The sequence below is a fragment of the Xiphophorus couchianus genome, chromosome 12 (genome assembly GCF_001444195.1).
Source record: "Xiphophorus couchianus chromosome 12, X_couchianus-1.0, whole genome shotgun sequence".
Classification (NCBI taxonomy): Eukaryota; Metazoa; Chordata; class Actinopteri; order Cyprinodontiformes; family Poeciliidae; genus Xiphophorus; species Xiphophorus couchianus.
In genome coordinates this window covers 10,313,923-10,455,694 of record NC_040239.1, presented here as the reverse complement: position 1 = coordinate 10,455,694, position 141,772 = coordinate 10,313,923, and the positions used below count along the sequence as shown (strand labels likewise).

Genomic DNA, 141,772 nt, shown 5'->3' with positions numbered 1-141,772 from the left:
TTAGAGCGACCTCCAGATGCGCTGCTTACAGGAGGGTGTCTCAAAGTGTCTCCCCAGAAGAAAGTCTCTGATTTAATGTCTCCTTCTGTCAGAAAATAAAAACACTTCCGACAGCTTAAATAAATTACATGTAAATACTTATAAATCACTGCTGTCTTTACGGCAAGTTTTACAATAAATTCTTTACTGTCTGAAAGTTTATTTCACCAACATATTCAGTAGCAATATTCCATGTTCACACAGAGGACAAATAATGACTCAAATTTAATTCATTTCAAATAAGATAAGAGGTTCTTCGAGGAGTTGATGATGGCTGTGAGGAAGAAAGATCTGATGTGGTCAGTATTGCAGCGGTTCTCAAGAGGCCTCTGACTGAAGACGCTCTGTTGTGTGGGACAGACTGATGAGAAGGAAGCGCAGGGTTGTCCGTAATGCTCTTTGTTTTCTGAAAAATCCCTCTTTGTACAATATTCTCCAGAGGTCCCAGAGTAATCCCCAGAACAGAATCAACCTTCTTTATCGGCCTCTAGTTCTGATGCTGGTACCCCCAAACATATTGGCAAAACAGATTACACTCTCCATGTCTTGGTGTAAAAACTGAAGGATCTTCACTTTCTCAGTAAGTATGCTGCTTTTTCCCATTTTGTAAACAGCCTCACTATTGAGTCTCCAGTCCAGTTTGTTGTCAACTGTAAAAGTTATTTGCCTATTTTCACATCCTGTCAAAGGAGAAAGGGAGTAGATTTTGCTCTATATGTAAATCTATTGTTTTTCTGAACAAAATATATAATAGAGCGAACCAAAACTATTCATGGGGGTTAAAGACCACAGCAACTCATGAATAGCTAAAATATGCAAATACATGAGACCCCATTGAAAACACTTCTCTAACTGCCTGTTTATACCTTAATAAACGCACAGTGAGAACCGTCTTGGCTGTACTGCATAAGCTAACATCTACAGTCTTCCTTACTTAAGTTCTTAAAGGTACAGCCAATCAGTGCCAAGGAAAATGAATGACACTTCAGAATTGGCTGATTTGCAACCCCTAACATTGTGTCAAGTAGCATTGCTCCCAGGAGTTTCAGCTTTCCAGCTGCACTTTTTTGGTGTTGAATAATTTAAATAAGCTCTATTTGAAGTTAAGTTCCATTGTAAAATCCATGAATAGGTGAATTTGGAAATACTGAACAGTAAAAAGGTGCGTATCCATTGTATGTATATTTTTATTTGAATCGTTTGAGTGTTTTAGTGTTTCTGTTTGTAACAGATCTGTTCTGTTACTGTGATTGCTCAGTTTTCTGTACCTTCAGCCATTTTTCTAATTAGATTCTTTCAATTGTCTCAGTCTTCTGGTTTCAACTTAGTTAATTGTCACACATACTTTGTCATATATATAGTCACTCTGGCCTATTCATTCTTTTTTTTTTATCTTGCTCTTGCTTTTATGTTTTGCTGTCTCCAGTTTTTAGTTGTCAGCAATAAATTTTCAATTTTCTTCACATATTTGGGTTTTGTACGCTGGGCTTAGATTTCTTTTTTCCAACACTCTTTCAGCCTTATTTCTCTTTGCTGGTCACTATTTAGACCCTCCAGTCCAGACAACACTGACAGTTTAGTGTTTCTGTTTAATTTATAATTTAAACGTTAACTAAATGTAAAATTGGAACAGCTTTCAAAAAAATGTCCCCCATCTTGACACTTTTGTTGCCCTTTTGGCATAGAAAACAGAAAGCATGCAATAATTCCTTTATTGAATTAAAATTGTGCATTGCTTCTTAAAAATAACAGTCTATACACTGTTCTACTCTCTTATTTATTTATTATTTAGAGAACATCTTGAACTTAATAGCATTTGTAGAGCTGAAATAAACAAGTAGAAACTTTATAACAACAAAAATGTAACACTGCTTGGTATTATTTAGAAGTGGGTTGGGACATTTCACCTGAAACCATCATGGACATTTAGTGCTTAAATCTGCCTCAATTCTCAGTCTCAGTTTTCGTCATCAATACCACCAGTAAAAGTGCGACACATAAACCGATTGCACCCCTTACATTATTTTCACATCATTTCATCATATTCACTTCCTCTTTCTTTACTTTCCAACTCCTCTTCATTTTCCCAGTTTTAGTATCATGATTCAGTTTTTCTCTGAGAAAAATGTTTGAATGGCAAACAATTCATAAATACATCCTGTAAAGTATGCATAACAGCACAAAAAACAATGAAATTATCTTTCACAGAGAAAAAGTCGGCAATAACTCAAACTTCTTGATGTGCAGCGGCTGAATCTTATCTCTCTTCTTTTTGCCACTTTCTTTATAAATAAAACAGTTTTGGTTGTTGATTTTTTCCAACAATTATTTCTGTGTTGCTGTTTTGTTAGATTTCTGCTCCTTGTATTCTTCACATTAAAGCAGATGAGGAGGTTTAGCTCTGGTGAATTTGATCAGGTGCAGCAGGAGAACTTCGGTTTATTCTTGGGAGCATTTAAACTGGTCAGCGACTGATAGTGTTTCTCCTCAAAGGTGGCCTGCTTTATTACCAACCTGCCAGAGGCAAAAAAAATTATAAGTTTCCACGTGTAAAAGAGAATCTAGTGACATTGATCAGTCATTCAATTAACAGCAATCTGTTGCATTCTAAGTTTTAAGCCTTCAAAACAAATATAATGTAGAGAGGACATAAATAATTTAAACTAAACCTGGATAAGAAACTGACAGCGCCTCACCTGGCCAGGTGCAGCACAGCCTCCAGGATGTTGGAGCCGTCTTTGGCACTGGTTTCACAGAACAGAGTGTTGTAGGTCTGGTGGTTGGAGGCAGAAATACAATATTATGATTTATTATGAAGTATTTGTTTCTATTTACTTTCAGTCCGAACAGTAAATAGAAAGAGGATTTGAATATAGATCAAAAAAGATTTTATTAATTAGATAACTCATCACCACCCCATAAAGCATTATTCCTGACATGTTTATCTTTACCTAAGAGAAAAAAACCTAACCGAAAGGTTTCTGCAGCAACTTTCTGCATATTTCCACTGGTATTTTGATGATTTGTCTCAGGTAAAAGGCTCCAAGTGTTTGAGGTTGGAAGACCCCTTTGCCATCACCCCAATCTTTAGCTTCCTCCACAGATTCAGGATTCTGGCTGAACCTTTCCAAAATGTTAAGATTAAATAGTTTTGGGCTTAACTGTAATAAATGCACGTTGTGATAAATACAAATGTATCAACCGCCAAATAAATGAATGGATTCAATGGATTACAAGTTAAGTGTAATAAAATAATTTTGTTTGTCTCTACCATTGCAAGCTTTTGTCCGTAGCTGGTAGGAACAGATTTATCTCCATCTTGCCGAAGATCGCACTTGTTACCCACAAGCATGATGGGAATATCATCATGGGCCATATCCTGGAAAAGAAATAACAAATAGAGCTCTGATGATGTCATGGTGCAGATCATAAAATGTTTTTAGAAAAGGTGTAGGCTTAAGATTTCAACACAGTGCAGCACTGAATGGACATATTTCTATTTTCTTTTCACCGACATCACACCACTATCAAAGACCAGCATGCAAAACTCAAAGTTCACAGGACAGCAAAACACACCAAATACATGCCATCCATCAAAAACTTACATATCGGCTGCAAATAGGAAGAGAGAAACGTGTTTTACATTTAAATGAATTTATTGCACACATTGGTTGAAGGATTAAACAAGTTTTATGAGTTGGCTCAATGTGAAAATGTCTAGAAACAGCAGGGAAGCAAACCAGTGTGTTACCTCAATCATGTCCACCCAATCTCTAACATTCAGGAAGGTTTTCTCACAGTTGACATCGTACAACAGTAACACACCATCTGCACGCCTGAAGTAGGACTTGGCAATACTGCGAAACCTGTGAGGACAACCGAAGAAGAGATGAGGTTCACAAAAACATAAGAAAACAAAACCTTTTCACTAACATTATAACACTTTTATGGAGTAGAACAATTCCTTTTATTGTGCATGTACCCAATATAATTTTTCTTTTTCCTCACTCACCTCTCCTGCCCTGCAGTGTCCCATAATTGTAATAAAACTGGCTCTCCATCCACAATGAGTGTTTTCATCTGAAAGTCCACGCCTGACACCACAGAAAACAAAAACTAACTTAAAATCAGGATGTCCTGGTTCTAATACAATATTTATCAGCAGCTAGAGCAGGTTTTAGTTTCTCCAGCTCACCCAGAGTAGTGCTGGAGTTCAGTTTAAATTCGTTCTTGCAGAGGCGAAGCAGGAAGCTAGATTTTCCCACAGCCACGTCTCCTGCTAAGACGATCCTGTAGGCCTTCTCTGACGTCATGTAGCCGAGGTCAGCGTTTTCTTTGTCGTCATTCTGCAGAGGAGAAAGAGGAGCAGAGTAAACATCAGAGTAACCATTACAGGTTACTCTGGTCATCCATCCAACTACCCACTGTCCTTTACTCCTCTACTGATAGGGAAACATGTGCAGGAGCGAAACCCAGACGTCCGACTCACCAATGACACGTCCCACTTTCTTTTAAGGATTTTCTGGCTCTAGATTTCTTTCTTTGATATTTAGTGGGCAGGAAAGCAGGTGAGATGGGGAAGATGTTTGGCTAAGGTCAACAGGCCAGGACTCGAACTTGTGACAGCCGTGTACATGGGTCGCCGATGCACCTTCCCTGCTCTTTCTGAGGGATTTCAAGGCTTTCCCATGAAAGAAAGGGACGTCAAGAACGACATCCTGTTCAGATGCTCAATGCCTGTGAGATGAGCAGCAGCTCTGAGCCTGACAAAGCTCCCATCTCATCTCTAAGGTCGATTCCAACCACTTTAAATAGAAAGCTTGTTCGACATGCTGGTGTTTGGGATCTCACTCTTTTACCCATAATCCACATCTCATGCCTGGTGAGGGTCAGAAAACAGATGGAAAAGCAAATCTAGAAGTTTGACTCTCCGTTTTCTTCATCACAACAGACCAGAGCAATGCCTGCATTTCTGCAGAAGAGGCCCTGATCCATCTTGCCATTACAAGACGCTGAAACTCTGCCTGGTAAGGTGTGATTGATCCCTGACCTCAAAGCAGCTTTCTACCTTTTAAAAGTTGGCCATCATTTTCTCAGACTGAGAGAAGCTGGCTGAGTGTGTTTATGTATCGTAGATTAATTGGATTATTCTTGCACTCAGTGTCGCTGTTTTGAGTATGTCTTTTTGTTACCATTTTAAAAGACTTTAATAATACAAAAAGAGGGCATTAAATCATATTTTGTTTTCAACAGTGTAAAAAAAGACATGAAATGTTATATGTTTGTTTTTAGAAAATGAAACCCTTTGTCATTCTAATTTGACACAGGATCTAATCTGATGACTTATTTATAAAATGTTAAATATTCTCAATAGTGTTTGTCTTAACATACTTACTGATCAGCAACCATTCAGACTGTATGCAACATGTGGTTTGAGTAACACAAAACTACATAAAAAAGACAATTCAGCCAAGCACCTACCGTATATCCCATATAACGCAATTTGGCAGATAAAAATCATAATTCCAACAATTCAACAATGATCAATAAGCTAGAAAAATGCATCTTTTAGACCCTAAGGGATATTATTTTCTGAATTTTAAGGAACAGTACAACTTTCAATGTTTATATCTGTGGCAAAAACTCTAAAAAACACTTTAATCTGAAACTTACAAATGTTTACAAAATTATAATGCATTGCTACATTTTTCATATGCTCCATGGATAGGTTACTTGAAATAGTAGTTTCTAGCTTTTGTGTCACTCCCTCACCTGAAAGCTGATGGCGCTGATAGTTTTCTTTGTTGTCGGGGCGGGAGGCGTAGTGGAACCAAGCGAGTCAGTGGGCTTCCAATCCAAAACTGAGCTGCAGTCCGACCCGATCGCCGACTCTCCGTCCTGAGTCTCTGCTGGCTGTGACAGAAACACACACCCCGAGCAATTTAACAGCAACATTTAAATCTGGAGACGTTGACGTCTGCCATTTAATTCAGGTTTTTGGAAATATCAAAAAGTAGAGTGTACTTTCTTGAACATATATTCCTGTAGTTCTTGACTTTAATGGTAAGAAGTTTGTACAGAACCATATATAAGCGTTAACCTCTATTATCTGACCTCTGTGTCAGAGTTTTCACCCAGTATGCTGTCCTTCTTCTCTTCCTCTTCACCGTCTTGACCCTGGATCTCTGGCTCCCAGTCGTAGCCGCCATGCGAGCCTCTAAGTGTGGACATGCCGCTGTCCACGTAGATCTCAGGCAGGCTGTCCTCCTCGCACTCGCTGCTGTGTCTGCGCCTCAGCCCAGGGTCACAGATGGCCAGGGCCAGAGTATCGCAGCTGGGCCGACGCGGGTACAGAGGGAAATCATCCAAACGCTGGCCAAGCCTGAGAAAACATTAAGTCAAATGTACTCATTTATTTTGCTGACAGGAGTTTATCAGGCTGGATAAGTTGGGATTACATGTGGAGTTCCTCTAGGGTCCATTCTGGACCCGCTCCTGTTATCAAGTCATGATCTGCTCTGAAGGTCACTTTGTTTTATATTATACTTATTTTATTTTTGCTGCTATAATCACAACATGCATATGTTATAGCAATGACTTGGCTTTGTAAATAAATCTGACTTTTTCTCATCACCATAACTTCCTTCCTAATCTTCATTCATTTGTTTAATAAATATCATTTTACCATCCGTATTAACACCAATGTTTAGCAGCACCATAGCCTACAGGCTACATAACTCATTCTAATGTCTATCTCTGCTTTACAAAAACAAAAAAGCACAATTATTTTACTCAGTGTGATTAGACAGCTGAAGTGGTCAGCCATATTTCCTTCACTCACATTCACAGAACATGCAAATAAATCCTTTAAAAAATGTCTGTTGCCACCTGATGGGATGGAGGAGAAAAACCTTCTTTGAGCTTACATAGTGATTACTGTATGTCATAATGTATCTAAGAGCACACTTTAATTTTCTGACTTTGTGCAGCTGTGCAGCGAATCTAGAGATTATAAATGCAGCATGTAGATCAGTCTGCACATACCTCTGTGTATTTTATTTTACCTGTCTAATAATGCATGTGGCGATGGGTAGCAGATGCTTTTACTCCTGTTTCTGTTCTTGATGTCTCCTGGGGATCCACTGTTACCAGACTGTACCACAAAAACAACATAATTTAGTTGAAGATCTATTTAAAAAGCAAGTTTCCCTTTAAATTTGAAATAAAATGAAATTTAATGGCATATTGTTGCCTACAAATGGTCAGAATCACATCAAGTTCACAGGGGAAATGGGAGGCATTTTCAGCGTCTTTACCCTTGTGATTTTCTCCAGAGTCGACCTCAGACCGTCGTTAGAGTCATGGAGCTTCCTATTGGCTGTCCTGTCCATTCAGAGAAAAATAAAATAAAAATTCAAGGCTGCCCGTTTTATGTTCCTGTCTTTATGTTACTTTTAGTGTCAGACTTACTGCAGAATCTCAATCTGACTCTCCAGGATGTCTCGCTCGTCGGCAAAGTGTTTCATGAGCTCCTCATCTCTGCAGCAAAACACAAGACACAAACAAGGTCTAAAAATCCCTCGGTCTCTACATACCATGTTAAATATAAAACTTTTTTAAAAAAGCATTTGTGCAATATACTGTATATCATAAAGTTTATATGTTCATCCACAGCAGTGAAATCCCCAAGCTGCAATTAAAAGTTTTATATAATTTCTGAGTAACAGCCGTAAGATAAAGAAGCGACTGTGTGAGGATGATGAGCAGATCCTTGAAGGCGAAGTGTTTGTCTGCCAGTGACTTTGTTTCATCTGTTGCCAGGCAACCCTTCTGAAAAAGTTATTGTGTGTGCAGAGTCGCTCCAGGATATCCTGTTTCGGCTCTGACAAAACAAAACCTCCTGAGGCCAAACCAACGTCACTCTGCAGGTCGAGTTGGGCCCTCAGCTCCCAGTCTCTGTGCTTCAGTTCACACGGGGTCGTTTGATTACAGAAACTCCAGGTCATTTATGGGTTTCACAGATCATAAAAGAATCAGGACACCCCGGGAAATAGTTTTTTTCTAAGAAACGTTCACATGTTTATGTCTGAACTCCTTTTTTTTTTTTTACCCCTCCAGTAGGTCTTTTGTGGGCTCTAGTGTCCCTTATGTGATAGCAGGCTGACAGGAATGGGGAAGGAGAGGGGGGAAGACATGCGGCAAATGTCGTCGGGTCCGGGAGTCGAACCTGCGACGGCCGCGTCGAGGACTCAAGGCCTCCAAATATGGGTCGCGCTAACCGCTACGCCACCACGGCACGCCCCGATGTCTGAACTCCTTTTTAATTTCTGAAAGATAGAAAGTAATCTCATAGAACTTAAATGCAGATATTCTTGTTTAGTGCAATAAACAATATGTCAACAAAACATTGCAGTTTGTAGTAAAAACAGGTTAGAATACTCCACACACGTGGATGACTAGTGTTATCCCTTCAAATGAAATATCTGAATTTTAAATTTACATGCTTTATCAGGCTGTATTGGAAGGCCAATTGATGTGATTAAGGCTCCTCCATAAAAATGTTCTCATTTCCCTTCATTTTAAGGACCGGGCTGATCCATCCTTCCCAGTTCACCCTATCTGAACATTTATTGAGGGCTGAATGAGAGATTCTTGAACTTGCAACAGTGGTGCATGAAGCAGAAGAGGAACACAGATTTAAAGATGAGTAGTAAAATCTGATGGTAATAAAGTTAAAAGCTTAAAGCGGCTGTGTTGTTACGCTGTGTGATTGTGAGAGTGAGTGGGAATAAAAATAGCAATAGGTATTTTGTTCCATATAACACAGCAGGAGTGTAACAGGTAAACCTTTTATGGATGCAAACTCGACTAAAAACCCACCTGTTTAGGATTGTATTTGAAACGTAATCAATTACAAATTTATTGCTGGAACCTGACTTAATGTCGTGTTTTGATTGTGTTTCTGTGTTTGATATGATGTAAAGCACTTTGAAATACACCTATACCACATATACCTTGCTGCTGAAATGTGCTATACAAATAAAATTTGATTGATTGATTGATTACGCTTTCATCACTTGAATAGATATTATTGAATTTGAGTGAAGTGAGAGATACTTAGGTACCCCAACCTAAGTGACAGGTTTTATCATGTGATGCAGCCATCCTAATTTATTAGGATGGCATTTATTAGAAACAACTTTTTTTTTTAAAAACATTTTATTTCACGGAAAATTTCCTCATGACTGTTGTTTTGCTTTGGCTACAGAACAAGAAACAGAAAAAAAAAACAAGAAACCCTGCTCTGAGTTTCTATATTTCTATATTTTGATGTAATAACAGCATTGAACTAAAAAAAAACCCAACTAAAATAAACACCACATAGAAGAATAAAAGTATGTCAAATGATGTTTCTTTTACCGTTCTGAGTTCATGCTTTGATCAGTTAACTCTGTCTTTAATCCGTCCATCTCACTCTGCAGACAGGCAACTTTGGTCTGAGACTTCAGAAGCTCTTGTTTTAATTTTTGGTTTTCCTGAAGAAAAAGATTATAATAAATTGGCAGAAGATCAAAAAAAAAAAAAGAAGAGCAAAACAAACGTTGCATCATGAATGAACCAAAGTGTATTTGGTCTCACCAGTGTTAACTCATTGATCTTCTTCTTTAAAGCTGGGCTCTCATCTTTCACTGTGATGTTCTTGTACTTCTGCTCTATCTGTCAAAGGTCAAAGGTGTGGGATTATTTGTCCTTGCAGTTTGTATATTTTACTAAAAGCAACAGTAAGAAACCCGCTTGGTCTTAGTTTGGCTTTTTTCAATGTTGAAAATGAACATGTTTACTCACAAGATTCATTTTCTTGGGAAGGCAGACAGTGTGACTGTGGTGGAACAAATTTTTAAGAGGCAGTTTTTTGGTTTTAATCTTATTTGGTCAAACTTTGCCCCAGTTTCCATATGAAGCATCTCGATGTTCACGCTTTAGGGCAGAACTTTGCTCAAATACACCGATTGAACAGACCTTTAACATTTTGCATCAAGTTTAATTTTTTTTGAGTGAATTTATAATATGAATATTTTGCATAAATCCCCATTAACTTTTAGTGAAAGCCCCTTTTTCACCACTTGCTGCTTTGGTTTAATCCTGGTTAGACGTTTTCACATCCTTCTTTGCAGAATTTGTTGGTTTCCTGACACAGATCTAGTACACGAGTATGGCTCATATATTTCCAAGCAGCCCAAGAACCCCACATCATTGTGCTGTCACCACCATGCTTGACTGATGATTAAGTGTACTTAGATTTTAAAGCCAAATTTTTGAGTTGTCCGATCTTATGAGCTTTTCCGTGAAGGAATTTGGTTCATCCACAAATGTAAATCTTAGATGAGGATTTTGGAACAGGTTCGTCTGTCTTACTCTAGATTTTTTTATTCATGATGGTGGAGTTAAACTGGCCTGACTGTGAAAGTGACACTGGTATTCCAGCATACTTCAGTCTGCTGGCAGCTGCTTACAGGAAAGATCAGAGTCAGAGTCAGGAAACCGCCCAATTTAAATGAATTCATTTAGCAAAGAAGAGCAGTCAAATATTCAGTCGAGATTATGCCACACCAACTTCTTGTTGATTACAACAAAGAGTGGATCAAAACAAGATTGATGATATAAGTGATTTTTTTCAATCTCTAATGTGTTTCAGTGTTTTTTCTGATTGGCGTTGTTGTTTCAGAAACATGCGACTTGCAGTGCTGATGTGTTATGGTAAGACAGAATCAAAAATACCATCTGCATCCTCTGGATTTTACACTGAAGCTCACAAACTTCAGTGTCGTAACTCCTTCGCAACTCACTGAGTGCAGCCTCTGTTCGCTTCTTCTCCTAGAGAAAACACACACACATAAGATCCAAAATTACATTTACCTTCAAAATCTGTTTTCTCTCTTTAAATATGAACCTTAAGCTATCACTGCACCACCGACATAAAGTGACAGGAAGTTCAAAGAGTGCTCAGATGCAGACCGTTTGCACATTTATCACACTGTGGGAGAACACAGGTGAGCGCTCCCTGATTTTATGAGTTATTTTAGGACAAAACAAACAGCAGCTCCTTCGCTAGAGAACACTTACATAACACACCGGAACAGAGATAAGACAGCCACCAACGCTCCCATTAACATCAGGGTCACAAAATTAAATTAGGGTGACTAAATACAGTTTTCTGAGAACTGATTTGTATACTATTTGTACTTGAAACATTAGAGAATTAAACTGTAGTTGTCTGCCGGTGCAGCTTCTCAACCAACATTGATCAACTTTATGTTCAATAAGCGGAATTTTTTAAAGAAAATGCTCTTTCTTTATTTATTGAAAATGGATTCCAGTCAATAAAATCATGTGAAATTTAAAATCAAATGTATATTGTATTTATTAATTGCTCTTGTTGTGGCCTTACATGACTTTCCTCAGATACATAATGCAGAAAACGTTGATGAAACACAGAAGACTAAATTTCTAAAAGCATAGAATTACATTTGTTGTTTAACTGGAAACTTTAAACATAAACTAGCAGGATCAGTTTTAGTATTCTCATTTATTCAATGTATGTTTTAGGAGTTTGTGAGACAGATCAACACAAAGTACTGCACAATTTCTAAAAACAACATTCTGAAAAGTGTGGCATGCATGTGAAATTCCAATCACCTTTCAGTGCAATTACAGCAGAAGGTGTTGAAGTCACAGTAGCTGTGAACATACATTTTTTACATAGCAAAGAAAGAACTTCTTCAAGTGCAGAAAAATTTCAAAGTCAAAGGAAAACATTTGGCCAAACATAAAATGGGACCTAAAAGATGATTCGAAGATACTGTAAAGTGAAATTTAGTCATTTTTTTTTTAAAGTTTTCCTGTTTTCAGACTGTCCTTCCTGTGCTACACTTTTTATTTTAGCTGCATAAAAATTGGATATAATAAGTTGTATGTGATACTGAAATCTCAGACTCACACCTGAAGTTGCATTTCACTCATCCAGATTTGAAGTGCTGGCTGTTATCTGGCACCACATTGATGGTGGCCCGCCGGCAGACGACACACACATTGTCACTTTATCCTCACGCCACAACTCTTATCGCCCCAAATATGTGCAGCCTTATCATTTGATACTGGAGGATAAACCATGCCCCAGCACCTCCATCTGCCTTCCAACTGGTTTTATATCCACAGAGTTGTGAAATCCGTCTGATCAGCAGGCATGTCGGAGTTTGGATCGGTAATCTGATATACAGCTGTGCGTGTTTGTTTGACATGAGGGAAGAGCTGAACAAACTCAGCCTGCTTATCACGCTGCTTACACAAACTCCAGAGAAAGGAGCAGAAACAGCTCGCAGCAACTACCCTGGCATGTCAAAACATGGTAATCTTCTGAATGCATTTGAAAGTTGTAGCTTTTCCATGTGTTAATTCAGACCATGCCCCACCTGCTCATGAGTTTTTCTCTCTGCAGCCTGAATTCGCTGTTCCATCTCCTCCTCCATCTCACCTAGCTGCATTGACGCTTGGTCCTGTGCTCTGGAAAAGAATCGGCTCGCTATAATTCACGACCATCACAGGCGTATTCTGTGCTCCATCACAGGACCATTTAGGTGTGCTTTGTTTTGCTCACCTCTTGATGGCGAGAGCCAGGTTCTCCATGTCTGAGTTCTGCTGCTTGATCTCTTTAGCGAAGTTCAGGATGACTTTCTCAAACTGAGGAATCAGTCTGGGCTCAGTCAGGCTGATGTTCTGGTACAACGTTGCTGCCTGTTCATGCCTGAAAAACAAACAACAAACAAAATCAGGTTACCAATCACTTTTTTTTTTTGGTTGGTTGGCTTTAAGGGGGTGACAGAGACAGATCAAATATGTAGCTAATTTGGAGTAAAACAACGTCAATTTCTTGTGACCAAACATGTCGTCTGTTTAGTAGTTTTTACTCATTTTTACTTTTGTAGTTTTTTTCTGAACTTCGCAGATTGCATAATCATGTTGGGGAAACCTTACTGTGGACAGACTTTGAGTAATTTGGTAGAATAATAAACTCCCCTGCTTTATTTTGAGTAGAAATAACACATGTACACCTTAAATTCTGAATATTGAGTTTAAATTACAGAGTTAACCTCTTTTTACTGTTAAGTCAAGCCTGTTTTAGCAAAATCACGGAACGTTTGCTGTTATTTTATTGAAGCCTTTGCCAAAAACTAACTTTTAATTAAGCTGATTTACCTCTCACTCAAAACATGATGACATTTTTAGTAGAAACCCTACAATAATATGTCAACTTGAACTAAAAATCTACCTTACAGCCACAATGTTGATCAAATGTATGTCGCTATAGAAACATAACAACAAGATAAATGTTCTCTGACTCAGCAGGAAGATAAAAGTAGATCCTGTGAATGCTCAGACTGCTTGTCTAGTGAAGAGGATGAGTGGCTATAATCCTCTGCAAACAGACAACGTTACATAAAGTAATGATAATAGCCCCTCGTGACACACATCTTTCTGCAGCATCACTACAGAGTCAAACAATTACAGAGCACACACAAATAAATGAAAAAAAAACCCCCCACAGGATCAGAAGTGCAAAGGTCAAGTGTATACAGATACAGAGGTGGTTGTCAGGATGTCGCTTATAACATCGAAAGTTGGAGTTCACCTGAAGTCCAGAATGAAAAGTGAAAAAAACCCCACAAGATTAAAATGAAATTGTTTCAACATTTTCACGTTCCCCATTGGAAATAACATCCCAAGGAGCAGAATATAAATTCTCTCAGATTTTTTTGTACTAGAACGCAAGTTGAAGAGTTGTAAAGTGACAAAATGTGACAAAGTTTAATAAATGTCTCTGATGAAACTTAAAGTGGTTTATACATCCCAAACCATTGAGGGCAGACAAGGCATTTTATGTATTTTAATTAAGATAACTTGGGTTTGAGGAACAGCTACCTAATCTCTCCAACTATAAAAAGGATCCCCTAAGATTTTCTGAACAATATTTAAACCTAAACATGTGAATCTTTTTAACCAGGTCTGAGAAGACACCAAAATCTCCTCAAAAGATCTTCTAGTTACCCCAACTTCAACTAAAATAAAATTCCCAGTTGGCAAATAACAGATTTTTTATTTTTTCTAACGTTGATTCTTAGAAACAAAACATTCTATCTTTATTCGAAAAACAGATGTGAGGTATGAGCTCATTTGCAAATTATTGTCTCTCAGCTGACTAATGAACCAGAGATTGAGAACTTGAAGATAAATGAGTCCTTTTAGAAAAGACCACCACTGTGACAATTGATGTCCTGATGCCACAGTGCAGTAGCGCGAGGATCAGTCTCATGCAAGGCATGAGGCCACACACACACACACACACACACACACACACACACACACACACACACACACACACACACACACCCACAAGCCAAAACAAACACACACACGCCCACGCACATTCTCCCAAACGTCGACAAATTCACCCTTTTTTAGTCAACTTTCCTTCTTTAGCTTTAAATATGCTATATTTGGTTTAGATCTTCAATTAGATTCACTGTTTAGTAAAGCCCAAAATGTACATATGGTGTACGGTGAAACCTGGCAAACCTACCGAAACTGTTACTGGGGGTGGCAGCATCATGTTGTGGGGTTGTTTTTCTTGAGGAGGAACCAGTGCACCTTATAAAATATAAAGCAGCATTGATGCAGTAACTCATGTATGATCATCTAAGTTAGGAAAAATAAATTTATATCACTATTGGTATTGCATCTGTGTATTGGGGAATGATCTCCAGTCATTATTAGGTGATAGGTAATGTTGGACAGATCACAGGACAATACAGAGGCTCACAGGACCAACAGCTGTGTGTCGACCAATCAACCTAACATGGATATTTCTGGACTGTGGGAGGAAGCTGGACTGTAAAGAGCAAACACACACACACGCTTTGGGAGAACAAGGAAACTCCACGCAAAAAGGCACCAGCTAGGATTCAAACCCAGGACCTTTTTGCAACATCAGTGAGAATCAGAATCAGCATAAAGGACAAGTTTATTTACACTAGCGAGGGATGCTTTCAACAAAAAGCAAAAGAGGGAAGACCAGACATGTATAAACCTTCAAATGAGCTACACAGATAAAGCTAAAATGTTTAAAATGCATGTTCAGTGATATTGGAACCATGACTTTGTTCTTAGGATAACAGTGAGACCGTAAATGTCCAATTAAAGTAGAATAAAGCAAGCACTGAAAAAAAAATTATTCTGGCAAATGTTTATTATTATTACTATTATTATTATTATTATTATTATTATTATTATTATTATTATTATTATTAATAATAATAATAATAATAATAATAATAATAATAAAATATCATATACTTGCTGTTTAATTTTTACATTTATTTTCGAAGTAAATTGAGTTTATGGTAACACGTTATCAAAAAGTAAATTTTGTCTTGCCTTGAATAATAATGGACAAAAATTGGTACAAAACAAATTTAAACCACAAAATCTAAGAATAAACTGATGAGTAACTATTTACAACGTGTTTGACAAAGTGTAAGAAAATATGTGCAACTCTTCGGTAAAACCACTTAAGAGAGAACAGATAGACTGCTGATGCAGTTCGATCTTGTTGCTCTTGAGCTACACAAATAAACTTGATTGATAGACAATTAACAATTATTAATATTGGTAACACATAACGAAAAGTGAATAAAGAGTTACTGTAAGAGATTGTTCACATACTGATCCAAAATCACTTTTTGGATAAGGCAGCCTACACTTTTTACTCCTTTCCGGTCTTATAAGAAATAACTGATAATTGTTTATCCATGGTTTATTGAGTGCCGCTCAATAATCGGTGCTTTAATTTTGTATTCTTTATTTGGAGGGGGATATTTATGCTTTAAACATATTACAAAGCGCTACTAGAAGTTATATAATTTTGAACGTTTTTAAAAAACAAACAAAAAATCTAAATAGTTGTCTATTTTCACATTGTGGTCCTTCTCAGACATTCTTGTGTTTTAAGAATCGTGTAATAATTTTATTTTTTTTATAAAAACTTCATTATTCTTATTAGTCTTACTGACTCAGTTTTATGTAGATTATATCTCTTACAAACTCACTACTTTCACTGCCCGAGAAAAAAAACAACCCCGCAACCATCCACTTGGGTTTTTTTTAAATTTACAACATATGTACTTAAATTCAGAGCAGTCTTTGGTATTTTTGCTTTGTTTATAATGTTAAATAGTTCGCAGCAACGATTAAACTGTCGGTGCTTCACGCACACTGCGCTCTCTGTTGAACAGCCTCCTATCTTTCTGAACATTTCCATATTTTAACGCATGCAGCCTCCCGGACAGGTGCGCTCTCTGTCTCTCTCTCTCTCTCTCTCACCTCGGGATGAACTTGGCCTGCTCGCCCAGTCTCTTCTCGAAGGTCTCCCAGGCGATGGACACTTGCCCTCCGTCGGACTCCATGTCCTCTCCGTAGCGGTCGTGGAAGCCGTGGATGAACTCCTGCAGGGTGACGGTTCCGTCCTGGTCCACGTCCAGCCGCTGGAAGATCCTGTCCGCCTCCACCGCTGACACCTGCAGCTCGGCGCAGATCGTGAGGAACTCGTTCCTCTCGATGCGCCCGGAGTTGTCGACGTCGTACGCGCGAAAGAGTGCGTGCAGCCTGTCCCTCTCCTCCGCGCTCATACCCTTGACGGAAGACTGTGGCTGGCTGAAGGGGAAGATGAGGATGTTGCGGAAAAATTAGGATGACCACTGAGAAGGAAGGAAGGAAGGCAAGAAATCCAAATGAAGTGGCAAGTGTCTTTTCCTCGGGATGACTGCGAAATAAAAGGTTTAACGTGTAACCCGCAGTTTCGAAACGCTTCTGCCAACTATTTTCACCTCGTTTTGCATCAATCAAATTTTGGGTAAAAGTGAGTAAATTCAGAGTAAAGCGATATAAAGCTGTCTCAAATGAAAACTGCTATCTAGGACTCCGGTAACGCACCTGCCCTCAGTACCTGTGTCACAGTGTTTGCTCACCCCTCCCTCTGATTCTAACGTGAAGGCGCAGGCTTTACGCACAAGGAAAGTAGCTGCAATATCTTGTACTGAATGAACGTAGAGGGCCAGTAAAATTTATGGCAGTCAATTTTGGCCACTGTCATATTATACTTTCTCAAATTTCTAGATAGCCAAGCAGAGTGATGGGATAGAATCTCATATTATCTAATTGGTATGAGAACTAGTTAAACATTTATAATATGCTAAAGGCATAAGTGCTCAAACTAATTATTCAGTGCAAGTAATAGTTTAATTTACAAAGTACATGATTCATTATTATAAGATAAAATCTATTACTTGCTTATCACGTAATTATGAGATACATGTTCTTTTTATAAGCACAATAACACGTACACACAATGAGTATTTTTGTTTGTTTATTTGTTGTTATCTATATCTTTGGAAAGAATAAACATTTTTCACTTTCAACTAAAAGAACTTTACAAAACGGCCAGGCTTTAAAGCGCTCTTGTTCAGTCTCGCGTCCCACTTTGTGTGGCTGCAGCAAGATGAAATGCAGCATGTAACCACAATATGTACTGATAACCTTATGCTGCTGTGCAAGATACAGGCTTAAAATGAGGTCAAAGCTTCAAACTCTCTTTCAGCATTTCTACTGGAAAAGGACACAAAAGAACATAATGCTACAAGTAGCATGGTAGCAGCCTGAGATTATTTCAGCTTCAAAACCATGTTTATACACAAAAACATTATTTAATATTTTATATGTTTAGCTAATCTGAACCTTTTTTTAAAATACATATATCATTCCAGTGTTGCAATACTAAGTACGTAATAAGTATTGTGATCTGAAATTTGTTTTTCCTTCCATCATTCAGAGTAACTTCATGTGAAAACCTGGAACAACTGTTTACTTGTTTCTAACTACATTTCACTGTAAATATAAACACCTTTATACAAACAAATCTGACAGCTCACCTGATCATGACCTGCTCTTTATTGATTGAAAATTCTTCCACAGGTAAGTTCATGTCTTCTTCTTCTTTTTCTTCTTCTTTTTCTATTTGTTCCTTCTCATGTTGGTCTGTGAATCCACTGAGGAACTCCTCTAAGGTAACCGTGCCATCACCGTCAGCGTCCAGGCGGCTGAATATGCTCTCTGCTTCGTCAGTAGGAACCTGGAGCTCTTGGCAGATGGCGGAAAATTCATCTTTTTCTATCCGTCCTGAGTTGTCCACGTCGTAGGTGTGGAAAAGTGATCTCAGGCGGCCCTGTTCCTCCTCGGCTGCTTTGTTTGTGGATGCCATAGTGGTGAAGCTTGAAGTTTAACAGAGATTCAGGAGCCCAGAATTGATGATAAAAACAATCAGAGGCTGCTGGAGCTTTACTCTCCTGCAGAGTTCAACTTGCATTTCATGTTTGAAGACACTCACAGATTATGGGGAGAAGAACAGCCCCATTAATAAAAGGCAGCAGCTTCACAGATAACGCTCTGTCATTCTGTTACCTCACTTTTATATCACCCCTCCTCCTTCATATCCCTTTCTTTTTATTTTTTTCATCTGTCATGATAAATGTCCTGATAAACCAATGACAGGATCCTTGGAGATGGTGTTGCAAATGCTGTTAAAATGCTGCCACGGCTGATATTAAAGAAGAATAAATGCCAGGAAGAGAAAATGAACCAGGAGTTTCATCCAACTGAGGTGCCTTTTTGATCAGGTTTCCTAGTAGATTTTAGACTCGGGTTTTCAAGTTTGTCTGTAGTCACATCTGTCTTGAAATTGTCATCTTACAATGCAGTAAAAGTATATTTTCAATCTTTTTGTTTTGTTATGTTGAGCAAATTAAAGGTTTGTCGTCAAAGATCTAGTTAGAGAGAAGCCAGTAAAGCTGTGTCAAGGTGTGATGTGGTAATCCATCCATCCATCCATCCATCCAGCCATCCATCCATCCATCCAGCCATCCAGCCATCCATCCATCCATCCATCCATCCATCCAGCCATCCAGCCATCCAGCCATTCAAGTCACGTTGTAACACTGTGGGAGGAAGCTGGAGTAACTGGAGAGAACGGACCAATGCACAGGGAAAACATGCAAACACTAAGCAGAGAAACCTCCGGGTGGGATGTGAATCCCAGGAACTTCTAGCTACAAGGCAACAGAGACACCAGCTGCTCCGTCATGCTGCCCTGATGTCATAATACCTCCTGAAACAAGGCCGCAAAAAATCACAAAAGAATCAATCACATACAGATGACGACATTTCACATAATAACTTTAGATTAAAGCCCCCCTCTTTTTAATTTCTATGGTTTTGTGGGCTTTTTTCTTCCTAAAAGGCATTTATTGGAGAGTCCATCCATTGTCTTAACAGCTTCAAACCCCTGCAACTCTTAACACAGTGAATCTGATATTTAAATTAATGAATGCATGTGTACAGGTTTCTCAGTAAGTGTTGTAAGCAAAGTTAATAAGATCAAAACTTTTGACCTAAAAAAAGAGAAACTCACTGTTTTGTGTGTTTATGTGGCACAACAGCAACATTTTAACACTGTTGGGTAAGTAGTGTTGCTCTAATTTGTAACATTTGCTCTGAATAACTGGAAATACCCTTATCTCTGTATTCTAGCTTATTTTTTCCATTAAATCACACCAGTAGCAGCTGATCTTTCCTCTTTCTTCATAAAGGTCTCTGCATACAGTTGATCCTTGTTTTGATCGTGGATTTGTGGATACGCTCTTTACATGGTTTTGTATAAATTTCTCTGTCTCCTGATCATTAGTAAGTTTTATAGCAATAATATTCTTGAAAACCTTTCTTCTTTGTTTCTCAGAATGACTTTCTTTGATGTTTCAGTTTTAAAAGTTGCACATTTTTCAGCTCTGGAATTTTTAATTTTTAATTTTTCCATGAAAGCAACAATTTTGTTTGCAAATTATTCACAAAGCCTCAGTTGGGGAGTGCTGTTGTCTTGCAGAGAGAATGGGCTCAAGTCCCAGCCTGGAGTCTTCTGCTTGGGGTTTGAATGTGTGGGTTCTCCAACTTCCTCAAAAGTCCAAAACCATCACTGAAGAAGCCTGGTATAAGTGGGAGCATGCACTGACCCTGTGTCACATGTCACAGTTTACAGATTTTATTCCAGAATCTGTTGCTTCACACCAACACACCAACCGATCACATGACCAGCAGTCTGTCTAATCAGGAACAGCACTCTGTCACCATGAGGACAGATGTAACTTGTCACTTGGAGTTCCTGTAATTAACAAATAACTGTTTGAGAAAAATGTTACAGTTTGTATTTTTGTTTGTGTTGTATTCTTTAAAATGTTTTCCTTAATTGTTCACATAGTTGTTTATTGTTACTGTTCATTCCTTTTCTGGGAAGCATAGGTTCTGCAGGCTGTGTGCAGGTAGGATTGCATGTGAAAACGCAGTTCTAGGATATCTTTTGTTTGTCCAGGGAGTGGTGCAGTTCGCTGATGCATTGGAAATACTCACATCATGAGAACACGCCATGTGCTGCTCGGAAAAGCTCGGGACATTCCACTTACCGACTGTATATGAAATAATATTCTCTGTGTCTGGAAGTTCATCAGGCTTATTAATAGCGTGTGTGATCTGCAACCAGCAGGCCAGTCGGTGCCAAACCTACAATACTGGATTACATAATCCTATGGATACGTTCCTGGACATAATGTTGTGTCAGAGCAGATGTGTGTGGTTGGTGACTGACTGAGAAGTGTGAAGACAACAAACTCAGACAACATGACGCAACAAGATGTTCTTTTGTTGGTTTACTTTCTAATTGGGATTTAGATGAATGAAGTTTTCCCACAAAATCTGGACAATGTTTCAGCTTTAGTTATTAATTACATTTAGTCTGTTGTTTTAGCCATGTATGCAAGTTATAAACATTTCTAAACATGTTTTTACAATTTAGGAGTCGTTTACTGCAGCACACAATGACTGTAGATGCAAACAAAAAGTTGGAATGTGTGACTGTGAAGGTAAAGGATTTTAAGGAAACTTTTGGAAAAGTTGCTGAAAAAAATATTTAGAAGAACTAACTGAAGAAAGACTTTTGTCATATAAGGAATATATAGGGTGTCTGTGAAATAATGTTTACAGCTGCAGTGGTGTACAGCAGATTAACAGAATGATTATATGAAAATAAGTGAGACTTTCTCAGCTGCTTCCATTCATGCTACTGTGCTTTACATAACCAAACAAATATTGTTATTAAATAGAAACTGAGTCCTGGTGGATGTTCATGCACATCAGAGTAGCAATGCTGATCAGAACTGTAACAAATATTGCTCCATCTACCTAAATGCTGCTATAATTCTTTCCTTTTGAATAATTATTTGTCATAATTATCGGCCATTCACTGCTGTGGTGAACTACAGGCAGACTGGATTCATAATATTTCCCTTTGAAATCCCTGATGAAGTCTTCAGTCTTTTAGATCTCTAAACTTCTCCTCTAAAGCTTAGAGATCCTCCAGTCTGATCTTCTTATAAATCTTCCCAACATACGCTAATGTTCAAAAGGTGATCACTGTCAGAAAACTTTCATCCCTGTTATTTTTGACTTTAGACGAGGAGATGGCTCTGCCAAACACAATTGTAGAAGAAAAGTTTGAAAAATTAGGTTATATTTTGGCTCCTCTATTATTTATGAATGCGAGCGTTTCCTGAATTGGACCTGCTCTGCAGGTGAGCTGAACAGCCTCATCAGATTCCTTATAAAATCACTGCATTTGTTGCCATAAAGTTTCATGAGCACAAGCTGACAGGAGTTTTCTTTCATCACAAATATCTGCTTTGAGCGCTGATGGCTGCAGGTGTGTCTTTCACAGTCAAATAGTCACAATACTTGGTTTCTTTATGTTGACAAAATGTGGCTAATTTTAAAAACCTTTTCAGGGATTTGTGGCATGTTTTAATGCTGAATTTAATTTTTTGTCTTTGTGGTGTCTGTTTCATACAGAACAAGTATTCGTAATCTTTTAAAAATTACTTGCAGTTGATTTTTTTGCTTTGTCATCTCCTGCTTCTCTATTTTTTCCAACAGTGAAATCCTTGACTGAGCTGCTTATAAAGCAAGACTTTCATATTCTAGTTCTATTTTATTTCATTTTTCTCGCTGCAGGCAACCCCATGCCTCTATGTAAGAAACATTTCCCCCTGATGACATAGACTCCTCAACCCAGTTTGTCACACCATCTGATGTAAGAACTTGATTTTTCCTGCTGTGTGTTTGTGAAGGTGCCTTTGACTAAACATGTAGAGACTGTTCTACACTGGAGTTTGTTGGTACCTTGCAACATGTTTTCAGCTCATTTGAAATTATTTTTATTGCAAATATTTTAAATATCACACAATGAGGGAGATTTGTAATCATGCTAGGTGATCAAAATGGCCCTTAAAATGCCATCGTTGTCATTTGGTGTTCGTTATCTGTTACTTCTTAGTAACAGATAACACATAAAGGAAACCTAATTAAATTTTTAAAGAGAGTGTCAGTTAATACGCAGACTAGTTTTAGATAGTAAAAATATAATAGTAGTTAAAATAACCATCCATTTTTAACAAGGTATACAGAATACCATCTCTGAAGATACAAACACCAAAACATGAAGAAGATGGGCGACGAAAGTAGAAGACAATAAGTGAAACTAAAAATAAGCAACCAAGTCTACATTTTAGTAGACTCTGTTGCAACAGGCAACAGATTTAAAATATGTTGCCTGGTTTCAGATGCAACCATCAGTTTTTGGTGCAAACTATACAAATAGCAAGGATCTGGCTTGAATCAAGAGGTCAGACTGTTGGTGATTTAACGGTGTGAGCTTTTTTATTTTCTTGATTCAAGCTGATTTCAGTTGAGCCTTGTTTGTTTGCCAGAGTCAAACTGAGCATCAATGTAGCCATGTCCATCTCTTTACCACAGTGTAATCATCTTGTGAAGGCTACTTCCTGTAGGAAAAACATGTTCACAAAGCTCCAAAAGCCATCAAGTTCAATCCAACAGAGCCCCTTTGACATGTGGTGGAACCAAAAATATCTGGAAAAACGCCTCCAACTATTACAGAAAATGTAATTATGAAGGCAACCGGATTTTCCAACCTGGTTCCAGCAAGGTCCGCCTGATACAGAAGACAGTGAGTGACAATAAGATGAGCTGACAAGAGTCAAGTCTTATCAGCTAAAGTGATTGTGTTTGTTTATTTTTAGTTATTTTATCATAGTTGCATTGTTCTGGTTTTTTCTACACAGAAGGAGGATCTTGAGCGTTTCTGATCAAGCTCCACCATACGGTTCCTGTTTCTCAAAAAGGTTTATGAAGAACTAATGAAACTGGTTCTGATAGTGAAAACTGGAAATATCGCTGTATTCCCCTAATCTACAGCAATGTCGGTGCCATATATGTTATTATACAGTATGAGAACAGACAATGTAGTTGTTAAAATGTACCACAAGAGGGAGACAAGGATGTCATAAAATACATTAAATAATGCTGCTGTCCTGCATTGCCTGTGATCTTTTCTGATTATTTTGGTACAACAGATTATCGCTAAAAGAATAAACAAGACCATATTAACCATATTCTTTAGGGATCTTTATTGTGGCAGTATTAACATAGAAAACAATCCATGTTTATTTTTTAGAACATACAAACATTCAAAGTTTTACTCCACAAAATTCATAAGGCTTGGTTGTCTCTGGTTTTCTTTATTCTTTCTTTTTTTTCAGATTGTTTTTAAAAAGAAAAATCTCCCAGAGTGGCTTAGTCAAAGAGACTGAAAAGAAAAAAACAATCCAAAACAAACAACAAAAAGAACTGTCTAAAAATAAAAAAGTAAACTTAAACAGCAAAAGCTACAACCCCAGTCCATAGTTTACAAACAGCCATCATATTTTGGGTTCTTTGTAATGCATTGAAATTTTACTTTTTCCAGGTTGGATGGATACTACAATAAACAACATAAAAAATTTTGGAAGATAGGAACTGAGTGCACAGATTTACTGTGGATTTTGTTTATTTCATAAATAATTAATCATGAAATGTATAGCCAGACATTTCCACTGGCTGATATATCACTTAAGATTCTTTGGCTACTGTCTTTGAGGAAACCTACTAACTTTCAGAATAATTTTGACTTGTCCACACTCAAAACATAAACGTTCAAGAAAAATCCTCAAATCAATATTACATCCATGTCACTTGATGGCTGTATGTAAACTTCTGACAGGAACTGTAACCAAAACAATCAGTTTGGTTGACAATTGAAAAAAAAACACCAGAGGAACCGAGCAAGATAATCTGCTACTGTACATGCACATAAAACATTGAATTAACACACTTCCCGCACCCTTTTACTTATTATCCAGCATTTTTTGCATATATAAGACCTGAGTTTTATAATCTTAAATACATTTGCTAAAAACAGTTGATAATTTTATACAATTTAAATTTCAGGTATTATTTTCTTTGTCAAATTTGATTTGGATGACAGAAAATTCAGTTTTGAATTTGAAATTATGATTAAAGGACCATATCATTAACAACTCAAGTGACATCAGCTGGTGCATCATGTCGTGATTTATCGTGATTCAAATCACAACCACTGTCAGCTGCAGGCCTACTCTCCATCAAAACTACTGGGTTATCAAACACGGGAGGCTAATTAGCTCAAAACAGGAGCTACAAACTCAAATCAAATGCCATCAAAGAATGCTAACAGAACTGATAAATAAGCTACAGTGGCGTGCTACATGTCATATCAGGCTATGGCAGTGCTTCTCAATTCCGGTCCTCAGGCCCCCCTGCCCTACATGTTTTAGGTGTTTCCCTGCTGCCACACACCTGGATTGAATCTATGAGTGATTAATAGGCTTCTGCAGTACTTGATGGCTGTAGAACAGGTAATGCAATCATTTCAGCTGTTCTGAAATAGGGGTACAGCTAAAACATGCAGAGCAGGGGGCCCTGAGGACTGGAATTGAGAAGCACTGGGCTATGGTGAGTTTTCAGAACCAAAAGGTTTTTTTTTCATTGTTTGCAGAGGTTAAGGGTTTTTACATTTGCTTTCACAAACTGAACATATACAGTATGTTGACAATGACTGGAGTCCTGTTAAATGTATGTTTCTCTCAACTAAAATCACATGAATCCAGCTTTTTGGCAGCTAACATGCAAGCATGCTGTTAGCAATGAGATTAGCTTAGCTTTAATGGCTTACAATGACATAGCTTAGCATGATGAAGCCAACTCTTCAAGTATTTTACAGCTTCTTTTTGAGGGCCAGAAGAAATATACATTTCCAAAACTTCTTGAATTATTTGAGAACATTTTTATGCTTTATCTGAAAGGAACTTCTTACAGAGTTGGTACAGAAAACCACGTGTAACCAATATCAAGTAGATAAATAAAATGAAAGCCTAATTATGAATGAGAACAAAAACTTTCAAGAATGTGTGGGATGAATGTTCCTCTCTCAGTTGATAGAAACACAGATAACAAGCATTATTTTAAAATGGATGAGACAGCCAAGCCTCTTTACACAAAGACATACATAGGGAAGAAAGGAGAAAATCTTTACCTGCAGTGGGCCTGTTCTTGTTTTTTTTCATATTTAAACCACAACTATAAACACAATATTTACAGATGAGGACATGCAGTTTGCACTGAGAGCTAATGGAGCCAGTGAACTAATATAAAAGTTGCAGCACAGCAATCAAAGACTAAAACCAGTGACAAACTATGTCTTTATAAATGTACATGTGTAAATGATGTGTTTACATAGTCTTTTTTTGTTTGTTCTGCAAAGTATCCCAAGTCTTTTTGATGTCATTACATTTAGGAAAAAAAGACATATTCGTCTGTCATTGGATGGGAATTATTTTACAGTGTCAGTGCATATGGGTCAGGTTCATCCTCCACAGTGAAGCAAAACTGAACTCAGATCTGTGACATTTAAAGTAAACGCCATCATAGCGTTTTGGCCTTTGCTTGGTTTCACCTATGAAATTCAGTGCATGTGCTGTCGTAGGAAAATAAATGCTCTGTCTTAAAGTACATGTTTCTGTTGTTACTGCATATTTCCTATGCATAAAACTTGCAAATGCATAAAGTGTATAAAGTCACATAGCAATACAGCTGATCATAAGACATCAGATAGAAGAGAATTTGATGTTAGACTGTGTGCTGCAGTCTCACAGACTGTATGAAAAGTGACATCTGTATGTAAGGTAAATGTTACTTTAGTCAGTCAAAGTGCATTGAAGGAGACACTTTATGTTCCAGTTCCTATTAGAATGACATGATGCATACACAGCTGATTAAATTAGGCAGACGATCTGCAGCCGTAATAATATCTTGTTCCACATAAACTGCTTTGGTGTCCAGAAAAGCACAATGTGTGACTGTAATGTGTGTTAATGTATCCGTTGTGTTACATCTGTTTTCATGTTAACATAAACAGTTGAGCTTTCCTGAGAGTAAGCTACATATTATAGTTTCTTTTAGTCTAAGACCCATGCTCACCATTGTTTGCCTTCCGTAGCCTTTACATATTAATAATTTACTGATAGTTGTATATTTTTCAGTCTCGGATGATTTCATCCCAGATTTTCTTCTCTTGTATTACGTTAATGATTCACAAAACAAAGAACTGAATGACAGTAAGATACTCCAATGCAGCAAGTTCCTCAACTACTTTTCCAAGCAATTATCTCTTTAAATACTTTTGTAACTTTATCTAGAACTACAGCAAAGGTGGAGTGAGTAGGCATTTCTACGGATTATCCTAAAAATGAATACAAATTAGTTCAAATTTGTGTTTGTGAAGGGTAAATATGTTTGGTATTTCTTTTACACCAGTGAACTGTTTGCATGATTGGACTAGGCCTGTGGTTCTCACATTGTGGTACAAGTACCACTGCTAGTTTTAATATTATGCAGTGTTTGATTTATCAAGGAAATCGGGTCTGAAAATGAATTGGAAATCAGTGTTATTTACTAAATTTAGGGTGTTTACAAAAAGTAACAGCCAATTTTTTAGGAAAAACAAACAGCGAGTGTAACACATGCAGAAATGTTGGAGAAAGAAATGATTAAAACAGCTCTTAAAGTAAAATGGGACTGTTTTTCAGATGGGATTTCAAATTTAGTCAATGACATGACGCATGCAACAGAAACCAAATAGCAAAACTATTAGAAATGGGCACCAAATTAAAAACCTACTGATTGTCTTAAGTAAGACTGCAGCAACTAATAATTCAACATGTATCCAACCTCCCTAAACAATAAAACTAACAGTTACTGAATAGATTTTTACAAGGCCAATGTTTTCAAGCAGCTTAATCTCACAAAGCCATGGCAGCATTTCTCAAATCTTAGTGCCTCTGAATTTATAGTACTGAGCTATAATTGACAGTAATTTGTTCTCATTACTCTGACATTCAGCAAATAAAAATACTGCTGGCAGCGACAACAGCAACATATCAAGTCTTGTTCATTGTGAGACAAAGACGAAAAATAATCTGCTTATTTTTACAGAGTGTATGTAAATATCTGGTTTCAGCTGGGTGTGTGAAATGGCTTGTTCACTGGCAAAGTCAAATTGCAAAAAGAGGCACTGACCCAGTTAATAGTACCTAGTGGTACTTGTAATCAAAAGTATGAGAACCATTCAACCAAACCAACCTAAAGATTCACTTATGTTTCTTTACTTTGTGCTAACACAAACTTCTTCAAAATCATAAATCACCAAACAGCGATTCTCAGTTTCACTAATTAGAAGCGTCTTCACTTCCCTTCCCTTTTCTTTTCTCTTCTTTGCTGCATTTGTTGAAAGTATCATGTTGAAAGATGAATGCTAATGCATGAGCTAACATTTAAAACACTTAACGGTTCCACAAAGGACATCCTAACGTCACAAACTGGTTTGTTTTTCTCTACGGCTTTCCTTCATGATGACATCAAATAATCCGAAAAAGCTGAAGGATTTGTGCTCTAACCTCTGCTGGAGTAAAACCAGATTTCTACCACAAAGACAACACATGTTGACAGTAGTCTTAAAAAAATAGTTTCTCAACACCCTTCATTCTGATAAACCTCAGTAAATTAGCTTTTTTTTTTTTTAGTAATCTTTTGTAAACTCTTAATTTGAAAATAAGCTCAAAGTAGATCTTCTGACTGAAAAATTCCTGAAATATCTGAATCACATAAAAATGTACAAAACTTTAAAAACAACGTTTCTGATATTGGTAGCAATTTTTAATATCTTGGTGTAGTTTTTTTTTTTAAATCTGTTGCTCAGATTGATGCTTTTGTTTACTGGTGAGTATGTATTTTTTCTTTTTCATTTCCCACCCACTCCGTCATGACTGACAGACTTAATAGCCAATCAGGTGATCTGGTTGGAAGGATGAACACCAATCAGAACAGTTTGTGAAGCCTACTGTAGAGGCTTTGGCTGCACTTGTCAGCATCAGGAGTGGAGAGGCCTTAAAATCTAAAGGAAAATAAAAACAATAAAACTAATACATTTTTCCGTTTCCCTTCCCTCCATGACTTCCCTTTTTGTTCTCAGGTAGTTCTTGGCAGAAATGTCAGTCTTATCAAGTGATTCAACTTCATAATAAAGAAGGATTTCCCTCCCTAGTTTCAGTTTTACTAAGAGGTAAGTCGTTCTACCAATGAGGAGAAAGAACAATACTTGTTTCCAAAGTGTTTAGTACGCACTGACTCAATTCAAACAAGCGATTTTCCTTCACCTCATTGGCAGGTTGAATTGTCTACCTTAAGAGGCATCGCTTTTTAAGACTCACAACAAATCACATGTTAAACAGACATTTGGGCCCAGCTTTTTCCTTTTTCCTTGATTCATCACTGATTTCTCTGTCTTGCCTAGTCAGACCACAGGTTCTCCATGGCCATGCTGATCTTGCACAGAATCCAGCGTCGAAGCGGGCAGTAGTACTCGTAGTGGAACTGCTCAAACTCTGGTGTCTGTCGGATCTCGTGGAGGAACGACACGTCGATGTCCGACTCCAGCAGCAGCAGCAGTGTGGGCACAGTGATAAGCAGGACCCCCATGAGCACAGCTACAAACCTGGCTACCCCCAGCACCCAGGTGTTTACTCTCTCATTGGACGAAAGCAGCTGCAGGCTACTGGCCAGGACTCCGCTCATTCGACTTCTGGTAGCCAGGCGAGTGCGTTCAAATTCACGGTCTCGCTCCCTGTCGGCCTCCAACTGGGCCTGGATGTCGGGGTCAGCATGGAGCTCTCTCAGCAATCTAGCGGGACTCTGGACAGGACTGGAGAAGAGCTGGTTGACCCCTCCCTGACTGTCTTCCACTGGGGTGGGGAGCATGCTGACGCAGGGGCTGGAGAGGGGAGACAAGATGTTCATGAAATCAGAAAGATCCTAAAGCAAAATGCAATGAGGCAATTTTTTTTCAGAGAATGTTTGCAGGTGCAATGCTTCACTTTATGTGACAGCAGAAGTCCTAGCCTAAAAATACCACCAGATTAGTTACAAAGTGAGATAAAGACATCATAAAATGGCAAAGACAATGTTTAGGTAGAGCTCAAAAGCTGTTGGCAAGATGGCCTCTCAACCTAAATAAGTTAGATGAGTTTATGCTGGATTAATGGGCTGAAATTCAGCGAGCTAATGTGAAAAGCTTGTGGAAGGATACCCAAAAACGTTTGACCAGGTCATAGAGTTAAAAAGGCAACAGTAGCAAATACTGAGAAAATATGACTGAACTTCTGAATATGAAGAGAGTTAAAAAACAACACTTGACATTCTCCCTCATTATTGTAGCAGTCAGCAAATATAAATAAAAACGTAAATTCTAACTGATCTAAAATCTGAAAGGTTTAGTCTGATTTATTATGAATTAGAACGATACAAACATAATTGTCTTTTTTAAACTAGTAGTCTTGAATTAACTGATTATTATTTTGCCTGCTACTTGGTCAGAGTGAAATAAATGAACATAAAATATAATTATGATCTATGTTTATGCAACTTTAAAGACCTGTATGCAAGTTCAGAGATGGTGAGTGCACCGCCGCCATCGTCGTCTTCCTCCAGTCCGTCTTCAGCTTTTGGTGTTAGGGGTGAGAGGTATGGGGTTTCCATGGAGACACAGTGAGGCTGCAGGTCATTGATCAAAGAAGAGCTTCTCCTCTCTGCACATGATTGTTCTGTGTCTGCTGCTGCTGCCGCTGAGGGTTCGAGAGGAGACAGAGGAACTGGATCCTTCACAGCAACAACACCTGCTAAAGGACAGTTACAAAAAAAAAGAAAGCCATTCATTATTCAGCGAAGTTAAATATAATTTCAGACAAATGTAAGTTAAATATCACACAGAGAAGGCTAAGCTTCACTGGATACAAATTCCAAAAATTATTGGATTGTCATGAGTAGTCCAAAAACCTAAGTAGTTTTTTATTCCTGGCCTGTAAGAGAAGGATAATGGTGGCAAATCCCCATCTGAATAAGTCACCTTCATAAAACACACAAACATTAGCTTTCCAATATATCAACCACATGATGGCGCTACTATCCTACTTAAAGACAGAGCAAGTGCCGCATACAATGAAAGAAGTACTGCCTAATAAAAATGAAGTAACCAGCTTTGAATTAAATGTAAAAGAAAATGAGGTCAGTTATGTAACTTGTTGATACAGGAGTGATAGACATGAAAGAGCTGCCATCTGCTTGGTTCAAAGTGCATGTCGCAGCCGCAGGATGTTCTGTACAGCCTGCAGAGGCCAGTGGGGGAATCTTGCCGTGCATTAGTTGAGGTTGTGATCAATTCTGAGATGCTGTTTGTGGTTCTGTCTCGTACAACTTCAGGCTCGTGGCAAAGTAAATCTCTTTGATGATGCGATGCGGACGGACAGGAGAGCAGCTGTGTGCGGATTTACTCAACTCCAAGGTGTTGACTCAGTATTGAGTGAATGAATCTAAATAATGAATCTAAATACAATCTGACTAAATAAGTGATGCATGTGTTAAAAATAAAGCCAGCTGTCATCCTGCAGCCGATAAGGAAGAGGCTGGGGGGTAAACGTCTTGAGAAATAAGACTCAGATGAAACGCACATTCATGAGCGAAATCACAGCTTGTGCCGATGGATGGGAAGCTAGTGGTGACAGTAACCATAGAAACACAGCCAGAAAGAAATAACGGGTGCAAAACTTAGCACATGGGAATCAGAATCAGAAGTAAAGTACTGTGGAAAAAAGAGGGACTCTGTATTATTTCTTAAACCACTGATTTAAGATGCCACTTTCACGCTTGCATCTTAAATATCCTCTTATTCCATGCAGGTTGAATCCCACAATCAAAATGAAGTTTTTTATCTCTGACCCTTGAAATCTGATGCTGCATATTTCACAGTTTGTCTTGAAATAATGCACTTATTTAACTAATTCAGGAGTAAAAAAAAGCTTCTAAGTGTTCCTTTTTGTGTTAATCATGAATAAACCTTAATTTTGATAAATATACCAGAATGTAATTGCTTCATTTATTTGAGATAAACTGTGCTTACTTTAAAGTTTAAACACTCTTCTGGGACTGGGAACTAACTTTGCAAGACTGGGACAAATTTGTTTATAAACTTTTAACAATTTGACACTTTTTGGTCCAAAATGTTTTACACAAATTGTTTTCCTCTTTCCTTTATTCAGCTTTATTTAGCTGACAAAGGTCTGGAAGGTTTTTGGTTTCCAGTTTGTAGAGTTTGGTCCTGCACACGTCAGGTTTTCTGGGTACCATGCTTTCCTCTCAACAACACAAGCACATGATAGGTTAACTGGAAGAACTAAAGTTCGTAATTATGTGGACAAACCACATAGTTCATAGTTCACAGATCTACAGTGTTTAGAGTGTAGGGATATTCACTTTACAGTTTATAAGGACCAGGTTCACATTATGACCAAATAAATCCTAAAATAAAAACTCTGAGTCTAAGAATCTCCATAACTGACTGGAGGAATCGTCTCTTAGCAACTCCTGTTTACTGTCCTTCATGCTCTGATGAAGGACTCTGCTGAGATGAGATGAAAAGCACTACAAGGTGTAAAATTCCTCTGTGGTCACCACACAAACTCCAAGATGCACACACAGTGAAGGTTTTCCACTGGTTGTCCAACACAGGCCTGCTATTATTCATCATGCAATCTCATTTTCAGCTCCATAACACCTAAATTAGTTTATGTGAAATATGTATGTGGCTATGCCTCTGATATACGTCAAACAACTTCTCCCTTCTTTGTACTCATCTTACTTTGTTCCAGTGAGCCTCTCTGATATACTGTTCTGGTTCCGGCGATCCGTCCGCCGTGCCCCACCAGCCTCACGTAAACGTCTCTTGATGTGTGATTGGCTATCCGTAGATGGATGCTCCGCCGCGTTGTGATCTTAACCTGACATCTGGCAGCCTCGGCCACCACCACTGAGGCTGCTTGCTCCTCGAAAACCTCAATAGGTCCGACCCGTCCCGGCTCCATCCCCTCTCCCTGTGGTCTCTCTGGTATCAGGTCCACCATCAGCCCCCCTGTCTGTCCCGGACTTCCACACCTTGTAGTGTCCCCTACTTTAGGGTGATCACTGACTCTCAGCTCCAAGCTGCTTTGCAGGAATTCCCCGCCAACATCCCCGCTATTTCTGTGCTCAAGAAGCTCCATGGTTCGGTTTTAAGGCGAACTTCGGACTGGGCTGCCAGCTGGACTCAAACGCTAGAGCAGACGCCGTGAGACATTCACCAGACACATGCCCTCACTCATACACAGACACAGTGGGCCCTCCTGTGAATGTCAGGGATATTAACATGGAGTGGAGGGGGCATTAGAGGCGGATCAGGCCCAAAGCTGCACTTTCTATATATAACCAAGTGGTCCTAGCTGCAGAGAAGCAGCTAATCTAGCTGTGATTACTGAGGGGCAGACCTGACCCCGACCGCCATGGGGATCACTTTCTTTTCCTTTCTACAAGTCTGACTTTATCTGCCTCTTTTCCTCCTGAGATAAATTTGGTTCTGTGGGGCATTAGTTACAAGGCAAAGACAAACATTGTTCACTGAAATGCATCCTCCAAGCCCCTGATTAACCAGAGGTGACGACTTGTCGCACCACTCCCATGTCCTTCTGTGATGCAACCATCTGAGGGAGGTCCAAATTTATAGTGCCATTGAAATAATGTATCTGTAGACCAAACTGTGACATATAAAGTTTGTCTGTGTGTATTTGTGTGAAGAATTTAGTGCTTCAGACTGGAACAGGCTGCACTAGCAGGACAAGGACATCACTGACCTTGGGTCAGCTTCCTGTTCCCCCACTAATGGTTCAGATTAGTGTTCTGAATATAGATGGTGATCCTAGACCATCTTGAGGACACTTTATCCCAAAGTCCTTGCAGCAGATTCTTCAGTCAGCATTTGACAGTTTATTGGTGAGAAGGGGCTTAAAAAGGCTTGTTTTAATGATACTGGCTGCAAAATTTATGATACTTTAATGATATCTACACTTTAGAGCAAAGACGAACGTTTTTAAATTTAGTTTTATGTCAACACTTACTCTTTATGTTAATAAAGTAATTCAATTTGCAGAATAACTCATGATGTGAATTAATGGGGAGAGGGGTGTGAGCCCCTCAACTAAAGGTTGGATTCTGGCAAAAAGAGGGGAAATTACAACTTGGGTGATAAAGAATAATAATAGTAATAAATTTACACCTTTGCATTAAGTGTATTAAAAAATAGATGTGGAAAATTTTGATTTCTGTAAAACGTCTCCTGCAGCTGTTGGTTAAACATGGCAGAAATATTCTAATCATTTTCATTATTTCACTTTTTCACATCAGATCAGATAATGCATTGTAATGTGAATGTGAATACTAATTTTTACAGACTTACTGCAAAACTTTGAGCAGTAAGGTTTTGGTTTTTCTTAAAAACAAATGAGGGGGAAAAGAAGATGACAGAAAAACTAAGACAGGGGTAGAGAAATCCTGTCCCCGAGGATGAAGAGGAAGAGGTCAAACAGAATGATGTTTTTATGAAGCCATAAACAGGAGAATCCAGGTAGATGTGTGGGAGTAAATGGAGGAACAAAATAAATCAAGAAAAATCCAAATAGAGATATGGTGGCAGAAAGTGATGGCAAGAAAATAGTTGAACCATTTTGATGGAAAAGAGAAGAAGGTTTTATTATGGACCATGATGTTCGTGGAAAGATTCCTGATCCTTCCCATTCTCATCCCACTCAACAATGGACTCTATTCCTGGTGAACATCCTCTTCATCTCTCATTAATCCCTTATTATCCCACAAACTATTCTGTTCAGTTTCTGATGTTTCTACTTTACATTCCAGAACCATTGAGAGTGATTCTGTCTGAGTGTCTGACTTCTCCATCCTAACCTTCACTGATCCTTGACTCTGAAACTGTAAAGATGAGGATCTTCCAGATTGATGTTTGCACTTATCTTCTTTAAACTAATTAACTCCTATCTCTTCAGTGTAGTCCTCAATCAGCGTTTATAAGGTAAGATTTATCAGTTTCTTCTCATTTAGTTGTCTGACTTCTCAAGGTCAACAAAAACATTAGTTTACCTGCTTCCTTTTCTAATTGTCATTTATTAATATTTTTTTTTCCACATCCATGCCTTTCACTCAGTTTGTGACGCACATCCCTCCTATCATTTAGCTCCTCTCTCATGTTGCCCTGTCTTGTTTCCATTCACCCTTTTTGTCTCTGCTCTCGTATAATCCTACCCTGAGCTCTTCCACACCAGTTTCCCTTCCTGTCCTATCAACAACACTGGTAGATTAATAGATACATGCTGGAAATAGTGCAAAGTAGACATACATAATACATTTAAATTGATATCTGTGGCCAGTGATGAGTGCATGATTATATGCAACAAGATGCCAAATGCTTTGTTTCTTCTCTCTGACCACGTGAGTCTAAGGTAACAAGTTGTGTACAAGACAGAATTTTCCACCTTATAACTTAAGTTCAGTTATAAACTTTTTTTTAAAATTGTATTCTTATGCCATTTGAACTGAACAAAGTTGGAAAAACTACATGTGAAATACAAGGTTTGTTAAAGACCAAAACTGAAATACTTTAATAACACTGAAAATTCAGATAGCAGATTGCTGTTGTTGCGGATTGTTTTTATTTTAATAAAGAGCTAATTGCTTTAATATGGATCTAGGTAAATACTGGAATCAACTTAAAATGATATTTGGTCACTTTGTTCTCATTGGATTTTAGTTTTAAGAAAATTCAAAACTTTTTCTTTACTGTTATCATTCTGGAAATGTAGCCTTATTCACAATCAGATAGAAAACATAAACATTCATACAAATCTAATATGTGAAAAAATGCTTTTTTAGGCATCCATAAAACTGGAAATTAGTACATAAAACATATACAAGGGTTTTTGATACACTTTGACCTTCCTTGTTGCTTCATGTATATATTTTCTAATTTGACATTAGAAAATATTTGGCTAAAGACTTTAGTCTTTAGTCAAATGTCAAAAGTCACCCAGAACATTATAAAGAAATGTAGGAGAAATAAAGTAGCAAAATGGAGACAGAAACAAAGGGGAATAAACAGAACAACAAAGAAACACTGCAGGGTAAATAAAACACAAGAATAAGTAAGTGGTAGTAAAGTAAAATACTAAGATGAGTATAATGATTCTCTTAATATAGTTGATGTATTTTATTGTCACTGAAAGATGCAATCATTTATTATTAGTGCTGAGCCTACGACAAACAAGATTAACAAAAACTTGCAGGCCCAGATGCTCACAGGGGCGTAAACAGACAAACTCCTTGGAGCCAAATGCATCACTTGTGATTGAGTTTTCCTTAATGATACGGCGGCAGATGTTTGCTGTGCGGCTGTGTTTCTGAGATGACAAAGAGTACATGTGACTCTGTAAAAACAACCTACACACAAAGTCAGACATTCAGACACTCAGAGGCATGGGGGGATCCTCGGGGAGGATTATGGGAGGGGTATTTTTAGCGTACAGCAATTGGAGTCTCCAGGGAGACGAGGCTGATGGAGGGAGCATCAGCTGCTCAATTAACTCTCGCTGGCTGAGAGTCACACATGAGCTTCCTCTTACACAAGGGAGGCCCAATGTGACTTTCTGAGGCGTATTACAGGAGGACATGAGGGCGAAGCTGTAGGGTGTGATGTGTACGCAGGTTCCTCCTACCGGGGTCTGCTGCCGCCTCTTCGTATTCGTTGGTGGATGGCAGTGCGGGTACCAGAGGCTCCATGTTCATGATCAGGTTTTTATGGCTCAGAGAGTTAAAGCTTCGACTCTGACCAAACTGAGCTCTGAAAAAAAAACACACACACATTGAGACACATTCAACATGAAAAGTTGTTGTGTTGTCCTTCAGAGCGTCCAACTGTGCAGTCTTGAACAAGTGGAGGTGTGTCAATCCTACCTGTGAACCTCGGGTGGATCTCGCTGAATCTTGGAGCTGGCCTCTATCACTTCCTTTGCTACTTTTCCACTGAGGAGGAGAATCACATACATGTTGATGGCTTTACTAACAAACATGTCACTTTTCTAAATACTGTATTTTTTCTTTTGCTGCATATTACAGTTAGGAAAAAAACATGGCTGAGATTACGAAGGTTTCCTTAGTGTGTATTGTGAGTTATAATGAATATGCCGTATGGCATTTTTCTAATTTAGCTGCAGAAGCCTGCAAAGAAAATGACTAAAATAGATTTGTCTTATTAGTTTTGCTGATGTTGCTAATAACTAGTGCTATTCTTGACTGTTTCATTTCAGTTCTTTCTCACATTTTGTAACATTATAACCACAAACTTCAATGCAGCAGTGTTGCTGTTTCACAAAACGTGTTAAACTTAGCAAGTATAAACACATTTGTGAGGCATTGCAGCTCCCATTGTTTTGAACAATGGGAGCTTAGAGGTTTGCTTCAGGGTCAGCAGGCTCCACCATCACATCTGCTCCTTTTGTGAAGACTGAGGGTAAAATAAGAGATCTGCAAGGTGCTAATGTATACTTGTTACATTTATATTTTTTGCTTTCCTGTATTTCTCTATAGGGTAAAGTCACAAACAAAGAGTTATCATTTGTCTGAATGAATTCTATTTCAATAGCTGAAGAAACCAAGGATCATTAGTTGTGAATAACATCATTATTCTGGGAAATTCTGCTTTTTTAATTTAATGAATAAACAGACAAAGATAACAGACAAAAGTCTGTCAAATAACAGACAAGAAACTCAAAAGAAACAAGAATTTCTATAAAGTCAAACTAGCTAAGATCAAACTGGAACGTATGCAAGTGAATCTGAATGTCTGTATTAAATTGTTTTTCTTGTAAAGATGATGAGAGGAGATTTAATGTGAACTAGTAGTGCTAGCTCATGCTAAAGATTTCAGACTACAAACCTTGTCTAAACGAAGAATAATATTCCTCTTATTTTTCCTTACATGGAAAAATATAAATAAAATTCCACACTTCTCTGGACTTCAACAATGTGTAGGAAGCCTTCCTTCCAAGCATGAACTTTGCTTTTCTATCACGTTGTGAATATTTTTCAGATTGCTCTCTAACACCACGCCTCCGCACCGTTTTCTGTCTCACCTGTATCTGAACCTGCTGCCTTTGAAGAAGATGTTACTGCTTGAGACGGTCTTTATCTGACTCGACTTCGCACATCTGACAGACAGAGGAAGAAACAGCAGCAGACATTAAGCATAGCTTCAAAATGCGACGCACACTGCAGTTTCACAGACTCAGTGAACATTAAAGAATTCAGATAAACAACTCCAACAACATTATTAGGTCTTTTAACATTGGTTATGTTCTTTAAGTTTTTATTAATAATCTTGCTTCCATTCCTCGTCTTCCAGCAGTATTTACAGAAAAATGTGGGCTAAGGTGAATATTTTTCAATGTTTTTCATAATAAGATCTGACTATCAACGATCAACAACCTCATCTTGGCAACCATTTCCAAACTTGATTCATTGTAATTTGATTTAAAGGTTCTAATGCTTGTCTGACATCTGAGCTGACTTTTACTCCCTCCTTCTCTCAGAGTCACACTCACCCTTTATAGTATTCATCTACTTCTCTACAACCTCACTGTTGATTCCTGCTGCACTTTATTGTCTTTGTGTGAATAGATATTAATTTATTCCAGAAAAATTCAATGCCTTACATTGTGACAGATAAGGACATGTTATAGTGTGTTCTTCATAAGTGGGTCAAATCATGACTAAGTCTGACAGAGATGTTTTTTAGGCCATGGGGACTCAGTAGCTAAACTTTATAAATTGAGGGGCAAAGTTGCACAAAGTTTCTTCATTTTTCAAATTAAATGGCTGAATTTAGATGCTTAGATAAATTTCTCATGACCGTTCCTCCTGACTGGACTGGTGTGACTGAGTCAGGTTTGTAAGTTTATCAGATTAAAGTTTTAAAATATTCTTTATGCAGATGCTAAGACATACTGTACTTCTCACTAAGCCCACAATAGCTGCAAACAGAAAATGATCATAATTAACAGGAATAATGGCTTGAAAACATCTGTCTGCGTACATAACTTATATGTGTTTCACTTTATGAAGCTGCCAAACTAATACAAATTTCTACTAATACTGTAATAAATATGATTACATTTTTACGTTTTAGTTGACTTTGTGCCCTGCGACAGACTGGCGACCTGTCCAGGGTGAACCCCGCCTCCCGCCCGGAACGTAGCTGGAGATAGGCACCAGCAACCCTCCCGACCCCATTAGGGACAAGGGTGAACAGAAAATGGATGGATGGATGGATAGTTGACTTTGTGATGACTCAAATACTATACTGTTTTGTTTAATTTCTGTGATTAATAAACGTTTATAGTTGTTCTAGAAATTAAATCTAGATTTTATTTTTATTTTATTTTACTTTTTATCTTTCCTTTGATTAGTTTGAACTTAATTGTAATATTCCTAAACATTCTCATCTAAATTTACCTCTTATTAACTTAATCACCATTTCCGCTTTGTCTCCTTTATTCCAACATCATTTATGAATACTTTATATATTTCTATACAGTTCTGCTTTCTCCCTAATTTAGAATTATTTTCTTCTTTAACTGTTTGAATTTTAATTTCTGCTGTTTCGTCTTTTGCTAAATGTTTTCTGTTCACTTTGAGACAAATATTTACAGCAATTTCTTTTATGAAAAAATGTACACCTAGAAAATGTGTATACTGTAACAATGCATGTGTGTTTGCAGACGCACTTGTAAAAGGCCTGATTCTCCACCCCACACTTCCATAGGTGCTTACACGCTGCAGGAGTCGAGGTGTGAAATGTCAACACCAGCTTTTTCTGCACAGAAATAGAGAGACAGAGAGAAAAAAGAGTGAATGACTGCCCAGAGAGGCATAAATAAGGGGAAGTGCTGAACATGATGTGAGGGAGCTGCACAAAACGCTGACCCATAGATCCAAAGCTGTAAGCTTAGCAAGATTTAAGACAGATATAGTGATTTGGCCACCGTGTTCAGCAGTAAAAAGAGCTTGTAGCTTGCAGAGGATGGGTCTTTATGGACAGGGAGAGGGGATTTATTCCTGTAGATGTCTCGTTTTCAGGCCTGCTTGTTTGGTAACATGAGATACCAGATCAATATCGCTCAAATACAAGGCGCAGAGTGAGCGAGAGGCAGAGAGGAAACAGTGAAGTCAATATAATGGAGAGAGTTACAGTAACACAATATGAGGTATACGTCTGAGCCAAATGAAAGTGGCACAAACAGCTTTGATGGTTTTTTTTTTGTCCAGTCTGTTTCTTTTCCTGCACAGCTCCCTCTTTGTCATGCAGCAGGGGCAGTGCCTTGCAAAAGTATTCATACCCCAGCGTTTTCATTTTTACTCACATTAAAACCACAAAGCTCAGTGCACTTATTTTAATTTGTATTTGACAGACCAACATACAGTAGTGTAAAATTGTAAAGTAAAAGAAAAATGATACATGGGTCTCAAAAGTTTTTAGAAGTAAAAATCTGAAACAATTGATAAAGAACCTATTGAACTTGTTGATTAGTATCAGAGTCCATTTATGCAGTGTAACCTGAATATAAATACAGATTCTTGTGAAGGTTTGCTGGAGAACATTAATAAACAACCAGCAATGTGACACAGCAAAAAGGTCAGGGTTCAAGTGGGTGTAGATTATAAAACAATATCCAAAGCTTCAAACATCTCAGAGCACTTTTCAATCCATTATGCAAAAATGAAAAGATATAGCACAACTGCAAGCTCCACCTAAACTGGCAGGGTTATGGAGCTACTTTCATCAAGTCCAAATCCAAATCCTCGTTGGACTGTGGCTGAACAATGAGTTACTGAACTGGACTAATAACACAAGGCAGCTGCACAAGAAGGGACACAGCAGGAAAAACCTTCTGATGAGACTTCCATCATTTACAATGTGCAAGAAGATTCCTATGGATGTTTTATCTAGTGGTTGATACTGAGAGGAAATCCTCTGCTAATCTGCTGGTCATTTTAGACAATGCTTGTCTTCACCTGCGTAACATCCTTTTCTTAAACATCTTTAATTTTGCATTACGTTTACATTAAGTCCTGCACACCACTCAAACTGACATCCCTTAAATTTTACAAAATAGAAAAATGTTTTAAAGCCCATGTATCATTTCTTTCACATAAAATCCCAATAAAATACACAGAAATTTGTGGTTTTAGTGTGAACAAATCTGAAAATATTGCAGGTGAATAAAAACTGTTGCAAGGGTTTATGTGTATTAAGTTGGTACTGTGATTCACACACATGAACTTCACCAGCTACATCTGTGCTTACATGTGTGTAAAAGAGATGAGATGTTTAGAAATTGACAAATAATCTTTGGTCCCACTTTGGCTGAAATGCTGAAGTGCTCTAAAGGACGACTTGATGACATTTATCATGCTGATTCAACAGTTCCTATGGAAGTACACACTGCTTTCCAATTTCAAGTTGTGAAATCTATTCTAATATATTTATAATGCCCTCAATAATTCTTGGTACTTCTGGTAAAGACGTACAATAAGATGAAAAAGTTATTAATCTGTAATTGCACTAACCTAATTTTGCATTGAATGCATTTAATCTGTGAACAAATTTCGTGAAGAGAAATACACTAAATCATTAGCTTTTATAAAACAAATGTACCTGAAACATTTGAACTAATATTTAAACCATTTATAAAGTTGATCAGAGTTTTGTGGAAACTTTATTTTGTAATAAGCAATTTCCTGTTTCCCTGGGGTATGAAAACTGTGTTGAGTGTAAATTTCTCTTAACCACGCCTCAAATTTGGAACATGCTTTTACAGCAAGGCAGATTTATATTTACCTTAATTTATTGGAAACCAGATTAACTAATATAAATTTATCTTAAACAAGCCTTTGCCTGAGTGCTGCACAGCTTTACAGTACTTAGGAGCCGTTTTTTGGTTAGGAATAAAATAAAGACTAAAATAGACAACATTCATGTTTAATTTTACAGAAAATTAAAGTCCCTGTTCTCCAGTTTTGACTGTCCATGCTACTTGAACTTTTCAGCATTGGTGAAATCGATGTTAAATAAACATGTAAGATTTGATGTAAGATTTTATTACTGTCAGAACATCCCGCAGCCTCATGTCTACTGAGAAACTTTGAACGCATTTATTTAAATTATTATACTGACAATTATGTATTTATAGCACTAATTATATCTCTATAGTTCTTTACAAAAGATAAGATACAAGCAATTATGAAACGTAGGGTATAAGTTTGCAAGTTTCAAGGATAAGTTTGAACAAATCTGTGAAACAAATTGTTTTACATTAATGTTCTTCAGATTCGCAGCTACACTGTCTTGTGTCTATTTTTGACTCTGCAGAAGATATAAACATTTACACTGATCCAATTTAAAATGACATTGAAAAGGTTACGAGACGAGGAAGAACGGGCTTTTCAAGCAAGTGCTGCATTACTAGGGCAGTGAAAAGTTGCAATCAGCCCAAGGTGGGAAACACAGAAAAAATTATCAGTTTTGTGGAAAACGTTGTAAAAAAAATTATAAAGTAAAATACACACACAGACACACATCCACAGACATAAAAGGAAACACTTAAAAATCAATATGTCAGGGAACATTGTTGAAACAGGAAAAAAGGAATTGATTATGCATCTTGACGTTGCATAATCTGCAGTAACTGACGATGGAGCTGTGAGGGTCGTTTTGATCATGTGGCTGTAAAGATTACAGGAGATAACAGAAAATAAATTTACTAATCGTTTCAAAACAGTGACAATACAAGACAAAAATACACAAACAACAATAAAACAACAGAAAACTTCACTCCAATCATTCTCTGAGGTGAGGGCAGGTCTGCAAGGAGAGGTGTTGTGTTGAGGATTTAATGCTTGGTGCTACTGCGGTTACTTATATCTACTCACCAGTGAAGACTATGTATTTACACAGAGAGAAAAGACAGAAACACAAAGATAAATCTGCATCTTCAGCCCTTTGTGAGTTGCCAAACAGACAAGCAGGCACACTAACATGCTAAGCGGCAATGGAAGAGCCAGGTTAAGCTGCAATGAGGAAAATATTTATGAGAGTTGCTGAAACCAATCAGCTGAAAGGTAGATTAAAGAGCAAGCACACTGTGGTTGCTCTGAACACAGTTTTATCAAAATAAATGAAGCATTTATGCAAAGCTCTGAGAATGCTGCTCCAAATCTACCATGACTCTGCAGGATGTTTAACACAGAGATGAAGCATGTGTCCCAAATGTTAGGACACCTGCTGCAGTGCGATGCATGTCTCCAACATTATTTATCTGTGATTTAATGCTTTCATTTGGACCACACTCAAATACATAATGCGAGGGAGGAGATTAGTTGTAACACACCCACCATCCTGTTACATTGAATCCTGCCTGTTAAGGAGATCTGAAACAGCGACACACATATAGATTGTGTGTGATGGTGGACAGGATTACAAACAGTACAGTTAATCTGACAAAGATGATGGACAGGAACACGGGGGGGAGGAGAAGGGAAGAATAGAAAGAGAGAGAATGAGGGACGGAGGAGAGTTCAGCAGGATTTTATCTGTTTCCAAACGATAACTGTGGCTCTAAATCACAATGGTAGAGCGAGAAGATATTGATTTAACATGGTGATGAAGATGACTTGTGACAGTCAGAGAAATCTACATCATATTTGACTCCATAGTAATAATAACTTAAATGTTTTCAAAATGTACAGGAACAATGCTCACCTCTTTTTGGACTCCAATGACATAAAAGGTTTTGCCTTCAAACTTTAGCTTGCTTACATCACCCCTGCAAAAACAAGTCGCTGTCAGAATATTAAACATGCTTATAGTAAAACCCGTAGTGAAACTCTGCTGCAGTGTTGTGTGAATATAAAAAATTTATGACATACAGTTGAGGTCATAACTTTTCAGACAATACGAAGGGCAATACAACAACTTATATGTCACTTCTGGTTAGTTGTTTCTGAAACCAGAGTCAAATATTCCATATGTAATTTTTTTTTTAGTCTTATTTCAGATCCTAGTTTTTACCACTTGAGGAGGTGAATCCTCTTGTTTCCCTGGAAAACCACAAACCCCGTGGCTGTGAAGCCCAGAAAGGCAGTTGAGCCTGTAAAGTCCTGGAAACACAAACACAGCAAAAGGGAAAGCGGCGTGTCAGTGATCTCCATGAAAATGACACCTGCACAAAGTCACTTAATAAGATGGAGAGAGACAAAATAAATGACAGCAGATCAGAACAACATGGCTATTCTCTAATTATTTACAGTTTGAAAACATTTTCTTGTTGCTGTTTCAATATAAATCACACTATTCCTCTCTGCTGTCGTCTACCGTTTCACCAAACCTCTCGTCTTTTATCCATTGTTCATCTCCAGTGGTTTGTGCATAAAGCACACAAACTATATATTAAACACAGTTTTCTCAGGTTGAGTATTTTAATGGAAACATCGACGCAAACATGATTTGTGTGGATGAGCGTGTCAAACACTGAGTAGTGTATGTGTATCTCATGTATCTGTACAGGAGTCTTAAAGTTATCATTACCATCAAAAGGAATTTCCACAAGGAGTTTAATTATTACTTTCTGTATAATTAATTTTTTTAGTCATAACTAGATTTGTGGACTAATTTGCTTTGATTTTGTTCAGTGGATCTCTTGGGTTCTTAAATACCTCTGGTTTTAATTTTTTGTCAATGGCTCTGTTAAATATTAATCTGGGGAAAATGTTGATATGCTCAATACTTACTTGTTTATGCTTGTTTTTTCTATAATCTATAACCTAATTGAGTCAAAACAGTAATTGCAACAAATCAGATGAAAATATGTGAAATGACTGAGGGGAACATTATAGTATATATTTTTACTTATAATATTCCTGCTCCTGAAATAGTAAAATTATATATTTAAGAAACTTTATCAGACATGATTATAAAAGCTAGCATGAGATGTGCTTTCAAGCTGCAAACTACAAATTCAGCAGTATGTGTTACAGCTCCAGCTACAAAAGGAGAGCAAAGATTGCTGACTTACTACATCAAGGATTTGTTTAGATCGATCAATAAGATTATTGATTCCTGGAATGTTTCTTTTTTTCATTTGCTGCAATGACATCCCCAGAGTGAGATTAAAATACAGGAATTAATTGGGATCTGACCTCTGGAGCCTTTTCTCATTCATTTCATTTCTGCTTCATCCTCAAAAGACTTTGAGAGAACAATACTGGGTTTATGTCCGGCCTTTTATCTGGTTAACTGTAAAGACCATAATGGTGAAATATCCATTAGTAGTAAATTACTGTGGAAATGGTAGAAAAGTAGAATTAGCTAGTTTCGTTTCGTTTCGTGTCGTTTCTTCTCCGTCAATTAACACAATTCATATAACAATACTTTTTATCATAAGGAAAACAATCTTTTTTCATAAAAAATAGACTTGCAATACCTCGACCAGGCTACTTTCATCAATAAGGTAAGGTTTCACAATCTAGACTAATCACCTTGCATGGATGAGGGTCGACTCCATACGTTTCCAGGCTGTGGGCTCTTTGAAGCATATTTAACTCTGCCAAGGCTGCACACTGACCCCTAAGGGAGATGAAGACACAAAATTCAAGTTGGTGTGGCACAGGACGCACAACCAACATTATCCCCATTTTATCAGTTTGATGGGAGGATGTAGGACACAGTGTGTCACCTAATGGGCCATTTGCCCAATACTTTCAACAATCATTTTGACTCTGCTCCGCAATTTATGCAATTTATATTTTGGTTCATGCACTCAAAATGAATAATGCCCACAAAACCCCAAATCTCTGTGTTATGGACACTGTGGATTGTTTCGATCAACAAACATAGCAGCCATGCTGCTACAAATGTTACATTCGCTGACATGGAACCCTGTTGGGCATAGCAAACTTTTCCAAGGCTACAGCCAATCATTGCCTCTACCAGGCACTTCCAGACAGACCCAGACATGATCCATTTTTTAAAATTAACAACCACAACTTCACTGTGGAAGATCTGTAAACGCTCAAGACAGTCGGGGAACTCTCACACTCTGATTTCTTTTTGAGTTGTCTTGACTGTGGAAATCACCTGAAGTCTCTATTGCTTAGTGCTAATCTACATGCTGTTAATCCCATCAGTCGAATCCGCCAGGGCACACAGAGCGCACAAGAGGGAAATTAAGGATTTGCCTTTGATGTTCTGGAATAAAGTGTGACGGACAAGAGCTAATTTAACATAGGCGTGATAAACAAACACCCCAGTGGAGAGGGTTTATATAACTATAAAATAATCTTGTTATGGAAAGGCATTCACTATCCAAACTTAATACCTGGCATGACTAGAAATACTAAATTATTACTTGTTAATATTTTGCCATTTTTCTTTTATTCTAGTCTAAAAGACTATTGCCTTAATAATATTTAAATTATATCAGGTTGTATCTATTATTAACTTAATTTTACCATCTAAAACGAAGTATCACAAAAAGAATAAGTCACTCTTTTGTTGTCTGTGGAGCATTACACCCTGTTCACACAGTGAACATCTGGCTTCACAAGCATCAAGCTGAAAACTTGGTCCAGATAACAAGCGACCCCATCAGACTCTCTCCATCATCTTCTCTTGTTACCTGAGCTCATTTTTGTGTATTTCCATAATCTTCCTCTCCAGTTTGAGGGACTGTTTAGGGAATAGCTTGAAGTCTCTGATGTAGTCTGATGGATGCTCCTCTGGGTCATAATCTCCCAGCTCAGCTGCAAAAAAAAAAAATATATATATATATATATATGTTATATTTCTGACATCTGGCAGCATTGTTTTTGTAAAATAGATCATTTTAGAGGAAAATATGGAGGCAAGTCACATAAGCTTCTCAAGTCTTACAGCCTTTGAATCTTTCTTTTGTTCTTTCTAAAGAAACTATTTATAGAAGAAGTTTGAGGCAGAATTCAAAGTCAATCACATTAAAGATGCAGGACCGAATAAAACTCAGTGGATTTTCACGTCTCAGTCCTTCAGTGTTTTGACAAAGCAGATTGCTCAATAAATGGCACAGATTTAAGAAACAAGTCTAGGCTGATTTTAATAACATTTATCTGGCAGATTCCAGTTTATTTATGTCAACAATAAATGTGCTTCTTGCACCGGAACAGGCCAGGGAGTTCCACAAGGATGTGCAATTGATGAGACAATATGTTTTGCTTGATGTAAAGTTGAAACCAGAGGTTTGCATACACTGAACAGAAAGACACACACACCTTTGTTTTTTCCTCACTGTTTACCGTTGAATAAGACAGAACTTTGTCTTATCTTAGGTCAGTTAGGATTACCAAAATTATTAGTATTTGACAGAGAGTGATGTCCAATGTAAAAAACAAAAACACACTAATTTATGCCCAAAAGAGACAAGTAATTTTTTTGTCAATAAATGTGCAGCAAGAATAAAAATGACCAACATTTTATTTTGCTGTATTTAACAGTCAACGTGCAGCAGAGGGAAAATTGCTTATTGGATTCAGAGCAAATCCCTCTCACCCACACTTATTTCTGGATCCATTCTTAATTAATAACCATAACAAAGGTCAAATGAAAAACTTGCCCAGAGTTTAATTTAACAATAATCCTCAAACTGCTCTGCAGCTCCCTAATCAACACCTTGACAAAGTGGGATGGGGACGTGTCCTCGTTAGTCAGAGCAGCCAATGATACGCTGCAGACACGCTGTGGGTTGAGATAACTGAGCGAGCCGCACTTTGCTCTCTGAGGACATGAGCGAAATGAGACGATGTTAGCACAGCTCAGAGATGTGTGGATCAGCCAGGAGGCTTCATTTATATGGTAGAGCTTCCTAATCCATATCAAAGTGGCTGTGATATGACGGTTATCTGTTACTGCTAATTGAGAGAAGGAAGAAAAAAACATTTTTAATGCCTGTTCCCAGAGGTTTACAGAGATCTCTTGGTGTTTTAAAATGAGGGATTATAAGATAAGTCTAATAACTTCAGCAGCAGCTGGTTAATGGGCAAGAACTAACTGGTTCGACAATGAAAAATCCTGTTTTTGTTTATTTCATACAGTCCATCATTTTGGTAATTTATTTAAACAGCAAATAGCTTAAGGGACATTCTGATTTATGTACAGTATTGCCACATTTTCACTTTTGGTAATTTGCAAGGATTTAATTTTCAAGCTATAAGGCTTTCTCTTTGCAATTATTGAGCTGAAACACCATGCAGAGCTGGAGACATTTTCCCCTGGTAAAGATGAGTAAAAAGCCTAAAACAAATAATTCTTCTAGCAGCAGCAGAGACTGTATGATCACACATAGTTTCCATGTCGCTCTGGTCCTCCTCACCCTGTGCGATGCAGGCTCCCAGGTACGCCGCCTCAGCAAAGGGACACAGGAGGCGGCCGTGGTAGATGTCTCTCTTCAGCTGGAGGTACAGGAGATACCTGGCAGAATACAAACACAACAAAGCGACTCATGAACAATAAACAGAGGAAAATACTTTGATTTGCATGAAAAATTATTCCCAAAATGTGCATTTATGTCTGTTTTGAATCCATCCACAGTCAACAATTTAAAAAAAAAAAGAATTATTTAAAAAGGAGCCCTGCCACAGCGACATCGACCACACCGCAGAGCGGTGCTGTGGTTACTATAGAAACAGCTTCATCGCAGACATATCCATGCTGCTAACATGCTGATTTGTCTGGTTTAACCACAGAGACAAAAAATGACAGCCATAATGGAACCGGAGACACTTGTTGCTATGAATGCAGATGAGTTTGCATGTGAGATCACATCAACCAGTGAGATGATATCCATGAGATCTAACCGATTCAGCTTGGATGATGAAAAGTGGCAGAAGGAAAGCCTCACAGATTGAATGAAGAGAAAAAAAGACTGCTGCAATCTCTAAACAGTTTTATTTATAGGCTGCAGCTGCATAGATGTATAAGCCTAAATGTAATGATGAGATTCTTCTCCGATGGGATTCACATCAATTTCTTATTACACTTTCTGACTTTTTGTGTCAATCTGCAGATCTTTTCAATATGTGGTGCTCTGAGCAATAAATAGTTAATTTTTTATTTTAATTAAATTTTTATCATTATTACTTTTTATTTATTATTATTTTTATTTATTCATTTACAATATAACTTCTTTTTTGTCACTGACATCAATGCTCTAAGTTAGTGGTATTTGTGTCCTTGTTGGGTTGTTATATAATGTAGGGAAAAAAACATGAAAAGAATAAAAGAATTTTGTAATTGGGAAAATATTAAAGCCCTGTACTAAATATCATTTTTATGATAAAAGAATGATGCTCAGCAGATGAGAAATTCCTAAAAACCAGAGCTGGCAGTGAAAACAACTCGTTCTTCCTGAGCTGTCATCTCTTCTAACCACTTCACTGGTGAGCAGCTTCAAGGTGCTCAGGAGGCATCTGGACTTCTTTTCTTGATTTTTTTTACAATCCAATATGTTAATTAATTTAAGCACTTTGGATATCATGTCCTAGACGGCTGAGAATCTATACTGATGAAGTGAGAAAATGCTTGTGTGTCAATGCAGGGTGTGAGTTTGTTTAAGCTGAAGTGACTGATACATGACTCAGAATCAGCATGTTCACTTCATATCACGCTTTCTTTTTATGTGATGTCAGTTGTTTGCATGTTTGTAGATCTTTTTAACTTAAAACATTTGTTTGATTTAAAGAGACATTTTTTTACACTGTTTCTCACCTTTTGAAATCTCACATAAGCTCCTGACGTGAATCACCTCCTCATAATTTCTCTCTGTGCATATTGTTGCTACATGGTGCTACTGGCACATGGCTAGTACTATGTTTACAGGTTTCTCTTGCAAACACAGCATTGCTTCAGTTTTTTCACAAAAAAGATTTTTGATGTGATAAAAAGTCATCTTGGTTCAACTTTTTCTTCTGCTGTAAATTTGTCTCTTATTTCTATTTAGGTTTTATATTTTTTAACGTTTGTGTGAATATGCATGCAACCATTTGCCTTTCACTTTCCTGCTGGTCCACCTGAATTTCCCAACTTTGGGACAATTAAAAATGTTTCTGTTCTATTAACGGCTTGCTAAACAAATTGGGAAGCTGCTGTTGCCCCCCCAAAAATTGTATCTGCTCATATTAAATATAAAAAGCACAAAACTATCTCTTGCATAGAAATAAATAATTTCTACAAATTATATTAATTTGTGTTAGCTTTTACCTGGTGAGCTCCTCCTTAATTTTCATTGGCTCGTGGGGGTAGAACTTGACCCGGAAGCACATTGTGAACGGCTGCAGAGCTGCTGAGGACAAGAGACAAACACAATACTTTTTATTACATTATGATATTATTGAAAAATTCTTTTGTTTCTCTAACTCAGCTCACTTAGTTTAACACATTGTAGATTGATAAATTAGAGGTGATGCTCTCGGTGACTTTCTTCCAGTTAGTTGAGGATTTTATGATTACATCTAATGAAAACATAATCTTTAACAGTAGAATATTACATAAGACTAATAAAAAAATTCTTAATAAAGACATGTTTTTGAAAAGTACTTTTAATCTGCGTTGTTCACCTTACTTCTTACTGTTAGACAGTTTCTATTTAAACTATTGATGCAGGTCTGTCAGTAGTCAGGCCTGAAACTGTACCAAAATAATGTGGCTAATTCACGGCTATAGAAGGGGGGGGGGGGGGGGGGGGGGGGTGTAGTTTTACAAAGGGCTAGATTGGTTTGGTTTCCACAATAAATGACATTTTTTCTAACTGCTTTTCGAATTTACTCTGGGTATGTTCTGATAATTTGTTTGATAATCTGATAAGTAGTTTTTACTATAACTGCATGTGATGTGATGTCTGTCTGTCTGTCTGTCTGTCTGTCTGTCTGTCTGTCTGTCTGTCTGTCTGTCTGGCAGGCAGGCAGGCAGGTAGGTAGGTAGGTAGGTAGGTAGGTAGGTAGGTAGGTAGGTAGGTAGGTAGGTAGATAGATAGCATTTATTGTCATTGAACAGGATTCAACGAAATTTCTATTGCAACTCCCGTGCAAAAAGTCAAATATATACAATAAATAAAATAAACAAACACACAATAATAATAATAACAATATATACAACTAAATTAACTAAAGGCACTCAACCACACCAAAGAAGTAGCAGCAGGTCCAATTATGGCAAAGTACAGATGATGTGACAGTGCAAAGTGCAGAACAATATGGCTGTGTGGGGGTGGGGGATATATATGTGTGACTGCGAGGTTATGATATGTGTGTGGGGGGGGGGGCGGCAGGGAGTAATGGCTCTGACGGCTGTGGGGAAGAAGCTGTTTCTCAGTCTATTTGTTGTAGTCCGTATATTCCTGTACCGCTTGCCTGATGGCAGCGGCACAAACAGTCTGTGGCCCGGGTGGCTGGAATCCATCGCTATGGATCCAGCTCTCTTCTTGACCCGGTCTGTGTAAATGGAGTCCAGGTCTGGGAGGGGGCATCCCACAATGCCTTGTGCTGTTCTCACCACCCGTGTCAGTTGTTTCCTCTCCAGTGCTGTGCAGCTACCATACCACACAGTCATGTTGAGGCAGAGGATGCTCTCGATCATCGCCCTGTAAAAGTTCACGAGCAGCCGTGAGGAAAGTCCAGCCCGTCTCAGTTTCCTGAGGAATTAGAGCCTTTGCTGTGCTTTCTTCACCAGGTGGGAGGTGTTTGTGTTCCAGGAGAAGTCAGACGTGATGTGGAGGCCCAGGAACTTGATGTTGTCCACACGTTCCACCACTTCTCCATCTATGAGAAGGGGAGTGTGATCCGTCCTCCTGGACCTTCTGTAGTCCACAATGACCTCCTTGGTCTTCCCTGTGTTCAGCACCAAGTTGTTGGCTGAACACCACTGAGTGAGCTGCAGAATCTCCTCTCTGTAGTGGGTCTCGTTGTTGTCTGAATGTTCTATTGTTCTAATAATGTTCTAATAATGTAATGTTCTAAATAACTTTCAAGAGATAAACACTGCTTGTTTTCCTCTGTTTAAGTCCATCATGGACTTAAATTTATGTCGCTCATGTTGAAATTCATCAATTCTTACATTTTATTTGATCTTGAACCCATTTTTTTACCCTATGTTAAGGTAAATGAGTGTAGACAAAGTTTAGAGCAATGACAAATAAGAACAAAAGCAGAAAAAAAATTGAGAACAAAAAAAAATTAAAGTGTGTCTCAAAAACAGTCATTTGATTATGACAGTAAGTCATAAAGCAGGGTGTACTGATTTTCTGTTAAACCCAAAACAGGTGTCTCTGTGTGAGATCCATAACTTTTGTTTCCAATGAATCTGCAGCCTACTTTTATGCAGTTTTAAAAGGGGCAAAATTCCAACATTAAATGTTCAAAAAGGAGCGTTACTGAGGAAGAAATGAATATCCTCTAACCAGTAATCTTCACAGTGTGCCCCCTCCAGCCTGCCTTTAAAAGCAGGAGCCCCTATGGTATTATCTAGCCATGAAAGAAAGGAAAAAAAACATCCCACATCTACATAATACATGCTGAGCAATGTGAAAGATGCAATCCTCCCACCAGCTCCCACAGAACTTGAGCTGCTTATTTGCTCGGGCTCATGGGATGGCAACAGTGTCTCTGAAAACATTCTTGAGAAAGGCCGTTGGTACAAACGTCGGGTGAATGTGACGTCTACCGATGTGCGTAAGCCAAGAACCACAAAGAGTCATGAAAACACAAGCCACCAAAACCCAATTTAGGGAGAAAAATCCTGCTACATGCAGAGCTGATGTGTCATTTCAAATCAAATCTTTTCAACGCTCTTCCTCCATCCTCTTCTTTCTTTTCTTTCTCCTTCTTTCAGTCTCTGTCAGCTTTTTTCATCTCAAACTCTCCAATTTCTACTATTCTATTCACTAATATGACTTCCCTCTTTAGCTACATTATCAATCAGTGTCGCTCAGTCAGTCTGAATTAACCCTGGAATATATTGGCTTTATTACTCTTCCAACATCCCATTTCAGTTTGCAGTGATATCCACAGTCTCCCATTTTCATAGAGGGAGAATATGCAACTAATAGCTCTTTTATTAATTTATGACAGGACAGAAAGAACACGGCCGTCATTAAAAGATTGGGTGAACTTCAGATAGCGAATTGAGGACATAGGAAGGAAGAAAATTTAAAAAACAAAGAGAACATTCAGACTAAAGGGAAAATTATGAGCGAACACAAAAAAGATGGATGAAAAACATGGAAGCCAAGAAACATTAAACCTGGGAGTTTGTAAGGAAGATCTCAAAACCCCCAAAGTGGATTTTGTTTAAATTTTTCATCAAAGGCGGATTTTTATCCCTTGATGTCATTTTAGTTTCACCAAAATTAAATATGTCCCACAACTTGCTGCAGGGAAATTTGAAACTGTTTCTTAATAAGTACAGATTCAATAGGTGCAGCATCTGCTTCCAATCGCTGGCAGTAAACACAAAGCTTGACGTAAACAGCCTCAATGTCACATATCAGGTTACAAACATCACAACAAAACTACAAGGAAATACGTGTCTAAAGACTTGTTTGTTAACTTATCATGAGCAGACGTAAATAAATACTTTACCTACTGCAAAATCTTTTATGGTGTAAATTGACGCACACTGGCTATTTTTGTAAAACCGACTATTTTATGATAGTAATATGATATCATATGCAGCACAGTATATTTACATATTCTGTGTAAATGACACAAAAACTATTTCCTGGAAGTGTTTTTTCCTGTTTTTCGGTCACTTAGGGTTTCCAAGATTAATTAAATGTTCTAAATGCTAGAATTAGGAGCTCAAGTAGGTTTTTTAGAAAAATCAGGGGTACTGAGGCTTTGTGAGGCCCTTTCAAACATTTACTTTGTTGTTCTACAGCCACTTTGTAAATAATTTGCTATTCTGAGGGTTGTAGTCCATTTGGGCCACCATTTTGATCTTTTTTTAGATGCTACCTTAATTTTACTTCACAATGTCATTTTCTTGTGACACAAACTATTTCGCAGAGTGCACCAGTTCCTCCTGGTGGTGAGCAAAACACCCACAAAGCACCATGCTGCCACAACCGTGCTTCACAACTGAGGTGGTGTTTTCAGGCATGCAAGCATCTCCCTTTTTTTATCCAAATGTAACAATGAGCATTATTGGCCAGACAATTTAATTGTAGCTTTATAAAACCACAGGACATGTCTGTGAAAATTAGGACCTTAAGCCTGAGCTCTCAACAGCTTTCAAATCCATGGCATCATCATCATCACCTGGCCTTTCAGAAATAGCTTAAAGGCATATCAATTTTGCTTGGAGTATATTGGGAATCATACAACAGAAAAAGTAGTCAGATAAATATTGTTCACAAGACCTTCAAGTCTGAAGTCTGTCTTTCTGCAACTAATGTGTCCAAAACTCACTGAGGAATATGACTAAACAGGTTATGGAAAAAGCAGCCAAGTTAACCTTCAGGTATCTGCAGATTTTTTCCATTCAGACATCAAGATCTTGCTTATTCTAAATAAAACATAACAAATATGACAGATGATTTAACAATTCAGTCCATTAAATTATAATGCCACCGTGTGCCGGCTTGGAACAATGAATTTGATCTCATAAGTCAAGTAGCTTTTAAAGCATCAAACTCTGAGTGAGATTCAGAAAGGTGCTGGCAAACTCCCGTCAGTCCAAAACAAAGAAATACTTCTGGAAAAACCCACAGCTGCTGGGATGCAATCACAATCTGCAAGGCTGTTGTTAGCAGCCATAAATGTGGCTAATTTTCCTTAGAGTAAAAGCAACCTCTCTTTGTTTTTCCAGGAGCTTTTAAATATTTATGCAAACTTCTACAGAAAACAACCCTCCTTATCCACGTGCCTCTGAGCAAAAACACAGTCCTGTCACTTTGTCCTCCGTCGCTGCGTCTCGTTTCCCTACTTAAGGTCAGCTAGAAAAAAACTTCTTTCACCCTGTTTGCCCCTGAACTTATGACAGCGCGTCACTGTGGTGCTGCCTGCTTGCTTCAGATTTAACCTGCTTACGCTTAAATTAAATGAACCTCTGAAGACACAGGCAAAGTACAAACAAATATATTCAGGCACAAAAAACACACAGTACCTTCCCCATTTATTGGGAAAGCTGTGGGAATCTTAGAACAAGTTTAACTTTGATTAAGTTAAATAATGGACTTAATAGAAGTCTATTATGATAGTAACATAATAGCATTACTATCATATTAGAGTAACATGAGTATGCAACATGTAGCTGAAATATTTAAAGTTGTTTAAGTTTGTACTTAACTTTCTAAAATTAATCAAAGTGTGAATTTGCATTGGCAATCCACCAAATCCTTTTTTCCACGGAGGTCTGTTTCTCCCAGCCTCTCTTCAACATTGGAAAGATAAGAGAACATGACATTTAAATAAAGCATCTCTGTGTTGATCTTACTAAGTCAGGACATGGCTGCAGAAAAACAGAAACTGGCTCAAACTTGTCACTTCAATACTTCACTTCAATAAATTAAAACTTTAAAAGAACTGGAACTGTTATAAACAAGCTTGAATAATGTAATGCTGACTCTTTCATAGATTACCAAAAGATGCCTATAAGAACCAAAGTGAATGTTTATGTTTTGTTTATTTGTCATGGTGGTACGTGTCCAGATTGTCCTACACCTCAGCTGATGCGTAAGGGTGTTTTAGCATGTTACTTTCCTGATATTTGTGTACCCAACAGGTAGGTTTCGCAAACTTCATTCTAAATCTTTTTTTTTTTTTTGTCATTTCACATAAGTTTTCAAACCTGATCACAAGTGATGTGTGTGGTTTGATTGAGCCAAAATTCATTGTTCTAAGTTTTGAAATTAATGTAAAAAATGGGGCTCATCATGGTTTATTGGAGATGAGTTACTCAGTCAGCAGCTGCTATATTTCAGGATCAAAGTCGCTGCAACATCTTTGATTGAACACACGGCCAGAGTCCAATAAGGTTCTATAGTTTCAGTCACCCTGTACACAAACCTTACAGCATGGAAGAATCCATTTAATATTACACCTACTGTCCAAGGACTTACAACTCAAGAGTTTTCTGAGGATTTTACTTTTTCCATCTGTGTCTTCCAGGGAAGAAACTTGCATGACAGTTGATGATACAAAAGGACAGAAAATAAATAAATGCTCACTCTAAGAGATGTCACCCATTTCATCTCGGTTTCACATACAATAAGATGATACAGGTGGTAAGAAAATCTCCAAAGGTTAAAGTTCTGTCAGTTTCTGACACTGCTGTTGTATTTAAAAGTTAACTTGTTTAAAGCTTTTTGCCTTTCTGTACCAAGGCTGCTGGTCATTATGGAGGGCACTGTAGTACACTTGCTGTTGCATTTCCAGAGATCCTAATGCAACAAGGTGAGCAGAAGGGACACTTACACTTCATTTGCTTCACCACAGGCTTGTTGGGCTCCAGCCAGTGCTGAAAGAGAGGAAAATAGGACATGAATGAAAGTTAAAATGAAGTAAACTTAAAAATGACACACCTCTTGAAAGAGCAAGGCAAATAAAGAGAACGTCATATTTATGCAGACATTTCTATTCTTTTCCCTCTTTGTTTAAAGAGTTTTTCACATCTAGAGTTTTCTGATGGAATCTGTATCAAATTTCAATTAAATTATTTTGTTTTGTTTTCCTGCAAACAGACAAAGTTTTTGTTAAATGCTCATATGGGAGAACGATTTCATCACACCTAATTTTAAAAAGTACGGTATTTTCCGGACTATAGAGCGCACCTTACTATAAGCCTCATCCACAAAGTTTTTTTTTTTTTTTTTTAAACTGGAAACATAAATATATAAGCTGCACCGGGTTGTAAGCAGCTGGTATCTCCGCTGCTCTGGGTTTTCCACAAGGACTGCTATTAAGAACCTCCGTCTCCAAACATGCATTTGTTCACGAGCAGCGGTTAGCGATAGCCTTCAACTTAAAAGCCGCATCATATGAACTTCTTCGTGTGGTTTCCATGATGAGTGGGTATGAGTTTGAAGAAATTTCTCCGTCGTGCCTGCTGCTAGCATGTGCTTGCGTTCTAAATGAAAATCAGCATTTTCTTCTTTGATTTCCAAGTTTGACTTCCAACGAGTCATTTCCTGCTAAAGAGCCCCCTGGTGGTTGAAGAAACATCCACAGAAAAGCCGCACCGGGCCACAAGCCGCATGGTTCAAAGTGTGGGGAAAAAGTAGTGGCTCATAGTCAGAAAAATACGGTACATGTGGAAATCAGAGGGGTTGGATTCTTGAAGATTCAAAGAAAAACATTTAAGTAAAGAAAACAAACTTCAGCTCCACATCTCAAAACTGTTGGAGAAAGTTCTAATTTGAAATGCCTTTTTACTGTCCAAAATTTTAAAACAAAGTGAGACAATACTTTTTAAAAGAACAGAAATGAAAGATCTTTTTTGTCACACTGAGGAAACGTTTATTGAACTGCCATGTAGAACAGAATATCTCTGATTAGTGATAGTTTATTCAACTTCTGGCTTTTAAGGTACTTTTGAGTCATCCTCCCTTGGAATACAAAACCTATAAACCTTTTGTGTGCCTGTTTGGCTTAGTGCGCGGTCTGTAGTATTATTTTCCAACAATATTTGCTGTGTGTTTTTCTCACTGTAAATTCAGTGTAGCTGAATGAAGCATCTGGTCTCGTCTGTGTGCGTAGGCTGTTTGAAATATTGAGACTGATCTTGATTATTTGTCACTTGAGCCTGTAATGTAATGCACCCACTGCTGTCTGAGTAATATCTAACATCTATTCTGGCAGCGCTGACTCAGTGCTACTACTTTCTCTCAGTGAGTGTGATTCTGTTTGCGATTGTTCTTCTGCTGACGATTTCATTTTGTTAATAGAGGTAAAACGTCACCAGTTGCTCCTGGAGACAGTCCTGCAAGGTCTGCTGGAAAAACACTAAGCAGTGCTTTTTTGACTGGTGTTAGGTTGGGGTATGTCCACTTATTTTGATTTGCTTAAATATATTATTTTAAGAAAACAGTGGATGCTACACATAAAGTTGCTAATATGGTGAGAAAGTTGCTAAGTTGGCAACAGCAGGGCGACTATTGTTTACCGCGGAGACGAGACCCCGGTGGGCGGGTCTGTCTGTCCGTCCGTCATGCCTGAACAAAAGGAGACAGTGACTGAATTTCAGACTTTTGTGAAGGTAGATAAGACAGGTTTCTCATTTAAGTATCAAAATTTAGTATTTAGAAGGGAGCAACCCTACCAAATACATTCGCTTTTTAAAAACCCGCCTGTTTAGAGTTGCTCTTGAAACATAATCAATGAAACAATAATCAGCAATTTGATGTGTAACAATGGCATTTGACAGAATCTAATGTTTCAATTGTTGGCTGTATGTGCTACGACTTAGTATTTTTGTGCTTTTATGATATAAAGCACTTTGAAATACCTTGTTGCTGAATTATGCTACACAAATCAAATATGATTTGATTAGATTTTGTGTTTACAAGCAATTGAAGATGCATAAATTGGTCACTTACTGTGTTTTTTTTGTATTTAAGCAGAAAAATATGGCTTTATCCTTTACCCTCCACCACATGTCACTGACATTGACTGAATGATGTGAAAGAAAGGTGAAAACAGTTCATTTTGTGCTTTTGTGTTTCATAGTTACCCTTTGTTTCTCAGGATCTACGTATCGTATACCAAAGTAGTCCTTCTCCAGCAGGTTGTAGTGATTGCAAACATGGTCCAATAGGAACTGGCCTTTGGTCTCTTTCTGTAAAGCAACAAAAAGCAAAAGAAGTATCTAGTGTCTTGTGCAGTTATACATCAACCACTACGTTAGTGTAACATCTGCAAAAAACAACAAACCACACAAACAGTTGCAGCTGGTAGTTGTTCCAGCATACATTTTAAAGACAATGGCCCTTAGTTAGACCATATTCCTGTGCTGCAGACATTATTTCACTTGAGTATAAGCACTGTGTCTGCAATTTTTTAGCCTCCTGGTGCTGATGTAGTTACTGTAGTTATAGTGTTGACTCAGCCGCAGTGGTTCATAAACACAGAGCCGGCTCAAAGCAATCAATAGTCCATCAATATTAATCACCTCCACATCTACACACTTCATAACAACCTAAATGTTTCTGTGCTCATACAGCCACCTTATCATATTTTCACATAGATGCATTTCATTCTTGTTATAACCTTTGATTATGAATTATAGTAAATGATAAAGCTGTAAGTATTTTTTAGGCTGAAGTCTCATCATTTCACATGCATCACAGCTTCTCATCGCGCCACCCAGGGCCAGTATATTCTGCGCTCAGTTATGCAAGACTCATTGATCCAATAAAACCCTGCATTTGCTCTCGATGTGTTTCTCTAACCCCCTTCTCATCAACACACAAACAGAGCCACAGCTACAGCTGTGTCTTTGGCCACATGATGGAAACAAAATAAGTAAAACTGCTGGCCAACATCAATGTCGAGCTGCTGATACATATATATCCAACACTTATAATTTGATAAAATGTTCAATTTTATGTCACTCTATATAGAAAGTGAAATAGATTAATTACACATTTTATGAAACATTGCAAACCTTTATTACTTCTGATTTTGGTGATAATGGCTTACAGATTTAAAAAATATATATTGTAACAGAAAATGAGATTATTGTGAAGAGGTTACAAATAGGAAACTCAAGGCGTCACACCCTAATTAGCTAATTAACTTAAAACACCTGCAAAGGTTTCCTGAGCTTTTTAACAACCTCTCTCTCTCACTGCTGACCTGACATATGAAAACAGTCATTTACATTCCTGATAAGGAGGCTGAAGAAACCGGTTTTTCACGGAGTATGTATGTAAGCATATTCCTGGAAAGTTGAGTGGAAAGAAAATGTGTGGTAGGAAAAGATCTGCTAAGAACAAGGATAGTTGCAGTCTCCATGCTAGACTACACTGATGCAGTTTTTCATTTAAAAAGACGACCAAACACAGTGAATAGAATTACCGATCTTTTCTGAAGCTTGGTATTTCTGTTTAAAATATTCTTTTTTTTTTATTGATTTTTATTGAATAGGATTTCGTGAGACACATCATTTAGATTTTTTTATTATCTGTAAACCATAATCAGAAAAATTACAAGAAATTGCACAAAAGGCTTGAAATATTTTACTGTGTGTGTAATAAATCCATGTAAGAGTTTACCTTTCTGAAGTAAGTGAAAAATATTAAACTTTACACAATACTAATATACCTGTATCTATACCCTGCATGGCAGCTATTTTCTTTTCTGTCCGGTGTCGTCCTCAACAGCAGAGAAGTTCAGTCCCTTGTCAGCAAACCAGAGAGTGATTGCACCTGAAGTCATTAACTTTGTCTGCATCTTCTGAGAGCAAACATTTGTGACTAAAACGCATCATAAAATACTGAGTTGAATTAGCTGAAGCTGGTGATCTGAAGAAGTAATATTATGAGTCGTGTGCCCAGTGCATACTGTAAAGCTTATGAATGAGAAATTTGATCAATTGAAGTGCTACTCACAGGACATTACATTACATTTTCATTGACTAACTGTTAAAAAATCTTTCTTTCTGTAAACTTAGTAGTCCATCATATGAAATAAATTTGTTAGTTAAAATAAAACATAAAAAAATCATTCATTTATCCCCAAAAGAAAGGAAATTTACATTGTGTAGCAGCAAAAAGGATCAAATAGAACAGGAAGTACTAAGCACAAGTTTATAACTCACCAAAAATACAGCACCTTCCACAGTTACTGGAAATGCTGATAAATATGAGCAAAAAGCCTCAAAACAGATGAATCTTTAAAAGGACAGAATAATCTTACAATGAAAAAAATGTTTAAAATATCTTGATTATTGGTGAAACCTGCATCTCTGTGTGTACATTAAGGGACTGCATGTATTTGTCAGGACTCTGGGTTTTTGGGTTGGTTTTGCTTCTCATTTTATTTAGCTTCATGTTTTAGTTCATTTTGGTTTAACCCTTCCTGGTCCTTTTGATATTATTATTATTATTATTATTAGAGGTATTTAGTGAAATAAGAATTCTCTTATTGCTTTCCTTAGTTTCAGTCCTTTATAGTGTTTCTAGGTTTATTCCTTAATTACCTCAAGTTCTGTCCTTGTTTGTCTGCGTCCATATCAAGCCTTCTTTAATGACTATAGTTTTATCCTTCTAGTTATTTCTTATTTCTGGCTCCCTGCAGTGTTTCTAGTAATGTTTATATCTTAACTTCGTCACCCTGGGTTCAGTTATTCTTCCATGTCGGAGTCTATGTATATCTTCCTTTAGTAATTCTAGTTAGGTTATTTCTTTGTTTAGATCTTCTAGTTTCTCTAGTTCTATGTTCCTTAATTCTTATTGTTGTTAGATCAGCCTTGTTTCAATTAAGGTTCGGTTATGGTTTCCCTCATATCTTTATCTCCTAGTTCATCGGGTTTTCCTTACTCTTAGTGTCTTTTGTATTAGTAGTATTTTTCAGTTCCCCGTTTCTTCCCTTTTGTGTTCCCAGCAGATCTCTTTAGTTTCCCTGTGCCACCTTCTCCCCGCCCCTCAGCCAGCTCCTGTGCCATTTACTCACACCTGCAATCACTCCTCTCATCTAGCTAGGCCATTGTTCCATTTACTACCTCCCAGTATTTAAGCTCCTCTATCCCAGTCACAACTTGCCAGTCCGTCTCGTCCCCCTGATTGTCACTACCCATGGATCCCTTCCTGGATCACCTTTTGTTCCCTCGTGTTTCCAGTTTGTTTTGTTTTTGAATTTTCTTGTACCCTTGGATTTTGGATATTTTTTGTTGGTTAATTTTCTTCATTAAAACATCCATTTATTTCTACTGTCTGCTTTTGGGTCCACCGCCACACCACATCATGACAGTATTTAACATTTCCGATTACAATGCCTGAGTTCACCCTTAAAATAAACAAAGCAAAAAAAAAAATTAAAACATGTACATGAAATGCAAAATAGATGAAGCTGGAAATTTCAGGTCAATGCTTTCCACAATGAAACATAATTAGACATGAAACAAGCACACAACTGCACATTACACAGAAGAGTTCACATAAAAGCACATCCTACAAACATAGTACAGGAGGACTGCTAAATTATCAAATGTATTAGCAAGATGGCTCATATTTACAGTCATGTGAATATGACATTTCTAATTAAGAAATTACCTTTAATTTATTTAAAAAGATTAGAAGAATTTTAAATCAGCCATTTTGTTATTGAATAAAAATAGCGAACAGGTGGAAAACATTTAAAAAATAGGCTACATGCCCATGTGTGGCTTTCCAAGCAGATTTATTCAATGAAGTCCCCAAAAAAGTGCCACAACAATTAGAAGAAACAACACAAGTTTAACTGTGATGAAATGTGTTCAAAGAGGAAATCTTTGGAAAGTCTAAATTGTTTTATTTTAACACTAAAACTGAACAAATAAACCAAATTCAGCATTATATTAAAATAACCTCATACAAACTGTGAAGCATGGAGGAGGTGGAAGTGCCATGATTTGGGGATGCTTTGGTGCAGCTGGAATTGTCCAGCTTCCCATCATAAAATTCCACCATAAACCAAAGTTTGTTTGAGGAAAATATGAGACTGTCAAAACATATTAAAGCTGAAGCAGAATTGGAACGTAAAATCAAGTCAAAGCCCAGATCTTGACATGTGTTGTATGGGTTACTTTAACTGGACCGTATAGTAACCCATAAAATATCTCTCAGCTGAAGAAAAGGATTACAGAAGGACCATTTAGTTGCTTCAGCCACAGCAACAAACTCAAGCTGTCACAGTGTCCAAACATATTCCTCAGCAAGAAAACACATTTTTGCTTATATCTTTTGTTTAATGAGTAACACAATTTTTTTTAATAAAGTCAAATAAAAATATACACCACTATTTGAAACATTTGAACAAATAAATCATTACTTAATTGTGTCTTACTGTCTTAAAATATGAATATACATGGGAAGTGTAAAAGCATAGCACTATGAAATAAAATAACCTCCTTTTGAGGTAATCTTGATGCTGCATAAAGTTCATCATAAAATGGGAATAAAATTTAGTATAACACAGCACTATCCAACCCTGAGCTCTAAATATCAGCAACAGTGTTCAGTTTATGATCTCTGGGGCCTTTGAGTTGTCCTTCATTCAACAATCATTGTCCATTTTTCTCAAAAGAAACATGTGCATGTGCAATAAGTGATTGTCTTTATGACAACCTGCAACTGGGGCTTGTGAATGTGTTCGTCTGAATTCCTTCAGCCTGTTTGTGGGGTTAATAATTTGTGAAGTTGCTATAGTTGTGTGAAGATGTTTGAAAGCATAGTTTTTGTTTTCTGGAATCATGCACCATTGGTTTGTCCGTAGAAATAGAGAGAAAACACAAGGGTGTTTACAGAACAGATAGAAAGACTTCACTCTTTCTGTATAAGCTCCACATCTCTGTCGGTGTGTATTTGGCCATATCTCCTAAGGATTTGCAGCAGATCCGTGACAACATTGCTACTAAGCTGTTAAATATAACAAGCAAACACAAACAGACAGAGAGGGAGAAGGAGAATAGAAGAATCAGAGTGAAAACGGCAACGCTTCAAGCGCTTTCCAGTGAGATCATCAAACAACACCTTCCCTCTGTCTGGTTCTCAGGGCAAACATTCAGAGGATGAACAGGGGTGGACAGATGCCAAGTAAGAAGAGAGAAAACCCGACCAGACAGAGAGTGAAACAAGGCCATACATGCTGAGAGGCTGAAACAGAGAGAAAGCAAAACCTGGATAAAAAAAAGAAAGTATATAACAGAGAGACAGGAAGGTTGACTAGTGAGGCAGAGAAAGAGACAAAGTGTGGAAGAGAGATGTAAAGAGTCTATGTCATGTCCAACAAGGGCTGGATGCATATTTTATATTTCCAAAGGCTGGACATTAAAAATTAACCCAGTCATACTGTCTTTACATGATCTCACCTAATGACAGCAAAGTGCTGTCTCTCCCAAACTCTCTCAGTCCACTCACACTCACACACACTTTAAACAGAGCAGCAGCGACAAGTGTGTTCAGTTTAGCAAAGGCAAAGTGCACTTTGACATCGGTTGGGTCCAAATCCACTCTGTAGTTTTTTTCTTGCCTGTGTAAAACAACACCGTCACAGCCGGCTGAGTCGACATGATGGCCAACAAGCGAGCAACAACTCTTCTAAAAGCATAAGAAAAATGCAACAGTCATCCTTTTTCTGGACCAAATTTGTCCTGCTCAAGAAGAAGGCAATCGCAGGAATACAAGACAAACAACCATCCATCCACACACTCGCTCCTAAATTCACCTTCTTACTCAGACAGGCAGTTTTCTGGTTTGGCAAAGAAAGTCAGATCACTCAAAGAAAGCCATGCAAACGCAAAATAGGATTAGGAGGAAAAACTTTTAACAACTTTGCCCCAATTATAAAAATAAACAATTATTTATTGATCATTTTTGCTGAAATGTATTGTCAATATAATAAAACATCTGACAAAATTCAAGGATCTAAACTAAACTTGGTGCCCAACTTTTGTTTGACTGGAAAAATGCAACATTATACCTTTAATATAGTTTCTTTGTACCTAAATGATTGATTCACAAAGCTAGTCTGGCAAAAAAAAAAAAAAAGACCATACAAGGCACATTTAGTGTAGTAAGGCAAAAAACCAAGAACAATACAAGGAACGAAGGGAAAGTATATTTCTGAGGTGAGAATTTAAGAAACTTCTACTGTTTCTTTGTTAGCTCCTTCTGTCCTACATCTCACACAGCTGCGTCTTTGTCCTGAATTTTGGTCATATGTAAAAATGCCTCTGATACTAAACCTTTTGTAATCTGATGCACAGGCATGACTGCGACTGAACTTTTGGATTTAAAAAAATTAGTAAAATTAGAACTAAACCTTAACCCTTTCCACTGCTGATCTTCACTACAACAAAATTTACATAAGAGACACACAACTGTCAATTGCCAATGTCTCATGTTACACTATGCAGACATCCTGTCTGCAATGATTAAGAGTCACTCACCTCAGCATCCATAATGCTTGAAGTGGCTAAAACAGTCAGACCCTTTTGACTTTGCTGCTAACAATCGTTTGACCACTTGGGGGCATCAACAGAGAGTGTTGTTTCAGTGTACGGATAATTCAATATTTTGTACAAGATGGTCCAATGATCATATTAGGAAAAAAACAGAAAATGTGATGTGGTAAAAATGTAATTTACTCCATCCTGAAGGAGTGGGCACATTTATGTTTTTTGTCTTTTGCGCTATTCCTGGTTTGTCCTACGTAATCTTTTACAAAATTCTCAACCAGTTTACTGGTATGTCTTGGATTATTGTAATATTACAGGTCCAGTTCTGTTGTATTTATTTTTGTATACATGATCTCACATTTTTCAAGCACCCTGTGATACATTTCATGATGATGAGCTGATCAGGTGTTGCTGTCCCACATCATGACACCTCCATCTCAATGCTTCACAGCTGGCATTAGGTTCACTTTTTACCAAAATGCTGTTTATTTACTTTATAGTAAACATGACTTTTGTTCTAGCTCTCATGAAATTTAAACTTGTGCAGCCACTTTCTCATTGGCATCAGTTACACAGTAGCAAGAGTTTGCTGTGGGTTTATCTCAGGGGTCGGCAACCCAAATTGTTGAAAGAGCCATATTGGACAAAAAAACAAAACAAAAAACAGATCTGTCTGGAGCTGCAAAAAAGTAAAAGCCTTAGATGAACTCTATCTAATTGAAAAATTGCTGACTCATTTCACTGCGACAGACTGGCGACCTGTCCAGGGTGTACCCCACTTCTCGCCCCAAACTTTCGCTCCCAACCCCACTAGGGACAAAGGTGTACAGAAAACAGATGGATGATTCATTTCAGGTGTCTTTATTGAAATCAATTTTAATACTTAAAACATACCCACTTCATGGCATTAAAAAAATACAGTTTTACAGCTTCAAACTTCCAGCAGTACTTGTCCTTCATTTTCCCTCTGACTGGTTCGTAAAATGAGTTTTTCAGCAACAGCCTGTCAGTCTGCTAACGCTCAGTTGTGCAGAAAGGATAAATGGTGTTTGTATAAACAAACTTTAAAGTCAGTGATTCAGACACCTTCAATTAGCTGAGGAGACAGAGCAGACATCGAGCTGCAGACACCCCTTGAGCTGCGGGATAAATGAATAAATGAAGGAGTGATATTACTAAGATGCTGTGCATATTCAAAACAAAAAACTCTATCAGAGCGCCTGGACCCTCCAACAGCTTATTCTTAGACAAATGTAAATGATGTTGATAAAAGATACACTTTAACTGCAGTCGCCTGACAGAGCTGAAAGATATTTCTTTCACCAGATCAAGACTTTGACCAGATCAACACTAGAACTCCTTCACTGGCATGGTGCCTTGCCCCAGTTAACCACTACTTGTTATTTAATCATTTTGCATGCCAGCTCAATTATGAGTACTCTTATCGACTGCTACACAGTTCATTTCATGACACGGCGTACCTAATTGGCTGAGCTGACACGCTTTGAGAGAGTAAGTGTAAAATTCCTGCCAAATGGGGTTTGCGTTCATGTCTGCAAACCCCGTAGGAATTGAATCAGAGGAGAGAGAAAAGAGAGTAAGTGTTTAAATACAGGGATATGTCCTGTTTAATACTGAATGCAAAGTAATTTAGAGCATAGCAACTTAAAGAGAGGAATACCAAACTGATTTATTTTTATGTATATGTTCACTGCTGCTGGTCCTCAGGGAAAATAAAGATTAAAAATGGAATTGGACCCATTTGCCAACATTTTCCCCAATTAGGTATTTTAATATTTACCAGCAGGCTTTTCTGCAAGTGTAGCAACATTCTTGTCCACTGTTAAGAGTGCCAATATATCTAAAGCCACCAAACACATTAGGCTTGAAGCCAATGAACAGATCAATTTGGGGCCTTGATGAGGATATAACAGAGACAAATCGATGTGCTGGATGTGGAGTGGGCTGCTGGAAAAGCAATGGAGTGTTTCAGTGCGTATAATAAAAGCTGACGTAAAAGGATCACAGGTTTTTGGCATGTGAACTGTGTGTACTTTTTACTTCTTTTTTTAACCTATTTTGATAATACACATTGTATTTTGTTTTAGTTTTATTCCATTTTTTTCTGTTTTGCATTTCAACAGAATTTGTAACCTTTACTCTCTTTTTTGTTCTGAATAAAATAGTCAAAGTATTTGTGGAGCGAGAAAAATTAACAAAGTCCAAACCTTGTTAAAGAGAAAGAACAAAACGCAGCTTTATTTCACATCTGCACAGATGGAGAACTCAGAAGAGATCTAACTAGACAAAGGAATCACCTCTCTACATATACTGTATACTGTCCTCCTGCAGACAGAGTGTCACCACCAACATTCCCAAGGAGCTAATCAGATTAATACACACACAGAGAAAAATGCAACTTTCAGTTAAAAATGGGTTTCAGACAGAATATTCTGTGTCTAATAATAATCGCTCCGCCGTCGGTCTGGTCTGTCCCTCCGCAAGGTATGAAAACTATTTACTTATCGCCTGTTGCTAAGCTTCTGACACACTGAGACAAACTGTGAAGGCTAAAAAGAGAAACAATGACTCTGTAAGACTGAGTGAGACATAATAAACTAATTAAACACTGTAAGATTAATATTAAATAAACTTCTAATAAAAGTAAACGCACTGTAAATAATTATTTTATTCCACATATTTTATTGGGATTTTATGTGATAGACAAACTACAAGTGGTGAATGATTGTGAAGAGGAAGAAAAAATAAGTTTGTTGGATTGAGAGCGATTATGAAAAAGCAATTTTCACATCCCAATTTTTTATCTGATATTGGTTTGGACTTTGACTAGACTATTTTAACACTTGAATATTCTTTGATCAAAATCAGCTCTTTGTGGGCTGTATGTTTGAGTCCCTTACTGTCTCCATTTCTGTCTGTGTAACATGTTCAAATGTATTTGGTACAACTTAGCCAGGCGGCAACACAAAGCACTGAATAGTTTGCAGGAAGATGTTTCTGGGTTTTATTCACAGTCAGAAGCTGTGAATGAAATTTGCTGAGTTTGCATGTTCTTTCCATACAAGTATGGATTTTCTGTCAGCAGTCTCATTTCCTGAGAACCATGCATGCAAGGGTGACTGTAAACTTTTCTTTCATATTAGTATGTTTGTCTCAAATCACGATAAACTTTTACATTTGGTAGAAATGCACCAGAGCTCCTGCAATCCTGAATGGATGAAGTAGGTATAGAATATAGATGAAAAGAAAATCTGGCATACCTATTAGGATTTAAAAGAACGTCCTTGGTTAAAACATTAGGTTTTACATTTAAACAATTAAATTAAATCTACATTATATTAGGTTTCTGTTGCCATTTTGCTGGCGACTCTCTACATCCCTTTGAGCGATAACAATGACCTCGTCCCAGAGTGCAGCGAAAGAAACCAATGGCCTTTTCATTGCCTCTCATGTTCTGAAGATGCTCATATTTACACACAGCATAGGCACAAAGTATTGCACAAATGAACACATAAAAGCATGTTACTTGCAGCTCCAAACACTGAATTTCATGGCTGTGCACACAAGTTAATCTGCTCACAGGAAGAGCTATAAATTATGAAATATGAAGCTGAAGAAGTTCGCGTTTAATGGAACATCATCTCTCTCCACAAAGCTGGAAATTTAACAAAGTATGACGATACCAACATGGCTGCAGATGCAGCACTGACTGAATGCATGAAGCACTTTTTGTTTTCAGCCATTTCAAAACTATCCAAATGCAAAAGAGGAACTGTGTGAAAAAAAAGATATGTTCTACACCATTAGGTTATTAAGGACTTTTTTTGTTGGGGTGAAAAGAAATTATTCCCTCTCTAGGTTTGTCACATGCAAAAAGAAAGTGTTTGTGCTTTAATCTAGATAAAGGGACAAAAAAAGTGCTCTGAAAACAATTTATTCTTCAGATTTCCTTTGTTTCTGCCACACGTGTTTGAACATGTAAGAAAAAAGCCTAATTCCTGATACTAATGCTATACTTGTTTTCCCTTACTTGTGCAAATAATAATTTTAAAACAACTTCTTGTATTTTTTCAGGTTGTCTTTTTCTGATGCTAGAATTAGTTTGATGGCCCAAACGTGTTTGACAAAAAGGGAGAAAGAAAAAACAACTGTAAAGAAGTAAATGATGTTTCATATCACTTTGTGTTTTTTACAGTTCCTAAGTGTTTGTGCTGTAATTTAGAGACTTTAGGTCCACAAAATGTGGTTAAAAGAAAGAGCAAAGGTTGGGAAACCATTTGTCTCCTTCGTGAAATAAGACACCAATAAAAAACACTGCAAAAAGTATGATAAATTACACGATTTAGTTTAACCTTCTACATTTGAAACAAATAGTTTTTAAACATATCTAATCTCTGCAACAAGTTAATTACTACATTAAAAGACTATTTCTTTAAAGTTGATGAGCTGTAGCTCATATTACAGTCTCAAAGGAAACTGGTTTCTGTAAATGGACCCTTATGAACACCTGTCTCCTTCTGTTAATGTTTTTACACTGAGCTTTCTTATTCTTTGATGACAATTTAGACAGTTTTTATTTTATATGTTTATATTTCTATGTTTATATTCTTCTCTTCCTGCCCTTCTTTCATTACAAAAAAATAAAAAATCTGTGAGCTGGCGCAGCCTCATTTTGAATCCGTTTGATGTTTTAATCTACTTAATCTTTTTTTCCACAGCCACGCCATCACATTTCCTCTTCCTTTCCTTCATGGTGTTGATTTTCAGTGTCACTCTCTCTCAGCTACAATATATGTATAACCCACATTATCTCTTATCAGCCTTCTAAGTGTTTTGCCCACTTGTGCTTCTGTTGACGAGTTCCTTCCTTAATTATACGGTGCCGCCTGATCGCTTGCTGCTTCCTGTTGTTTTGCGAGCAACAGTCACAGAAAGGATTATTTCTCTTTAGTCATCTTGGGCAAAACATCAAAGAGATGCCGGCAAGTGGGATAAGAATAGAAAACTGCTGCTATTTATAAATTGCTTCAAATAATGCCTGCAAGCTGAAACAAGAGCAGAGTGTCGGGTTTATTCACAAACACACAGTCGCACATCTCTTTGCCCAAACTACAGACACAGCATGACGCGATTCTATCATTTTAATGATTCTTTAAATAAACTGCGTTTATAATTTATTGCTGACTCATCTCAGATTATAATTTTAAAGTTGACACACCGAAATCCAATCATCTCTTCCACGGTGAATTAAGGTCTTTATGGAATAACTTTGATTGCTTTTAGAGCTTCACTTGTCCTCAAACAACACACACACACACCCACCCCAACACGCCAACACACTTTTATCACTGACAGCTGACTGATGCTGGCCTCATGAAGAACAGTGATCTTCCTTAATTAAACATGATGTGTCACAGAGAAGCAGGAGGGAGCGAGGCAGCAAAAGGATAGATAATTGAGCAGAAAAAGGTGGTCTGATGGGGATGAAGCTGAAAGTGGAGCAGCGGATAAGTGGGGGGAGCGAAAGAGAATAAAATAGAAAAAGACACTGAAGGGACAGATGGAAGGACGAGAAGAAAGGGAGTAAGAGTAAAGGAGGAGGTGAAATGAGAGGAGGTCAGAGTGTATTGATCTTGACATGTCTCTCCTGCAGCGGGTCTGACTGAACAAGATCCTGTAGGCCACAACACAAACATGAGGAACACACACTATGCATGAGCAAACACACACATAAACATGCAAACATCTCCTCAGACTTACCTATTTGTCTTACTAGTAAGCTATCTGCCTCTGACCACCAATATACATTTGGAAGCAGATGTCTAGAAGGAAACATAACACTTTCTGTCATGTTCTGAAATTAAATCACACTAAGCTTCTCTTGTTTTTAGTCCGTTTATATCCATAAAATTCATAGGAATGTTTAACCGTTGTATACTGTTCAGGAAAGAGATGGACTCTGTGTTCAAGAAATCAACGTGGTTCAATGAAAAATGATAAAAGAGTCTCATCGCCCAAGTTAAACCAGTCCAGTATTTTGGAAGGCCATTTAGTGAGGAAGAAGTAATTGGTTCAAAGGGAAAAAAATAAAAATTGGACTACGGTTTACAAAAATCTTAATGTCTGGGAACATAAAACTAAACTAAACTGTGAATATTTTTACTATAATGGTTACTGGTGAACATGAAAAATGAAGAACACTATTCTAACTATGAAGTACGAAGGTAACAACATCATATAAAGTGGAGGTGATTTTCTACAGGAGGAAAGGCTGGTGAACTTTACAAAACAGCTGGAATCAAGAAGAGAGAATGTTATGAGGAAATATTAAAGCAACATCCCAACACTTCAGCCAGGAAGTCAAACCTTTAGCACAAACTGGTCTTATAACTGGTCAATGATCCAAAAGAGTTTTTGAAGTTGCCATCCCAAAGCCCTGATCTCAGTCCTACAGAGCTGAAAAGTTATGCATGAGCAAGGCTGGCTGCAAACCCGACTCAGTTTCTCCAATTCAGTCAAGAGGAATGGCCCAAAAATCCAGGGATACCAAAAATCTTTGACACAAGTCATACACTTTAAAATACATTTTCACTTAATACTAAGAAAACATAACACTGACTTTAGATCAAATAAAACTTGCTGAAATGAATAGCGCATAATTGTGAAAGTATGAAGAGACAGTGGTAGGACGCTTCACCTGGGCATGAATAACAAATTTAAACCTTTGTGTTATTCTAACCGTAATCTAATAAAACAAGACAAGCTCTTCTCTTTCCTTCCTTCCTTCTGACACTGCTTGGTAATCCCATTAAGAACATGCTTTATTTCATTTCACTTCATTTCTTTTTCAGGGTTTTGTAGCACTGGTGTCTTTTATTCATTACTAACTAGAAAAGAGGAACAGTGGGAAGAGAAACAGAAAACATGCAGTAAACAGGACAGAAATCAAACCCAGGACTCATATAGAGCGTCTACCATCAGTCATGTGACACACCAGTTGAAATTCCTTTAATCTTGTATTCCAACTTGTATTGAAAGAACTGTGCATACAAGATTACCGGTACATAAATAAATAAATTGCACAAATATTCAAGCTTGATTCTTCTGCAATTTGTGTGTAAGTTAGTATTATGAAGGGGTTGGAAAATATGTCTATTTAGGTCAAAAATCTAACTTGACATTTTCCTTTCCGCCGAAGATATATCGGCTGGCAAAATATGCTGTTTCATGTTGCATTTAAGAGCCTAACTGCTCTAAATCCTACTGCCTTTATGATTTATTCTCTTTTATTCATTTTAGGAATTACAACAAAGTCGAATATTGGGGCAAAAAAATGTTACATGCATACAAAAAAAAAAACTTCAGATTTAACAATATTCAGTTAATTATAATGATTGCTGCATTTGAAGATAAGTATAAAAACCACATGTTTTCCACTAGAGAACTGCCTCTTTCTAGCCATTTTCAGTATCATAATATCCTGGGTGCTAGTTTAAAAGCCTAAAAAGTTCTTTTATACTAGTTATTTTTGAGATATTCAAAATAAAATAAAAACATTGCTGTAGTTTTCACGCTGGTCTGAATAAGATAATTCTTCAGTTCAGTTTTTTCTTAGACCAGAAGATCTAAAAATCTCTAAAAGCCTTAAAAAGCTCTTAAATTATCTATTGGATTTAGATAGAAGTAAAAATTTCAATTCACATACCACTTTTGGTATAAGCCATTCAGCTGGTCAAGCCACATTTTTGTACAATCTCCAATCCCATCTGACTGGACATCCAAACCAGTTTGGTCCAAGATTTCTAAGTCTGAAAATTGGAATGAACAAGTCAAGCCAGACTCACTCCATGCACAATTTTCAAAATGCTAAATCCCATCCGATTCTTCTGATTCCATCTGTTTAATCTAGCGCTGCCACTGATATTTTATCCTGACCTACATACACAGCACAGCAGAATATATAAAATAAGACAGATGATGACACAGTGGAGAGAAAGAAAACTAATTCCAGAGCCGATAGTCTTTACACAATAGAAAGTAGAGAAGTGCTTTTGAGCAGCCGAAGTGTACTGTGACGAGATCAGGATGTCATGAAATATGTAGGAAGGAGCAGCTTAGCACCGGAACACAAAGCCATTAGAGAAAGCCCAGGAAAATGCAGTCAGCTAGAAACATAAATGTCCATTTCTTGATAATTCAGACAAATGCACACACCTGGTTAAAAGCCCTAAAACCCATTTCAAAGTCAATTTCAGCATCTCCTGGTGAAAGTCCACACTTTCATGTTTTCTGATGTGTACACACACCTTAATACGTTTCTGAGTATTCAAAGAGACAAACACACAAGTGTTTCGGTGTTTTGCGAACACCAAAACACATTATCTGTTTCACACTCTGCTCCATCTATTTTTCTTTGTGCATAAAATGCTGTTTTTTAAATCATTGATTGGGTACAGGCAGAGTATCACAAAGATGGTTAGTAAGACACAGAGAGAGGCTGTTTAGTCATCCAGAGTGAAACAACAATGCTGATGTAGGCAACTACTTCTGAGACAAAGTGCTGCACTTACAGATTGAGCCATTTACAAAAAAAAACGCAACTGCGCTAAAAGATCTCAAAACATCAACCAGCAGCATGCATTTTCATGGAGTTTTTCAGTTTCACAAAACTTTAGATAAATGTTGAGGGCATAAGCATTAATGCTCTCAACAATTTTCTTCTGGTTTTTCAGCCACTTTTTAGATCTCATTTGTCTGTTACTTTTACAGAAAGTTATACATGCAGGCTGAAAAATATGCGTTCCTACTGGCTACTATTTGAATAAAGGTCCTTCAGTAAGCTGTACATCAAATACATGTTTTCTTTAGCCATCAACCAGCTACACTGGCAAAATTTTGTCAGGAAATTTGGCAGCTGCTCTAGGCAGGGCTGACAGACTTTCTTTTAAAATGTTGTAGCCTGCTATATCTGTCCCAGAACCAGTTTTAATTATTTAGTTCCGCTGTTGAAACATCCTGTTGTGTCTTGTTTTAACTAGTAGTTATCAAATAGTAGTTGGGGTATTTCTGCATGCAATTTGATATGTATGTATAATTTCAACCAATTTGTGATTAGATAAAATTCATGAAAAATTCTAGCTTGTACCTACACCCAAATTTTGTTGTTTTATGTTATATGTTGTTGAATCATTCCAGCTTGGAAAGAAAAGCAACTCAAGGAAATAAGTACAATTCCAAAATTTATGACATTTATGCTTATGATGAATGTATGTAAACTTGTAAGCACCAGTGTTTGTTACCAGCTAACCAGACTTAAGGATAAAAAAAAAACCTCACTGATCTCAGCTGGAGAAAAAAGCTGCAGTTCTGGAACATACTGCAGCCTGAAACTAAACACTGTCACTGGCCACACCTTAATTCATTCGAATGCTTTCATACTGATGATTATCTTTCAGCAACAGCAGTAGCAGGTACAAAATTGAGTCAAATTAGGTACGAATCTTGTGAACTCTCAGACTCCACAAGCAGCTGCATTTAAAATGAAAATAAAATGGAAATAAACTCAGATGACATCCATATAACTTGAGTAAGAGAGAAATATAAAGTAAATCACATAAAATAAAGTCCAAAGATTTGTAACTTAAAATAGAACAAAGCAAAATTCATTTCTTCTGAGAGCTTTATGATCACTTTCTTAGTAGTAAAATTTATCACATCTATGGGTGCCTAAATCACAGAAGTAAACATCAGCCTTCCACCAATCCAACTTTATTTGGATATTTGAAATGAACAACCCCTAAATATGTATTTCCCACCAATCCCATGGAGCTCCATCATGTCTTTTTTTACGATGAAGCAAAGTTCATTATAACTTCTCTCACTGTGACTCACATTAATATTTCTCATCACAAATGCATGTCTCTCTTTAGTGTATAGAGCAAAGAGAACCAATCCACAGTCAATTTCAAACTGCAGGAAGGATCGCGCAAATGCTGTTCCTCCAAGTAAACATCATGATATGGGGATAGTGATATTCACCATAAGGGTAGACTGTTGCAGTCTCATTCTAGCCTCTTGTCTGTGTTTACAAATAAAATTAATAGTAATATCAACAAGGTTTTCATTCCTCTACCTGGATGGTGCAGGAGATCTCGGAGTCGTCCAGTAATCGGATCGTGCAGAGGACCTCCTGGTCCAAGGAGCGGATGCTGGGGCTGCGAAACCGGAGCATTTTCATTGTTGGCTCGGTGTCGGTTTCAGCTCCTCATGTCAGTGGCTCCAAGTGCGAAACAGATGCAAAAAACGTGTAAAAAACACACCGAGGGGGTCACGCTTTACGCACGGCATAACATGTGTCCGTCTGGTCTCGTCACCCCTTGAACCGCCCTTGGAGATGAATGGATGGATGAATGGATAGATGGATGGATAAGAGAATGGATGGATGCGACAGAGCGGGAGGCAAGAGGGCTTGTATCCGTCTGCTCTCTGTGTGGCCCGCTTATTGATCTCCAGGAGCGATGATGGCTTTTCTCCTCTCTCTCACTCTCTCACTCTCTCTCCGTCTGGTTTAACCCTGCTTCCGCTATGTGTGTCTATCAAATTTCAGCTCCATCACTTTGTTTATGGCGAAGATTAATGTGAATTCGCTGCAGTAAAATCTGATAACTGCATTCAGATTTCCAAACAATATTCTAAATATCTCTCTTTATATAATGTGATTATATATTTCTTTGTAATTAAGTGCAATCACATATATTTTATAGGATAAAACAATAATATAACATTAATGATCAATTACTTCATTTACATATTCATACATTTTATTTTATTTTAAGCCTTTCAGGTCCAAACTCCCTAAATTGCCCGCAATAATGACGTCAAGGCCAGCTTAGACGTCCCTATTTATTTTGCTGTTACGCGAGTCGAGGACCCTGTACCTTTAAATTGTCAACGTAAGCGGCGTGCGTCATTACGTATCAAAACAAGTCGCGGCCACGGTCCAAGCGCTTTCGGAGCTGCAGTAATGTGTTCGTTGGGTTATCTTGCCTCTGCTGAGCCCTGCTGCTCGGTCGCCCTGGGACGTTGTTCCCTCTCAGAGAGTTTTACAGACTCTAACAAATAAAGTGGGCCGTTTTGTCAGCAGGGTTTCTCCGCTTATTGTTTTGCTGCTGCTGTGACAGGAGCTACGGAAACATGGCACCCGTTTAATCACTGTAGGCTAACGGTGAGTCAGTATACAGTGTGCAGTTGTTTGGACCGCTGGTAAAGATGCAGAAAAAGCCTTGAATTAATTTCGGCAGCATTAAATTGTAAGATAATCCTACGCTAACAAGCAGGAGAGTTTTACAGCGCAGTTACTGGTAGCTGCCCCTTCTGTCAGCAGTTTTTACAACAGGACAGCACTTAGTCTTGTAACATCTCACAAGGCTGGAGAAGAAATAGTGAGGGACCTTTGGACTCTTTTCTCTCTGACAGTCCTATATTATTTTTCTTTGTCCTAACCTCATCCTACACGATTTAGGATTCAAAAGTATTTAAAAGAGTTCATGATACATTGATCTTCTAACAAGATCCTTTAAAACCAAAACAGGCCCTCAGCACCCCAAATCCCCCACCATACATAACAGTGGGCTTGAGATCATTTTCCACATATTTGGACTTTGTTTCAAGCTAAACTCTCCTTAAGTGGGCAGCAGAAAAGCTCTATATTGGTCTCAGTTTACCAAAACTCAGAGTTTAGTAAACTCATCAAACTATATGTGCAGTGATACGATGAAAACAGGCATGTAGATGAATTGTAATGGTTGTTATGGAGACTTGATTAGATTGGTCTTCTGAGACTTTATTAACTTATTCTGTTTACTGTATATAATGGCAAGATAAAATTTGGTTACACCTTGAAATTGGCATTTGTGGCTTTACATATTTATACCACAACATAACAGCATGGTTTTACTAGACATTTTCTAGACAAGCTGAGCAATTTGAAAAAGGTAAATATAGCTTAAAAATAGTTACATTTATTTTGCAGTTAAGTGTAGCAATGACTGAGGAACCATTGATTTTGTATAAAGCTATTTCTCTAAATGTGTTTTTCTTTTAACTAAATCAACACATATTAGGTTGCATTTTCATTTTTTTCAGTGTAAGAATATGTTACTTCAATAAAAAAGACATTCATTTTAAAGCTATGGTATAATTATTTTAGTTGCTAGAAGGATCTGTAACCTTCAACTCTTGATTATGCAATATCTAATTTTTTGTATCATTTGTTTTAGCACAGGGCGTCACAGACAAGATGATCTACATCATAATGGGAGTCTCGGGTTGTGGAAAGTCCGTATGTCTTCTTATTGTGGTCACTAACTATTCTTTTTTAAAAATCTGTGATTTTTGATACATGAATGTAACAAAGTAGCTTATCAAGTGATACATTTAATAAATAATCCAACCTTTATGAGGCATTGTCATTCACTTCAAATCACTCCACTCTGAAAACAGGATGACTCAGTTGGATAACCAAGATCATGACATTAATTTTGAGATCAGTATATAGTTCACCTTTCGTAGTGAAAGATATGGGGGTTTTTTTCTGTATTTTCCACCAGTCTGAAATTAGGTTTATTAATGTTGCACTGTCTGATTTCCAGCAATTATTGTGAACATTAGTTTAATAATTTTGTTCATTTTTGTCTGTTTTTCTTTCTTGTTTTTTGGAAAACAGAACCAGTTTGGGGACATTCCTTTCTGAAAAGGTAAAAACTTGGATGGCTCACTACCCAAACACAAAACTCTCTGATGGCGTTATGTTTATATGGAAGGACATTTATCCTGACCTTGTCATGCATGGTTCTCCTCAGCTTGGCTGGCCCTTCTATGAAGGCGATAACTTCCACCCGCAGGAGAACATTGAGAAGATGGCTCGTGGAGAACCGCTCACAGACCAGGTCAGCCCAGGAGTCTGCATACATGTGTTTATGTGCGTTTTTTATTTCACCCGTCAGCTACAGAAACTATGATTTTGTAAACATTGGGGAGCTCTGTAGCTTTGTCAGGACTGTACAATTAAAATAGTATAATAACAGGACAAACAGTGTATATCATGCTACTAGTGTTTCTACACAAACAATGTCCTATAGGTTTTCATGTCAGCTTTAGTTACGTGTAAATTATTACCAAAGTTCAGTTCACGATTAAATTATTCTCCTAAATGAAAACAAAGCTCGACAACTGGATTGATAACTGAATCACACTTGTATTTCCAAACTCTTATACCCATTTTATAAAACTCGGGATGCACCGTTCTAAGAAATTTGAGAGAATTGCAGATATTAATATTGCCGTTATGGCTTATAACCAGTATTTATATATATTTTCCCTACTCATACGACATCATAAAACGACCACCCCGTTTCCATTGCTTCTCTGCTTCAATGAAACGCCCCACAGTCTTAACATACTTTATTCTTTCTTTGAGTCGAAAGAAAGAATCCTCTCTCCATTGTCTCCTTCCATCACCCCTTCTGTCATTTTCTCCTTTTTTCTTTGGGTCTGTTCTTCTTTCCTTCCTGGCAAAAAAAATCTGGCAGCATTTGGTGCCATTTTGCTGTTTGGTGACAGACAATAACCTCCCACGCAGAGGTTTACTCAGAAAGTTGAGGAGGAATACCTCTGTCCAACACTTGCCGCCATCATTCAGTGACAGTTGGCAGATTGAGATTAAATGATGGAGCGAAGCAGAAATGTAAATAAAGGATTACTGTCAGGCTTTAGGGACAACAAGCCTTTTATTCTGGTGTTAGTAGGCAGAATGAGGCCGGTATAAACAAAATGAGTTGAAGCCAGGACCTAAAGGTGTGAGACTCTGTTATGGAGCTCATTGATCTCAGATCTCACTGTCTCTGCCTGATTTGTTTGTTTGAGTTTTACTAACATCACCTAAACAAGTTCATGTGTTGAGTGTCTTAAAATGAGTCCTTAGTGTATTGAGATTTCTGTTGCTTTAGTGCCAGACAAAAAAATCTGTCTGGCACTGGAAAAGTTCTCAGACTTTTTACCTAATATCTGACCTAATTACATAAAATAACTAACCCATTTTTTCTTAAAATATGTTTAGGTTTTATATTGTCTTCAGATCATGTCTACGGCATTGAACTGAAAATATTGTAATTTATTATTTCTTGTCTTTCAGGACAGATTTCCTTGGCTTCTCAGACTACATGAAGTCATTGAGAGGTGAGAACCAGTGCCATACAGAGACTCACAAATATTATTTTTATTACATCGGCTTACTCCGGTGCTAATACTAACATAATTTAGATCAAATCTAACTGCATCCTTTACTTTTAGACTCTTTCCACTATTGTATGCAGCAATGAAATACTTGATATTTCAACTGATGGAAGCAAACCAGATTCAGTTTTACAAATCTCAAAAGCATAGCAGCGAGGTAGGAAGAAGCAGGCATAAAATTGTTCAGAAAGATCAAAAAATATCAAAAATGGGTTTGAAAATTAAGCTGAAAACCGCAGCGACTGGGAAGGGAGTTTGGGGGAGTAAAAGCAGATTTAGAGAGAGGGTGAGGAGAAGAAATGAAGATGTTAAAATGCCTCCGGTGACATCAAAGACGGCTTCTCCTCAGCATCCATATGTCCTTTTTCTTTTTTTTTTACACTGCCTGCTCATCGTTGTGCTGCTCTTTTTTCTCCATTGCTTTGTGACCAAAGTAAACTTTGACATTTTAGTTAATTCCTCACTTTAAAAATATTAATAACCATGTAGTATGTCAGGGAACATTTCTGACATCTCAATATTTAAATGTATGTTCATGTTTTCCCATCACAGAGAAAGGTCTTCAGGCTCAGATGCTCTTTTAGCGTGTTCAGCTCTGAAGCGCCTCTACCGGCAGATTCTCCTCCACGGCTCCACGGTGGTGGCACCAACCAGTAGCGCCTCACTTCCCTCCTCTCCAGAGGTCTTCTTCCTCTACCTGCATGGCGACTACGATCTCATTCACCAGAGGATGGTGGCCCGACAGGGACATTACATGAAGGCAGATCTGCTGCGCTCTCAGTTTGATATTTTGGAGCCTCCGTCAGACGAGGAAAACGTGCTCACGCTGGACATCAGGAAAAGCCGGAGCGAGATGATCCTGGAAGTAGAGAAGCACATTGAGAGTCTGAAGTTGTGAAGCTGTAATCGTGGCAAACGAATGGGAACACTACGTAGTTTATTACTTGAGTGACTATTACCCATTTTTTCATGGGTAAATGAACTGAACTTTTGCTTTATTGCCCTGAAAAGGCCCTCAAATCCAGATGTCTTAAATGTTTCATATGAGTAATAAGCATATTATTTGCTACATAGCGATAACTCTTTTTGATCATTTTCCTCTTTTCTTAACCTACTTTTTTGTTTTCATAAAATGAAGTTCAGAATTTATTCCTGAGTGGTGTTATACGTGTTTTTCTCCCCGAAAGAAATACTATTTTTTATAATCAATTGTCTTTTTATGGGAATCATCAACATGATAGAAGTTTACTTTATGATCACATACTTGCTCACTAGGAAGTGAATTCCTAGAAAATGTTCTCACGATAAGTAAAAGGATTTGCAGTAAAACATTTTCAAGATTATAAAAAGTAAAAATGTGTGCAAAGTTAAGATTGAAATTATTCATACTCCTGGCAGATTTAAGTTTAAAGTAATATTTTAATTTTGCCAACTTGTTTCTTCTCACTGGAGGTAATCTTAATCTTTTTAGAGTGGCTGAATTAAATCTGATTAGGAATCTGTGAAAGGATCTGAAGATTAGGATGATGACAAGGAGCCCTTCCACTCAAACATTTGGAGCTCATATAGAAAAAAATCCACCTCTCTGCAATTTTAAGGAAAGTTTGATTTGCTGTAATGCCTATAAAGATTTTGCCTTTGATTATTGAGAAGGGTATAAAATATTACACATTTATTTTTTATTATATGCAAATAAAAACAGTTGTTTTATTCTTTTGGGTATGCCTGCTCCACTTCTTACCAGAAACAAACTTCTTGGTTGAATGAATGTTAAATCTATAAGTTGTCTGAAACGTTCCAGGTTTAGCTGGAGGGATTCTCGGCTTTGCAGCAGGTTCAGCCTCAGGCGTCTCTCTGTAGACTTGGCGCCCCTGATTTGGGGGATTTTGCTGCCGTTTTTCTAAAGCTCAGTCTGGTTCGAAAGAAACACTCTACCTTAGACGAGCGCTGAGAAGCTTTACTCTACTTTTACTTCAGGATAACATCCTAATCTGTGTCCGTGGGTTAAAGCTGAGAAATAACAACACTTCAAAGTTTTTCTCCTTCCGCCTAAAATAGGAAGTATTTGTTATTTTGTCCAGTTAAAATGTTTGAAACCTCAAAAGATCTGAATCGAATCAAACCTGTTGAGGTTTAATTCTTACAGATTCCATATATTTTAAGGTTTTTAGAGAAGTTTAGAGGTTCTTGACCGTTTTGTTAATAACAATGTAGAAGTTCACACTTGCGTGATGGAACATCATTAAATATAGGTTTCTACTAGACATCTTATTTAAATTATTTGATCAAAATTTTAAAAAATTACACGACATTGGTTTTAAAATATACATTTTAGAGTTAATTAAATTAAACATCAAATCTGTTCTCAGAATGTTAGAAAATGAAATCTCAAATATTTGTTCTAATTTCCACTGGAAAGTGTTTGAAATAAACAGCAAGTTCATTTTCCATCTTTGCATCTTCTATGGGTCAACATCAAAAAGCAGCAACCAAATTTTAAAGGTGCATTCCTCACATTTAATAAGACCAAAGATGACTGCTGATTCAAAATAAGCACACAGGTGGAAGGCAAGTTTCACTCTTCTCGCTACCTTGCAGGGCAAAGCAGGTCAAAACTTTGTAACTTCATTTGTCAGGTCTGTTGGTATCTTCAGAAGACACCCTGAGCGAGAGAGCGCTCCACTCCATACTGAAGAGCTGTTTCTGTGCCATGACTCATCTTCAAACCTCAACTTGAATATTTTTGGAGCTTCTAATCCAGAAAACCCCCTCAGCTACTCCCATATCTCTCACCCTCACACAGCTGGAGATTAAACCCCCTCCGTCTGGCAGCCACAGAGAAACTCAGGCAGGTTGTCAAGTCGAGAACACACACACACACACACACACACACACACACACACACACACACACACACACACACACACACACACACACGTGTTTAACGTGTCGAGAACGCCTCATGCTTGTCAGGAAGCTGAAGATCTCAGAGTGACTCTTGCACATTTAGGATACACTTTAGGTAAACAAAATAAGGTTGCTTCTAAAGGTGGCATTAAAATATAATTTTTTTTTGTTTATTTAACCATTGAAACTGTAAAGTAATTGATTTCTAAGTTAAGCATTGCAGATAAATATGAAGATATGAATTAACCTGCAGTGCTGTTTAAATCCCAGACCGAACAAAACAAAACAAAACAAAACAAAAAGGAAAACAAAACTGCCCTCTAGTGTTTAAAGTTAGAAAGAAGGTTTTCCTATCTGTAGAGATCACAAGCTCATTAAAAGTCGAAATTTTCTGGAGCCTTTTCGGAAGCCAGACACAAAAGTTACTGCAGGTATTTTGAGAACATGTAAACAGCTGAAACAAAGTCACAGAGCTACCATAATACATTTACTTGTTTGGTTTTGTGTGACTGATTAAAACATTAAAATCAACCATAAAACAGCAAAATACATCTCTCTTTTTGGAAGAAAAAAAAAACAGAGACGTTTTTCTGGAAATAACCCCTTGAGCTGATATTGGTTAAATAATACTAACAGTACCGCAACAAATACAAGTATGTTTCATCTTCAGTACTTTAAAATTTCATCAAAGGAGATGAAAGAATACAGCTGGTAATGTTTGATGATGCGATTTAGACAAAAGAAAAACAACTATAATATCTCACAGTAACATATAATATTTAATATACTACAGTAAGCTTGTCTTCAAAATAAAATAAGTTCACCAAATTGTATTTAAGTGTCATATCTACTGTATAACGTTATGTTGGCTTCTACTCAGCAGGTAGCTGATTTAAGAAGAATTATATTGTAAAAAAAGTGTTTTTTTTTCCTTGTTGGACAAGAAAAATAAATACATCAAAGCATGTTTTATCTAGAACGTTACATTTATGATTATGTGGTAGATATATGGACATTTATTATCAATAAATATATTGACATTAAATAACAATTTTAACAACACTGAAATAAATATATTTGTAAAAAAAAAAATCAATACAAACTGAAGAGAAGATACTTTAAATGTTCAGGACTGGCTTTCCAAACAGGTTGGCTCTGAGAGTGGAGCACAAGATGCTCAAAGAAATCTCTCAAAGTAAAAAGTGGAGTAAAGCTTCTAAAAGAAGCACCTCACAGGAGTTATTACAACTAAAACAGGTAATACTGTTATGGTGTCCTAACTTGTTTCTGAGTTTGTTTTTTGCTTTATGATGAAAACTATGTTTATCTTTATTAAGTACAATTAAATATCTTTCTAGCTAAATGTCAACATGTGAACATTTGTTAATGTTTACATAACCACACCTGCTTTAGTCTGTGATTAACACACATGAACAACCTGGGTGTGTCGGGACACGCATCACGACTCATTGTATTTGAGGTTTAATCGGTTAGACTGGAACACATGAAATGTGTGAGCTTACAGGACACCTGCCTGGTATGTGAGATGGTGACCAGGAGGTAACAGAGCAAAGAGGCATCACCGTGTGCCGACGTTCATAATAAATCACCTGCTTTTAAATATTGATGTAGATGCTATGAATCTACTGCATGGACAGTAGAACTGAAGTAGCAGAGCAGACAAAATGAAATCTATTTTTTTCTCCACTACAAACTCCTATTTTTCTGTTAAATAATTCATCTGGTTCTTATCAAACACTCGGTTTGTTTACTAAAATATGAATATGTGGTGTAGATCCCTGCCATAATTCAGTTAAATACAGGTGTTACTTTCTCCTGTGGGTTCTGTTTAGTCAGCGCCTATAATCTACCTCTGCACTGTTACTCGGTTGTGTTGGTGGATACATGTTTCTGCCAGTGATTTATCACTACATAGATATTAGATGACACCTTGTGTATAAGTATGGCTTACAATTACATCTTTTTTTTTGTAATTCACTTGTTAATAACTGAAAATGAATTGTTAAGGACTGGGCAGGTGTAGAGCAGAGGAGAGGTCTCCTCCTGAGCTGCTGAGGGCCTGAAGGTTTGCCTTTCTGTCTCTGAAGCCCATTGAGTTCAGCTGCTGCAGCTCCTCCTGGAAATCCTCCTCTTCCTGAAGACAGACCTGATAGGCAACAAAATCAAAATCATTTGAAGTTCTTGTGACTAAACAATTACAATATGTACTTTAATTTCTTAATGTACGTAGTCTGAATGTTTTGTGACAAAATGTAAATCTCTGAATCATTAATGCAATTTTACATTTTTGTACATTGTACATAGCAGAGCAGAATGAAAGGAGTTATTATAACAGGCTATTTGACCATTAATCTTTAAGAATTGTGTTGTTATTTTATTATTTCAATTTCAAATGTTAACAACCAGAACAGGGAAACTGGTTGCACAGTTGAATCATGTAGCTGGTTGGAGTTGATGAATAGAGGTAAATACGGGGCAAACTGGATAAAAACGTCTGGGTTGCTCACATGAAATCTCATTAAAACATGTTAAGGTTTGTTGTGGTTAACTGAAAAGAGGTATAAACATTTTTGGCAAGACAATGTAAGAACATCTATTTAGCAAATGCTAACATTTGCTAACAATAAAATTTTGGTTATTTAAGTGGCTTATGCTTTCTAATATTACAATTTTACACGTAAAAAGAGTTAAACAATTTTAGTCACCATTGGATCAGTGAGTTACCCCATTGTTGGTGTTAGCCAGTGCCTTTAGCATCTGATGTACAAACTGCTGCTGCTCTGTCAGTGGGTCGTCCTGAGGACGGCAGCCAGTCTGGTTGTTCAGGTTAGGATCAGATGGGTGCTGAGGAGAACCAGTAAGACCAGAACCAGCACTGGTTCCAGGTCCAGCACTGCCAAAAAGATACAATACATTGTTGAAAAAGGTCATTTCAGTTTCAGACTTTTATGTATATAAGACATGATCATTTCAATTAATGGATTACATAAATTAGGACAGACAAATAAGTCTAGTTTAGTTTTATAAATTAAATTGACTTACTAATTATGAATTGAAAATATATTTGTACCTACGTAAGTGGATGTTTTTTGACTTGCAATCATACTTTAAGGTTTTCTTACAGAATACAAAAAACTTCCAAACAGTGACTTAGAACAGGCTCTAACCAACTACTGAAATTAAAATTTTCATACCAAAACTCTTTAAACATGTTATTTTCAATGAAAGTAATAGAAATTGTAAGAATATTTTCATTTTCATTGCCTAAAAAGAACAATGGACACATTTCTTTTGTTTTCTCTTATGTCAATGAATTAAATGTACAAATTAAAGATGGAACTTAATGTAATTTAATATTTAGTTTGGAAAATTGAGACTTTTCAAGGCCTAAACCTTGAATTGTTAAATTTGACAATTTTCTTTAGAAGTTTTGAAGGTTTAGTGAAAACCCTCTTAATAAGACAGCCATTTACTTTAGTAACTCATCTACAACAAATGAAGTGTTTAGATATTTTTGCTCACACAGGCACGAGGGAGGGAGCCTCTACAGCCAGAGTCTGCAGCCCCTGTTGGATCTGTAGCAAAGCCTCCATGGCTCTGGGGTTCAGCATCATGGACAGCAGCTCTCCACTTTGCATCTATAATTTATTGAACAATAATAAATAACATTTTTGTATCAGAGATAGCTGTTTGCTGCATATGGTGGTATGCCAAGACCAAACTCTTTCCATACCACATCTATTTTAGTAATAAATAAATATTAATTACAAAAAAAAACCCTTTGGTATCTGTCATAAATATGAAGAATATAATATCACAATAACCCCGGAGTGAATAAACAAACCTGCTGCAAAAAGAGAGGAATGTGCTGCTTCATCTGCTCCTGCAGCTGAACATTTCCTGAGAACAAGGGATGGCTCAGCAGCATCTGAAGCAACAGGAAATACATCAGCACTGAAGTTTCTCAGCTTCTCAGGAGGAAGGACTGGTTTAAGGTCGTGGTTAAAAGAGCAATGTGTGGGGATTTAGTGACATCTAGTGGTGAAACTACATGTAGCAGCGGGAAAAGGATAAATCTGGAATCATCTATGTTCTTACATAAACGGTGGCAACTTGTTCTTTAAGTGATGAATGATAGAAAATGACTTATCCTGGAGTAACAAAAGATAATAAATTGTTACTTTAAGTGGAAAAAAAACCCTCAACCATAAAGGAGTATTGCTCCTCATCTTTGCAATATATCCAGATCCACGTATCACCTGTGCAGCAAAGTCCGGGTTCTGGCTGAGGCAGTTCAGAACACAGTTGATGTGCGGCCCAGAGAGCAGAGTCTCCATCAGACCCGGACTGGCTGTGACCTCCTGCAGGAGCGACTGCAGACCTGTAGGCAGCAGCCACATTATGTTCATATATCACATTTCAGATATTTGATATTTAACCTTGTGAGAAAAGCTCAGGACTGAATTGAGATTATGATTTCCTACAAATCATCCATGCCTTATGCATAAGTTGACTGGATGCATGCACATTGTCTTACCTGCATTAAGAGAACCGGTTCTGGGAGAAGCAGTCAGCTCTCTGAGGGAATCTGTGGAGTCATTGGACGGAGGTGATGTTGGGCTGGTTCGTCCTCCTGGTCCCTGGTGACTCTCATATGATGTAGTGAATAATGGAAACATTGATTCCTGAAAGACCAGAGGCACCAGAAGCAAACCTCTGATATAACAGATGAACTATGTGAAATATGTAATCATGACCTTTATTGCTTTACCTGAGTCTGTTTAAGATCCTGTTGCTGCATTTTTGCATCATTTGTCTGAAGGACATGCACAGCAGCGTTTGCAGGGTTATCCTGCACCATGGACATGTTTTCTAAAGCTCCGTCTTCTTTTTGTATCACCTCTCCTGTCATTTCAGGCTCCCTGATGAGTCCCAGGACCTGGAGAGGAACAAAGGAAGTTGTAATGTTTGAGACACACCACAAAAGAAGGAAACCTTTCCTCAATCATTTAGTTATTTAAGTTTAAATGTGAAAGGTACAATAATAGAAATATCACTCAGACAACTTGCAAAAAAAAAAAACTGCACCTCAAACATACACTCACCTGCTCTATGGCATCTGGGTTGTTCAACATGTCCTCCACCTCAGGGTTTGTTGTCAGGAGCTGCTGAATTTGAGGATTAGTTAGAGAGCGTTGTCCTGTTAGCTGAGGGCTGGAGGTGCAGAGGGCGTTCTGCACCAGTGGGCTGGCCAGAACACAATGCATCTGTTCTGGGTCACTCGGTAACTGGCTCTCCATTTGGCTCCAGAGGGCAGTAAGAAAGCTGGATCTGCTGTTTTCCGAGCCAAGACTGTCCAAACCCTCAGCTGAGACAAGATGGAACGAAAAAAAACAGAAGGACTTAAAAACATTGGAGAGCAGAGAGTAGACGACTGGAGAGACATGAATGTTTGACAGGTTTTACCTGAGCAGAGTGGCGAGGTGGGAGTTGGTGTTTGGCTGGGCTCTGGGTCAGGACCAGCTTTTACCTCTGACTCAACAGGTTCTGAAACTGGATCACTGGAGGTCCGAGCAGATGAAGGTTCAGGCCTGAGAAAGACGAACTGAGTTTATAACTATAGACTATAAACATATAACTGATGTACAGTATGCACTGAAAAGCCTGTCTTGTAAATAATTTCAGCGAAGTGGTTTTCCAGTAAAACCGCTTGTTTGGGGACAACAAAACATTAATAACCAATTGGATCTAAAAAGGATTTATTATGGTCTTATTTGCCAGAATGAAAATAAAAATAACATCTCAGTTGCTCTGCCCACAGTTGCTCTGCATTAAGAGAACCAGTTCTGGGAGAAGCAGTCAGCTCTCTGAGGGAATCTGTGAGCTGATCTGTGACCTGACTCAGATATTGTCTGTCAACAAAACAAATTTGTTGACTGTTTCAAATTTGTTGAAACAGTCAACAAGTTTTGAACAACAGCATGATGTCTTGAAAAGAATCAGTTTTCCATTCAGAATCAGTGACTCATTTTAAGAGCCTTTTCTGTTGTGTTCTTCAAATCTGAGTATGCCTGCTTATTTAAAATTTGATTCATTTTGTTTGATTATATCCCAAATTTCTTGAATGTAAAAATGGACTGCATCAAGTCCTATGAGAAAATATCTTGGCCTGCTTATTAAATCATGATTTAACTGTAACAACATTTCTGGAGAATTAAGAAAACATTTACTGTAAATAAAACTTGTATGACAACAAGAAGTAGGCAAAAGAGTCTGAAAAAGCGATACATCAAATCTCAATCAAAAGAAATTCAAGAAGATATATCAGTCCAGCGTAAAACTCACACAGCCTTTAAAAAATTAACAACATTCTGACAGTAGGCTCTTGTTAAGTTTGATATTAATTCCTACATTGTCATTTCCCCAAAATGCATAAACATTTCGGAGGCGGTGAAGTGATTTGGAGCTGCTTTGCGTCTTCAGGACCTTGACCTGCAAAATTGATGGCTAATGCCAAGTGTGGCACAACTACTGGTTAGATTTATGGAATATATGCTTCTTAGATTTGAAATAAAATCCCTTATTTCAAGGATTTGTGTTCATGTCCAGACAAAAAGATGCTCTAGGTGATGAGCCACACAGGCCAGACTGATAGATTAATCTGACAAGCCAAGGAATTTAATGTCTTATAAGTAGAGCGAAGGAGGAGTCGCCTCCATCCTGCACTGCAACAATAAATTACAACTGAAACACAGCAGATACACCATCTTGTCTTATTGACGTCTTTAAAACACTTGTATTGTTTTGTAAAATAGCTACAAATTTGTCATCCTTTATGTATTTCAGAATATTCATATAAATATAACTTTTCATCTCTGATGCACTGATCATCACTGTGCTTCATACCTTAGAATCATGCAGAGGCTGATCGATCCTTCATGTTCTTTAAGGTGACTCATGAGTTCTGACTCCCTGAGAACCCGTCCGGAGTGGGTCAGCACCAGCTGCTCTGCTGGGACACGCAGCCGCTCTGACAGACACAGTTTCAGCTGTGCGCACACAAAAACATACACACACGCCAAAGCAATGACAGCTTAGTTTGAGGATTGCACTAGACCGTCTGCAGACGACAGAAACAGTTTCTAGCTTCCTGACCTGTGTGACGGTGCAGTCTCCTCTGACGGTGAACGCTCTGCTCTCCGAGACGCTTCTGAGGATAACGTGGATCCTGTCCGACCTCAGGGGGTTTTCAGGGCTTACCGGTTTATCTTTCACTGAGTCCGACATCTCAGAATTGTTCGGGCAGAGGATGAGGATAAAAGGCAGACCTGGAGCAGTCGTCTCTGAGTGGAGGCGCGTGTGTGTGTATGTGTGTGTGTGTGTCTGGATGACTCGGCAGAAGGTTGTGAATATGTGGGCCAGCTGGAACTGCACAGTCAGGGCTTTACGCCGTTTCTCTATGTGAGCAGCACTTCTAAACCCCAATCAACTTAAGAAATTCCAAGAGTACCTGAAAATACTTAATAGAAAATAGCAAAAGATTTTAACATTATATTCTCTGTCAAAAATGTAACAAAAATTTTAACAAACCATTACAATTTTTACAACAATGCAGCACATTTTTTACTAGTTGGTCTCTGAAAAAGCTTGCTCTTCTGTCTCTATCATTGGTTTTTGTCTTTAATTTCTTTTTTTAAATTTTAACCAGGAGGATAAAAAATTTATTTATATTTAAAAGAAAACGTCAGAAATTCTAACTAAGTACTTAATTTAATTCTTTGGGTTTCTTTGGGTTTCTCTGGTTTTCCCGTTAAAGCTGGAAACCTTGACCTCAGCATCTAACATGGCTGCTATTGAAAATTGTATTTCAATAAATCCTTCATGTTACCTTTGTGAATGTGTTAGTCGAGAAATACATTTTTATTTGCTTGTATTGCCGTAGTAACAACATCGAGCATAACCACAGTTTCACAATTTACTTTTTTTTTGGTGCAAAATATAAAAATAATAATAATAATAATAAAAGACACCAAAAATTTCACTGAAAAAGTATTTTATTTTACTTCACAGTGAGCAAGAACAGCCTACCACCCCCTTAACATACATTTCACTCTGTCAATTTGGCATCACAACCCATGAAGAGAGGCACACAGCTTTTGGAGCATTGGAGATGCCGCGGCTCTGCAGAGCAACCGTTTCCAAACAGACTTTGAACTCAATTTATTTCAAAAGCTGTAAATAAATGTCACTTGGTTGTTTAATACAACATGCCACATCTGGAGTATATTCTGTGTATTTAATGGGACATGCAAGCTGACAAAAAGTAAAATAAAAATAAAAGGGGGGAAAATTAAAAAAAAATAAACAAAAAGAACCTTAATAATCAGTAGTGCTTTTTAATTTGTTCATTCTTCTTCTTTCTGTTCATTTTTTATTCCTCCAGACCTTTTTCCTTCAGAAATCTTCATTGATCCACTTCAGAGCCTTTCTTCCCTTTCTTGTTTCCCTGCAAACCAGAAAAAACACATAATTACTTTAGGATGATGGTAGGTGGAAATTAGTTTACATAAATATGCTTTTTCTCCACGATTCAAGCGAAACATATAAAAAAAGAAAAGAATACATAAAGAGAAGACAACTGAGGAAGCAACATGCACCGTTAGCCAGCGGGCCGTCAATATATTTACATTTATGCGAGTCTAAATGTTTCCACTTTGCCTGTAACTTTGCTGCTGGTACACTTGAATTTCCCCAGTGAGGAACAATATGGTTCCTGTCTGACGTTTCTAATCCATTATAGATTTCACCTACACAAGCGTTTGGGTTTTCTAATGACCAGTGTGAATTATTACAGGTACTATACTAAGAGCTCAGCTCCTCCTCTTTATGTAAACATATCGCCACACAGAGAAGTGAAACAAAACACGATTATCTTTGCCCTCACCTGATGCTTGGGTTGCTCTGATTGGAGTCCTTTAACTTTTGATCTTTCTTGTTCAAGGGCGGCATGTAATAATGTTACCTGAGTAAAAGTACAAAAATATTATTTATGTCTACAGAAATGTACAACCATCAAAGACACCAACATTTGTCTATGCATGACAAACCTGTGAGGACAGTTCTTCTTTGATGTGCAACAGTTCTTCTACCTGCAGAAGAATCTCTGCTTTGTCTTTCACTACAAAAGACATTGATCACATTATAAAACAGGAGGCCAAGCAAGTGGAAGCTGAGCAGTGAAAGGGATTGTGCTGGTAAACTCACTCTCCCCCTGTTGGAGCATCTTAAGAAGTTGGGAATTCCTTGCTTTCACCTCTTTGTATTTTCCCTGTAAAGTTGAGAATAGATGGTTAGTGATGAGTTCAAACACCAGAGACACAAATAAAAGCTCCTGATGTGATATGGTGAAACTGTATTCATTTAAATTGGAGTAAAACATGGAAGGTCCTAATTTATTCCTATATAGTTCAGTATTCAAGATTTTTTTATAATGGTTTATTTGGTTCTTCTAAAATCTCTCTACATATATAGTAATATTTACAAGATGAAACAATTATAAAGCTAATTTGAACTAATCACACAATATTGTATTAGTTTGCTTTCTTGTGTGTTATCCGAATAGCAGACGTCAGTGAAGTTAAAAGTTGTTTTTAGCTCATTCAGAGGAACGACAGTTCAGCTGTTTCCATATCTGACCTCCCATTCTGTGATGGTCTTCTTCAGTTTCTTAATCTCCTGGTCCTTTTTCTCCAGCTCATATTTCAGCTGTTCTGCCCGGGGATCCTAGAAAACAACAATTCAACATTTTACGCATGTAGCGCAATATGCATCAAGTTCATCTGAAGGAAATGCACATCAAAAAGAAATGGGTCCTTTCTTAAGTTACATGTGAATAATAAAAAGATGAAATCATGTTAGTGCTTCTTTCCACATCTACACTCACCGGTTCATGTTCTGTGGATGTGTTGACTTCTTGTCCCGGGCTGCTCACAAACTGCTCAAGTCTTTTCTCCCTCTGGATAATCCGACTCATATCATCTTCTACTTTGTTAAAAAAACGTTCCTCCTGTCTGTTTCCTGGCGCTAAGTTTGTCCCTCTGGTGTCCTGGAAATTATGCAAAGATTTGAAGTTATAAGAACTTTGTAACACAATGGTGCAAATAAAGATACACAAGCTTCTGTTTTGTTTCTTCATGCTGAGGAAAAAACTATTAGCTCTGTTGATGCCATGTAGTAATAATAAAATGTACATGGCATAAATGAGTTGCTGCAGAATGAAGTAGTTTATTATGCTGCATAACTAAAATACTCAGTGTGGTCAGGCTGTGAATGGATGGATCCTTTAGACAAACTAAAGTGTCCAAATACGTATTTTACCACATCATTACTTTGTTTTTCTAGATTTATTCACAGCTGAGGAAAACAAAATCTAATACTGTTTTAGACCACACAATGCAGAAACCCTGTCAAAACCAAACTGTCTATTTTTTTTTACATTAATTAAGGGGTTAAAAATGTTGGTGATGGTCAGAAAATTATTGGGGTAAATAAATAAAAAATCTTCTTTCTCACCTCTTGTTTTCTACTTACTTGCTCTGCAACAACAACAAGAAAAAAAAACAGACGTTAGTAAAAGCCATCATAACACTTTGTGAAAACTTAATCTACTGCATGAGTGTTTCTTTTGCACCGAAAAAGTTAGTAGCAAGTTTAACATAAAAGTACAGCTATATGAAAAGATTTTGCAAGTGATGAACCAGTTTATCCCACCAGCAGAGCCTTCAGCCTGGAAGTCCTGCAGAGAAACTGTCTTTTTGTCTTTTGTCTGCTGACTTTTCTTTTTGTCCTTCTTCCCGCCGCCCTCTTTTCCTCCTCGTGACTTTGGAGAAGCTACGTTTGTGTTGCTCTGCTGACACAAACACATTATTTGCCTCTTATTGATTAATTTTTATGGTTTTCATACCAGTAATCTGTAGTGTTTATTCCTGTCAATAGCGATTAATTTAACTCAGTTGAACATAAACGACCAATTATTCATGTCAAAATGATCACGTTTTACACTGAAGACTCAAAGAGGCTATATGCCTAATAATTGGTGACATATGTTTTTTTTACTTTAACAATTTATCAGCGTTTGCATTAAAATTGACTTATAATAATTTCCTGCCTGAAAAAAGTATTTATTCTTTTTGACTGTTTTCAGATTCTACCATGTTATAACTACAAACTTCAGTTTGTTTTAGAAAATAGTAGTGATACACTTCTCTAGATCTTTAAGCTGTGAAAACTACACCTGTTTTAAGCATTCATCAATTATTAGTGTGTGAATGCAGCTTATGTACCTGTTTATGTTGTTCATACTCCAGTTTACTTAGAATCAAGGCCTTTTCCAAATCTGCCTCATACAGCTCTGTGGTTATCTACAGAAACACGGAAAGGAAGATTATGTCAACCTGAACTAGGAAAAAAAAAACCTTCTTAGCCCTGATAGAGCAGTTTGTGATATAAATATTAAGGACACGTATACCTCATTTAACAAATTTACTCTTTTATTGCAACAATGGAAATCCTTTAAAAGTGTTCACTGCAGAAGCTTCTCTACTGCTGAGGAAAAGTTCAACTCCAATAAGCCTTAAGTATGATTCCAAAATCAGGACACAGTCTCTAGTCATTTTCTCTAACCTGTTCGTCTCTCTGTTTCCACTGTTGCCAGCCCTCTGAAGGTAAGCTGTGGTCCACTGATGCCGGGCTGAGGAGCTCACTGGCTATTCCTGACAGCGTCGTGCAGGGCGGAGGGGCACAGGACTTCTGGGGAATCTTCTTGAAGGCCAGATTACGCAGCTAAAGGAACGACAGACAAAACATTTATCCAAAATGTTTCAGAAACTGAAAGGTACCATAATTTGTTTCAATTAATGATAACAAAGCTACCAATGCACATTAGGAAGGGTGGGTCCGTAACAACTGCTCAACTGAAGCTAAACTACACCTTTAGTGGACACTTGAAGAGTGAGAAGTTTGGTGTGTTCCTGTAGAAGTGAAATATCGTCACACAGATTAGATTCAAACAGCTGCCTGAGGCTTTCAGTAAGATCACCGTAGCAGCAAATGAATGGGGTTAGATATTTAAGAAGATCTCAAATGAATTTGAAATAATCAATTCCCTTGTCCACAAAAAAGATGAAAGAAACAGTAGACAAGCTACTGTCTTATCTGTTAGACAAGAATGTAGCTTCGCCATTCATTCAATACAACATGTTAAGGTCTAGCTATTCAAGCAGTTTCTAAAGGTAGAAAAAAACGATGAACGAAGTTTCCAAATCCCTGCTGTAGCCTCTTGCTGCAGACGGTGATTGCACAAGTTAAACTTTGATGGAAGGTGTTCAAGGAAGAAAACTTTGAAAAGAAAAGAAAAACATGGAGTAAAAATTTCCAGAGAGAACACTGACAAAGTTCATCCCCCAAGACAGGTAATTATTGGTGTTTACCTATAAATAAATCACTTATTTCCCAGGGATAAACAAGAAAGATGTGGATTTTTTTTTTCTTTTTAAACAACTCAATGTTTAATTACGTCTCCTAACTTCATTTCACATGACTGTTGGTCTTTGTGTTGTGATTTAAATATGTGAAGACAATTTAACTGGTGCTACAAGTACAAAAACAAACAAAAAACAGAATTGACCTAATTTTTAAAACATTTGCTTCGAGAACTCTTTATTGTTTTGCTTTCAGCTAATTAGAGTGGAGGTCATGAACACACCTGACTGTGGCTGCAGAGCAGTTTCAGTTCCGGTAAAAATGAAACAAAGATGGAGCAGTCAGACGCTCTGCTCTATAGCAGATTAATAAACGGAAAAAATGAGGGCATGGCTAGCAGACCGTCTCACCTCGTTCGCCTCACTCTGCTGCTGCTCCTTCTTCTTCTTTTTCTTGTCTTTCTTCTTCTCGCCACCCTGACCACCTTTACCCCCTGATCCAGTTGTTGCTCCTGATTTCCCCTGTCTGGACTTCCCGGAGGAGTCCCTCCCGCGTTTGGTGTTGGACTTCCCCGGCTCGGAGGTTTCCGAGTCCGAATCGGAGTCAATCTGGAGCAGGGCGAACCGGGAGGCGGTGGTGGGGACAGTGATCATTGCAGACGATGCCATCACGTAACGGGAAACTAAATCACAAGAAATGGTCCCGTTAAAAATAACTGTTAACATGAAATAGTTATGTATATTGTGGATCGATGTTTATATAGTCCTGAAAAATATCCGCCTAAATATTTATTCATAATGAAAATTAAAAATTACAGCAATTTTCTTCAACTCTGCCGACAGTAACAATCTGCTGATGAAAGCAGCAACGATACAACCGGGCTAGCAGGTTTTTTGTTAGCGTACTAACAAGTGTAAAAAGTCGACAAAACCTTCACACGCTCAGGCTAAGCCTTTGTTTGTGTTACACTCACAGAGATGTGTTGCAGAGACAACGGTGACAAGAGAAGTTGACTAAAAGTACTTCTGTCTACGTCTTCAGGGAACTGAGCTGCAGTTGGTTGTGCTACTAGCGATTGTCTAACTCGGTACGGAAGCCCGGTGGTTCTAAAGAGCACGAAACTACATTTCAACTGGTGCTGGCCTCCTGCGCTGCGATCTTAAAATCTTAGCGTTTCCTTAGACACTGACTGATTAAAATTACTAAAAACGAAAGAAATAAAATGTTGTAACAATAACATTGTAAATATGTAAGACATTGTACCAGCTGTGTACATGTTAGTCTATCTCAAAAAGACAAACGGAAATACATTGAGACTGAAATGAAATATAACAGGCTGAAGGTAAACCCGGATACTTAGTATTTATTTACAAATTGAGTGAGTTCTGAAGGTTATCTAAAGGTATGCTTTCTCCAAAATTTTAAAAAATTGTTAAATCTGTCACTTGTAATCATCCAATGGGAATTTCTAAAAGGTTGACAGCTGTCAAAATCTAACCAGTGATGAGTCTCTATATGTTGTCCATCATCACAGGGTAACATAGAGACACACATGACAGACAAGCATGCACACACATACACACACAGCTGTGGACAATTTAGAGACCTATTAACCCGATGTTTTTGGACTATGGAATTAAGTCAGAATACCCAGAAAAAAACAATGCATGCATAGGGAGAATCTGCAAACCCCAAGTGGAAATACCCCATAAAAGACAAAACAGTCCATTATGATTCTTACAGATTTTAATAAGTTAGTACAAAATAAAAGATCAACATAAATACATAAGTTTTCATTAGGAATGCATCAAAAGAAGGGCTAATTATATAGTGAAACGAAGGGAAAACATATAATGTGTGGTAACTATGAGACTTTTAACTGTATAAATACAAGGCAATAATATGAGAAGTATAATCTGAAAAGTGCTGAGCTTTGCCTCCTTAACCTAATTTAACACATTTACAAAAACGTGTTTCACATTTAGCATTTAAATCCAGCTTTGGACAAGAGCGTGTAATTATGTCTCCCAAATAACGCAAAGGAACAAATCCTCCTTCTAATATGTAGTGCTGTACAATATTTAATTATTTTCAATATTTGGAAATTTATTGTAACAAATAATATTTTAAAACAAAAACTTTCACTTTCATATGAAATCAACCCAAACACATTAAACTAATTTTTTTAGATAATACATTTTTATCGTTTTTAATGTTTTATGATCTCACTTGAAAATTGTAAAATCTTACCAAACAAATGAACAACATATTTAGTGCATTTATTTTTTTTAAATCAGTCATCTACAAAATAGAACCTTTAATATTATCCACTCAAAATCTGCCACAGAAATGAGCAGACAGAAAATAAAGCAGAATCACGTGTTTCTGGGCACTTCTATAGAATCCTCCATCATTGACTCAGAGCTTGAATTAACCACAGATTGGTGCCTCCTAGTGGCAGCACCAAGGAGCTGCAGGTCAGCTGCAGAAATCTCCCTCAGCTCCCTGCGACACAGTTTGACAGGTGTCATTTCTAAACTAACCTCAGGCTGACCTCTTCTGTACCTTTCATAGGACAGTGTGAGTGCCTGACTGTGTTCAGAAAATTTTGTCTTCGGGAGTGCTTGGACGACAGAAAGTGATGGCTTGACTGGTTTAGATTCTATTTCCTCTGTATATATTTTTGTGTATGTGGTGGAAATGTGTGTCGTCTCTCCCTCCTCCTCACAGTGTGTTTTGGGTTCATTCACACTGAAAGGTAAGTGAGTGCCCTGCCTTTCTCTGCTCTCCTGTGTGTGTGAGGACTGATTGTCATTGTGGGGAGCATCACTTAGAAGTTCTTTGAGCTTCTTCTTCAGCTGCCGACTGGAGCTTTTGTAGAAAAACAACTCTTTCTCCAGATGCTGGACTCTGACTTGTATGGCTTGTTGTGTCTCTCTTGACATCCCCTCTAAATAACCAGAAACACATGAACGATACAGAAGGAAACATGAACGAAATAGCAAAATTCACAGAAAATATCACAAATACTCTGGATCCTCACCTTTAAGTTCCTGTAGTAGCAGCCGGACATTGTTTTGGTGATCTCTGTGTTGCAGGGTGAGCCTGCGGTCTGCGTCCAGAGCAAAACGCTGCATGGCTGCCTCCATCTCCCTAAGTGCTGCTTCCTGCTCGCTGACATGAAGCTCCAGCTCTTCGCACTGCATATGTAGACGACGCTCTGCCTCTCGAAGACAAACGACCTGGAGTTGTTGTTGACGACAGTGGTGGTTTAGTACAACAAAGCAAAGGACAGAATTAATTAATATAAATTTGAGGCATTAAAGAAACACCCCGTACAAACAGGCTGGGACAATAACAGCATGCCGTAAGGACAGTCCATGAAAGTTAAAACATATCTTAAATCTATCCAGAATCAGAATTTTAGGCGTTAAACAACTCAACACACAGTTAAGGAGTGGCTAAAAGGCTCTTGAAGACTCTAGCAGCAGTCTGCAACTTTTGATTCTCCCCGTGACTTTGAATTAGGCTTTTCATCACAATCCTATTTAAAATGCAGTAATCTCTGATTCTGGTGGCTCTTTTATTAAAAAATACTTTTTCTTTCCACTCAACTTTCCATTAATGTGAATGTATACAGTGCTCTGTGAACAGCCAGCTTCTTTAGGAATGACCTTTTGTGACATATTCTCCTTATGGATGCAGTGAGAGACTGCATCCATAAATCTATATGCTAAGTCAGCATATGGATTTTCATCTGCTATAAGCTATAATCCTCAAAATTAGCAGAAATAAACACAATTTCTGTTTTTACATTTATTACTGAATTACTAAAGTAAATTAATATGTATGATATTTTATTTTAGTGAGATGCAGGGTGTCAAACAGCCCTGTTGGAGGACATTTAGCCCAGTCTATGCCTTAAATATTTTACTTGTAAAGATAATTAAATATATGATGAAGATAATTTCCTCTTGCCTTGTTGAAATATTTGATCAACAGCTCTATGGCCTCAGGTAATGAGAGCTTCTTCAGCTTCCTGGTAATGTCACAGTGCTGAGCGGGTTCTGTGTCTTTGGACTCGAGCAGAGGTGAGTTTCCGACGAACAGGTGATTCTGCCGCTCCTGGATGGCGTTGTTTTTAAATTCAAGAGCTGCATCTAGAACCTCAACAGCTTCCTCCAGCTGGAGGAGGGAATGCTCCTCCTGTACAACAGGCATAAATCAAACAAATGAAAAATAATGTAAGGAGCATAGAGAGAAATCAAAACATGAAATGTCTTACCTCCACAGAGAGCACTCTGTTGTCCCTCAGCTGGGCTTCCAGAGTGTCTCTTTTCATCTTCAGCATGTCTCTCTCTTTCTCCAGCTCCCTGACTGTAACCATTCTGGTCTTTCTCGCGCTGCTCTGACTCTGAAGCTGCTCTTCCACAGACTCCAACTGAACAGACACTTGCAGCAAGTCCCGACTCAAAGCCTGGAAGTCAGAGAACACATTTAAAAGTGAAACAATTCCAGCTTTGAAAACTGACTTTACAAATGGATGGTGCTGAAAGCAGAGGCCGACCTGACTGGACTGCAGCATCTTGATCTGGAGTTTGTTTTTCTGTTGGACACAGGTCTCTCTGTGCTGCAGCACCTCCACTTTCCTCTTCAGCTCCTCCCCCAGCTCCTGAAGCTCTGCTCTCTTATGAATGGCCCTTTCCTCTTCTTCTTCAGGCCAACTACTGCCATGGAGCTATATTAAGGAAATGCAAGGGCGAAAGAAAGAAAGATGACAAAAGAAGATAAACTTCTGCTTTATCTTACAAGAAGATAATTGTGTCTAAGAACAAATAATGTCTGTTTAATACTTTACCATTCTCTTTGTTTCCATGGGAAAGTTTTCAGGAACAGATGAACTCTTTAAACTTTGTCCCTGAACACAAGAACACAAAATACTTCAATTAAGAAAAACGGTGATCATTACACCACGATGCAATGATGGCCTGCAAAAATTAAGTGGTTTTGTATTTTAAATTATGAGAAAATGAAATTCTTGGTTAATAAAACAAACTATAAAACTCTTAAACGCCTAATGAATAATTACTTAAAAATACTGATAAAAAAAATTGAATAAAAGTTATTCTCATCAACCGAAAAAATACAGTGCCTTTTTATTTAATATTATTTGTCTGACCTAATTAATGTTCTGAAATTATCTTTGATTATCTTAAAAATCCACATTAACTTTATTTTTTAAGGAATTTTCCCCAATTGAAATGCTACATTTGGACAGGAATAGGTATATTTAAATGAAGTGAAGTTCTTTGCCATGTTCAGTCACCGTGTTTTGTTATTTTGTTCTGACCCTGTTTTGATGGGGTTTTCTGTGGTTGGTCTCGTCCAGCTCCCTGAGGCTGCTCTGTAGCTTGGCTCTCTCCAGCCTCATGCTCTGCAGGCTGTGGTAAACCTCGACTCGGATCTGCTGGCTCTGCATGGAGAGTCTCTCCAACACGTTTCCCGTTTCACCTCTGTCTACTGCTTGGATTTTTCTTTCTGTTGGTAAGAAATAACTATGCTGATTTTCAGGTTTATTTATGTTATTAAAAGAAACGTTAACTTATAAATCTAGTTAAACATGTCCAGTTTACATAATTTTCTTTAAAAACAATGTAATTGACATCGAGTTCATCTTATTTACTTCCTGATAGTGTGTCTGAGTCAGCGTTAACCTTGAAGTACTAATCAAACCTTTGGAGACTTAATAAATCCCAGATGAGTTCAATTTCAAACCTATTGGAACCTTTTGTTCCATTTCTCTGCATACAGCAACATGAAACCATGTTAACTCACCAGTTTTGTCAAGTTCTTTGATAAGCTCCTCCTTTAAGCGCATGCTGACCATCAGTTCATGGATTCTTCTTTCAACAATGTTGGCTCGCCTTACCTTCTTCACAGGGTTTTCTTTTATGTCCGATAAATTGGAAAAGGAAACAACTTCTGGGTACAGTTTATGTCAACGGGATAGTTAAGCAGAGAAATCAGAAATGAGAGGATGGCATAAACTATGCAAGCTGAATGAATGTAAAATAATGAACATGTAAAGAGTACCTTTGACCAAATAAGACTCTGGTACTGCTGTTTTTCCGTCATACATTTCCGGTGTAGTGCTTTTGGGTTTCAGTAGTAGTCTCTTTTCCCAGCTTGTCCAGGTTCGATTTAAAGGAAGCCTAAAATAACAAAATAATATTAATAGAAAATTCAGATTAATTTGATGCTTTTAGAGAAAGCTGCAGACCAAATTGTCCCGTAAAACATGTTGAAAGTAAAATTCCATTAAAGTGGCCAAAAATATTACTGTTGGCCAGTAGAGTTTTAAGTGAGTGCACCAGAAAGTTATATGATCCACAATTTTGTTCATCCAACCAGGGACCCAGTGTGTCTGCAATGTTTACACACATTGATACTGTGATACTAATTCAATCAAACAACGATTTTCCCTTTTTTTACTTACTGGAAAAAAGGGGTATTAATAACACCCTCACTCCTAGGCATAGTACCTGTAACTATAATTAGTTATTGATCTTTATATGGTAAACTGTATAAAAAGTTCTATAGTAAAGGCTCTCACCTAAATTCTTTCCTGCACGAAGATCTTTCCATTCCTGCGTCCTTCTCTTTTGTCTCCTCCTCATGATTATTTTGAATTCTTTCCTTGCTTTTGGCCTGTTGTGTAATGAATGGACAGTAGACCTCATCTTTTTCCTCGATTTCAGCCAGAAGGAGATGACCACGCATCCTAAAAGCTGTCATCACCCTCTCCAGTGAATAGGTGGGTGGACTGGAGTGAATCTACAAACACATCAAATCAAACAAAATTATATATAGACATGGTACATGCAACAGATAAAACACACACCCATATCCATTCAGGATTAAATGTCATACCTTTCTGGATGGCCTGTGTAGCAAGCTGTGTGTGATTAGAGGGACACTCTGGGGTCTTGTGCATGAGTTCCCAGAAGGCATTGCTTCTTCGGTTGACCCTGGAGTCATCCCACGAACAGCCACGAGGCTGCTGCGAAGGCGATCAATCAGAATCTGCTGACTCACCAGTTGTTCAGTCTGAAAATTAATACAAAAATATGTATGTAGATGAAATTTTTTTATTGTCAAAAGGATCTTTGGACAAAAAAAAAATCCTTGAAATACAAGAAGGCACTGTATTCAACTCTCTGTTCATTCATCTCACTAGTATTCGAGAATGTTCCTTCTCTTCCTCTGAAGCTAAAACTTGGTTTCTTTTCTCTTCAAGCAGTTTCTCAACTTCTCTTTGAATCTGTCTCAATTCTTCATCTTTTTGCTCCAGAAGTTGCTCTTTTTCTTGGAGGGCTTCCTATGGAAAGAGAAAAAAACTTAGCATTTATTACTTTAAGGAGTGGACTATTAATAAAATATTATCACATTTAAAATGCACATGCACACTTTAAATGTAACTAAACCAATTCCCTTTTTTCTTTTTACCTGACACTGGCGGAGTTCTTCTCTCAGGTTTAAAGCGGTTACATGGAGCTGGAGGTCTCCAGCCCCCTCTGAACAGTCTATACTACTTGTATGATGTGACTGGCTGACAGCTGCCAGTCTCTCCTGCCATTCTTGCAGTCTCTGCGTGAACATAACACTTGGAAATGCTTTGAACATATCTGCAAGCAAATATGCTGCTTCCTTTGCCAAGAACAGATACTGTGCAGCTGTGTCTTGGTTCAGCCTCTTATCCAGTGTGGACGCTGTAATCTGACTGGGCTGTTTGAAACCATCCCCATCTCCACCTCCGCCCCTTGCTTTCTCCTTTTCCATCTCCTTCATGTCCTTCTCCTTCTCCTTCAGAAGCTCTCTCAGTGTCTGAACTTCATACTCCAGCTCCTCCAATCGAGTCTCGGCGGGTTGGCAGGCTTTAGGATCTGATTTAACATCTGTTAGAGAGACCGCTGGTCCTGGACAGTTGCGGATGTGACGGGCCTTGGAGGCGAACTGAAGAACATTCAAAGTCTCCGCAATGAAGTGGTGGGACGGGCTCACACAGGCCACCATCACTGTGTGGGCGTTGCCTCCCAGTGAGTCCCGGAGGAGTCGAGTGATCTTGGCATCACGGTACGGTACATGCGGACTGCTGCAACCGTTGCCGCGACGACTTCGCCCACGGTCGGAGAGGGCGCGAATAACATTACCAAGGGCAAGCAGGCCAGTATTGATGAGTGCAGACTCTTTGAATTGAGCTCCAGTGTTTCCAGTTTTGCTAGCTCGTTCTGAGCCTGCCAGGTCCACCAGGCAGAGTTTGGACGAGCGCACAGTCTTTAAGGATGGGTTCTTGTTGCTGTAAGAACGGATGTGGACCTGAAGAGTGAGGATCACATTAGAGCGACTGGAGTGCTCATTCATTCCCGTTGCACCAGTGTGACGCAGGGCGTTTCCCATCTCCACGGCACCGAGCAGCTCTTCAGCTGATGTGACAACCATCTCTCTGGCACCAATCACAACTGAAAACAGTCAAAAAAAGGAAATAAGACGGTTTTAACTAATGAGACTAGCACAGTCTGTGAACTGAAGGTGATAGAATAAGGGTATTACTGCCAGGAAGAACTGTCTACCTTCTACAGCTAAAATAAAAACAAAGCACGCCCGGGCCTTAACCAGGCTGCAAAATTAGTTACATTTCATTATATGAAAATAAACAACAAATCAATCAATAAATCAATGTGTTTTGGAGGAAGGTGAGAAGGGAAACACGCTTAAACAAACCCATGCAGTAAATGGCTAAACAGCAGAGCAATTAAAAAAATGTTATAAATGTAATTTCAAAACAATAACTAAAAAATTGAAAAGATGATGGCAAAACACCAAGTGTACCCCATGATTTAATAGCTTGTAGACGCGCATTTAGAGCAACAAATGCACAGACTGCATAGGGTCCTCTGTGGGCGTATTTCATTGTCCAGCTTTATGACCAGGGTTAGGTAAACCTTTAGCAGATGACAGATTACCTTTAACATTCAGCAAGTGATGCCTGTGAAATCTGGGATATGGACTTTGTGGAATTCCTTGGGTTTTTGGCTCTTTCCTCACTGATATTCTGTTAACAGAAGATGTTGCCATCTTTTTGCTGCTGTGTGTTGGGGAAGCAGCATCAGAGCCAGCGACTCTAATAGACTAGACAAAATCATCAGGAAAGCTGGCTCTGTACTGGGACTAAGGCTGGAGTCCCTGGAAACTGTGGTGGAGAGGAGGACAATGAAGAAGGTTCTGTCTATTATGGACAATAAACAGCACCCTCTCCACAACATAGTGGACAGACAGCGGAGCACCTTCACACATAGGCTGCTCCAGCTCCGCTGTCGTAGAGACAGATACAGGAAATCCTTCCTGCCACATGCCATCTCACTGTACAATAAAAGCTAAATCATTGTTCTGCACTAATCAGTCCAATTTTGCACAACTGCACTGTGGCACACTTGCTGTACATATATTTACATATACATACTGTATCTGCATTTTTTGAATCTTTGCAAGGTCTGCTCTAAGCTGCTTTTTATATTGACAGCATGTTGTATTTTATTCTTATTTTGTCTACAATTGCTACTCAGTGGTGGTTGTTGTGTATCTTGTCTCTATGCTGCTGTAACTGCGAAATAATTTCCCTGCTGGGATGAATAAAGTAATTCTATTCTATTCTATTAACAAACACTCGTTTTTTTCAAACCAACAAGCTGCCAAAATTTCTGTTTTTAATATCACAGTATGTAAATCTTTTGTGTGTTTTTGTTTACTGGCTGTTGAATTTAATCAATTTTACAACCAGGTAAAAGTCGGATGAATTCATGTCAATGCACACAAAATCGTTGAACCAGATGAGTCTGTCATCTTTCCATGAATGCATTCATTTTTTTGCCATATTTAAAATAATTTTTTACCTGTGTTCCCCTTTTCATCGTCTCTGATGACAAGTTCTTTATGATTGGTGTTCATGTCCAACAGGTCCCGTAGTTCCTCTCTGTACAGCTCCATGTATGAAACCCGCACCGTTGCCTCAATGTTATCATCGTTCTTCCGCTTTGCCAGCAACAAAAACACATCCTGAGCTACACAGTCAATAATTCCTCCTTCATCTGCAAGAAGGTTTCAAAATATAGACAAAGATTCAATTAGAATATTTTGTCTGAAAGAATCAGAAATATGACACAGTTTTTGGTTTTATTTATTTTTTGTTAAAGTGTTAATCATAAAAAGACATACAGGCTATATCCTATTTATTAAAAAATAATCATAAAGTAAATTTTACTTCAGTCAAAAAAAATTTTTTCATTCCACACTGGGATATATCTCAAGTTTTTACTCATAACTGATACTCTTAAGCTTGATAATGGCTTAGAGCTAATAAAAACCTAGGTTTGAGTTTCTCTAACCTAGGTTTCTCCTTTTAGAGAAATTATTGTTTCAACGCTGTGTTTCATGGAAAAACTCAGGAGTCTTTTTTTGTGGCTTACCCGCCTAGTGAGAGTTATTAGTGACTATTTGCTGGACATCTGTCAAGTATGCAGTCTCCTCCATGATTACTGTATCAAATTTCTGTATCAAATATCTTATTTAATAGTTTATTTGAGAAAGTATTTGTTGTGTTTTCGTTAGCTGTAAGCCATTATCAAATAAACAGCCAATAAATAATGCATACAAAAGCACTATGTGTAATAAATTTATATTACGTTTTTCTTTCAATTGAAATAAATAAACTTTTTTAATAACTTGCCTTTGCTCCCCCCGCCCAGTGTGTACGTCTTGCCAGACCCAGTCTGTCCGTAACAAAACACCGTAGCGTTGTATCCGTCCAGCAGAGACTCCACCAGGGGCTGGACGCAAGACTCGTACACTTCATCCTGGCTGGCTGTCGGTCCGAACGCGTGGTCGAAAGAGAAAAGGCGGTCCGAGCCGAGACTCACCTGCCCGGAGCCCGAGGGGACCACCCGGACGCACACTTGATGCTGATGGAGGAGCTCTTTGCGGAGCAGGGGACGGATACGGACCGCCACCCGGACACAGACCTCACTCATGAGGCCGTAACAGACCAATGAACTTACACAGGGTTTAACTTTTTTTTTGCTCACATCTAACCTCTGAGATGCTTCAAAACTCTGGTTTCGAAATAGTTAATTGCTAATTCACTGTTAGCTACTCGAAGAAAAACAAATTTAACATAGCCCGTGTTTTAACTCTCGTGGTCGTTTTCTCTGTAGTTTCTGGTAACTTCACCTCTTAAGGTTTGTTGTCGATTTGGGTTGCCCGGGCGACCGACGACACTGTGACGCAGGAGCCAAAAACCGGAAGAGGCGTTCAAAGATGGTACTGGACAGCTGCCGCGAGGGCAACGGCGCCATCTACTGAATATTTAAAGTACTGAATTGATTAATTTCATAAAACTAGCCTAAATAAATAAGTAATAATTAAATCTTTTGGAATTCTCAAAAAAAGATTGTGGTAGAAGAGCCAGTAGTGCTTTGGCTGATGACTTCAGGTTTCAACAAAGGACACATGAGATACAGGTCAGAGTGAGCCTTGAAGGTCATAGATAAATTCTTAAAATCGGTTGTAAAACTAATTGGTAGAAGACAGAAGTAATGTCATTTCTTTTTCTGGATTTAGTGGAAAAAATCACTGTACACATACACGCAGCTTTGGACAGTTTAACATGAAGCACAGTCACATGATTTTTAACGGTAGCAAAAAAGGACTAGACAAAAAACAAAAACAAAAACATAATTTTTTGCCATCTGGATGTTAAAGGTCACAAATTCAACTCCATACTAACTAGACATTACAAAACATGCATAATGTAATAGCATAATGTAATCACTTGCTTAGCTAAAACAGGATGGTTAATACAACAGATTTGTTGTGCAAACATTGTCATTAACTGCACACTGACGATTGCTTCATAGAATCACCACCATGTTTGGTTTCTTCGCAAGGAAAGCCATCAGTAAGCAGGAAACATTCTGTATGTTCTGCTTGCAGTCTGTCAGTAGTAAATACAGCGTGTATGGTGAATGGGAATGTGGGTCATCTCTTTGTGGTGCTGCTTAGCGAAGGGCCAAAGGTAGAAGTCAATGATAGCAGAATTGATGTTACAGACGTTTCCGTCCGTCTCCTGTACCATCTTATGCAGTCTTTCCTTGATCAGCTCCACGGACCAAATGGAACATCCTCGGATCTCGACTTCTCTTCGGTCCCCTGAAGGCAGCAGCTCACCTGAGACAGATCACACCCGCTGATTTTTAGATTGGCTTACATTGGCTTTAAAAAGCATTCTTACCTTTGAACCTTTTCAAACTGTTACATCATAACTATAAAACTGAAATTACTTTATTAAAATTTTATAAAACAAATCAACACAATGCCGTGCATAGACATGAACTGAAAGAACAATGATGTCTTTATAAGGGCTCTTTTACAAATACAAATCTGAAAAGTGTTATGTGTGTGTGGCAGCAAAGTAATGGTAAATCTGGAGGAGCTGCAGTTATTCACAGCTCAGGTGGGATAATCTGTAGACAGGAGAACTACTAGTTGCACCCTCCTCAAACCTAGCCGTTGTGGGAACGTAAGAAAACATTTGTCAAGAGAAAGCTATGCAAACACATGGAAGAAGGTGCTCTGGTCAAATAAGACTTAAAAGTAACTTTCTAGCCTGCATGGAAAACACTTAGTACAGCAGAAAACTAAAGCTAACACCTCTTTTCTTCAGTAGTCCAGTACCGGAAATAAACAAAATCAAGTTATTTCTCAGAGATTCTATTAAACTAACCCGAGTGAACTTAGGATATTTTTAAAGAAAATTGAGAAAAACCTTCAAGAATCTTTTGAAAACCATATCGAGTTTTCCTTACAATTCACAATTATGTGCAACTTTGTGCTGGCTAGTCAGAAAAATCTTAAAACTCATTGTCTTAAAAATGATAGAATGTAAAAAAGTGAAAATAGTATGAATACTTTTTCAAGGCTCCATATAGGAAAACACATGCTCGGTCCCTCACCGTTCTTTAGTGCCTCCATCAGTGCATCAGAGTATTGCAACACTCCTAAATAGACAAGCGCCTGAGGAACCCTGTAGTCTGCAAACATGGTGAGACAGTCCATGTTGATGATGTACCCTTCTCCTCTGGTCTCCATCACTGCCCAGAAATCTGCCACCAGGATCTGGGCTCGCTTGTTGAAAGAGATTTTTTTGCCCTTAAACAGCAGATTAACACAAAAACCGATTCATTAACAATGAGTTTCCGACTATTGGCTTCAGACTATTCATTTTTTGGTAAATTATTGGTTTGTAAATAGCATTTAATTTTGCTTCATTTTTCGTAATATTGTAAAGTTACCAAATAAAGCAAATATGCTAAAAAAAAAAAAAAAACTTGTTGCATTTTTTTGCACTTATTGTAATCCCTTTTGCCACTTTTTGTCAGATGATTACACAGCTGTGATGCTGGTTTTGTCCAGTAGGGGGAACTCTCATGCTAAAATTTATTCAAAGTCCTCCAACAGAGGCTACTCAAGGTGTTTCAAGTGACAATTTACAGGTTCGAAGTGTAATTAAGTAATTAATCACTTAGTGTTGACATGGAGTACAGTAATGTACATCACATATTGAGAATGCCGTAATTTTCAGACTAAATGTAGTATAAATTTGCACACTGGGATGAACTCCATAATTAAAAATTTAAAAAGTTCAGTATCCAAAGGAAAGCCGCTAACCCTCAAGATGCCATGACTAAAGCAAGACCTGTAGAGATGCTTTAGTAACAGTTGATACTTATAAAATATCTTTGCAGTCTTTCCATACATTTAGACATTACTCTATTCATTTGGCCCTCTGACCTCATATGTAGCTTCATCCCTGTAAGACGGGATTTTCTCCACGATCAGCTCCACCATCTTCTGAGCATCGTTTCCTGCTTGGCTGATAAAACTACGGAAACTTCCTCCGTGCTCCAGCAGCACGCGCCCACCCTCGGTCAGGACCTTGGAAGGAAGATTCGAATTCAACACCCATGATGAGCAGGAGATGAACTGCACATTTTCATCTTCTCTTTATAAAGTAAGTGACGTGCATGTAATAAAAGAAGCTTGATAAATAATGATGATGAAAAATATTTTCAAGTGAATCATATTTTCCAGTATGAAATTAGTTTTTAAAGACATTCGTTTTATGTTTTTAAATTCAAACAAGATAGAAGCGGCCTTTCACAAACAAGTTGATAATCAGTAATAAAGTAAAGAACCTCTGAGTTATTTTTGACCACGACATGTCATTTAAATCCCATATTAAGGGTCCAGGACTTAGAAATATCCTGTCAGAATGATGCTGAGAAACCAGCTGATCCTTTCGTTACTTAAAGTCTGAACTATTAAAACTATTTACAGGAAGTCCAAAATATTTAGTTAAAGGCTTTCAGCTGGTCCAAACCTTGCAGCAAAAGTTCTGATGAAAATTTTAAAAATAATATTTTTCTTCTATTAAGCTTAACTTCATTGGCTCCCTGTTAAATCTAGAATGAAATTTAAGATTATCCTACTCACATATAAAGCCAATAAGAATCAAGCTCCCTCATACACCAGAGATCTGATTCTTCCATATGTTCCTAGCAGAGCCTTTCACTCTCTTTACTGCTGTTTCTAGGATTTCTAAAAGAACATTGGGAGGCAGATCCTTTACTTATCAGGCTCCTCTCCTGTGGAACCAGCTCCCAGTTTTAGTCTGTGAGGCAGACACCCTGTCTACTTTTAAGACTAAGCTTAAAACATTCCTCATTGATAAAGCTTATAGTTATTCTCACTTTGATTATCCTGAGCTATCTCTGTACTTAGGCTGCTATTTGCTTATGCTGCTGGAGGACAAAATGGGCACTTTTTTTGCTCTGCTATACAAGTATATAAAATGAGCATCCATTTTATATAAAATGAACTGGAAATGTGGAGGATAAAAGTAGAACCTGGTGGCGTTCCTGAAGCATCGGCATGGCTGTCTCATTGTCTGATCGGAGAACTTTTCCCAACTCCTCCACACTCATCTGGGAAAAGTACTTGGGATCAGTGATGGGTACACCTAGGAGAACAGAGTGGAATTATTATTATTATTAATAATAATTCTGGTTTTTAATGTGCAGTACAGAAAAGAATAAACTAAAATGATTTGTTCTGATCTCATATTTTCAGAAGCAAACTCTGGCCAAGACTACCTGTGCTTCTCTGATAGCAGCTGTTACACATATAAAGGGCACAGCGACAACACTTTGAGAGCGGTATTCCACACGAGACATAACTGATTCATATCCGGAGCCGTTCTTGCTAATTATAAATGATGATCAGGCTCATGCAGAGCCACCAGCAATTTCCTCGAACTCCGAACTCACAAAGGGCACACAGACAAAAAGTGACAATAATAAAGCCACAATTTTCTCCTTGTCTCTTGAGAATAAGGAACCAAAAAAGAAACACATAATGGAAAAGGCCACATTGTCATGTATTATGACACAGTTACAGCATTTTCTGTCAGTGGCTCACTGTTTAGACATTTTCAATCACACGTTTGGTGGGTCTGGGTCCCTGACAGTGGTAGGGCAGATTTACTCTCCATCAGTGGGATATTAGAGCTAATATATAATAAATGTATTAAACTACATGACAAGAGATAGCATGTAATTTCAGGCCTTCACATCTATATAGATGACAGGTGGAGAAATACAAATTAAAAGACAAATTCATAGAAGTAGCTCACGCAATTTTTGTAATTGTGATTTATCAAACAAATAGTGAATAAAGACTTTAATCTCAAATGTATTAGCTGGTGTTGCTTACTATGTGTGCGCGTTTTAATGCACTTGTGTCTCTGTTTATGTATACATGTTGTGTTTTTCTGTCCATATTTCTGTATCGATGTTTGCATAATGGGAAGAGCTAGAGTTTGCCAGAAGTTAAACTCTGAAGGTGGTTGCAAATGAAGGGAGAAAAATTCCAACCAAACCTCCCAAAGTTTGCAAAAGCAGAGATTAAAAAAAAAAAATCAGCAGTGTGGGGCGGACAGAGATCTGACAAAAAAAATCCCCATTAATTATCCTCATCCTGCATTCATGCACAACTCTCTGTCAGCGTAGAAAGGAAGACGCTCTCTTTCTTCCTGATCAAAACGGTAAATACTGAAAGTACAGTGCATGATGTATGCAAGTGGTCTCACCTTCCTCCATGGCTCTGGTGATGGCAGCACACAGAGTCATGTAGCCTGTGTAAGTGGTGCCTTTATAGGTCACCTTACACTGCTGAGCTTCGTTGTCAGGCCAAAAGGAGAAGTTCATGGTATTCACCACGAAAACCCAGTTTGACGCCTGCAGGGTTTATAAAACACCATAAGCAAAAACACAACATAAACCTTTCAATAAATAATCAGTTTTTGTGCTGTCTGTAAGGTTGTTTACAAAGTTCTACATGAAAGACATTGAAAAAGTAAAAAAAAAAAAAACTGCTTAGTTTTAAGCAACGCTAAGGAATTTAGTAAAAACACTTCATATTTTTCCCAGATTTTAAATGTGTTATTTGTTGCATTAAATGAAACAAACAAAAGTCTAAATCTAATAATGTTTATTGTTAAGCAATATTCTAAGTGATAATGGTGTTTCAGGATGAATTATTTCAAGAGAACCCAAATTATTGGAGTCAAGTGTCTTTCTTACAAGTGTCTAAAAGTTACACTTTATCAATAGTAACTGGAAATAAGCAATAATCTATATTGATGAACCAAATAATCATATACTTAACATTTTTTATTTTGATACCATTTTCTTCTTATAACTCAAATGAAAAAAATATCTTATTTTATGAATAAGAGCCCAACTTAAATCTCATAGAACAAATGTAGAATCTTCTTCAAAAAAGTAACTTGTGCTGTTTGAACATTTCGATATTTTTTTATTTATTTTTGAGCTCTAAACCTTCAACTGCAGTTATTTGCGTAATCATATTTTTTTCATTCAACATTTCATCCGTATCACCTTTCTCCAAAATCAAAAAATGTATTAACTCTTTTATTGCCTTCCTTTAAACCCAACTGTCCAACCAAGTGATTTGCTGCTTTTGCACTGGGGTAAAAATAATTCAGCCTTGCGGTGCTGAGAAACTCCCCTGATCAGAGGTGGATGCCGGAGCCAGGGGATTGGCCACCTTCCAGCCACTGGCAGTCAGGGCGTCACTGCGTCTGAGATTGTAGAGCATCTCTGCTACCTTCTGGACTCCCGTGTCCCTGATTAACACGTCTCGGCTTCGCTCGGCCACAAACTGCCCAGACTCTCTGGGAAGGAGAGGCTTCTCCATAATAACTGGTGCAGAAATAAAACAGAAAAAACCACATCTGATATTCAATGAAAAGCTTTGAATTCTCAACAGCTAAATTTAAAGATGATAAAGTATATTATGCTTCTTAAAGGTTTGGAATTGTTGGCCATACTGTATATGGCTGACTTTAGGTGCAGCTTCAATTATCACGTGAATTGAGAAGAATTTAATTCCCAGCATACAAGCCCTTTTCATACCAAAACATTTAATAACCTTTTAAACAAGTGCCACTTGAAAGCAATTTTAATAAATAAATGTAAACAAAGATAAGTTGATCATATTATATATATTATTGGCCAGGTGTATCCGGCGTAGGTATCGGGATTTTTCCAGATATAAATCTTTTTGTATTTTCTTATTTTAAAGTATTGGTCACTGGGCCATTTTAAATCATGTTATATCTACAGTATATTTATTGTGTGTCGATGTAAAGTTCCCTGTGTGGCAGGAATGCTGAGTCACTCAACCAAATCTACCTAATGGAATAAATAAAGGTGACTGATTGATTAGTTAGTCTCTCATGTGCCCTCAGCCCTCCAGATGCATCGCATTGCACATCTTGAGATGGTTTCTGTAAACCTTTCTTCTTGGTGAAGTAGCTCAAGTTAAGTTAAACTAAATAGATAATGTCTGAACAGAAATTTCCAAGTCTTGTCAAGGGATTGAACCACCTGAGGGTGAGCATCAGCAAGGCCATAGGGATAGTGATAGACTTCAGGAGAAGGAATATGCCTTAATTGCCACCTACAGCAACTTTACAAAGATTTCCTTATTGGTATTGGAGATCTATCAGTCAGTTGCTTCCAGCATTACATTTTTCATAGCAGCAGCAGAGTCAGAGACACTGAAGAAGCTGTCATCCATCATGGACAACCTGGACTGGACATCCACTGCACACTGGACAGACTGCTACAACTCTGTTGTTTGACAGATACAGGAAATCTTTCCTGCCATATGCCATCACCCTGTAGAATAATTATTATAGGTGTCCTGCTCATCATCATTGCTGCATTTGCACAATGATGCTCATTTTTATATATTTATATACATAAAGTATATATCTATATACTTTATATCTATATACTTTAAGGTTTAAAAATTAAGTTACACACGAGGTAGATTTTATTTACCAGTTTGTGTTCTTTCGAAGACAGACGGCTGTACTGGTTTTTATTCTAAGTCCTGTAAATTAAAGAGGCTAATTGACACTTATTGTGCCACACTTTTAATTTTTTTATTTTATGAGAATGAAACAAACTGTTTAAAAGATTGATATGAATACTTTTGTAACAATATTTTTTCAATTTGGTTAGTAATTGTAATTAATTAAATTTTTTGTATGAAGAGATATAAGCATGCGATAAACACCTGGAAGGGCAAAGTACATCAACAGATCGAGCCTTCATGTCAGCTTTGACTTTTGCTACGGTATGATCTATCCGTAGCATTTCAAACTATAAACACAAATTATTTTCTTTCCAAACTTACTGTTCAACTGTAGCTTGTTTATACGCAAAGTATAGCTGCGTGGCTCCTGCAAGGATAAAAAAACCGTATAAACTTCTTTGTACTACCGGGTTTTCAGCTGCTGACCAATCACTCTTTAAGATTCACAACAGTCTACCAATCAGAACGGTAAGGCGGGAAATCTTATGAGCATGCGCAGAAGCAGTCTGCCGCCATCGCCGAGATGTCACAACTAAACAAAGGGAGCTACATAGAACTAAAAAGAAAAACAAAATCTGAAGTTCGTGTTTTTTTTTCTTCTGAAAGGACTGGCTCGTTTAACTGCTAAGTCTGCCGAACTTCTTTGACAGATTTTAATTAACTTCAAACAGGAAGTCAATCTAGCTGTCAAGGTAAAGATGAAAATCAGAACGCTATTAAAACACCAAAAAAAATTCAGTAAAAAGTGGCATCTTTATTTCTCTTTAAATTTGACATTGTGAAGTTCACAACAATGAAGAGCAAGCCAGTTCAGAGGAGAGAAACTTGCAGACAAAGTAGAAAAGTTTAGTATATGTGTCCAATAACCAATAAAATGCCTCAACTCTAACTACCAACACAAATGCTTACTTTGGGAGTTACTTCAATAATCCAGGTTTATTTTGTTGCACCGCTAGAGTGTTCGTAGAAATTATGTTTTGTTTGTACACAACTCCCAGCAAACGATGCAAAATCAATTCTACAGATTTAAATTTCCCCAGAGCTGTTAGAGAAGAACAGAAGGAACATCTTACATTCTGTATGTTGCACAAATTTGTAGGAGACAACTGAACGCATACCAAGCCACACACACCCACACGGACACAATCATCCACATTTATGCATAAAAACAAATCAAATCCATCCAAAAAAATAAAGGTTAGGTTTATTTTTTATGTCTGAGGGAAATCTTGAGATATTCTGATATATGAGTTAGAAAAGAAAAATCAAAGCAAAAATCAGACAAACTATTGGACTACACTCTTAAAAATGCAGATCTTCTACATTTTTGTCGATGCACAGGAATGTCGGACATTTAATTAAAAATACAAAAATAAAATAAAATTAAAAAAAAGACACCCACAATCCAGAGTAAAAGTCTGAAGGGGGTAGGGGGTGTTGGACCAGGGCAAAAAGATTTGAGAAGAGGAAGCGGGGTTCAATCCGAGTTTTCTTCAATCTGCTCCCTCAAGGTCTACAGCAAATGACCAGAGTACTGCTTCACACTACAATGAAAACAAAACAGAGCGGGAAAATGAATACCAAAAAGTATTTGCATTTCACAAAATTAACAGCGTAAACACTGCAACTGTTGCAGGATAATGATGTGAGAGGATGAACTGCAGGATGAAACAAAGAGCACAGGAGAGAAGATATGATCTGGGAAGAGGAAAGGAGAAAAAGAGGATTGTGGCTAGCAGGTGCAGAACACAGAAAAGGGAAGACAGGAAGGAAGAGGGAGGCGGGATCTGTTATCATGGCAACAGTACACTACTCATGAGACAGGGCAGAGGGTTTGAGAATGTATTAGCAATCGGGCAAAGCTCAGATGGCATCAATAAGGAAATGGTGTGTATTATACGTGCCTACTGGTTGCCAAGGGAGACAGAAGAGGAGGAGCCTGTGCTATTTGGCAGACTGTGATTTGTTGTCGCTTAATCTAACTAAAAACAACAAAATCACTAGTCTTCCACACAGCAGCAGCCAGGGAAGAATCAATCCACTCCCTGCTTCACATTGAAACGGCTCTGATGGCAAATAGACATCGTATTTGTCTTTTCCGTCTACTGATCAGATTTACCGGACTAGTGCGAGTCAATCACAATTGTCTCCCGCACTGCCCCTTTATAAAAATAGCTAACAATATGCACCTTTAAGCATGCATACTCCTTCACAGCCATTTCATGTAAGAGGAAGGTTAGAAGTAGTTGCAGGTTGCATGGGGACGAAAGGAAGGGGGTTAGTGAAGAGAGACCGCAGGCAAAAGAAATGTATAATACAAGAAAAACTGGCTATCTAGTGTTGGAATGTAATTCTATTAAAAATATGCTAATCGGTGAACCATATGTGTGATTGCACAAATTGAACAATTAAGTAACTTTAGTCATGTTTGCACAGAAAAAAAGCTGAAAAGCTTCAGCATGTTGGCGGCCTGCACGATTCGAGTACTACTGCATGAACATTTTCACCTGTTTGGAATTTAAGAATACAATTTTATGACTTTAAAAGATATAATTTAAAGAAAATAATGGCATTTCAAATAGGATTCTGAGTCAGGCATTTCTACTGGTTAGGACGGAATAAATGCACCAAGCAAGAACTTGCCTGTTCTGTAGAAGGTACTGGGCATTCTGGATCTGGTCCTGGGTACCAGTGATGGTAATGATGCGATCCTCTGAACCCTCCAAAGGTTCGTCTATCTTGATGGAGGCCCCCGACTCGTGGCGAATCTGTTTGATCCTCTGGCCTCCCTTACCGATGATGGATCCAGCCAGCTGTTTGTGGAGAACACCACAGGAAAAAAAATGGAGTTAGGGAGGATCTGGCCTTCCATCCATTACAGACATTTGCTTTACTGACTGAAAGAAAATATGCTACAGTTCCTTTAGTAGAAGTTTTGAATCCAAGAAACACATATGCATTTACACATCAAATCACGTGTCCTTAATCAGAATTTTACTGAACTACTAGAAACAAGTAAAAATGAAAGCTTGCTCCAGGTTTAGATGAGACAAGTTTATTTGACTAAAAAAAAAAAATTCTGTATTTAACCAGGCAATCAAAACTGTTGAATTGGCCAATTCTGACCTCTGACCCACTGTTTAGTAAATCTTAATTTAAATATAAAATTATTTTCTATTTAGAATTAAACATAGTAAACATTAAATAAATTTGACTTCATAATAAAAACTCAGATTAGCTGAGCAGAAGCAGATAAAATGTAGCAAAAGAAAAAGGAAAACTTCAATACAAAAAACAATTCAACTACATTTGTACAATCTGAGTCTTCAGCTAAAGCAGATCTCTCTCTGGTTGCCAAGCTGTTGATGTCATTGTCATAAACTCACGTCTTTAGGGATTGTCACTTGTGTGGTGATGACAGGACCGCCCATGTCATTATAGGATCCACGTCCACCTGAAGGCACGCAAAATACAGAGACTGTTAGAAAATAAAAAGATTCAAGACAAACACTTGTGTCTTTTTACCAAAACTGCTGAGTACTGAAAGAACAGATCAAACGACAATTTGGCCTTGTCAAAAAGGCAAGGAAAAGCTTGTTGTGACTGCAAAGCTGCCAAGTTGTAGTAATACAGCATCATGGTGTGTTAGTTACATGAGTGCCGCTACACCAACAAATGAGTCACATAGATGTTTGGAAGAAATAAAGTTGTAGAAGTAGGTGACTGAAAAAACTACCAGTGACAAAACCGGAGCAATATTTTTTTCTCCCACACACTACTACAACATTCCAGCCTTTGGCCAGATTTTTTGTGACATCAATAAGGTTAGAACTGCTGTTTTATTGAGTGCTTGGAGAATGAATAGAGTGAATAAAATATAAATACACCAAAACAAATCGGAACTCTGGAAATGTCTCAGACTGGAACTGATTGGGGGCAAAGGAGGAATACTAACCTGACTGGTAGCTATCCCAGGAGGAGCTGTTATCTGAGAAAGACAGGAAAAATATCCAAGATTGTATACAAAAAAACCCACTAATTTGCCACATAATTCAAAATGTACTTTAAAAGCTACAAAATACACCACAGCATCAATTTAATGTGAATAGAAAAAGAAATCTCAAGTCCTCTGTTGTGACAAAAAAAAAAAAAATCAATACAGTTTTACACAAATTACAGCTGCCATTTCCTTTCAGTCTGATTCCCCATCAATTTCTATCATTTTGTCTTCTTGCTTCCTTATGCTGGGGAGAAATCTGAGGCCTGCAGTCTTATGAATGCAGCAGCCTTGTAACAACATTTACACAATGCGAGTGAAAGAGCTTTGTACTTACCATATCCACCACCACTCTGCAAGGAACAAACAAAAAGACAGAAGTGTTACAGCGAGGAAAAAGATACATCCCTCTCCCTCGACTAAAGAGCAGATAGAAATCGCTACAGGTTGGTGAGCAGAAACCTAACGAGGCAGCCTCGTTCAGAGTAGACCCAATTGAAAACCACCCAGTTTTCATCCATGAGACAGACTCCACCTCCTTTCCCCCCTCCCCATCCCCACCCCTTTTCCTGTCTCTCTTTGCATCTCTATCAGCCCCCATTTTCAGCTGCTGCTGTTACCAGGGCAACAAGCAATTCAAAAAGCTGTTGCTGAGCAACGGTAGGCAGTATCCTGCCAGGTCTCAGGGAGAGAGAGAGAGAGACAGGAAAAAGAGAAAAAGGCAAAAAGAAACCTTCCAGTCTGTCAAGAAAGCATTATTAGTGCTTAGCAACGAACCATGGCCACCCCCACCTCCCCACCCTCTCCACTCCCAACATCCTCTCTCTCTCTCTTCGCAGGAAAAACAAGCTGGCCATGAAAAATACACAGTAAGAGGGCAATTACAGCTGATTATTATGGGGTGTCTCCTGCTGAGGTTATTGTGGTCATTTGGTGGGGTGGCTTACACCATGCAAAAAGTGCCTTGGATCTATGGACATTGCTTTGTTGTTTTGTCACAAAAATACTATATAATGGCAGGACAATGGACAATCACAACATATTGTCTTGTGCTAGCCTGAGGATGCTCACACTTAATAGGATGCGAACACCAGAGCTGCACGCATTTAGCAAAGGGTCACTAACCATGTTATCACTGTAGCGATCCGGTCTGCCTCTTCTGTCACTGGCGATGGGGAGGAGAACAGACAGGCAGAGAGAGAAACGGGAAGGGAAAAAAAAAAGTGAGTTGGACGGGAAAGAAATAGAAAATACTTGGAGGAGGAAAAAAAATCTTGAAAATATTCCATGAAAAATTTCTGGTCTAGGTCAAACTGCACACACACGCTGAGCAAGATTACAGTATAAACACATTTCCTCCCAACCATCTTCCCACACAGTAACAGGAACAGCTCTGACAGTGTTATGGTGAGAGGAGTGACAGGTGGTGGTGATGCTGATCAGAGCCAAAGGCTGCTGTTATTTCCCTCCTAAAAGCTGAGCACAAATAGTGAAAATAGCTGACAAAATGTATTAGGATTGTACTTTTGTACTCCATAATAACACATGCGCGTGTGCCAACTTTGAGTAGACCTTAAATGTGAGGGGATTTTAGCATCAGTAACTGTTTACGTTGACATTTTTCCTCTAGTCCTGTAACACAATTTGTTGTTACAAAGAAGTGTTATGCCATGCCTGACAATTGAAGCTGCACAATATTGGAAAAACATACCACTGTATTATTTATTACTGCAAGGATTTGTTTTGGTGGAGATTTTTCTTTCCTTTCCTTTTTTGTCTTTACAATTTCACCCTCACCTTCACTGCAATCTATATCTACTTAGGACATCTTAGGCTGTAAAGGGGCATCCCACTGGACAAATATGGAACGTTTAAATGCATGTTACATGAAATATAAATCGCTTAAATATTGGTGCAAATAAGTTATTTTTGATTGCCATTTTGCACAACTTGATACAAATCAATATATTTGACAATCGAAAACCAAAATCTTCAAAAAATGTTAGAGAGAAAAATCGAGGAACAGAGATTCTAAAGCATATACAAGAATTGACCAATAGATCTATGACACTATTACAGAGTAAAAAATGAAAATACCAGTTTCTAATATAAACAATGTTTCCATCTTTCTACCCTCAGTTTATTGAAAACATAGACTGCTGATGGTAAGCAGTCTACCATAGGAAAAATATTAAATTTAGAATTTCTTTTCTTTTCTTCTTTAACTGTGTACTTTTCGGTCTTTTATTTGGAGTCCCTTGAAAAAGAGATTTTTAATTTCAATTAGTTTTTTATCCTGGTAAAATAATAGTTCAATAAAAAAAAATTCAGTTCCTCAACATTTGTTGAAAAAGTTGAATGTGGTTAAATTTGTCATTTTGGCAAAGAAAAAAACTTAGCTGCAGGTTTTTTATGAATTTACCAGAACACCTTAAAGCTCTCATAAAACATCCTGTGCTGAATTACAACAAACATCAGTGAATATATTGCTGACCGAGCGCTTGGCCGGATGATACTTTGAAGTCCAAGTAGTTATTTGCAATTTTGATAAACTGAAATATAATTGTAAACTATTATGCAGTCCGAGTTGTCAGAGAATGAGAGTCAGCACTAGAAATAAGCCATCCATGCAATCAAAAATTCTGATTACAAAATATAATAAACACTTTTAGGAACTGGAAATTTATTCTTACTATTAAAGAAAGAGCATGCCACTCAATAGTAACAAAACAGATAACAGACAATCCCACATGGCTTATTTTCTAACATAAATTGAAACAAAAATCTTAACACATTCCTGTTAGGAGGTTTAGTCAGAAGTTTGGAAACAAAGACTTACTTTGACCTGTCATCTGAGCCACGGTATGAGTCATAGTAACGATCGTCTCTGCTGAAACATGGAAATGGGAAGAAGAAAAAGGACAAACACAACCAGACATACAGTGATGAGCACTTATGCTTAATGAAATGATAAATACGAACAATAGTTTTTCATTAAAAAGCAACATTAGCTCACATATTAAATAATAAACATAATTGTTTTGGTAGAAATGAGAATTTATCTGAATGGAGAGAAAGCAAAAAAAGCTTAACATTTTCAGACAAAGCAAAAGAATAGCCACAAGAGAGATATTACTAAGGTAAAACTCAAAAACTTTACATAAAACCAATGAGAAAGTGCATGCAGGCTGCTTGCTACTCCAAAATTCAGATTCAGAAAGCAGCACTGAGCTTACCCTCCCCTGTATGGGTGACCCATTGGCATGTTTCGAGGACGCCCGTTTCCCCTGCCAACCCTACTGGGGTGGGGTGGAGGAGGACCCCGGCGGGGGCTGATATCATCGTAATCACGGCGTGAGGGAGGCAGGGGTCCACGCGCCCCTCGGCTGGAAGGCATTCTGTCATACCCGCGGTCACCACTGGACCTGCCTCCACGCATGGGGAAACCTCCCATGAGCCTGCGGCCGCCTCCCCTCTCCTCAAACATCATGGTGAAACCACCATACTCGTATGTCTCATCATAGAAGTTAGGGTCGTAGGGTTGTGTACGGCCTTTTATTGGAGCCTAAAGTGGAGATAATCACATTTTAAACAAAAAGAAATATTTTATACTTTTTACTTTTATACAGTAGTATATCTGTTTTATATGCAAGGAAACCTTTTTAAAAATAAATATTCATATGACTGAAGAAAATCTAAATCACACCATCAAGTAAGACATTTAAGTGGATATCTTTAAATCATTACTATATCATACGTAACAACACACTCAATAAAGGGCTTTGAAACAGAATCAAGTCTTAATGTGTAAAGCCTGAAAAGCATAAAATTCACTCATTAATAGTGGAAATCACTCTTACTTCAGAAATGAGCTCCAGCATGGTCTTGATGCACTCCACCACCCTCTCCATTTTACCACCAACCAGCACCACACGGTCCGTTGACTGGGGACAACACTCCTGAAACAGCTTGATGCTGGTCTTTGTGTTCTGCAGAGACATGCATGAAAGACACACATGAGTAGGAAGAGAGAGAAAAAAAAGCTCCAACAAAACAAAGGCGCTTAAAAAGGAAATCAGAAGGTATTAATACTGATTAAAAAAAAGGGGAAAAAAAGGAAATTTCACAAGATACTTTTTCAATGGAGGAAAAATAAAGTACTAAAATTTGTATATTCATATACCTCCCGAAGCTCCTTGATCTTTGCTCCCTTCACACCGATGATGGAGCCCGCCAGGCTCTGATGGATCAGCAGACGGAGCTCACAATCAAAGTCGTTGCCATTGTATTGCTGGTACTGTAAAAACAGAATAAAAGCGATATGCTGACAACAGTTTCCACACATTCCTTCCTAAACAAGATCATAAACTTGCCTGAACCATTTTCCTTCATTCTGGCAAAAATCAATACAGTTTTGCTGAAATGTTTTGTCTTTACATTTTCACTTCATGTCCTACATTCTCCTGTTTGAAAATTACTCTGACCAAAAAAAAAACACAATCATTGGAAACTTAAAAAAAAATAAAATAAAAAAATCAACAATAATTTATGAAATTTTTTATTATTTTTTTTTACATATTTGTCAGAACAGTTTAGTTTTTTGCAAATTATATCTTTATTGTATATTGCATGTTTTCTTAATATAGTATAGTCAAAATGTGTTTAATTTCTTTGCATAAATACAATTAAACCATTACATTTTTGGTCATGGTCATCTCATTGTGAGAACCTGAAAGACCCATGACTAATGCATGGCTTTAAACCAAAATCAAACTAGTCATGTTGACACAGTGTCAAAACAGAATAGTAGAACTACATCACCTACAAAGCAGATCAACAAATGACAGCAAGGAAATCAATCACTGCTCTCTGTACAACTTATTTGAAATGTTTTAAAGTGTTACTAAAGATTCATAAAAATCAAAGCCAAAACAACTCACTTCTTCCAATGTAGGGATAATCTTGAGTAGGATTTCTCCAATAGTCTCTATGTCTGCACTGATACTCAGGATTCTTCATAGTTTATCCACCAATGACAAAACAGAGCACGGCAACAGAGAGGTGGGGTTGGGGTACCCCGGAGGCATCCCAAGGGAGGAGAAAACAAAGTTTCAGATTATAAAGTTCATTAGACCTCTGGTTTAACTCATAAAAAAAGCTAACACTGCTAGAAGTGGAGAATAAAGAGCTACCTCAATTATAAGGTCCTGCGTTTTCTAACATTTTACACAATAAGTTGGTGGTCATTTTATAGGGAAGGTGAGGAATATAGTACAATAAAAAGGCATCCTTTCCCAGAGACAAGCAGTACAGTGGCAAAATAAAAAAGGACCCAAAAGAAAGGGGGACTGGATTTGGCAACCACTGAGGAAGCAAGATGGGGAAAGTGAAGTTTTAGGAATAGATAAAAGTGCCAGAGAAAATTCTAAAAGGTTTATGGTATAGGTTGGTGGATGCACACCACAAAAAACTACCCTCTAAATGAGGTGAAGGACACAAAAGCCAAGATGACAAAGATGTTTTGTTTTTACCATAGGGAATTTAAGTTTAATTTTAATTAAATCTAGTGGCTGAAATATTGTTGTCTGCACCCACCTGTGGCGATACAGTGGTTATACTGATAAGGAGAACTAAAGCAGATTACACATGGAAGCAACATAGTCTGCAGATGAGCAAAAGTGACAGAAGATTATGCTATTGTAAGGTTGTAAATTTGATATCGCTGGAGTTAATGCTTATAACCGGGTCAGGGAAATTGAATTATATGAACTCAAATGAAGCATGGATGGACTAAATCAAAACCTTTCGTTTCAAAAACTCCAGCAATTAAGGATTTGCTTACATGAAAGACAGACAAGGAAACAAACACACTCACTACTTAGGAATCAATAAAAAAAATAATAAAAATCTAAATTTTGATATTTGGACTACAAAAAGAAAATAAAATGGGATGAGACTAAAAGCAAGTGAGCTCATAGAACTAACAGAAAACCAAAAACACCATTATTTATACACAAACACTGAGCTTTTAGAAAGGGAAAATGAAGAAGATTTACAGGACAGATGGCCACAAATAAGAGAAACCTACAAACCCTAAAAGAAAAAAAATCTACACAAATTATAGCAGACATTTTCAAAGACAGTGGAATAACCCTGACAGCACCAACTTTAGATACAGTCCTGACATGACTTTAAAAATGGCATAGAAAGGATATTAACATGATGTTTAACAGGCAGATTAGGATAAAAATCGTATTTAGGCTCAGTCTGATAAACTTTAAATATGTTTAAACATAGTGACTTGACAAAAGGTAGGACTACAAATTATTGTTCACTTCTTCTTGTTTGTTTGACCTGTAGTCAGGCATTGAGAGGGAGGAGCTTAGGGACATACCGCTCAGGCCCACTGCTGTCTGGGACTGACACACTGGCATTGTACTGGGCGTGGCATGGGCAGGGGCCAGGGCCATTCGAGCACAGATGTCAATCAAGTAACACGCCCATTTAGGGACAGGGCACGATTATGGGCAGGGCCAACCAGGGTGTCAGGTGGGCGGGCGCAGGAGGGGCCATCCAGAACATGGGCAACAGAGGAGGAGGAGGAAGTGGGCAAAAAAAGTAAAGAGTAAAAATAATAAACAAGGAAGAGGGGAGAGGAATACATTTTTAATATACAGGCTCTGCAGTGTTGAAATGCGATTTTAAACTGATTCTCTCAGAGATTGGGTTGTCAAAGAGAGAAGAGGAGAAACTGACATTGGAAAAAAGGGAAATGGCATATTAAAGAACACGAAAATTTAATGTTGGGGGAATAAAACCAGAGACAGTGAAAAAAGAGGGGGAGAACAAACTGTAAATGACCAGAGAAAGAGGCAATGACATAGAATTATTCAATAATTGGCCAGTTTTCAGCAACATTAAAATATATATGTATATGTATATATGTAGCTATTAGCTATATGTAGCTAATATAAATAATATTAGCTTGTGACATTAAGAAATCAGCACTGTGCCAGTTTCATTCTAAATTAACTAGAGCATTAATATTGCCAACTGGATTAAATATTTTAACATTATAAAAGATAAATTGGGCTTTTATGCCTTTGTCCAGTTTAGATGGATGCAAAAAATATATGTTGTTCAAGCTACAAAAACAAGATGAAATTAACTCCAGAATTTTGTCTGTATATCTAAAGGAATAAATTGGCTGGTTTGTTATGTTTACAATAAAGGAAATAATTGAAAATATTGCAATAATTTTTAACACTTAAAAAGGATTGAGGCAAAACCTGGTCCTGTCCAAACAGAGAAGGTTGAGTCTGAGAGGCCAGTGAACACAAAAATGTTCTTTTTGAATTTCTGGCTGTGATAAGAAAACTTTGATGTACTCACATCTGAACGGAGGGCTTTGATGTTTTTTCCACCCTTCCCAATTACAGCTCCTGCATTCTGCAATACAAAAGAAAAATTAAACATCACAATCGTAAGATGTTTAGAAAAAAAAATGTAAAGACGATTAAGTATGCTCAAATAATCAGAAATCATACTAGTAAAAAATATAAAATCTTAAAATAAGAGCAGAATTTACAATTAGACTAAATTTTGAAACAAAACAGGGCTGAATTACTTTGCTCTGCAGGAGAATGCGGAGCTCTACCATCTCATCACTGTTTCTGGAGCGTTTGAATGATTTCTGCTCATCTGCATCCTCAGCAGGGCGTTTACCTGGAATAAGAAAATAGAATAAAAATAGACACACTGACAACACTGTAGATCCCTTTCAAGAAAATGTTACTCATAAGAAATAACTTCATAAATGTCCAATTTTTCATATACTGAAAATATAATAGAAAAGAAATATGATTATAGAAACTAATCATTTTAATTACAAAAGAAAACATGCAGGTCTCACAAAAACAAAAAAGAACATTTAGTTTTAGTGGAATACAATATATCACTGCTACCATGTACATGTACAAAGACAAAAAAAATGAATATCTTTAAAGCGCACAACATAAATAAGTTACACTTTATACCATTCGTCTCTGTGTTGCTAAATGAGGTCTCATCTTGCTGATCAATTTCTGTGTCCATGGTCTTCAGACAGTATAGTGGAAAAAGAGCACCTTGATCCGATGTGCAGGTGACAGGAGCAGGAAAAGGTAGCAGGAAACCAGCCCCTGTTTGTGTTCTAGTCTCCTGGCATGTTGAAGGCGATAAAAATTGGATAAGAAAAAAGGAGAGGAAAAAGGCAGGTCAGCTAGTCTGAAGTCAGCATTAAAATTGTTAAAACGATTAGACAGCCTGGACTCACCGATATTTATTACAGGGAAAAGGGCGTGTTCATAGGCGGATCGAAGTGAAGGGGGCCAAACAGCTCTTGCAACCTGTCAGGGAGGGAAGCTCCTTCTTTTAATGTTGACATGCAGCCAAACAAAACTGATCGCACTTTCATTTTGCATCGTGCAACCATGATGTTGCATAACAAAGAACAGTAAGCGACAAATACTGATATTTATGGGACAAAGTTCTGTTGTTTGGTCGGAGGGCGCATACACAGACCAAAGGATAAATTAATCAAATTGTTACTCAATTAAATCGTATCGTACGCAACATGCTACAAGATATATATGTACACACGCGCTGATCGATTAACAGACCTCAGTTTTTAGTTTTAAAATACAAAAGAATATATATTACGTATTATTCTTGACAAAACTGGAAGTGAATTAGTTCAAATTAAACTGAAGGCACGTCGTGGAAGCTGGTTTACGATTCACTTCCTCCTGGTCGGCAAATATGCAAAACGTCCCTCCACTGATTTTAGGCGTGTGGAAGACATCAGATCTAGTCGGTGTAAAAATTATAATAACTTTGAGTTAATAGAATACTAAAATAACCGTTTGGTGAGTATCAATTTAGTCCATGTAGTCGGACTCCGGCTTCGTCGTGCTAAATGGCAGCCGTTGCTTAAGCCTACGGAGCCACGCATTAGCTTAGCCAGTCATTTCCCCGTATCTGAAATCAAACTTTAATATAAAGTAGCCCATAACTACTACGCGCAAACTGTTTTGAGATAGTTTATATATCTAAATTTCAGCTGGCAACTCCAGTTGGAATGATGTCCAGTACAAAGACCAACAGTAACGATTCAAGCTAAAGGCTAGCTAGTTTCGCCATGTTGCCAAGGCAGTGCGTAACCGTAGCTAGGTAGGCCAGCTTTTAAGGCGCCGGACACAGATGAAACAACTACCATAAAACGTACTTTCTCGTAGTTTTACGTATGCATACCAATTATTTTTAACCAACGGTGCTCGGAAAAAAGCTGGAAATATCGCCAAAAAACACAAACCTGCAGCGTTATCACCTCGCTAGCTTGCTTACTTCCTTCCTCCTTTCCTTCTCTTCCGAGCCTGGAAACGAACAACTCGGTGTACTGTGTCCTGATTGGCTCAATGGAAAGTACGTTAACGGTACGAGGACTGCCATTGGGTGGAAATATTGCCAATCATGTGAAGAGGGGCGTTTCTAACGCCTTATTTCCGGATGTGGATATGCAAAGCTGTATTTCTAGTTTATTTTGTAGGTAAAAATAATTTACCTACCAGCCTAATAGTAATCTGCTTGTTGTTATGACATCTCTTATAGTAGGTTTGTAATGTTTTATTGGGCAATTGTTGTGTTCCGGATGTTTTGAGGACATGGACAGCTATTCCCTCGGTCTTGCTAACTGATGTTTTGGTTAGTCAACTTTGGCGCCTTCGGTTGGTACTAGCTCGCCTTGTGGATGAAACGCTTTCATTTTCTGCTTGGGTAACACTACGCAAAACATACTTTAGCGTGCATACTTTTCTTAATCACAGTATATAATTGCTTTTGTTTTGATGCCTCTTCTTCTTTTTCAGTTTACATCCACGCTACACTTTCATATTAATCATACATATTAGGATAGGGACTAATGAGCCCTTACCACTCACACTCCTATGACAATTGATTTGTATCCGTTGTATAATTACATCCTGAAATTAAGAAAATCAACTAAATAAATCAACTGATAATTCTAGATTAAAGACGGCTCACATAACAACGTTTAAAAGTTGTCTGTATGTAATTCCAGATAATAGTGAGAATACTTGCAGAAAATACCAGCGATATAAACTGCAGAGAACATAGAGGAGGATGGCCCCGGAGACACCCTCAGTAGTACGGGCTACTCAAGCCTGGCTGCAGTCCGCTCGCCATGTCCAGGTTCCCTTTGCCTGGCTTGAAGCCTGCGTTGAGTGGATTCAAGGAGAGACTGGAGGAGCAGATCATCTGTCTCAGCAGCAAATCAATCAGCAGGTAGGTACAGCCAGGTCATCACTCTGGTCTGACAAATCACATCATAACATCCATTTCAGTGCTGTTTCTGTCTCCTTCTTTCTTACTGTCTCTACAGGTCGCACAATTGCTTTACGTGGCAAACATCCGTTTGTTTTTACACAACATTCAAGGGGGAGAGTTAGATACTTTAATGATCAGTGAGATGTTTAGACTCAGTTTTTATTATTACTTAGAAACTGTGGAGTATTCATTACTTTTACAGATTTAGAGCATACTTAGAAAGTCCAGAGAACACTTACTTATACTTATCTAGCAACCCAGAACAGGAATTAGAACAAACTTAGAATCCAGAAAAACTACCTAGCAACTACGTTTTAGACTCCTATTCTTCCGACCTAGAAAAGGAATTAGACCATTGTTTACTTGCTTATACTTATCTACCAACCCTGAATAGGAGCACCTAGTTTATATACTTTGGATCAACATTACTACGTAGACTACTTTTTAGACTCCTGTTCTTCCAACCCAGAGATGGAATTAGACCAGAGGATACTTATCTAGCAACCCTGAACAGGAGCACCTAGTTTACATACTTTAGATCAACTCTAGATTCTTTTTCTTCTTTTGCTCTTTCCTTTGGTTTGTTATTTTGTTTGTATTTCCTTTTAATTCATTCCTGTAAAACACCTTGTATTGCCTTGTTGCTGAAAATGTGCTATATAAATAAAATTACATTTACCTTACCTTTACAATAAAGGGAGAGAAAGCACAGAGATCTAAGATGCTGTTTTAAAGGAAACTGTATTTCTATTAATTGTTTAGTTCTGTGGATTAGTCAGGGAGAGAGTGAGAGAAAAACATTTAGCAAATAATGGAAAGGCTAAACAAAGAACTACAAAACTGGTCTTGTTTTATCCTTTTGAACTTTTTAACCTCTGGTTTGACACATAATGTAATGAAATATGTTAGCAATCATTTAGAAAACTCCCAGTTATAGTACAATTTTACCTTCTTTGGAATATACTTGAATACCACTGCTTTTTAGAATGCTAACTTCACCTACCCAGGCCCAGAAGACCAAGGAAAATATATTCAATTTTTATACCTTGTTATTTTATATTTAATTAAGAAAAAACATAATCTGTTGAAATTGTAATTTGTACATTCAAGCTTTGCAAAAACCAGATCAATAATCGATCACAAACCTCAGTTCATCTCTAGCTTAAACTCATGGAGAGTGTAAGGGACATAACAGTGATAGAAATGGCATCATCATTGCGATATTTAGTATCAACAGCATGCTTGTTTTTATAATATTATGCAGCTTTAGTAGTTTTTTTTTTTGTTTTCAATTTGCAAATGAGAATTTTTAGGAAAAAAATTTAAATGTACTATTTCCCAATTGAAAGCATTTCACATTAACTTTGAAAGCCCATTACCATAATTATTTAATAGTTACAACAGAGAACAATAAGATCAAATCATGGTATGTGCTGATCAGGTGGAATAAAATGACACCTCCTAGTCTGAAAATCCCTGGTTTCTGTTGCAACAGATAGCAGAGAAGAATTTTAGTGTAAACAGCACGTATCCGTCATGCCGGGTGTCAGCTGTACCAGCTGGTGGTGGCGTCATGTGGGGTATGTTTTCTTGCACTGACGCATCTCTCATACGCCACAGTGGACTGAAATATTGCTACTGAGCAGCTGTGTCCTTCCAGGGCCAAAGTCTATCTCTTTTCAAACAGATACTTGTCAAAGATATTGCTTCATTTTTCAGGGGTGGGGGGCACATAGTCTCCTTATGGTTCCAGGATGACCATGTTATCAGTCTATTAAGGTAACCCACATGGTTCCCAGATGCCAATCATTCCAGAGCACTTTTTTTATATGACGCAAGCGTACATGTGCAAACAGTCATTGATAAGAAATGAATAAGCAGCAGGGATTTGATCATGCTACTGAGTCACTGCGCCTCAAACACCCTGTGACGAGGCTAATATTTTTGTTAAATCATAGCTTTGACTAAATCAAACTTTTCAAAATGCATCATTTGACCTCCCCCAGCAGGTCAAATAATCAGTTAAATAATTAGTCACCTGGCAATAATTCGATGGTCAATCATCTTTGTGAAATTAAGAGATTTGGTACAAGTGTCACTTAAAACTTTCTGTTTGGTGCACAATTTTAGGTCCTGGACCAGTGGCTCCTGACAGATCTGAGAGACCTGGATCACCCGGTTCTCCCTGAAGGACTCGCTCAGGCCCAGAAGACAGAACTCAATGGCACCTTTTGTGTCCAGGTGCTGTTTTCTTTTTCCTTAAATGCATTATTTTCTCTCTTGCTTGGGATTGTGGAAGTCTGGCCAAAAACCTAAAACTATATTTTAAAAAAAAAGGATGATGAAAAATAACATTTTGTGTTTAAAAAGAGATCTACAGTATTTTAAGCTATTCTTTAACTGTCAGCAACTGCAGTTTTTATGAAAACCACTTGAGACCTAATCTAATAAAACAATAGAATGCTTCATTTTAAAATACTCATTACAGCGAAAATAAACATGGTTTCAGGTAAGTACATATTCATATTGCCAACGTGACCCATTATGACTTCAGAACTATGAATTATTATGAATATGGATGCTTTGTGTGGCATAAATATCAGCAAATTAAGATCAATCAGATTTTAGATAGACAGGACACAGACCGGTTGAGAAAAAGATGAGCAATTATATAACCGGCATTGCTGCCTTGATTCATGTTAGGTACATTTTCAGAAAAAAAAATCTTTTTAAGAAAACTAGATTATTGAAGACCAGAATGGTAAAAATAAAATAAAATAAAATACAGTTTAGTGTGGGTACTCAGTCCCAATCGTTTCCCTCCTCAGCTTTGGCTGTATGTTTTTGTTTATAATTTCAAATAAATAAGGAAATTCAGGAAATAAAGTCAAACATTAAGCCTTGTTGAATTCAACAACTATATATAAAAACATTATGAAAAAGGGGTACAAGTTCCTTAAATGCAGAAAATAGAATTGTGGCAGAGAATACTTGGAAGTTTTTTTTATTATTATTTCTTTGAAAAACTTGATTAAAGTATTTTGGAATCCCCAGAAGAAAACGCCTTCATACCTTACACTTCTGGCTATAATTGAGTTCTGTGATGGTTACAAAAAAAGAAGAAGTGCACTATCTGTTGGTTTGCAGTACATCTGGTTCTGAAATTATTTAAACACCAATTCAAGTGTACAGAAATACAGATCTCAGATCCAACCTTTTCAGCTCCATCTTTGCTGTATTTCTCAAGCAAAGATGGAGCCAAATTAGGGAAATTTGTGGAAAACTAATACCCTAAATACATTGGTTACATTAAAATGGCTTAAAATCTCAGAACCCTACAATTTCTAAAGCATTCAAAATGATAGCCTTAGACAAACTATAATTTCATATTTTTACCTAATAGTCTGGTATGGAGGGTTTATTGAATTTTCATCCATTACAGCTCAGGCAAAAAAATAAACTTAGCCTCTAAACCAAAAAGTACAATGTGAAAAAAAGCAACTAGATGATCACAAAATAATTGTGAAGGCAACTTGAACCAAAGCTGATTAGTCTCCTTTTGCTTCAGGTTGACTCATTGCTGGATGTCAGCCAGCCTGCATATGGTCAGCTGCAGAAGTGGAGGGGTACAGACTGCACCAATGACGAGGTCTCCGCTGTCACACAGACCACTCAGAGGCCCTGGGAGGCCAAAGCGACCCGTATACTGCTACTCCAGGTCACAGTCACTTCTTCGTTTTGGCTTATGAAAAAATAAATTTCTGTGTTGATCTGTGTAGAAATTAAAGGAAACATGAATGTCATGCCTTCTTACGTAAACATGTGAAAGCATAATAAGTAGGTTGTCATAACTCTTTTAGTTATGACAACCTGTTTTGTTTTTTTTCAAAAGGTTTCCTTAGAAGAGAGCTTTAATTGAAGGCATTTTTCATTAACTTGCTTACTGGTTTTAGCACTTTGATGCTAAAAGCATATGAACACTGAACTTCTGAATGGCTGCACAATGTTTGCTGCTAAGACCCCACTTCATCTTTTATTTAGTACGATGGTGAATACGTCTGCTGCTCTTTCTGAATCAGAGTGATAGGATGCAATCTGTGAGAGCACAAAGAGGAATAAATTGTAGAGATGTCTTATTGCGATGTTTATCGTAAGACAATCATTTTCTCAGAATTTGTGCATATATTATATTGCTAACATTTTTTGGAAAGTTTCAAAAGTTTCTTGTTTTTTCTGCTGCCTTTTATTTTTCCAGACCAAAAGACCATTAACATATAACTGAAACAAGATCTTTACATACACTGTGTGAAAAGACATATAACCCTTTTTTTCTCTGTCTGATATTTATTTAGACTAAATTGTTCCTGTTTCAGGTCAGTTTGGATTACCAAAATTGTTTGTAGAATCCTAGAATTATAAAGGATTTATTTAGTAATTACTTCCTTCCGAATCAAAAGTTTACACACAGAATAATAACCATACATTTAAACAGCTTTGGTATTTGGATTTTGTAAGTTTCTAATTAACTTAAGGGCACAGATGCAGAGGAGACACATGTCAGCAACGTCTCAAATACACCGCTTAAAGTGCAACAATAACTCCAAGCATACAGATAAATTATTTACAAAGTGGCTTTAGGATGAGAAAGTCAAATGTTTTGGAGTGACCATCACAAAGGCCTGATCTCAGACTAATTATACAATTTTATTCAGTCCTAAGAAAATATGTGAAAAATGCCTGAAGTTGAGGAAAGTTAAACAACAGCCTTAAAAATTCTTATTCTTATTCTGGTATTTAACAAGTCATTTTTAATTATTGTTTATTGTATGTAAATACTGTAGTTTTAGTCTGTGACGTCTGCAAAGGTTTGAATATGTGAATGCTAAAGATGCTGTAGCTAACATGAAAACATGATATATTTGCTCTGCAGATTACAGATGGAGTCCAGAGCTTGGAGGCCATGGAGTATCAGTCCATCCCTGCGCTCAGTTCAACACTCAGGTTAGCAACAGATTTATAAAGGACTGGCTGCTTAACACTGTTTCTATCTTTACAGAATCACCAAACATTACATTTACAGTTACATTTTTTAAAAACTGTTATAGCTTATTACTAATTTGTGTTTTCATATTATTGTGTGCATTTTTACCAACTTGTTAATTTTCTAAGTTGCTGTTAACTTTCTTAGGCCTGGAGCAAAGCTACAGTTGCAAGGCAAGATGGTTTGCAGACTTGGTGTTGTGCTTTTGGGGCCGTCCAATGTAAAGATCCTGGGTGGTGAGGTAGAGGACTTGGTGGAGAGGAATACTCAGGTTAGCTGTACATAGAGATACTGGATTTTTCATGCATTTGTTCTGAATCTTTAAAACTTGTTCTTTCTGTATTTTTATCAGTATGACACAGTAATTGTGCACATCTATTATTCCACGACAGGGACAGGTGTTGTGCCGGACGCTGGGCCTCCCAGAGACAGAGCAGCACCAAGACGAAGAGGCTTCGATACAACCACGACAAGGTGGAACCACAAGAGTTTATGGATCTTTGATGAAGGGCGATCTGAATTTCCATTATTTTCACTATATTTTGTGGTACCATTATGTTAATGATAAGAGGGATAACAAAAAAAATATTTATTACTTTTCAGTCTTATTTTAAGTAACTGGCTGTGACTACATGCCACAGCAATGACTGCCCCACAAATGCTGCTCTTGAAATATATATTCACATTTGAAATTGGCTTTTTCAGAACACCAGTCACATAAGGAAGTTTGATTTGTATCACTAACCTGCATACAGTAACTGCATTTAATCATATATTCTCATTTACCGATATTTATTGACTCTCTCATGGAACAAACAATAACAATTTTGAAAATACTGTCAGTTTTTCAATTTAGTATGGCAACAATAAATCTAAATTCTTCTAAAATATTTTTCATGATAATCACTACAATAATTATCCACCCATACTAAGTAAATTAATTTGTTATAATAAAACAGCTAGATGAGAATATCCCGTCTTTTGTAATAAAAATGATCATAATTTTATTTATTTTTTGGTCTGTGAAGACAACCAGGCAGCGGAGGACCTGGAGGTGGACGATGCGGAGCTCTTGGCCAGTCTGGAGGAACACAGTGAGGCTGAAGTCATTCAGGTTCAGCCATCTAGAGATAGTGGTTATGGGACTGTGCAGGAGACCTTGGCTCTGTCCTCCGTCCTTGGAGACCATGTCTCATTCAGGTCAGTGGTCAACTGTCCCAATATGTTGTGCTTAATTTTTTTTGTACGGTTATATACTAGTGAAATTAAATAGTTCACATGCTCGTCTTTGAAGAAAATGGACAAAATGTTGGGGTGACATGTCTGTGGGTGTTCTCAGGTTCCCGTTATTATCATGCCACTTGGTACAACAAATGCAATGAGTTCAAGTGTTGGCCTGCCAACACCTATCTTAGACAATTTTAACTACTGTAGTTTAAGGTGATGTAAAGTTTGCTGTCAGAACATAATTTTCTTGCCTTCTTGCCATAATCAGTATATAATTATTTGTTTGAAACAGAGGTGACAGCACAACGCCTGCAAGAGAGTAGTCACTGTAAACCAAGATTTTATATGTATTTTAAAACAAAGACAAAAATTATTACTATTATTGTTCAGGCTCTTATAATTATTGCTAAAAAACAAATTAACTTAGCCCTTAGATTTCCAAACAAGGTTTTAACACTTCCAGATAATATTCCATGACAGACAGATTGAAAGCTCAGGATGACAAAACAGAGCAAGTTTACCATAAGACATTCAGCCTTCCTGGTGTCTGTTGAAAGTCTTGCTCTCTCACTTCCTCACAGCCTGAATGAACCACAGATGTGTTTTAGAAAACACAGTTGCCCATAAAATATCCTTTTAAATTTCTGTGCAATCCCATTATGGTATTTTAAAAACAAAATACTGACCTAGCAAAAATAAGTCTTCCTCATTCAGTAACAACTTCCCATGCCAACCACATGTCAGCGCCTAACCTTTATTGTGCTTATGTTTGGTGCGTTTACTGGTTCGAAGAAAAGTTGGGATTTTTCAGTATCCAACAGACTGGTCATGCTGGAAATCATTTTGTTCTGATCGTCTACTAATTTCTTGTTGTATGTCTTGATTAAATATAAAAACAAATAACAATTTTTGTCACGGCTTATAAACTATGTTGTTATAGTTCCATAAATGCAAATGTAGCAAGTCGGGGGTATAATCTTGTAGCAGCTACTGTATATCTTACCAGAAACCTTTTCTTTGCAATATTTTGGAAAATAATCAATTTATTTGTATTTTGTAGGACTCAAACTTCCACCCCTTTTCACGGTACTAATTCAACACAAACTAACAGGAGTGGGTCAGTTCGAAGAAACGAGAATGATGAGAACCTCGTTGAGTTGTTCCACTCTGATGTGATGGATCAAAATAGCCAAGAAGACAACATGGCAGACGATGAATTTGCCGATGAAGACTTTCCCCTGGAAGAGTTAGACAGCGTTATATTACAGGAAAGTGGAAATGTTGACAACGATCATAGAAGCACACATCAGAATAACAGAATATTAGAAAATCAAAGCAGTGTGGAAAGAGCAACAAAAGCCCAACCTGTTCGGTTTGAGGCACAAACTTCACATGGATCTGGGACATTTGAGGGATCTGTTCCCTCCAGATCTCTCAAAAGAGATCATCAAGGATTCAGCAGGGAGGCTTCAACAACATCCAAAGCCTTCTTTTCTCCCTCAGTCTTAGAGCCATCGAAAGAGTTAGGGCTGGGTGTTAATGATGATAATTTTATGGATGAAGACATGGACTGTCTTCTTCAAGAGGTTGAGCCCAATCCAGTGCAAAGAGAGAGGTCTGGGGGACTGGCTCAAATCTCTGCTAAAGAACAATTTGGAAGAGATAGAGAAAGCAACACCAGCTCTAGCCTTTCCTGGATGTCCCCAAAAACTGTGACTGGAACATCTCAAGAGAAAATTCACAGTTTAAACGCTGCAGAAGGTGACCCCAGCTTTCCTGCACTCACTCTGACCTCTGTACCTTTTACCTACTTATGCTTACTTGACAAGCTTATGTCTAAACCATGTTCACAACCCACTGAGATCTGCGTCAAAGCCTTCATTGTGACTCTGCTGGGAAAGCTGATCAGCAGTAATGGAGTCTGGAGTGTTTCTGCTTCCATATCTGATGGAACTGGTTACCTGGATGTGGAGTTATCCAATGAGGTTTTGACAGGCTTACTGGGGTTCTCCGTAGCAGAGAAGACGGCTCTAAAGCGTGACCCGTCGCGCAGGGGGGAGCTAGACTCCGGCATGCGGAGATGCCAGGAAGAGCTGGTGGACATGTGCTGCATCATGACGATCGTTGTGAAGCCAGGCAACGGGAGAGCTGTGGTGGCCAAGGCTCAACCAGTCAGCGAGAGAGTACTGCAGGAGCTGGAGCAGAGGGTGAGGGAAAGTAAACGCAGCTGAGTGGAAGTGGGTGAAAATGAGAAAATTACCTCCAATGGAAACATTAAATTGCCCTTCGGCAGAGATATAAAATTGCCAATAAAGCTATGATCAAAATTGATGATCAACCTGCCCCTCTGCTACATTTTTGACAGCAGAAGGTGTGAACTGGGAGTCTTATGATCTGATGATCTTGTGTTGCAATGCATCCCATCTGCTATATGCGAACGCAGCATTCTGCTGTTTGGCATTAGAGGGTTTAATCCTTCTATTTATTGTGCTATTACATATGTACTGTGTTGCGTTTAGTTTACAGAAGAAAGAGGGTATCTAAATACTCACATGTACCTATTAACTGAATGTTGGTTTAAACAACCCAGTTTTAAGCATGACACATTCTGTGTAACATTGAAAACTACATGGAGAGAAGAGTGGAGACGAGAGTAGGGATTCGGGGGTGTTCATGTTCTGATTACAGTAATGAATTGCCAGTCTATGCATTCATGCAGCACGACCATTACTTTTCACTGAAAAGTGATTGAATAGGCAAGGGCAGCATGGGTCTTTAATAAACTTCCTCAGAGGAGAATGAAAGGAAAGCGGGGGATAAAGGAGAGGCGATGAGCTTTGATTATTTCTCTCCTCTCCAGAGCCACGTCCATGGTTTTGGTTTTAAATGTAATGATTTGTTTGTTTTTTTGCTCTAAGTACTGGAAATAAAAAGATAGCAAAAGGTTTATCATATCAGACTTTGCTTCATGGTTTTTCCACTTGTAGTATCTGTGAGCATGGGGAACATGTCTATTTAAGCTTTCTTTTAGTAACCAAGTTACTATTGCGCTGACTTGTTGCACAACCAGCTTTTTCTCTCCTACTTCACATGGTTTGTAACAGTTCTGTTATAGTGGAAACACCTTGCTGCTAATATTGAAGGGTCTAACTTTACCCATCCCATAATTTGCGCAAGGTTTGTAACAGGGTGCTTTCTACAGTAGTGCAGCCTGCTACCCACAGTGAACATTTATTCGTACTTATTATCCATCACCTTTTTCACAGGATATTAGTTTTTAAATTATTCTTCTTAAAAGCCAAAGGTATTTCCTTTGTCTACTAGACATTCATAATGAGGTGATTGTTCCAAACCCTTCCACAAAGCAGTCCTCTCAATCTCTGTACCCATCTAATGTATTTAAACACTGTTTACACAGTAAGGCATAATTGTGATGTTTATAAGGAATTTTTATTGAAACTGCTCTATGCATATATATTCAGCCCCAAAGTCAATACTTTGTAGACAAAATTATAGCTGCAGATCTTTTGAGGTATCATGCCTCAAAAGATGATACCTCATCTTTTGAGGCATGATAGAGATAGAGATATAGGCTAAATAGAGATATAGACAGATTAGATAGATTTGCTTTTCTATAGGCTAAACTTCTTTGCCTCTCAAGCTCAACCAGATCGGAGACTATTTAAGTTCTGCCAAAGCTATCAATTGGATTTAGGTCTGGGCTTTGGTTGAACTATTCTAAAATGTTAATATGCTATAAAATAAATAAATTTATTGTAACTCTTGCTGTATGTTTAGGGTCATCCATGCTTCACTGCCTAGTGTTTCTATGGTGACATGCAGTGTTATTTTTTCACTATACACAGCATTTAGCAATTAAGCGAGAAAGTTATCTTTTGGTGTAACCAAAGCATATTCTTCCAAATGTTTTCACTTTCTCATAGAGGCCACATTTGAAGAGTGTACAACTTTTTTCAGAATCCTCAACTTGATGTGGATCTCAAGAGATAAGCAGAGTTACCATTGGTCTCTTGGCTACTTCCTTAATTAATATTCCCCTTTCCTGGCTGATTTGATAAGGAAGACGACAAGGCCTTTGTAGGTTTTGCATTTGTCATATTCTTCATTTTTAGGTGATGGATATAAGAGTATTCCTTGAGATGCTCGAGATTTACAATGTTATAAACTGACCTTCCTTTAAACTTCTCCACAACTCTGTCTTGCTGATGTTATATCCTTCTCTTCACACCTGTGTGTTAAACAACTGGTTTGTCGGTAAAGTAAAATAATCCATCTGTTCAATAGTCCTTCCTTTTGTATTTGGAAGAGACCTTCTCTCACATTAATCTGTCAAGAATTTTGATAGACAATTCATGGTACCATGAAAGGACTGAAGAAACACAATCCTCATAGTGCTGCCAACTATGTCCAGATGTCCATGTTTTTGGACTGTGAGAGGAAACTGGAGTACATAGAGAAAACCTACAAAATCACAGGAAGAACCAGTTGTGAAATTTCCTCAATCAACTTTAGGCTGTATTTAGACAAAACTCGATCTTTAAAATTCTTCAACATACCTAGACTTTTTGATGGTCCTGTTTCAACACAACTGAGTCCTAGTGCACAAAGTGATGTCCATCAAGACATGGATGAGCAAAATTGAAGTGGAAAACCTGAGTGGCCTCCGCCTACCTCAACACAACAGAATAGATTAATTAGAGCAGATGCTGTCTTGTTTGTCCAACATCAGTGTCTGATCTTACTAGTGTTGTTCTGGAAGAATCCAAAACCTTATTTTAAAGCTCTTCCAGAAATGTCTAAGCTGCTATAGATGCAAAGGGTGGAAGAATATCAGATTTAACCCTGTGGATTAAGACTGGGATGTCACTCAGGGTTATCTGTGCATGAAGGCAAACAGACTTCTGGCAATATAGGGCATGCTTTCTCCAGGCGTCTCTGCTTTTTCTCCAGATATTGCAGCTTCCCCTCACAGTTTAAAACCATGCATCTTAGCTAACTGCTATAAATTGCACTTAGGTCTGGGCATGTATGTGTGTGAATCATTGTCAGATGGACTTGGCTGTGGTGTGTTATGCCGGTCCTGTATTGGCTGAAGGGAATGTGCTCCAGCTTCCCTGTGATTCTGAACGAGGATCAGATAAAATTAGAAAATGAACGAACGGGAGGAGAATTTCTGCTAGCATAATGCACAAACATAAGACACTAATGGCCTTAAAATTAATATTGTTTGTTTGTGAATTCGGTTTGTTGAATTTACTTGGAGCCATAAATATTTTTACTTTGATGGAATGCTAAAAAAAAAAAAAAAGACCCTCATGTGATCATATGATTCCTGGTTTTCTCTGATCCTGAGAGATGAGCACACCAGGTGGTGGATGAACTAATGCAATTATCATGATTTAGTGAGAGCAGTGTGCTGCTCTGTGATTGCTTCAGAGGATTTTCGTCTAAATTCAGCACTGAAAGGAGGTAATCTGACACTTTTGAACTCATGTATATAGTAGTTTATGTATTTATTTTTTATTATTAGGTTTTCTTTCTTTGCTCATGGTGTAGGCATAGTCTAAAAGTCATCTGGCTCATAGTGCAACACAGTGCTTCAGTGAGCATGAGATGCCATTTTCACACATGGATTAGTGACCACACAGTGTGAATCTCTTGAGTGAGCTGGAGAAAACTTTACGGAGCGGTTCAACTCTTTCTCTTGTTATTTTAGGAACCTGTCAGTAAACACAACTGGGATCTGAAATAATGTTGTATTGTGTGACTTCATCAAAACAATATTATTGCATGCTAGGCTTTTGTCTATGCAATGCACTGATAACACAACAGTATGCAGTCTTAAGTGGACTATGTGGACAAAAACTCACAATTATAGTGTGATTTAGATTGATGCAGATTATGCAACCTCTGAACTTTTCTCTTAAAGTCACAGTGCAACCACAATCCTCTGAGTATTTTATTGGAATTTTTTGTGACAGACCAAGTCAAAATAGGAGAGACCAGGGAAGATTGTAACCCTGGAGGAGTTGCAATGACATCAGTTCAACCCTTTAGGGAATAAGGAGGGAATCATGAGATTCTTTCAGTATTTAGCTGCTCCCTCCCAACCCTTCATGGTGGATGTCAGGGGCTGAAAGCTGATGTGTTCCAATATTATTAAGAAAAAAAACAGAAGAAAGATTTTTTTTGTTTTCTTTTCGACCAGAGGCAAACTTTGTTTGACCGCTGGAGTTAAGCACCAGCACCCCTCGTGATCCCAGAAGGGATAAGCATGTTGGAAAATGGACGGATGGTAAACTTTGCTTGGAAATCATGCAGTTACTTCTAGAATCATATGACTAATGTCAATTAAAAATGTAGCTTCTCAAACAATGTGTGGTGCATTTGTCCTCAGCTAATTCCAAAGCAGAATGCTAATGCAGCTAGCTAAACGGTGCAGGGTGTGGTTGTATTAATTTACAAAAAACATGGCATTAGTCAAGAATGCAATCGATGCCATTATGGATTGTAGAACAAACACATGGGTATTTTGTAGAACAGTTAGAGAAATCCCCCAAATTCAAGAAGATACAATCATCCTTTGTCTCCCATGTATGATTGGAAGATGATTTTCATTTTTCTTTTATTGTTTTTTTTTAACAAAAAATATTCTGCAAAACTTGTGCATTTGGGTTCATTTCTATTTCGAACCATCTTTCACTATAGCCGTCTATAACTAAAGAAGCTTCCTTGCTACTCCTACGAGCAAATGTGTTTTATTTACCAGTGATCATGTGTTCCTCACAATAATAGAAAAATAACATACGTATATCCATAATGGCTCCTCTTTCACTCGTCTGTGATTACAATGTCACGCCTTCCAACATATTTAACCTTTAGAAAGCTCAAATATCTTCTTCATACTGTAAAAAACTCCAGAAACATGCCTGGATTTGTATCATCTGTTTATTTGCAATAACAGATGATACAACAAATTTGAAGTAATATTTCTCAGACCCAATGACATCTCAACAAGCGTCTCCTAAAATATATATTTATGCTGAAAGATTAATATAAAGATTCAAGGAAAATATAAGAGAATATATAACATTTTGGGTCTTCTGTTAAATGCTACAACTACTGTGTTTTATTCAGAACTTTAATTTACCGACAATAATTTCAAAATCAGCATGATGGCCGTTATATGTTTTTAAAGTTGTACACAATTTTCATAAAATACAAATTACTTTCAGTCTTTTCATAGTTTAGTTAAATCAAAGTTTCAAATGCCTGTGTGTGATAACGAGCAAAACTACAGGAAGGAAATAGGAATGTACATTAAAACCTGATGTTTTACTGTTTACTGTTGTGTTACTGTATGTTCCACATAGACGTGGGTTATTATCCTGCTCCGCAGTGCACACTTCCATTCAGGTAGCCGCTCTCGGCTCATTAGGGGCTAATTGAGTTGAATGTCTAAATCAGGACCCTGCCATGCATGTTGATGGCCTGTTATGAACTAATGAAGCTGGATATAGGAAAAAGGGTGCCCAAGAATGAAAAAAAAGAAGAATCCAAAGGCAGATACAAGTGGAATAAATATTGGATGGTAGAGTAAGTGAAATGAGAAAGAGGAGCTTTGTCTCAGCAAAGATGTTGCTGCAGTCAAACTTCTTATAAATACTGTTCCTGAAAAAGTATCTGAGAATACAAAAGGCATATGAACAGAAAACTCACAATGGCTGTTTATTTTCAACAAAATTACAATATATGGGTGTTGTACTCCTGCTGGATGAACCAGAAAAGGAACAAAAAAGAACTAAGGTCCAGTTGTTGATAGTTGCAGAATAGAGGTTGTTTTGTTTTTTTTAACTTTTGCTCAGCTTAAAATATAACATATACTATATAATGCAAAAAAACCCTTCAAATTCTTGTTTTT

At 37.7% G+C, this 141,772-nt stretch overlaps 9 protein-coding genes and 1 long non-coding RNA gene across 30 annotated transcripts; 2 read left to right on the top strand and 8 right to left on the bottom strand.

Annotated features, from left to right (window-relative positions):
- Nucleotides 1-182: 182 nt before the first annotated feature.
- Nucleotides 183-18,620, bottom strand: rasef (RAS and EF-hand domain containing). Its single transcript, XM_028034342.1, has 18 exons — nt 18,078-18,620; nt 16,474-16,803; nt 12,695-12,841; nt 12,510-12,600; nt 10,819-10,914; nt 9,679-9,756; nt 9,460-9,575; nt 7,510-7,578; nt 7,356-7,422; nt 7,104-7,192; nt 6,154-6,421; nt 5,812-5,952; nt 4,235-4,385; nt 4,052-4,133; nt 3,791-3,905; nt 3,311-3,418; nt 2,736-2,812; nt 183-2,553 (listed from the first exon to the last, which is right to left on the bottom strand). Exons 1-18 carry the CDS (start codon nt 18,404-18,406, stop codon nt 2,454-2,456), a joined length of 2,454 nt encoding a protein of 817 aa, XP_027890143.1. The 5' UTR covers nt 18,407-18,620; the 3' UTR covers nt 183-2,453.
- Nucleotides 18,621-23,711: 5,091 nt separating this feature from the next.
- frmd3 (FERM domain containing 3) lies at nt 23,712-75,477 on the bottom strand. 7 transcript variants are annotated; one of them, XM_028034316.1, is made up of 16 exons: nt 75,039-75,477; nt 58,460-58,564; nt 56,206-56,248; nt 49,997-50,078; nt 48,111-48,208; nt 46,386-46,509; nt 45,247-45,334; nt 43,781-43,869; nt 43,472-43,535; nt 43,105-43,206; nt 39,438-39,526; nt 37,788-37,862; nt 36,610-36,678; nt 36,372-36,496; nt 30,161-30,401; nt 23,712-29,500 (listed from the first exon to the last, which is right to left on the bottom strand). In XM_028034316.1, exons 1-16 carry the CDS (start codon nt 75,141-75,143, stop codon nt 29,020-29,022), a joined length of 1,980 nt encoding a protein of 659 aa, XP_027890117.1. In that variant the 5' UTR covers nt 75,144-75,477; the 3' UTR covers nt 23,712-29,019. The 7 variants fall into 7 exon arrangements, with proteins under 7 accessions (XP_027890117.1, XP_027890115.1, XP_027890116.1 ...); XM_028034314.1 differs by having other exon boundaries at nt 30,161-30,404; nt 75,039-75,476; XM_028034315.1 differs by having other exon boundaries at nt 30,161-30,404; nt 49,997-50,075; nt 75,039-75,476.
- A 408-nt stretch (nt 75,478-75,885) lies between these two features.
- LOC114155084 (probable gluconokinase) lies at nt 75,886-80,913 on the top strand. Of its 4 annotated transcripts, none has more exons than XM_028034763.1 (6): nt 75,886-76,130; nt 77,190-77,242; nt 77,631-77,661; nt 77,767-77,853; nt 79,098-79,141; nt 79,751-80,913. In XM_028034763.1, the coding sequence occupies exons 2-6, from the start codon at nt 77,205-77,207 to the stop codon at nt 80,094-80,096; spliced, it is 546 nt and encodes a 181-aa protein (XP_027890564.1). In that variant the 5' UTR covers nt 75,886-76,130; nt 77,190-77,204; the 3' UTR covers nt 80,097-80,913. The 4 variants fall into 4 exon arrangements, with proteins under 4 accessions (XP_027890564.1, XP_027890562.1, XP_027890566.1 ...); XM_028034761.1 differs by having other exon boundaries at nt 77,185-77,242; XM_028034765.1 differs by lacking the exon at nt 79,098-79,141 and having other exon boundaries at nt 77,190-77,264.
- Nucleotides 80,914-82,570: 1,657 nt separating this feature from the next.
- LOC114155083 (ubiquilin-1) lies at nt 82,571-89,487 on the bottom strand. Its single transcript, XM_028034760.1, has 11 exons — nt 89,282-89,487; nt 89,033-89,175; nt 87,593-87,717; nt 87,232-87,494; nt 86,898-87,065; nt 86,664-86,811; nt 86,386-86,507; nt 85,971-86,054; nt 85,649-85,764; nt 84,851-85,019; nt 82,571-84,272 (listed from the first exon to the last, which is right to left on the bottom strand). The coding sequence occupies exons 1-11, from the start codon at nt 89,411-89,413 to the stop codon at nt 84,129-84,131; spliced, it is 1,614 nt and encodes a 537-aa protein (XP_027890561.1). The 5' UTR covers nt 89,414-89,487; the 3' UTR covers nt 82,571-84,128.
- Nucleotides 89,488-90,502: 1,015 nt separating this feature from the next.
- On the bottom strand, nt 90,503-95,750 carry gkap1 (G kinase anchoring protein 1). 3 transcript variants are annotated; one of them, XM_028034915.1, is made up of 12 exons: nt 95,580-95,750; nt 95,017-95,288; nt 93,809-93,967; nt 93,469-93,546; nt 92,897-93,035; nt 92,699-92,721; nt 92,070-92,231; nt 91,823-91,909; nt 91,391-91,454; nt 91,234-91,304; nt 91,071-91,148; nt 90,503-90,632 (listed from the first exon to the last, which is right to left on the bottom strand). In XM_028034915.1, the coding sequence occupies exons 2-12, from the start codon at nt 95,272-95,274 to the stop codon at nt 90,591-90,593; spliced, it is 1,161 nt and encodes a 386-aa protein (XP_027890716.1). In that variant the 5' UTR covers nt 95,275-95,288; nt 95,580-95,750; the 3' UTR covers nt 90,503-90,590. The 3 variants fall into 3 exon arrangements, with proteins under 3 accessions (XP_027890716.1, XP_027890719.1, XP_027890717.1); XM_028034916.1 differs by having other exon boundaries at nt 90,507-90,632; nt 92,897-93,032; XM_028034918.1 differs by lacking the exon at nt 93,469-93,546 and having other exon boundaries at nt 92,897-93,032.
- Nucleotides 95,751-96,337: 587 nt separating this feature from the next.
- Nucleotides 96,338-106,192, bottom strand: LOC114155050 (kinesin-like protein KIF27). The gene is made up of 15 exons (XM_028034714.1): nt 105,390-106,192; nt 104,557-104,751; nt 102,113-103,125; nt 101,841-101,984; nt 101,537-101,713; nt 101,220-101,440; nt 100,700-100,818; nt 100,442-100,561; nt 99,957-100,144; nt 99,465-99,524; nt 99,174-99,344; nt 98,892-99,083; nt 98,585-98,812; nt 97,650-97,848; nt 96,338-97,556 (listed from the first exon to the last, which is right to left on the bottom strand). The coding sequence occupies exons 1-15, from the start codon at nt 105,688-105,690 to the stop codon at nt 96,982-96,984; spliced, it is 3,903 nt and encodes a 1,300-aa protein (XP_027890515.1). The 5' UTR covers nt 105,691-106,192; the 3' UTR covers nt 96,338-96,981.
- A 114-nt stretch (nt 106,193-106,306) lies between these two features.
- Nucleotides 106,307-113,711, bottom strand: qng1 (Q-nucleotide N-glycosylase 1). 3 transcript variants are annotated; one of them, XM_028034712.1, is made up of 8 exons: nt 113,504-113,711; nt 113,146-113,197; nt 111,806-111,999; nt 110,865-111,012; nt 109,624-109,736; nt 108,509-108,652; nt 107,671-107,866; nt 106,307-106,885 (listed from the first exon to the last, which is right to left on the bottom strand). In XM_028034712.1, the coding sequence occupies exons 3-8, from the start codon at nt 111,992-111,994 to the stop codon at nt 106,656-106,658; spliced, it is 1,020 nt and encodes a 339-aa protein (XP_027890513.1). In that variant the 5' UTR covers nt 111,995-111,999; nt 113,146-113,197; nt 113,504-113,711; the 3' UTR covers nt 106,307-106,655. The 3 variants fall into 3 exon arrangements, with proteins under 3 accessions (XP_027890513.1, XP_027890512.1, XP_027890514.1); XM_028034711.1 differs by lacking the exon at nt 113,146-113,197 and having other exon boundaries at nt 113,504-113,710; XM_028034713.1 differs by lacking the exons at nt 110,865-111,012; nt 111,806-111,999; nt 113,146-113,197 and having other exon boundaries at nt 113,504-113,702.
- Nucleotides 113,712-113,916: 205 nt separating this feature from the next.
- On the bottom strand, nt 113,917-126,589 carry hnrnpk (heterogeneous nuclear ribonucleoprotein K). Of its 2 annotated transcripts, XM_028034708.1 has the most exons (17): nt 126,547-126,589; nt 125,494-125,566; nt 125,216-125,378; nt 124,807-124,904; nt 124,572-124,628; nt 123,574-123,617; nt 122,120-122,192; nt 121,363-121,476; nt 121,040-121,168; nt 120,416-120,744; nt 120,019-120,069; nt 118,305-118,344; nt 117,517-117,532; nt 117,138-117,170; nt 116,569-116,636; nt 115,826-115,995; nt 113,917-114,726 (listed from the first exon to the last, which is right to left on the bottom strand). In XM_028034708.1, exons 3-17 carry the CDS (start codon nt 125,271-125,273, stop codon nt 114,696-114,698), a joined length of 1,311 nt encoding a protein of 436 aa, XP_027890509.1. In that variant the 5' UTR covers nt 125,274-125,378; nt 125,494-125,566; nt 126,547-126,589; the 3' UTR covers nt 113,917-114,695. The 2 variants fall into 2 exon arrangements, with proteins under 2 accessions (XP_027890509.1, XP_027890510.1); XM_028034709.1 differs by lacking the exon at nt 126,547-126,589 and having other exon boundaries at nt 120,019-120,066; nt 125,494-125,572.
- On the top strand, nt 125,544-136,789 carry rmi1 (RMI1, RecQ mediated genome instability 1, homolog (S. cerevisiae)). Of its 7 annotated transcripts, none has more exons than XM_028034706.1 (9): nt 125,544-125,673; nt 127,297-127,520; nt 129,693-129,803; nt 131,131-131,280; nt 132,493-132,563; nt 132,751-132,874; nt 132,996-133,077; nt 133,632-133,803; nt 134,891-136,789. In XM_028034706.1, exons 2-9 carry the CDS (start codon nt 127,359-127,361, stop codon nt 136,059-136,061), a joined length of 2,043 nt encoding a protein of 680 aa, XP_027890507.1. In that variant the 5' UTR covers nt 125,544-125,673; nt 127,297-127,358; the 3' UTR covers nt 136,062-136,789. The 7 variants fall into 7 exon arrangements, with proteins under 7 accessions (XP_027890507.1, XP_027890506.1, XP_027890508.1 ...); XM_028034705.1 differs by lacking the exon at nt 125,544-125,673 and adding an exon at nt 125,695-126,085; XM_028034707.1 differs by lacking the exon at nt 125,544-125,673 and adding an exon at nt 126,704-126,761.
- LOC114155051 (uncharacterized) lies at nt 130,551-135,132 on the bottom strand. The gene is made up of 2 exons (XR_003597665.1): nt 134,979-135,132; nt 130,551-131,333 (listed from the first exon to the last, which is right to left on the bottom strand). It is a non-coding gene; the product is annotated as an uncharacterized LOC114155051 (long non-coding RNA).
- Nucleotides 136,790-141,772: the final 4,983 nt, after the last annotated feature.

Excerpts from the sequence above, each read along its gene's own strand:
- frmd3 (XM_028034314.1), bottom strand. The coding sequence starts at position 75,143 with ATGAAAATGCTCCGGTTTCGCAGCCCCAGCATCCGCTCCTTGGACCAG. Across the intron at positions 58,565-75,038 it reads AGATCTCCTGCACCATCCAG|AAAGAGACCAAAGGCCAGTT; the intron begins GTAGAGGAATGA and ends GTTGCTTTACAG. Across the intron at positions 46,510-48,110 it reads GGGAGCCTGCATCGCACAGG|CTGAGCTGGGAGATTATGAC; the intron begins GTGAGGAGGACC and ends TTTTTTTTGCAG.
- rmi1 (XM_028034706.1), top strand. The coding sequence starts at position 127,359 with ATGGCCCCGGAGACACCCTCAGTAGTACGGGCTACTCAAGCCTGGCTG. Across the intron at positions 127,521-129,692 it reads AGCAGCAAATCAATCAGCAG|GTCCTGGACCAGTGGCTCCT; the intron begins GTAGGTACAGCC and ends GCACAATTTTAG. Across the intron at positions 132,875-132,995 it reads TGGTGGAGAGGAATACTCAG|GGACAGGTGTTGTGCCGGAC; the intron begins GTTAGCTGTACA and ends ATTCCACGACAG.
- gkap1 (XM_028034915.1), bottom strand. The coding sequence starts at position 95,274 with ATGGCATCGTCTGCAATGATCACTGTCCCCACCACCGCCTCCCGGTTC. Across the intron at positions 93,968-95,016 it reads AGCAGAGTGAGGCGAACGAG|CTGCGTAATCTGGCCTTCAA; the intron begins GTGAGACGGTCT and ends TCGTTCCTTTAG. Across the intron at positions 91,455-91,822 it reads AGACCATCACAGAATGGGAG|GGAAAATACAAAGAGGTGAA; the intron begins GTCAGATATGGA and ends TCAACTTTACAG.
- rasef (XM_028034342.1), bottom strand. The coding sequence starts at position 18,406 with ATGGCATCCACAAACAAAGCAGCCGAGGAGGAACAGGGCCGCCTGAGA. Across the intron at positions 4,134-4,234 it reads GAACTCCAGCACTACTCTGG|GCGTGGACTTTCAGATGAAA; the intron begins GTGAGCTGGAGA and ends CTGTGGTGTCAG. Across the intron at positions 3,906-4,051 it reads GACACTGCAGGGCAGGAGAG|GTTTCGCAGTATTGCCAAGT; the intron begins GTGAGTGAGGAA and ends TTGTCCTCACAG.
- LOC114155084 (XM_028034763.1), top strand. The coding sequence starts at position 77,205 with ATGATCTACATCATAATGGGAGTCTCGGGTTGTGGAAA. Across the intron at positions 77,854-79,097 it reads GAGAACCGCTCACAGACCAG|GACAGATTTCCTTGGCTTCT; the intron begins GTCAGCCCAGGA and ends CTTGTCTTTCAG. Across the intron at positions 79,142-79,750 it reads CTACATGAAGTCATTGAGAG|AGAAAGGTCTTCAGGCTCAG; the intron begins GTGAGAACCAGT and ends TTCCCATCACAG.
- LOC114155083 (XM_028034760.1), bottom strand. The coding sequence starts at position 89,413 with ATGTCGGACTCAGTGAAAGATAAACCGGTAAGCCCTGAAAACCCCCTG. Across the intron at positions 89,176-89,281 it reads GAGACTGCACCGTCACACAG|CTGAAACTGTGTCTGTCAGA; the intron begins GTCAGGAAGCTA and ends GTGTGCGCACAG. Across the intron at positions 87,495-87,592 it reads CACCTCGCCACTCTGCTCAG|CTGAGGGTTTGGACAGTCTT; the intron begins GTAAAACCTGTC and ends ATCTTGTCTCAG.
- LOC114155050 (XM_028034714.1), bottom strand. The coding sequence starts at position 105,690 with ATGAGTGAGGTCTGTGTCCGGGTGGCGGTCCGTATCCGTCCCCTGCTC. Across the intron at positions 103,126-104,556 it reads CGATGAAAAGGGGAACACAG|TTGTGATTGGTGCCAGAGAG; the intron begins GTAAAAAATTAT and ends GACTGTTTTCAG. Across the intron at positions 99,084-99,173 it reads AGATGCTGCAGTCCAGTCAG|GCTTTGAGTCGGGACTTGCT; the intron begins GTCGGCCTCTGC and ends TCTGACTTCCAG.
- qng1 (XM_028034712.1), bottom strand. The coding sequence starts at position 111,994 with ATGGAGAAGCCTCTCCTTCCCAGAGAGTCTGGGCAGTTTGTGGCCGAG. Across the intron at positions 111,013-111,805 it reads CGGCATCCACCTCTGATCAG|GCGTCAAACTGGGTTTTCGT; the intron begins GGGAGTTTCTCA and ends TAAACCCTGCAG. Across the intron at positions 108,653-109,623 it reads TGCTTCAGGAACGCCACCAG|GTCCTGACCGAGGGTGGGCG; the intron begins GTTCTACTTTTA and ends CTTCCTTCCAAG.
- hnrnpk (XM_028034708.1), bottom strand. The coding sequence starts at position 125,273 with ATGGACACAGAAATTGATCAGCAAGATGAGACCTCATTTAGCAACACA. Across the intron at positions 124,905-125,215 it reads TAGCAACACAGAGACGAATG|GTAAACGCCCTGCTGAGGAT; the intron begins GTATAAAGTGTA and ends TTCTTATTCCAG. Across the intron at positions 120,070-120,415 it reads GGTCACCCATACAGGGGAGG|CAGAGACGATCGTTACTATG; the intron begins GTAAGCTCAGTG and ends TCCATGTTTCAG.